Source organism: Lonchura striata, chromosome 1A, assembly GCF_050655825.1.
Source record: "Lonchura striata isolate lonStrDom1 chromosome 1A, ASM5065582v1, whole genome shotgun sequence".
Classification (NCBI taxonomy): Eukaryota; Metazoa; Chordata; class Aves; order Passeriformes; family Estrildidae; genus Lonchura; species Lonchura striata.
The window spans coordinates 47,453,102-47,584,824 of NC_140741.1; the positions used below are offsets into that span (position 1 = coordinate 47,453,102).

A 131,723-nucleotide genomic window follows, 5' to 3' on the forward strand; every position below is an offset into this window, starting at 1 on the left:
AAAATTAATTTCACCCTTACATTCAGCTTAGCTGGATGTGCCCTCCTCACCTGGATATTGTGAGGAATGGCATAGAAAAGGAGATCCAGGACTCTTGTGAATGTCAGAGAAGAGATGACATGTTTTCATGTTTAAAGTGATTCATCTAATTTGTACAGTATACAATTATATACCATACAAAAAGGCATGGGATGGGATGGGATGGGATGGGATGGGATGGGATGGGATGGGATGGGATGGGATGGGATGGGATGGGATGGGATGGGATGGGATGGGATGGGATGGAAAAAATGGCTTTGTAGAGGCTGATTTTTATTATATTATTCTCAAATATTATTATCACAGTAACAGAACAAAGTGAGGAATATTCAGCAGTTTATCTTAAGCACCCTGTAGAAATTGCACAGACTTACACTGGGAAGGGAAAAGTCAGGTCAATATGAGAAACTTATTTTTTAAATTTCTTTCAATGGTTAGATAATTGTGGTAGTGCTGTTGAATCTCTACAATGTGTAGTGTCAGGTTTAACATGAGAGGTTTCAAGATTCTTTAAAAAAATCCAATTTCCTGGAATATTCCAGGAAATAAGGATATTTTGGAGGAAAAAAAAAAGAAGAAGAAAAAGAAAAACAACTAAACAGTTAAACAAACAAACAAGAGACCAAGTCATCAAACTACTGAAATGAGAACATACAAATACATTTTGTTGGCAGTGACAGCTGCTACTCCATCTCTGCACTGCTATTCCTCCACGACTTTTCTGCTACCCTACACTAGGATGAGAAGAACCCAGGAAATTGTGTGACTGAGCAAAACCTCCCCACAAAACTCTTACTGTTTTGAGCCAAATTTAATGTGATAACTTCAGGAATGCCGGGGACAGCAGAGCACAGGGTTGGGTACACACAGCTAAAGCAGGTTGGATTTGAGAAAAATTATTTCTTTTGGATACAGTTGACATATTTTTGTTACCATGGAATCATAGAGCAGGGTGTAGAAGGACTGTAGATTTTTCAGTTAATAATCTAATAGTTTCTAACCAGTCTTTGTTTTAAATTCAAGAAATAGTGTATTAATTTGCTCAGGAGTAGTGGGGAAGCACACTGTCTCTCTGCCAATGACTAATGAAACATAAACCCTTCTGTTAGGCTTTTCATTTTTCCTTCTCTTCTCTTCTTCTCTTCTCTTCTCTTCTCTTCTCTTCTCTTCTCTTCTCTTCTCTTCTCTTCTCTTCTCTTCTCTTCTCTTCTCTTCTCTTCTCTTCTCTTCTCTTCTCTTCTCTTCTCTCTTTCTAATTTTTTTCTTTTTTTTTCTTTTTTAAATTTTTTTTGTTTGGTTGGGTTTTTTTGTTCTTTTGTTTGGTTTTTTTTTTTTTGAATGGGACTTGCTGCACCTGGCTGTGTATCTGCAAAGGAGAGTTAGTCTACTTTAATACCTCAGAAAGAACATGAGCACAGAAGGACACATTGTCTATCTTAAATGCTTACTGAGACTTCTCATGTTTAGTCCTTGAACTGGAGAAATCCTGCAGGAGGAATTTCCCTTGCATTTCCCATGCATATACATGTCTGTGATGAATATAAACAAGAACGCTGTTTTCTCTAAAATCAGTTTGAGTCTCCAGGATCACAGTTACGTGCTATGGCTGTCAAATGTGGATATGAATGAAAGTATCTTGAACAACAGGAGACAGCTGAGCCCAGGGAGTAGGAGTAGCTGCAACACATACAGCTAAATTGTATAACTTACTGCAACTAAACTTCAGGAGTGATGTGGTGCAATTTCTGGATTTTATGGATTCAGTCAATGCTCAGGGAGTAGTTTGAAGTCTTAAACTGGCAGGAATGTGAAGAAAAATCTGCCCCATTCCCAGTCAGTTCAGTCAGTTTCCCCCCAGAAAATTTGCATGGTAGAGCCCTGAGAATTTGGAAACCTGTGAAACCTGCCCAAATTGTCCCATTCTTCCAGCTTATAGCACTTGCAGAGAGCCCCACCGACAGCCTGAGGTCCATCTGGGCTCTGTAACTTTGACATGCAGAGAAATTGGACAGTGTTTTTCATCTTAGGTCAGAGTAACAACCAATTTCAAATAATCAGTGCCTTTCCACAAGCAAAATTATATTTTCTCAAGCAGATACAAGAAAAACTTGAGAATTTTAGACTCTTCTACAGTGTTTCTTTAAAAATATGGAGGAAACTAAATATGTTTTATTTGTCTGGGCAGGACCGATCTTTGTGAAAATGTAGAACAAAATTAGAATTTTTCTTTTCAGATAGATGATGGTGAATAAATATGAAAACACACTTTTAAAAAGTATCTATTTATTTATTTAAAATTCAAATTTCAAAAAATCTCTATTGAAAAATCCAAACTTTTTAATAATATTCCAGTGCAAAGATATAGTCCTTGAGATAAAAACTTCCAAACTATTACCTCCAAATAAATTAAATTACAACAGATACATTTGAATGGTTCCGTAAAAAAAAAAAAAAAAAAAAAAAGAGAAATTTTTAAAATCTGAGAGTTTAAGTTAAGTCAGTGCAATACAGTTAGTCACATTCTCCTGAGATATTAAGTAGACTGCCGTCCTGGTAACTTCAGTGCATAATAATAATAATAATAATAATAATAATAGTAACCAGCAATTAACCATTAGTCCTCTAGTTCAGAAATTTTCTTCAACATTTGCTTATCTTTAAACATGTCTACTTGCTTGATTTGGATTTAGATATGTTTAGTAGTAAGCAGACATAAATATGTTTTTCCTGAATAGAGTAGCTTCCTCATATCGGTGCTAGTATATCCATGCCAAATAGATGAGACTAATCTCATAACATAATCTCTCAAGACAGCACCAGATGGAAAGCTGGGTACCATTATAACGTAACTTCAAGATTTCCATATGGAACCTGGGTAAACATTGTCTCATTCTCTGTTTTCAGGTCAACAGCATATAACAAACAGACAGGATTTTAAGACAAAGTAATTTCTTGTATTATATTAGGGAGTATAAATACTTTGATTAGTATTTCTTTATAAATAATTACTTAAGACACTTAAATATTAATAAATAAATGTATAAAAAAATCAATAGAAAGATTGAAATAAAAAAATCTTGTCCCAACAAGATTTGCACAGTAGCTCAGTACAGAAGATCATAAGATGGCATTAGCATTTGCATAGCCTCTGAAACTGGCTTCTTTTTCTTTTGTAAGAACTTGAGGTATCCCCCAGTTTTTGTAAGACACTGAACAGCTCATTTACAGCCTTGCGCTGAACTTTCAAGTCACTCATCTGTAATAAGCAAGAAACAAATGGAACAAAAGTCATGCCAAGAGCTATAATTGTTTACTGACCACAGTACATGGGCTACCCTGCTACAAGAGTAAAACAAATGGACATCTGCTATTTTCAATTCCCTACTACCTAACTCCCCTAGTAAAGAGCAACTGTTTACACAAATTTTTGTTTTCCACTTTCTGTACTACTTTGCAACCTGCCACAGACCAGCCACGCTCTGTGAAGCAGAGCTGCCCTGCAGTTAAACGCAGTGCCTGCACTGGGGCATTGTCTGCAGACCTCTGAGGAAGTCAGTGGTTTGTGCCACTGGCACGAGCACCAAGTGCTCCCACAGCCACAGAGCATTCCATAGCCAGGCACAACTTTCCCAACCAATTTCTATACCACAAAGGGCTGTGTCAGTGGCAGCTCTGGTGTACAGACTGTATGACAGCACTGTCAGCACCTTTGTGCCAGATTGCAGCAAGACTCAGCACTACCCCTCACTGTAGACCCTGCAGCTGGAAATATTTGGTTTTTCAGCATGAACTGAGCTGCACAAGGATTATCATTTAGATTACTGAAGCATTATCAGCTTAAATCACATTCAAATCACAACTGGAAAATATAAAGACACAAGCTTTGGAGTAAAAGGAAGAGCCTTACCTGAAGATTTATCAGGTCCTTGAGATCTTCTATCTTCTTTGAGCCATCAGAAAGGCTTTCTTTCAGAGTACTGAGCTCCTCAGCTATGTTTCTGACATGAGCCTTTGAACTGTCAGTGTTTTCAAACATTTTCAAGTACATGGAAACAATCTGACTCAGGATAATTCTTTTTTCATTTCTCTGTTGAAAAATACAATAAAAAAGAAAGGTTTGTGAGTGCCCGTCAGCAGGGAAAGGAAGGAAGGAAGATAAAACACAGCATACAGAGGTTCTCTGCTGCTTGAAACAAAATGATAAAGAAGATGTTGCCACTCATCTCCTGGGCTTGACTATATCTCTAGGTCTGTTCACAGTGCAGTATAAAGTTTTGTTATTGGGATTTTTGTCTCATTTCAAAGCTACCAAAAGAACTCTGCTCCTGTTCATTCTACTGCAGCTAATTATGCTGGTTCTGGGAGCTGCTTTGTACCAAAAAAGCGCCCAAGATGCTTCATCATATCTGGTTTTGACTCACCTCTGTCCAACTTGACAGCCTTTCTGTAAAAATAGGTCCACCATCAGCTACATCGGAATGACTTGAGTTCTGCAAAAAAGAACAAGCATATCTATTACATAAACAATATTTATCACAAGGCAAATTTGTGTTCTTTATTCAAATGAGCATCAAAATTCAGATTTTTGCTCATCTAGGCTATACCTATCCCAATGCTTTCACTTCTCTAACCAGCAAGTCCTGTTGCTTGGCTGTCTGGTATCAGAAATGGTATTAGTCCTCTTTTCAATGTCTTCTCCTGCTGCAACTCATCTGAATAGAGATGTTTAGCACATCTATTTTCCCAAATGCTCCTTGTAATTTTTGCCATTGACAGATGAAAATAAAGCTCATAAGCACAGCAACAGGCTAGAAAATCTGATCTTGGTATGATTTCTGGTAAGTCAAAGTCCAGCAGTTTGTAATCTGTGACCCTAAATTCATAAAGTCTCAGCAAAATGTCATATGAAACAAGAATGAGCTTGTTTTAGTATGAAACTATAATTTGCAGAACTGGAGAATATCCCAGTAGCCCACACTCAGGTATGGGGATATGCAAGATTAGTGGGCTACTGAGAGGCTCACAGGGATGGAGTTTAACCATCAGATGCTGGCAATGGGTTCTAGGAAAAAAAGAGCAATACAACTCTCCTACCAAGGAAAGACAAACTGCATCATTTCCTCTTCTGTGTGTCTTTTTTTTTCCTTTTTGTATACAACACTGACTATTTCCTTCTTTTGTCTGCTCAGTAATTTAAACACAGTGAGTACAAAGAGAAAACTTGCAGTCTGACAGGAGCCTCCCAGGCTGATTGGTTCCCCATGATGAGCACACTAACAAACTGGTTTTTTTCCTGCTTCTGAAAGGTGGGGAGCACCTGCTATGGAGCAAAGTTTTAATGTCAGTGCAAAAAGCTCACCATAGCTCAGTATCTCTTCCACAGAGTTATGTATATTCTAGTAAGACTCTCCCTGATGTATGCTAATCACAAATTTAAGACATAATGCCACTTCTACAGCCAGTTTCCTGCAAACACTGAAGTATCGCACTAGTCTTTACCACTTCAGGGTGGTTCTCTGACCACTGAATTTCAACTGTCATTTGCACAAAGTTATGACAAAATCATGGAAAAGTCAGAGCTGAAAAAAAGAGAAGACTGTTGCAGTTGTTTCATTGCATTTAGAGGGGAAAAACCCCAATAAAAATATATTTAAAATAAAAGTTTTTACTTAAAAGTGACTTTATTATTGATCTTCTGTCTCTGTGACCAATCCCTGCTGAATTCAGCTGTGTACTGCTTTAATGCCTCCCAGATAAAGATTGGTGAATTAACATTACAGTTATCAAGTTACCAAAATTCTATTTGACAAGAAAGAATACCCTGCCAGATTACATTCCCATGCCAGATCATAGTCACACATGTGAAGTAAAATGACTGGAAGATGCAAAAGAATAAGAAGTAATCACCTTTGAGTAACACACTACTACAACTCAAAATAAGTAGCAAATGCATTTGTTAAAGCAAAAGTTAATCTCCATTTTTTTTATATTGCTAATTATTAATAAATCTCCCATTGACATTGCTAACATAAAATTTAAAAAGTCAGTAAATTGCACATAGTCAGAACTGAATAAAGATTAATATATTCACCATAAATTGCATTAAGATTTCTTGTTACAAAGTGTTCCATATAATAAAAGCTGAATTGAGCTAGAAGAAGCTATTGTGAAAGAAAGAACATCCTTAAAATAAATGCAAGTTACTACAATAACTATGACTATTGAAAAACTGAATCAGGTAAATGAAAGAACTTAGTAAAAAAAAATTATCCATATACTTGTTAAAAAAAGGTATGATCAAAAATTATTTCCATGATTACCCTCTGTTGGTACATATTGAGTATGTCAAGTAGTGATCAAGTTTGGACTAGATGTAAAGCACAAGCAGCAAGAGAAGAGAAATGCAGTAGAAGACTGTACTTACAAAATCAGCTTTCAGTTTGTCTATATCATTTTGAAGTTGAAGAAGATTCAATCTGTTTTCAACATGTCCAAAAGAAATCATGATGACAGACAGAACAAACAAGCTGTAGGTTTGGAAAGCCATTTTCTTTATGATGGTTGTGTTAAACTGCTCAGATCAATTCTGGGAGAGCAGGTCCAAGAGCAAAGAGCTTCAGCTTCTAATAGTTAAATCTATTAGAAGCAAGTAGACTACTGAACTTCATCATCCTGTCAGTGGTATTTATACCTGGTCTTGAATTTTTTTTATTTCATCATCACAGGCTGTGTATATTTAGACAAGATAGTGTTAGATAAGAACCCTTTGGTTTTTGGCTAATCAGGGAATCCCTCGAAAGCGTCTTTGTTAAATCATGGTCCTGGAAAAATTTTCAGTGGTTCATCGATGGGTAACGTTTACGTGGCAGACTATGAAGTTTCATTTACACGTGGTTGGGGAAAAGGGGGAAATTACGGTACTGGTCGAGGAATATGCATTGTGGCTCAACCCTATTCTTACACACCATCTGAAAAGAAATCTTATCTTGTGGTTAAAGGGTCAGTGCAACAGTCAACTCATTTCTGGTATTCTTTTAAAGTAACCTGTGTTTGCCATGGCATTCTATACAGACACATAGAGATTTAAACGTTCCTTCTGCTGCTATCCTTTGTGAAACACACTCCTTTCTATGGTCTCAAGTGCACTTCTGTTTCTTTTGCATTCTTCACTTCCAGATTCAGAATAGGACAAACAAGGTTCCAGCGTGAATGCAATGATGTATCACATTAAATTCCTCTATGCTTGTCTACTGTCTGTGGGAGCAGAGTATTTAGTACTTAAGACACTCATTTCTGCTTGGCAATGATTAAAAATTCTCCACCTGCCATTTCACTTGCACTAATGTGTGTAGAATGTGAAAAGAGAGGACACAGATGAAAACAATCCCCATTGAAGAAGACAGACAGGGAGGTCTCTGAGTGCATACAGAACCCTGAAAAAATTCCATTGAGGATAGCTGGGGAAAGTATTTTGTATAGGAACTAAACTCTGCTTGATGGCTATAATGGGAAAAGAGCTTGTTCTGAGGAGTCTTATGAAGAAATCAGATAATTGTAGACTGCAGTACATTAATGGAGGATAGGTAGGAGCCTACAAGGGAAAGAAATAAAGAAGGGGCCCATAGGGAAAGGAAAATAGAAAGAATCAGGAAGAGGGTACTTGTGGGCTCAGTTCACACAGGCTGCAATGGAAGATGTCTGTAGTTCATCAGAAACAGATGAAAATTAAAGTGGTTCCAAACAGGTAAGATTAGAACTCTCCATGTCAGCCCCACATGACTCTTTGGATATTCCTTGAAAGAAACTTTCCCTTTTCCCAGAATCTCCTTCCATCTCAGCTAATGACCACTAATGCCATCAAATCTTTTTTATTTGCTTATTGAAAGAGGATGTCCATCTGTGGAATAGACCTAGACTACTACTAACAGGGAAATTATCATTTTTCAGGAAGAAGAACCAAATTTCACCAACAATGGTAGGCCCAAAAGCTGCATGCAAAAATTCCCTGGGAACAGCAGTATAGACAGATGGGACACATCTCACAACAAACATGGTACTGCACAACAATTCATGCTCTAATCTGCTTGAGGTGGTAACATTATGCAATTCACATCTTTGTTTTTGTTTAAGAAGTTAAAACTGATTAAGTAATAACGTAATTGCTGGAAGTGTTGACATGAAGGCAAGGTAATAGTGCTATTCAAAGCACTGTAAACAAATGGCAAAGTTAACATGCCCACCCATGGCGGAGAGGTTAGACTAAGTGATCTTCAAAAGTCCTTTCCAACTCAAACCATTTTTATTCTGTGTTTCTGTGCCAAAAATTACAATCATAGAGTCATTTTGCTTGGAAAACTAAGGTCATTGAGTGCAACCTCTAACCTAGCACTACTGAGTCCACCACTAAACCACGTTCCCAAATACCATATTCACATGCCTTTTAATGGAGGTCTCATCAAAATTCAAAGTGGACTCAGAATTCAAAGTGAATTCACAAATGCCAGCACCCTGAAAATCCTGTTGATTGAAACATCTGGTTTGCTATGCCAAGCAAGCACAAGGAGATGGTATGGCTCAGATAAATGTAGCCTTATATACACAGGAAGATCAATATTTTACAAGATGGGAACACCTGCTGAGGTTCATTGACGGACCATGAGTCAACAGAGCAATTCTTTGGCAAAGTTTTAGAGAAGACATGTGAAGTGGGAGAATGAAAATTATTCCTTTTACCTATGGCACTCTTTATGCAATCAAAGACACACATCTGGAAGAGCGACTGAGTCATGAAGCCCAGATTTTGCCATTACACATCCTAATTTGAACAGAGCTTTTGGGCTGAATTACCTAGAGAGAAAAGAAGACCTGAAAGAAGGAAGTTTGGGAAAGATTCTTTACTCAACCAGCTCAGTCTTCCTAATACATTAAGAATAAGTCACAATGCAGTTGAACACAACTAAAATCTGTAATTTTCCAGCCAAGCAGATGTAATTCCAAGAGGTGAACAATTAAGTCAGGAATACTGCCTTCTACAGAGAACTATTCACCCAGAATGACTGTGCTGGGTTAGGCTGCCCTGTTAAACTTGTCAGACACACATCTCATCCACAGCAAGCTGTGCCCCTCAGATGATCTCCCTTTGGTCTCACATTACAATTACTCTTCTAAGAATAGCCAGAGGATAAAGTATCAGAAAAAAAGGATTTTGCCAACTCACATTTTGTTGATACTTATACTTGTTATAGTTTTGGTGAGTTACTTGGCTAATTTGATCACTAAATCCCCTCACCATTCAGAAAGGCCGCTTGCCAAGCATCCAATTTTGTAGGTAAGAAAAAAGAAGCACAGAGCAATGGGATGATTAATGATCATTCAGCCTCTGTGAAAAGCAAATCTAGGAACACAAACAGGGTCTTCTAGTCCCATTGTAGTGCTTTGCCCACAATGCAGTGCTACAAGTATTTTATCATAGACCGAGGCAAGAAATTAAGCAAAAAGCAAAGAAAAAAGCCATGACACCTGTCTCTGTCATGGTATCTTCTGAGTGCAGGTCTGAATTAGGTACACTCTCCTGCCTGGAGAGGCTAGAATCCAACATTTTACTAATCTCCACATTCAAATTATCACACAAAATGGTGAATGTTCTGTGGTAAATAATCAGCTGCACTGAAATGTATTTTAATACAGAACTATAGCATCAAAACAGTATCATGTCTCCAAATCATTTTGAAATTAGGCAATGGCCTACAGCAGGTCGTTAGAACATGAGGGTCCTCTGTCTCCTCCAGCCCTGTTTTGCTTCCCATTCTGCCCAAAATTGATGAACCAGATCACCACTGTCCAGTGTATGTCTTGCTGCTCAAGAACTGTGAATAGTCAGGTTTGTGAGGAAGACTCAGATTCAGATGGCTCCCCTGCACTGCCTGCCCTGAGAACCAACATCATTACAAGCAATGCAGGAAATATCCTGAAAAGCACTTTCTGAGACACCTAAGAGCACGCAATTTTTTATCTGTGTTCTTTAGCAGATATCTGGGGAGTGCATACTGGTTGGACTGAACCCTCAACACTAACACAAGCTCGGTGTCCGAACACTTGTCCTAATCTATTTGAAAGAGATGTCAGAATAGGATTGAAAAATCTTGTGCTGCATAGAATTGGTCTTCTGTGAGACTCCATAGTCACAGCTGGATTATCATCTGGTCCAAACGCAGAAGGAAATTAAACCAAGACATTTTTTCATTTTGCTGACTGGAAGTCATCTGACTCTTCATGCAAAGCAGAGGTTTCACACCCTTCTGTTCATACAACACGTTACACCAAATACCCGAAGATGCCCTTGCATAGTCATGTTAGATTTCACTATGACCCCTGATTACAGATTTTTACCTTTCATTTTTTGTTTTATGCATACTCCTCAGAGTGCTGAGTGGTTTAGTGAGCAACTGCCCATGCCAGTTCAGCAGATCTCTGCCTGACTTTCATTTCACTAAAACACAGTGGCTTTCTCTATTGTCACTGCCCCAGGAAAGCAGCTCATAGTTGGAAAACCCTCTCTGAGCTGTCGTTCTGACCTTCTATCACACTTCACCTCTCAGCCTTCCTTTCTTACAAAGAAGCAGAAATAATTCCTTTGTTTCCTCCTTCACAGTGCTGGGGCGGTGAAGTGGGGGTTGTCACACTTGAGGGTGTTAAGTGATTAAACTTTGCCTACACATTGTACCAGTGCTATGTAATTACTAAACATTGTTATTCATGTTGCTATGATCTGCAACGTAGATGTCTTGATAATCAGGCTTCATGACTAAGGAGGGCTTAAGGGAACTTACAAGAAATTGGGAGAGGGACTTTTTACAAGGGCATGCAGTGATAGGACAGGGGGAATGGCTTCAGACTGTCAGAAGGAAGGGGATTATTTGGCATTAGGAAGAAGTTCCTTACTGTGAAGGTGGTGAGACAACGGAACATCACACAGAGATGTAGTAGGTTCCCTGTTCCTGGAAGTGTTCAAGGCCAAGTTGGATAGGGCTGTGAGCAACCTGGTCTTGTGGAAGGTTCCCTGCCCATGTAGCTGGAACTACATGATCTTTAAAGTCTCTTCCAACCCAAACCGTTCTATGATCCTACAAATTTGCAGCTGACCCTTACAAACGTATTGCAACACTGTCATCTTCCCCTCTAAAAAAACCCAAAACTAATAAAAAAAACCAAAAAAACCCCCAAAAAACCCCCAGAACTCCCAAACCAATAAACAAAATAACAATCAAATGAAATAAAAATCAAAACCAAAATAAAAATCAAAACAAAAAAATAAAATGAAAAGAACTGACCCACCACTCTCCTACAGATAAGGATATGCCTATACATCATGGAGGATATAACTGGCTACTCCTTCTGACCACTGGATCTCTGTGGTTTAGAGGATGTTTCCAGTGATCAGTGACGTTGGCACAAATCATCTACTTTGTTTTATATGATGTCTTGAGAGGCTACCTATAACAGAGGCTAGACAAGTTAAAGGAATATAGTAGGTATTTATTAAAAAGGCCTTCAAAGGATGCACCTTGGGCAGTACAAGAGCCTGGCCATGGCTACAACCAAGATGGATGATAGGTTATGAGTTTTTACACTTCTATAAGTTTTGGTCCATTTACATATTGGGGCTAATTGCCCAATTACAGCTTCAGGTTATGAAGTCCCATCTTTTCAGTTTGCTCTTCTCAATTAATTGTTGTTTATGCTTTTGGGGTCTGAAGCTGCAACGGTGTCCTTTTTTCTCAAGCTTGAAAATGATTGTTTTGTCTAACTAAACTGTGAAGAGATCTTGCTAACGCTTTATAGGAAGTTCAGAATTATATATTAATGCAGTACAGAATCTGGAAAATATGAAAGCTAAAACTTAAGGCATCAATAAGACTCTGAAAACTCAAAATTAACTATTTTACATTATTCTAAACAAAATTTCAGCCCATTCCAGGAACACTTTGGAGTACTGGAAGAGAGAGTTGCAAAATTATTTTGTACAATCTGAAATATGACACAAGGAAGGCCCTTTGGCCTCCATCACATACTGCTTTATGCATGCAAATGCAAACAGGAAAAAGCATATTATTGATCCCTCTTTCCTCTGAAAAAATTCTCACACACATTAGCTGTTGAATCTTCTGAAGGGAGGGAAGGAAAAAGAAACTTACAGTCGATGGTGTTAGACATCTAGAGAGACAGACGTCTGAATAGATAATGAGCTGACGGGTACAGTTAAGATTAGAGTTTAAGTTCAAAATCATTAAAATCTTGGTATGTTGGCTCACACAAGACACCTGTTTCATACTTTCCTTCAGTATTTAATTTGGTAAACCTATGCAGGAATTCCCCACCAAACCCTAATGATTCCTTTCTGAATTAGCAACAGGAAATAATTACCCCTCATTGTGTGAGTACTCATCTGTCCTGTAAGTAAAAGTTTAAGCTTTTGCTTTGCCCAGGAAGAAGAAGATAACCAGGAATAACTGTTCTGGGCTGGCCTTTCTCACACAGTATGGTGGACTTTATGGAAATTCTTACTGTATCACTATCAGCTCTGTATTGTCTAAGCACTCCAGTAATAACACAATATAAATATTCAGGACACATGTTAAAATAATTTTCTGGAGATGATAAATATTTTCCTGAGAACATCTGTCCTCGTTTATAGATGTTCATGTCCCTGTTTCTAAAATCAGCATAATTCTGTCTTCATTCTCTTTTCCTTGAAAGACTGTTGAACTGATGTATGTGAGGAATTCTGTGCCTGGAAGGAGAGACCTAAAACACACATTTTCTCATTGCTAATTCTGCATGGACTGAAATATGCAGTGGATATCAAAGTTTTCTTCTTGTTTCTTGCGCCATATTTCAACCTGGTATAAACTGGAATTACAGCTTTCCACAGTCTGCAAGTATAAATTATTTAGAAACTATAAGGCACTCGTGAGAGCTAACCATGAGAAAGTCAGGTGAAATTCCTAAGTACTCTTTTTCTTGTATTAAAATATGGAACAAAATTGTGGCAATGTAACAGTGATGGACAAACGTGGTGTGCATTTTTACTCTGTATTCCTACTGTCTGGAATATTTACACATATCCAAATTCTGATTTAAATCTATTGCCTATAAAAAAAGAATAAAATTCTAAACATTATTCAATTTTAGTTTCAGTCCATATCAATGGGAAAGCATCAAAACTGGTGGCACAGCAGCAGTCTAAATGGTGGCTTGTGTAAAACCTCCTGTGCTACAACCATGGAGTGTCTACAGGTTTTTTTTACACAAAATCTTCTATTATCACCCTATCTTCTTCATTCTTCCAAGAGGAATAAAACATTTGAAACTTTTCTGCTTTCAGCACCGTGATACCTTTTAGAGGTACTTCCCATTATGAGCATTATATAATGTGTATTACAGTATTTGTTTCCACTTTAAAGCACCAGCTTCCTGTTTTACATGATTTCATGAATCTTGGGATATATTTTAGAGTTTTGGGGTTGGGGTTTTCTTTCCAATCACTTTTTAATCAGTATGGTTGCAGGGAAAGGACAGAAAACATGAACTTCTAAAAGCAGAATAAAGCAAATAGGAAAACATATTATTTAAAGACAATTGTTTCAAAAAGGTTTTTCTGAATATTTTTAGATACTTTTGCCTAGGCTTTTTTGACACAAGCACCAACAACATTCATATTGTTGATTTTTAATGTTAGGCAGGCAATGGTGTCTATCCCATGCTAACAGTGCAACATACTGATTTCAGATAAGGCATTTTGTGCCTTGGTGGATGTGAAGCATTCTGCAGAATAAAGACATATTTTATTAAACCAGCTCTCCCCAAAGTGGTCTTCCAAGGTTTTTTAATTCTTCTGCTCCTTCCAGCTTGGGATATTCTGTGATTCTGTGATGCTCTAAGAGCCCTGCTCTTCATAAGACTAGCATGCTAATACTATGATAGCATTTTCTACAAATACTTCCATTAGTTTCAAGGTAATATTTTAATTCACTTTGAGAGAGCTAATTCATGGAGAAAACAATTCTGCCATAATTTGGCCTGTGTTCTGTGGTTCTGACTTTCTGATATTTCCTGTAAATATATAGGTATACATCTACTGTTGCTATATGCTACTGACAGAAAAAATAATCATGTTTTGCTCACAATGTCTTTCCTCAGTTCCCAGTAAATGGATTCATGTTTTTCTCTATACTTCAATTCTTCATACAGAGATCTCTGCTATTTTCTGTCAGTTACTCAGTTTCATTTTCATAGGATCAGATCCATCTTCAAAAGAGCAAAAAATCTACCAGAATTTCTACATCCAAGTATCTGTGATAATAGCCCAAGGCTCTTTTTCAGAAGGACTCTGTCGTTTTTAAAGAGAGAAGACCAAAGGTTGCTAGTGTGGAACCAGTTGTTGGTTTCTGTATGTGTTAGGTCAATCCATTCAGGGATCTCCGTTAAAAACCATTTTGTGAAACCTCACAAAATAGCATGGATTGAACTGAAAATTCATTGCAGATTGGTAACAACCTAATATTTTTCATATATTCTTAATGCTATATCAAAATGGGACTTTTCAGACTATCAAGCTGTCAGTGAGCCAGTCCTGCTTGTCTACCTCTCATTATACTTACAGAATTTTCTCCACATAACGGGGTTTTTTTCCGTCTCCTTACACTGATATTCTCTGCTGTTCACTTTTATTTGCATTGGAGCTTTTTCATCTAATTTTTAATGAGGAATTCAAGTCCAATTGAGTTTTCATTGTACAGTTGCATTTGTTTCCATAGTGTAAGTACTTTTATCTTACATATTTACTGTCAGCAATTAATACATATAAATTTGGAAGTGCACAGTAGTGAAAGACACCCTGCTTTGATTTCTTATTGAATATTCTAAGATGAAATGTCAGCCTTTGGGGGAAAAAAATCTGATCATTTTCTTGTTATCACACAATAATCGCTAATTATCACGTATGTATATGGAAACACAAGTGTGTTGGAGGTTAAGTCAATGATCTGTTTCAAATATCAGTAAGAAAATATCCATTAAATGTTTCAAACCAGCCTCGAGAGTGGACATTTTCTGTCATAATCATTTGGAAACCTCCACAGGACGTTTCTTAGAAGAAATCTACTACATGGTGCAATCTTTTCCTCTAAAACAATCCAGGAGACAGTTTGGTGGGGATTCCCCTCACTTGACAATCTCTTTAGTTCCATTCATAATTGTGTGACTAAGCAAGCCAGTCATCTTTACTTACAGAGAAAAAGCAAATCATTACACAGATTTGGTCCTACCTGTTTCTGTCCAGCCTCCAGGACACATATGAGATTGCCAAAGTCGGGCTTACAAGAAATTCATCCACGGATAACATTTTACTTAGAACTGGACTTCTTGAGAGGAGTTTACTTGCAATGATTTTTCAGTTAGATTCAGAATTTAAAGTGAAAGGAGAAATATTCAAGACCTTTGCTTTTTAGTAGTTAAAAAATTAAGAAGGTGCTTCACACCCTAAAGTACATTTCCTCTTCATCTCCACAGGAAGTAGAGGCTGCCTATAGAAGAGCTACTGTGGGTCGAGAGTAGATGCACTTCACTTTAAAGTTGCTCATCTTCCTTTTTCAAAGGCCTGAACTAATAACTATGAAGTGCTTTGAATGAACATATTCTAGTCTTCTTTAGAAAATTAAAAGATTGAGTTAGTTAGTAATAAATACTTTTTGAAAAAACCAAAACACAGGAAACTGAAATCTGTTGCTTTTTTAAGGAAACTATTGATTTTAAGACCCCAAGTTTGAAATAAAACAAGGTTTTAAAAATACAATAAAATAAACAAATACTGCTCTTTCTTTCCCCGCAAGCTGCAACAAAAATACTCGTTTCAAAAAGAACAAAATACAGTTTCAAGCAGAATACTTTTAAGTAATTAAAATGTGACTTGTTAATCTTTTCCTAAGGAAATGAAACTTATGCAGTTTTTTAGCTGCTGTCGGTTCCTTCCTTGTCAGTAACTTTTGAGCAGTAAGCAGTTTCTTCTGATTTTGAGAGATTCAAAAGCCTCACAGCTAATTTAACTCCTGCCACAGCTTCTTCACTGAATTTGACAGCTAAGCAACAACAAGATTGGTCTACTAATGATGGGCCATGTGTTGGTATTTTAAAGTGTCTGTATGAGTTAGTTACCATAAGGAGGAAAATACCTTTCCTAGCACTACTGTTTTGTTGTTGTGAAAGAATATGAATTTCATCAATTATGCAAGAGTTATTAATTATTTAGGAACTTATTAATTTTATTAATATCCCTATTAATATCTAGGAAAGTCTATATGGCAATTATGAAAAATTTCCAAAACCTATGAAAAATAGTAGTGAAAGGAACCTTCTCCTGCCACTTAAATTGATCGTTTTGTTTTGTAATTTGTCCAGAGCTCTGGGCTCTCACTTTATCCTTTTTCAGTACCTCTGGTTTTGCCACACCAGCCTATTCCGTGCACAGCTCTGCAGCAAAATTGAAGGGGAAACTGTAGCATATTGCCACAACAGCAAGGGCGGGTTTATTTTCACCTAGCTAGTGTAGACACCAGTAGAAGAGGAGCTGTGATACTCTAGACTTTAACTGTGGTGTTCTACCTCTGCCTCCGTGCACACAAGCCAAGTACAACAGTCCTTTCAGAGCTTTGCAAAAGTATGCAGACAAGTTGAATATTAATTGCAGAGAGCTCAGAATTCAAGTGCACCAACTCTGGTTTCCATCAGCATACTTGAACTGCTCTGCCCTTTCCATAAGAGAATTTTCTTCTCAAAAACCATCAATTCTGGTCCAATAGTTGCCAAAAAAAAAAGCCCAAAGATGTTTTAGACTGACTTATTTTTTTTTCTGTTCATATAAGGCAAAATGGCATACCAGTGAGATCCTCCGTGTTTGTGTGCCAGTTGTTCTACATATGGGAACTTAAACCAATCTCTGGATCACCATTCACTTCACTTTGGCTTGCATTTGGGAGCACTTTGGGAGCCAGCAAAATTTAGTTCCTTTCAGATAAAATAAAATTGGAAAGTGTGTTCAGAAACTCTCTTGATGTTATCCAGTTGTTTACAAGAGCTCAGGCCACAAGACCAGGCTAGAGTTAGTTCAAAATAAGCTCGTAACAAGCACAGTGTGGAAGTTGGTAACCTACTAATCTACTTGTAACCTACTAATCTACTCCTGTACTGTTTTAGCTTGTAACCTGCTAATCTACTCCTATAGTATTGCTGCTTTTGCTACTGAAGACATAAGTTATCTTGCAACAATTTCTGATCTTACCTGAAATGATTAAGCACTGAAGAGAAATGGTCTAAGCAATGGGAAGCATGAAATTAAACTGTTCTTTGTACTAGAGCCTGAACCAGAAAAATCAGATATGAGTAGACAGATAAGTGTATAGCAATAAATATTTGTGGAAGAAGCAATTAAATATTTCAAAGAAGTAATGGGTCTTCTCAGGTCTTCTCATATATAGGTACACATGGAAATGCATTAAAAATCCCTCTAATTTATGGCCTTGCAGCTTGAATTGCACTTAAAAGAGCCTGTGGTGGAATGTATCAGTTCCTCCTCTGCTTCCAAGGAAGTTTGTGGGAACTGTGTGTCTAGGAGTCAGTGATAATTAAGTGTTGTTCAGTTGAAGGAATGAATTCACTTGGTTTTTTCAGTCATCCCAAACCAGAATATTATGCTTTGCTGATATTCACAGAGTTAGGATGTGTGTGGTTCTTTTTGATAGAAGGTTAGTACTACTGCAAAAGGTATCATTACAGTAGATACTCATTCACTGGATAAGATTGGATGTTGTCATCTGGGTTGTAACTTTTCAGTTAAACAATTGTATTTTCATTTCAAAAAGAAACCTTTTGTTTCTAGCTAAGAAAGAAAGGTAAGCATGAAGCAAGACGCGTTTTTTCAAGTTGTAAGTACAAAATTATTTTGACTCTGCTTCAAAAGTTAACAAAAAAAAAAAAAATACAGGACTGTAAGTCGGCTGTTGAGGACCTGGAAGTGCTGATGGATGGCTGAATGGAAGTGGATTTCACCTTTGCAGCTGCAAAAGCAAACGGACTCCTGGGCTGCATCAGCAGAACTGCAGTCAATGGCCTCCAATGTGATGAGAGGGTTGAAGGTCTCTACTTATGAAGAAAAACAGAAGGAATTTGGTTTTTTCAGCCACAAAACAAGAAGGTTCAGGGGAATCTAATTGCAGTTTTCCACTACTCAAAAGGTAGTTACAAAGAAAGTGGAGATACTCATTTCACACAGGGCATAGTGAAGGGACACTGTGCAACAGGCTCAAGCTGTTTCAGCATGAGAAACATTATATGTCAGAGTGAGTTGCCCAAAGAAGGGGTAGAACCTACCTTCAAGTACTCAGTGCTGGGCTTGACAGGATCTTAAATAACTAATCTACAGTGGCACTCACAAAAGGTGGTTGGAGGAGAAGAACGATTCCATGATACCATTGCTCATCACAGGGATCATCAAGGCAATGCTGCAATGGAAATGGACACTGCGGAGGTTAAATGGGTGAGGTGTTTCCAGAAGACTGAGGGGAGCAATGCCAATGTACATTTGTGGGTTAATCCTGTGCTATATAGATTAGTTCAAACTAGAAATGATCCAGAAAACAGAGAGCTCCTGTTTTATAAAAGAAGACTAGAAAAGTTGGTATTGTTCTGCTTTAGAAAAACAAAAGCTGAAAAGACCCAGCTGTCATTTGAACTACATTACAGCAAAACCGCAAATTCAGTTAGTCACGTAGGCTAACGGAATAAACTGACACTAAATAAAATGTCTATAAACTGTCCATGAGTAAACTCGGGCCAGAAAATTAAAGACTTCTGGCAATCAGAATGTGAAACTCTGCAACAGCCTTCCTAAAAAAGAAACAGAGATGGGTTCATAGGTTAAACATTTCAGAGGAACTCATTTCACTCCTGTGCTCAGTATCTGGAGGATGTAAATTATGAGATACTTAGAGATTCCATTTACAGTTTTAAGTCTTAAAAATGGTCATTTATAACAGTTGGCCTGGTCAGTATCTGTCTTACTGTTAGTTCCAGCCTAACTGAATTTCCTGGATTTAGCACTGGAGAGTAGAACTTTGCCATGCTTTTTCCCATCTAACCAAGGAAACATGGAGATTCTTATTAAGTAATTTCTCTTGATGAATTGCAATTGGGTGATTTTTTTTTATCTTCCCTCTCATCAATGGGATCAAGCTAATATCTTTAATGTCATGTACCAGAGGGCAAATTTTCATATAACTTTTCTTTAAATCCTTTGCAATATTCCAAAGTTTCAAAGAAAGAAAAAGCTGGATCAGACTCAGAAAATCAATAGTGAAACCACATACAAAAATTAAATCTTTCTGATTCCTTTCAGTGGTCTCATGCACAGACAAGCTGGGCAGATGCATTCACTCTTTTTGCCATGCTACGATGCATGCAGTTTGTAACAATTCATAAATCTTTTTACACTCCTAAGTGGAACACTCATTCTAGAGTTTAGGCTGGGGAAGTAGTCTTTAATAGATTGCCACTAGATTAGTATGACCTCTTCCCTTTCTTCTATAAAACCTCCCCAGTGAGTCACTTGTCTTTTCTTTATGTAGAGGAATATGCACCAGGATCTTGGTTCAGATGGTCTGAAATTAGATATACATATCTGTCAGCTGAGTGCAGTTTGTATCAGTCAGATATTTGCCACAATCACCCTTTGCTATCAGCAGGTTTTCTTAGGTACACAGGTCATGCCAAGCTCAGTTTGCTGGTCTTGAAGAGGCCAAACCACTGACTCAAATTGCAGCTCTGCATCTGATGCTGCAACCCCTTTTTGTATCCTTCTCCAACCCTGCAATTTTCTCCAAACTTTCCATTTCTCCTTCTGCACTGCAGTTGTGCTCCATCCTGGGATTCACATCTGTGACCCTCGCGGGTATCGCTGTACGTGAAGCACTCTTTCCCCTACAGCGGGTAGAAAAACAGGTTGTCTTTTCCACTGACAGCCTGTGGTTTCTCATTCACAAAAAAATCTTTTCCTCACATCTAGGAGGCTCGCTTGTAAATAGCTTTATAAAGTGACTAATTTAAGGCATCTGTGGTTTATCTCTGCAAGCTTTCTTCATCACTTGGAAATTGCTACTGGTTATTCCTTAGTCACTATACAGGAACAGAGAAAACATTTACACTGACATGACAAAATCTGCCTAGGAGACGTCAGCGGGTTCTTCACGCGTGGTTAGGGACAATGAGCTGGGCTGGCACAAACCACTTCGTTTTCCATGCAGGGAGGGAAAAAATCAGAAAATAATGGATGATGCTTTGTCAATGATCGACATGGGCTACAGGCATCACCTACAGCAACAAAATCACCACGGTGTATTCTGCTGTTAATGACTGCTCATTGACTCTAGAAGAAACAAGCAAACAAAAGGCCCCCCTGCACCATGGCTATTCAAGGAAGTTACTTCCTTCTCATCAGCTTGTTTGAAAGCACAGCCAAAACAACTTGAATAAGCAGCAATGGCAGAAAGTAGAAGGAAAAGCATCTATTGGTTAATAATGACAAGTGATGTATGTCATTAACCCCAAACTCTACTATTATGTCAAGAGTGTTAAAGCCTTTTTAAGGTCTTACATAGAAGATAAATAAGGTTTTATTAAATATGAAGAAACATAATTGATTAAAGGGCTGTTTGAAAAGCAAAACCAAACCTGTTCACACCTTGATATCTTAGTATCTATAGTATCTGCAATATCTACGTGCACCTTAATATCTATATATAACCTCATTCATCATTTCTGTTTACGTTTCATTCTTTTCTCTGCAACTCCATCTGCTAGAAGCTTTACATCCGGCTTTCTTTAAGTAGGTTTTTTTAATGTGCAAAATACAGCAACATGCTGAAACATACGGATAAGACTCAAATACCCAGGCTCCTCTGTTCACCCATCATCACTCCTCTTCTACACCCTTCCTCCTCAAGTTGCCTCTACATCTATTACACCCTCTTCCACTAAACAGAATTAAATTTGTATTTTCTCAGGTTTCTATCTCTGACGATTCAAAAATCAGGGAATGGTAATCAGATAGCTGAAATTATTTAAATATCCTAGTTTAACATGTTTTCTTGCTCTTTGCCAGTTTGCTGAGGCAGAAAACCTACCAGAAGCCAACAAAACTCTAAAAAGAGCATTATAACCTGGGATGAGAAGGTGGGGCACTCTGGAGATATCCAGAGACATTGGCCAAGGAGCAGGGAGATCTGCATAACCTTTTTATGGGCCACACATTAGAAACTTCCCTGGCAGCTGCCAAAAGAGGAGCCAGGAGCCAGGTCAGGAGTGGGCTGGTTTCCATCTCCAAGACTTTGGACCGAAAACCTTAGCATAAATTTAGAGGGGCCTACAACCTTCAGAAGTAATTTACCAAAGTGAAACATCTGTGACTTCTCATCTGCCTTAATTCTGTTTCAAAATTCATTCAACCCTTTTCTCTCACAGGACTCAACACTTGCCTGCAATTTGTCATTCACCTCACACAAACATTTTGTGACCAGGCAGTTGTTTCAACTATGGAAAACTTCTCCTTCAGCTGTGGCTTCATTCAGCTCTGTAGTACCTTACCCAGTTAGAAGTTATGCAATGGCCCTTCAAAGTCAGCCTTCCGTCACTCCTATCAGAGATTTTTCAAGATCCAACTGTATAAAGCCCTGAGCAGCCTGGTTTGATCTCCTGGTGTTCCTTGCTTTGAGCAGGAGGTCGGGCCAGAAGTCTCCAGAGTCCCATGACAGCCTCATTTATCCTGTGGACCCTGTGGCTTTATGACCATTGATGCTTTTCTTCAACCCACTCTATCCAAAGACCGGCAAAAAAACATTATCCATAACATTTTGCAATTCAAACTTTCTTTTGACATATTTCACTTTATTCCATGATAAACTCCACCCTCAGTTGATGGTATTCCTGTGGCTCCCTTTTCCCTCTGGCAAACAATGCTCCTTTAGTGCAATAAACCTACCAGCTGCCTTTACATTTCCAAATCACTCTTCCACTGAAGCCAACAGAATAGGGAATGTCAACCTCAACACTGATTTTTCAATGAAAACAGATTTGAGGTGAGACCATTCTTCACGGCTCAGCAGATCCTGGCAGTATTTAGGAGGGGGTAGGCCCAGGGCACTCATTATTTGCAACATGAGAAGGTTGGCTAAAGATGGGAGAAGCTGTAAGGTGACCACTGCATCTGTACAGGGGCTGTTGTGTCCCTCCCATTCCTGTACAGCCTGCCCACGCACCCCTTCTCTTGGCAGCCCCACAACTCCTGAGAGGAAGATGATTTGACTTAAGTATCTGGGCTCATTGACTACTGGGGGTTAACTCGAGAGCATCTCGTTAATCACTAGGCCAAAAGTTCAAACATTTCACCTTTAGCCATGTATCTTTGCAGTGAAGAGTCTGCTATTGCAATCCCTAGAAATTGGTGTATGTTGTGGGCGCAAAGAAACTGTGACCAAATAGCCAATTTCAAAACATGCTGCATCATTGTCCAAATGCCATTCTTAGTTCCATGTTTCAGGAAACAGTCTTCTAATCTTCTAATCCTTCTAATGCTCTCCAGGGAAACTGTCCCAGCATTTGCCAGGACTTGTTTAGATTGGAGATTAGGAAATAGTCTTCTCTGAAAGCACTGTCAAGTTGCAACCAAGAAAGGTTGTCAAGCACTGGAGCAGGCTGCCCAGGGAAGTGATTGAGTTACCATCCCTGGAGGTAGGAAAAAGACCTGTGGATTTGGTACTTGGGGACATGGTTTTATGGTGGACTTGTCAGTGTTGAGTTAATGACTGAACTGGATGATCTGAATGATCTTTTCCAACCTGAACAATTCTATGATGTTATAATTCCATGATTCTACAACTACATTATAGCACCAGGGCTGCAGCTGAGATCAGGAATTTACTGCAGATGGTTAGGCCTACACCAGAAATTATTTATTAAGTGAAAACCTCTGCTCTGAAGATTTTGTACTTTAGAGGGAAAAAAAAAAAAAACACTTCAGGGAAACCAGAAAATGAATGTGATCTAGTATGTGATGGAAATTGTCTTCACTGACTGTTGATGTACTATTTACATAACACCAAAACTGCATGTGCAGCTGCTACTTTCCACTAGATCAGTGTTTTTAAAGAAGTTTTGATCTAGTGACAATTTTCATGCACAGCCACATATTTTTCATTCTTGCTTTTGCAGTAACAGTCATAAAATACCTTTTTTTTCCACGTAATAAGTCACTGCTTCAAAAAGACCAAAACACTGTGATAAGACAAGCCATGCTAAGCAACAGTGACATCAATTAACACTACATGGGAAATAATTTCCTTCTGAGGATTTCTGCACACAAAATTAACTTGAACAAATAATTGAAAGACAGTTAAAGGAGAGCAGTACCTTAATAAAGGAAATTGTCCATAGTCACATAAGAATTCTATCGTGAAACTAGAGACTGAATCAGTTTGTTGCTATATGCCCATCATTCTCACCCTGCATTTTTCATTTCAATTCTACATTTGTGGCAATTGAATTTAAATAATTAAATCTTTTTAACCCAATTGCATATCTGTCTCAGTTTCCACTTAAGAAAACTACTTATTAAATGTGTTCTAACACTTTCTCCATCAACTCAAGTCAGCAGTTAAGTGAGGCTAACATGAGTCTTGTTTTCTAAGAGTGACACCTAGAGTCTCATCTGTAAAATTAAAATGTAATCTTTCACTTGTCTGTTTTGAAAAGGTAATAAACTTTTGCCCATACTTATTACTTTGACTTGACAGTTGACTATATTTAATACCAGTTATTTTGCTATGTTTCTGTGAAGACTCAAAGTAATATTTGTTGTTAGGTAGCCTGCATATGACATGTATCACTTACCACAACACTTCTGAATTAGGTAATGTTCTTTATTTTGCAGATGCTGTATTTTGGCTTTCATCCAGGAGTGTTTCATTGGTTTGCAAATGTGATTTTCACTACTGTATGAAGGGATTCATCATTCCCAGAGGTACTTCCATTTTATAGACACGGCAAGTAAGAGTCTGCAAAGTGTCCCAGGCCGTATGGAAAATGAGCGCTGAAATACACAAATCCTTAGTTTTTATGCTATAAAATAGCTTGATTTCCTTGTTAGATGAATGGAGGCTGAGATTTGCTGCAGCCTGACTTCAAACCCTGCTGTGAGAGGTCTGCTGGCTGCCCATTCCCACTGCAGGGCTGACTCCAGGAATGCAGTGTGGCAGGGAAGGTGTTACTTGCCCTTTCTAGAGGTCATGTGTCTCTTCATGCATCACTCACTGACCAGATGTGCAACATTTCCATAAGAGAAGACTTCGGCAACCTAAATCACCTGAAACCACTGCCCATGGATCTTCTCAGCTAAAGGTACCAGTTTTTCTGTTTGCCAGGAGCCAGGTGTCACTGGCTCCCTTCTGAGGCAGAGAAGCAGCAAATCCCACAGACACAGGGATCCCAGATCCCAGCTCTCTACCAGTGGCAAGTACTAGACAGTTATGTCTGACAAAGGCTGGAGAGGCCATGTCCATAGTCAATTTTCTATTCCATACACCACAGTTTGGACAAAAAACACTGAAACTGAAAGCAAACTTGAATTTCAAAAATTAATGGGTGTGAAAAAATCCATGAAAAGGGACATTGTGTTAATTAAATGTTAAATTACAATGCTCAAAAAAGACCATGATATCAAATTTTCCACTGTCCCTCTAATTAATCATTTTGTCTTCAACTGGAAAAAATGTATTTTTCATTCCAACTCCCTTCTATTAGACATTTGCCAGAAGATGAACTAGCTCAGGCTCATCAGTTTCATCACACTAATGGTTTCAAATGCTCCTGACATAGTAGAACTATGAGATTTGAAGATTTGCAGAATCTCAGCCCCATGGAACTGCCAAACATACAAATTAGGAATATGTTCATTGCCTAAATATTTTCTCCTGGTAAATCTTTAAAAATGTGAGAAAACTAGAGCTGCATCTTCATTCTGTACTATATGACAGACATTCTGGAAACCACTACCATCAACTTCCATAAATTTCTCACAAGTCATTTTGCAATTCCAGTGAAAGTAATCCATTTATTGTGTTTTCTGAGTGTCTGATCTCATGTAGATCATGTGACATCTAAAACTCATGCATGAGTCTGAAAAAAAGCTTTTACATTAATTGTGTATTTTTCTTAGGGATCAATTATTACCTTAAATTAATAATAAAGATAAGCATTACATAATTATTTTTCTTATTTACATGTAGAATGGCTTGTGTATACAGTTATATATCTAGCCCCAAAAGAAATATAGCTTAGGGGAAGGATTTTCCAAGGTGATCCTCATTTCTTTGAACTGTATTCACACAGGGTGCACAAGCCACGGCAAGATCATGCCCACAGCACATGGGACGTTGTGCAGATCCGCAGGGTAGCAGATTCCACATTCTGGTGGTGGGGCACATTTGGGGGCTGCCTGCGAGGCAGCAGGCAGGCAGGCAGGATGGGAAGCACAGAGGGTGCTCTAGCTGCTCCAGAGGCAGAACAGGCAAAGCTGCTGTGCCAGGTTAACCATGAAAGCCTATGAAAAGCCCTCTTCAGTGCCACTTGTGTTACAGTAGGTCTCATTCCATGGGAGGAACTTACTGCCAGTCACACTGATCATCTGGCTCTCAGGTAATTTTCAGGCCTTTTGGGTATTGATCTGTTCTTCTTACAGAAGCAGCACACTGTCTGTCACTTCCTCATTCTTCATATGATGGTTTGTATGTAGGCCTGAATCCAGGGAAGGAGAATGTCCAGTTCATGGATGGCCTTGTAGAATCCCTGATCTCCAAGCTGTTGAGAAGATAAAGGCATTAGAAAATAAACTAGCTACAGCCCTTGAACAGTGCGGTGGGGAGCCAGCACCTCCTGTTCTTACCTTAAGAAACATTCTCTTTAACTTTTTGACAGCAGAAGTTAACCTTGTGGATGGAGAACATGGAAGCTGAAGGATGAAAAAAACCCAAAGATGCTGATATAAAGACACAGTGATGAAGAAGAGTCCAGCCCACAGTGTGGCACTGTAGGGCTACCAGTAAAATGTGTGATCTCAACAAAACTTCAGTGTCACCCAGATGTGTTCTTTTATCTGAATTCTTCTTGCCAAGTTGAGTTCACAACACCCAAAATTGGCACTATGACCATCTCTATGTTTTCTTATTAAACACTTTCTATTTATCTCAGAAATCTTTACATAAATTGCAGTTACAGCTTTTGCACATTGTATCCTAGCTCAAGGATATTCAAAGTCCTTTAGCTCTAAACCCTCAGAATCTCTGAATCTGAGAGAAGCCAAAGACCATTGCAAAGTACAGGGAGCAAATTTGCACATTTCTGCAAGGCTTCCAAATATGTTTATAAGCTAATTTATGTTTTTCTCTGTTTCCCTGCCTATTTCTCTACTGTCTGACTAATTACAGTCTGGAGGACTTAGTTGTCTCCTCACCACCTATCTCTGGCCACTCAGCTTTGGCCACCCAAAGCTGTTCCAGACGGTTTTTTTAGAGTTGCCAGACTAAGCTTCCTGAGCAACATGGCCTGCTGATCCTCAGCTACCTGGACTGTCAAAAATACATTCTTTCAGAGAGAAAAAAAGGAAAAATGTTATGTTTTCCAATCTACAAACAAGGACAACATGTCTGAAAAGAAAAAAGGCAAAAGTCGTCATCTCAACACATGGAAGAAAATAACTCCTCTGAAATGAATGGTTTGTCCTTTTCTATGTCACATGCAGTACTTTAAAAAGAAGCACAAACATTTTCAGGTTACCTTTTGTGCTTCCCAAAGTCACCTCATATGATGAAAGTGGGAAAAAAAAGCAAATCTTTAAAAACATTCAAAGACATGTCTTTTATCTTAAAAAATCTTCCAACCAGGGTAGTTCTTTCTAACCTGGAACATTTTTTTTTTAAATTATCTCCATCTTGTATGGAGATATATCATTTGGTAGCAGAACTGACCTTAAAGTAGTTTTATTTGCTTTAGTGGTGATACACATTACAAACTTATCTTCCTGCATATACTGCAATTAACTAAATGAGCTGGCCAGCAAATTAGAGTATTGCAAGCATTGCTCTAATTCAGCTTGAGGTCTACAAGCTCTGTCTAAAATGATAGAGAAATACTAAAGGCTGTGCAGGGAATACATTGTCCTTCTGCACTCCATTCAATTACGAGAAAACACTTCTGCAATGTGCTACTGATGTAGGAACATAAGTCCAACCTCAGAAGCAACTTCACACTGTTCTCAGCAATGCTGACCAAGGCACTCAAACAAGTAATGAGGTCAATGGTGCTGTAGGTGGGTGCTCCAAGTAACAAAGGGAAAATGTCTGTTTCCTTTACCTTGCAGTCATAGTCTAAGTCTGAAGAAGTCTGACTTTATGGCAGGAAATCAGTTTAGAGATTTTCAAACTTACATATTTCTAAAAAACTGAACTTAGGCCTCAATATCATTACAAAATATTAATGCTTCCTTGTTTGGACAAAACCAAGAACTGGCAGGGTGAGAATCATAATACTGTAGTATAAGTCTTTGGAAGTGGTTCTGTGGCAAATATTGTTAGGATTTCTAGGCAGCACACATGCATCTAGTTGGCTGAATTACAGCCCGAGTTTGTGAAAGAAAATAAGGTGATTATATCTATAAAGGTAGCACTGTTTCCTTTGGTTGTATAGAGAATTTCATTCTTGAAAGGCAAAAATTAATTACATAATATGCAGTCATGGTGAAATCCCTTCTGATAAACATCTTATAGCTAAACTAGGTAATAACAATTAAAGGGATATGTACATGGATGAATGAGTGCTAATTTATTGAGGAATAATATATGAAAAAATCTCGAGTTTACTTTTAGCAAAGAATCAATTACTTTTACTCTATTCATAATTTTTTTTCACATGGTTTTGTATTGCTCGGTTTGAATTAATACTTTTACTCTATTCATAATTTTTTTTCACATGGTTTTGTATTGCTCAGTTTGAATTAATACAAACATTTCAAAAAATATTAGTTTCCAGAAATGAAGTGTCTTCTAGAAAATCATGGCAAGCCATCCTTTTTCAAAGAGCTGTTGTTTTTCTACTTGCAGGGAGAGTCTTAGCTCTCTTATCAGTACTTTTTAAGACCCAAAAAGGTAAGTTGTTATGTTTAGACTTCTCTTAGGTAAAACACAAGCACTAATTATGAAAAGAATGCAGGAGCTCTGAGAAACCTGCAGCATTCTGACCTATAAGTCTGCAAAGAGATCTCTGAAGATGGTTTGTTTTTTTTTTTTTGCATTGCATTGCAAATGTTTTTGTGCATGTAGAACCACTGTCCTTTTCTTTCATTCTATGGTGCAGTTCAGATGATTAGCCGAAGGTTCAACTAATTTTATTCATTAATTCATTGACTTGCCATCCTGCTCTCACTTTTAAAATCACAGTAGACATTTGCCTTGATATCCATGTCTACATTTCACCCTAGGTCAAGCTCCATTTTCTGGGACAATATTATTTAGGAGGACTTCAGGTTTAGGAGAGGAAAAAAATATATCCATAGGATATTTTGTTTCAATACACACCTAATCACTATTTGTTTACCCTTAAAAATTATGTGAGAAATTACCAACAAATGATGGCATCATCTTAGTGTCTCCCTGGTATGTTATTATCTTTGCACAGGCAAATCTAAAGGCTCTAACTGCTGTCCTGTTGTTATTTAGGCAGAGTTGGTAAAAGTGTCTCTTCTCTGGGGCACCTGGAGACATTTTGCCAGTGGCAGCATCACTCTCTGACAACCCGCTCTGACTGTGAGCACAGGTAATACATAGGAAGTGCTCCCATGTGTTTCATAATTGTGGCCCCTGCTTACTCATGAGACACCACCAGTTCTTTCAAAGTTCAGTATGGAGGAGCAGAGATGACATGTGAGTAAAGATACCTGTGGAGGGTATGTTGTTGAAGAAGGAAAGCATTACCACTTACATCACAGAAACTTGAGGAGCCACATTTGCCCTGTGATCACCCTGTTTCTTTGCAGTTTTAGAGTGCAGCACAAGGTGACATTGTCAGTAGGGAAGTGGCTCAGCTCCATGGGATCTCCACCACCTTGCAAACTCCCCACAAGATCACTCTGGGAGGGAATGAATGGTGTTAAACTTCCCTGGACCCAGTGGAGATGCCCCTGTGAATTTGGGTCCCCTGTGGCATGAGTCACACCATGACTCTGAATCACCCTCTGCCTCTCCATCTGCTGAAAAACTGAGATGGAACCCTTCCCTAACTTTTCAGACAGACAAAGTTATCTTAGCTGTCAGGAATATACTCACACAGGCATCCATGTTTGCTTGCAGGACCTGGAAGGCACTAATAAAGTACAACTTGTCACTTCCTACCTCAAGACGACTGAAGACATTTTTCACATAGAAGGAGAGGAGCTGATCTCGAACACTGCAGTTTGTCTGAAAACAAATCAAGTACTGATTTGCTAAATGAACACCCCACAAGTCGACTTTGTCTTAAAATTTCAGCCTCATAAAACTTGCATCTTTAGAAAGTGTGCAATCAATAAAATTATTTTTATGAATTTTAGCATCTGATTTACTTTCTTCCTTTTGTTATAAACAGCTCAGTCTGCCTCTGTGTTTTCTGAAGGAAAGGCAGGAGGGTGCTGTGCTGGAAGGCACAGGAGTATTGGTAAGACCAATCATGGTCTTCCAGAAAAGAAGTGACGGCAACAAACATACTTAACACCCAAAGTGTAAGTGGAAGATGAATTGGGGAATTAAGCTAGACCATTTAGGTCAAATTGTAGGCATCATTGTATGTGTCATTTTTCCACTCCTCCACATCACTATCCCATGCCATTTGATATGCTGTAGGACACCTGGCCCATCCCCAATTGCTGCTCCAGAAAAGATCAGTCATCCTGTCAACCCTGTGTTGTATCTGCTTGACCTGTGGGTTCTCTTGGACACCTAAAGGCATTTCAAATTACTATATGCCTATTTTTAGGCAATGGAATGAAGTGTCAGGTGAGAGATTCCTGTCAGGAAGCTAATGCAGCTGCAGATGACACCACTTAAATGTGGGTATCTGTGTGTAGGTGCCACAGACAAGCGAGGACCCTTTGCTCCCAAGGTAATTGGTGAAATCCAAGGAGCACCAAAGGCCAATAGGTCTATACTTAAGGATAAACCAACTCATTTGGTCTTGCTGACTAGACCTCTGCATGAAGAAAACTGTCTCACGCACTTAGAGTCACTTACAATTAGATACCCCAAGGTTTTTTCCTCACTCCCATGCTGAATTGCACTGGGAACTCTGATGACCCTCTTCCAGTGCACCTGCAGAGGTCTAAGCTCAAAGCAGCTCCTTGGGTGTCTCAACTCTCTGCAACATCCTCGGGCTATCCATGGTACTGCACACCCTCAGCAGAAGGTGCCTCAGCTGCAGGACAGTGGCTGTGGCTCTGGTCCTTCTGTGAGAGCTGCTGCCTGAAAGCATTCCTGGAAGGCTCACATCCAGCTCACAGGAGGACTGCTACCACAAGCACACTCCTCCCAAAAAAACCAAAAACACCCTCACCCCAACTTCGCTGGCAGAGCATGGCTTCAGCTGCCTAAAGAGAAGTACCTCCAGGCAGGGTTTCCAAATTCACCTCTTTCTCCCCATACCATAATCAATTGTCCCTTCATGTCCCAGGGGAATATCCCTTTCTTGAGAGAGAAATAGCACTCTTCCTCTAAGCAGAGAACTTCATTAAGTATGTGGCTTTCTTAAATGTCTTTTTCCCAATTAAACACAAGGGATTTTTGCATCAGTTGTCATTGCTTTTGATCACATATTCCTGTTTCTATTGATCAAAGGAAAGTCAAAGTAAGAAAATTGAAAACTGGTAATATAAATCTTACCATAAACAGCATTTTTGTAGTCTTTTTAAGCAGTCTCGTGGTCTTGATAAGGTCTTTCTGTAAAATATAATGTGATAGTATTTATTAACCCAAGCAGAGGAAGTGAGACAGTTTCAAGTCTGGTTTGTACAAAATTTAGTAACAATAACATTAATCTTCATCATCTTCTTCAGTTGTAGGGTAGAGGACTTAGTAAATCTGTTTTCTGGTCCTAGCGTAGCTGCAAATTTCTTTCATAGAAAACTCATCCAGCCTCTCTATGCATCAACTATGCATCATTTTTTCCCACCTTTACAAAAGAAGTAACTGCATTACCCTGTCTCTCAGGACTGTAGAAATCATTCATCTTATTAAAGGTTCCATCAGTTCAGTAATTAAACAAATAAAGAAGCATCTATCAATAAAATAAACTTTTTCAATTAGTGGGATCAACTTACAGGAACAGACGATTTTAAACTAGTTGCCTTGACATACAGGTTCTCTGTCACCTGGGAGAGGAGTCCTTTTCGGCAGGTATGTTTTCCTGTAGGTGACTTTTTGCCTTCCACAGCAAAAAGGCAAAGCAGAAATAAAAAATGCCCAGATCTGAAAATAGAACATCCTTTCATCTTCGCTTCCAAATCTTTGAGCCTCTACAGTCACAGCAGCATGTGTGATGCAGCCAGACTGGTTAGATGACAGAGGTTAACCTAATTTTGTTAACCCTCAAAGTAGCTTCTTCCCCAAGATGCTTGCATAGATAACCTATTGCTCATGTGGTGGCTGATCGGTATTTTTGCTGTGCTTTTTTATACGTCTTGCTCCACTTTCAACAAATTTGACCACAATCATCTGTGACGTTTTTCTAAACGATATCTCCATATTTACTGGCAACAGGGTCAAGGTTTCCAAGAAAGAAGAATTTCCCTATCATATGAGAAGTCTTCTTTCATTTAAGTGGCGGTCAAGTGAGGAAAAGGTAGTTGAGTGTTAGTTTAGTTTCGGAACAAAGTATGCCAAATGTGTTTTGGGGGTTTTTAATTTTTCCACAAAGCCTTATGGCAGCACTTTTCTGAAAGGTAATGTCCCAGAAAGGAAAAATAACTTTCCTAATTTACCCTGAAAAGGATTAGAAAATTTGTTATCTACAAGGAAGTTAGACTGCACGTTGTTTACAACTTCCTTGTTCAGTTTTTGAGAAGGGTATTTTTTCCAGGGTGTAGCATCTATTAGCAAAGAAGATGTTTGCTGCCTGTTTTAAATTCTGTAGCCAGGGCAGACTTTGCCGCAGTAGGAGCTTTAGACTGTTCAGTGTGAAAGGGAGGGCTTCAGGGAGGGCTCTGTGGAAGGACCAGGACATCCTTGGCTATCAAATCACTTTAAAAGTCCACTGAGAGTTGCAGGCACTGGGAAATAATGTGAAAGACCCCAGCATATCCATCACGGAGGTGGTAAAAGTAAAACAGTAGAATTAGATGATCACTATTCTACGAAGGTGGTTAGAGACTGGGCAATCTGTCTCTGGCCTGTTTCCAACACAGCCAAATGCTGCAAGTACTACTCCAGACAGGCAAGAACATCACTCCATGGATAGACTTGGAAATTGTGAAGTAGCCGTGTGGATCATTTTAAGTCAAATGTCAAGATCCTGGCCGAGGTATGTGCAAGAAGAAGAAAGCAGATTTTGGTCTAGAACAAATTTTCCTGATACCATTTTTGTTGGCTATAAAAGGAAGCCCTTGAAATATTCACAGAGGACAGGTATTTGACTTGTTTAATGTTTCAAAAGCAACATAGAAAACTTTAAACAGATCAGCGAAAGTGATTTAAACTGCAGATCAAATGATTCAAAGGGACCATAATCTGTTAGGTCCAGCAGCAGAGCTGTTTGTCCCTCTATGGTGCCACAAGTGTGCCTGTGCCCAGGACATGTGTCAGCTATGGGAAGAAGAAAGGTGAGACAAGCTGGGTAATTATTCATTCCAGCCTCAACCCCACTAACCTTTTACACAGACAAGCATTTTTGCAGCCTACAGGTCAAGCAGGGTTCTTCAAGCATCCCACCTATAACAGCTCTGGGAAATGCATTTTTCCACAGAACCATCTACACACCACAGCAGCTTAACTGGCACTTAAGTGCTGATGGGGTCCGGGGTCAAAAACAACCAACAAGGGAAGGAGATCTTAGACTTTGGAAGGTGGAGATGACGATGGTCAGAGGCTTTATGTGCATTTTAGTGCTCATGTGAACTGTGGTCTGTTTTTAAACACTCTAAATGCTGGTCAGGCTTGCCAGATGAGGTGCATTGCACACATGACATGTGGACAATAGATTAGTCTCTTATTGCTAGTTTGTTCCTAGAAGAGGATCTTGGCTGAAAGCAATACAGTCAGAATGCAAAACTGCCTTGGTGTGGTACTCCTTGGTCAACAGTTTTGCTCTAAATGGAATAAATGGGTCATGTATCCAGTCTGTAGTGGCTTTTCATAAGAAAATCAATAATTTTCAACATTTCTGAAATTTCTAATGTTGCTGGAAAACCTTTGAGACCACAAGTTTCATTTTGTCTCTTCTGTGAACTTCTATCACCATACTTACAGGGCTGCAAGTGACACCTTTTCATTGGGCTCTAAATGCCTCTGGATGTGAATCAGTAAATGTCTCACTGAATTGGCTAACTTTTCAACTGGGTGGTGTAAAAGGATGCAGGTGGATGCAAGTGCAAGGTAGTCATACTTTAAAAAATAAATAAAAATAAAATAAGGCTTTCCTATAATTCCTTTCATAAAAGAATGGGGGCTACAATTTAATAACCAATCCTATAAAATCAATTACACTTCCACAATTTTTGAAAAGATGATTTGGTCTCTAGTCAAAAAATAGCCAATATTCTTTAACTGTTTCATGTGTTTCTTGTTCAGAACAAACATGATATTTTCTTTCTGGGTCCTGTGTAGCACTTTTACCCTGCATTTTAGTGCAACTTCAGTGCTCAGACATAACTATGGTATAAATACTATAGAATACCAAAGAATCAGTATTACTCAGTATTTTAAAATTATAAGAAGCAGAAGAAAAAACAAATTCAGACACCAGCCTTTTTAGCAATGAAGTCAGAAAATACCTGCAAAGCTTTGTATGGGCAGTGGAACTGATGTATCCAGAGATAGTCTGAGGGCAACAAAGCACATCACAAAGCATGTTGGCTTCCATGAGTAGCCTGGAAGCCGGAGAAGTTCAAGGACCCTGGCCCAGAGGAAATGGGCTCTCTCTCTAATGGAAAGTTAGATGTACACTATCAGCAAATACTTCAGGAACAATGCAATTCTGATAACACAAGTGAAGTTCATGTGTTGCATCTATATAGAATGTATAAAGGTTATGAGCATGACAATGAACAAGAAAGAAAATAGCTAAGAAAAAAGTATAAGAAAAACCACCAGAGTAGCCAGCTTATTAGATACAAAAATCTTGCCTGATTTACTCTGTGTAGGGACTAAGTTTCAAAGCAAGCTGTGTATGACCTATGCTCCATGTGAGTGCATGAAAACAACAGCCTGATGAAGATCCTTTCTTCTCTGCCTTATTGTGAGCCACAGAATTGTCTTGATCTACATGAGCTTATTAGATATTATTAACATTAATTTCTCTTGATCTGTGGGGAACAAACACATATAGCTAGCACTACTGCAAAATTCTGTTAGCCCACTTAAGATATCAATCATATGCACTGGTTGTTTTGCAGCTTAAATGGCTTTTTGATCTCCATCCACAAAAAGCCGTATCTAGTTTCTTACTTGGGAATCTTCTCCCTTTTCACAATTTCTGTTCATTTCATTTCCTGTTAGAATTAAATGTCATGTACTTCCTATGAACATTACTCATATTTGCTTAACTGCTCCTAATGTTATGCTTTCTCTTAGGACTATTCTCTACTATTTTTTTGTTTCCTTATCCTGTTTGATTCACTTTGGTCTTCTGAAAAATAAGAGATCTTCATGAAGAGGTGCAGGTCTTGTCCTCAGAAATATGATTTGATGAACAACAAAGAAGTTTAGAGAGATTTTACAAAATCCGAGGGTGACAACACTACTACAATTAGGACATAAAGAATTGAGATACCCTAGTATGTCCAGAGAGAGTAGTTTGGAGAAGAGAAGCTCCTAGCATTCAATACTGAGTGCAATTTTCTAAACATTTTCTAAAAATGGTTGTAAGCACATAGGTAAACCCTGAATACCTACCAGAGTTAAAGTTTCTTGTGACCTTCTATTAGAATAGGAACCCTTGGAGCTGTTGCAGATTTTTCAGACAAGGGTACCTACATTACCCATGCAAACCTAGCACATAGGCACCCAGTGACCCACTACCAGTAGCCTCAGTAGTCATAAATATCAAGGGAACAACAGAATAGCACAAATAGATGGCACCAGCAGCTACAGCTTACATATTATACACACTCTGCTCTGGTTAGGAAAAATAAATGTACATAAATTAAATAAGGGCAGTGCAAAGAAAATTAAAATCACTGGATGTCCAGGACTGGATGTCAGCCTGGTGTTTTTCCCATCCTTACACACAGAATCCCTACATTTGTTCACCCACTTTTCATGGTGCCTGTCTGGGTGCCCCTCAAAGGCCTTTGCCAAAGAACAGCAAAGACTGAGGTCAGAGGTGACCTCAGGAAATCATCTTGTCCAACACTCCTGTTCAAGAAGGGCCACCTACAGCTCCTTGCCTGGGACTGTGTCTAGTGAGGTTTTGAATACCTCTGGAGATGAGATTTCACAACCTCTCTGGTCAACCTGTGTGAATTTTTGGTCACAGTAGAAAACTGGTTTATGTTCAGGTGGAATTCAGGCATTTAAATTTTTTCCTATTGCCTCTTGTCCTGTCACTGGCCACCACTGAGAGGAGCCTGGCTCTCTTTGCTTCCTCTTTTCAGGCATTTGTGCACATTGGTGAGATCTCCTTGACTCTTCCCCACACTTAATAGTCCCAACTCCCTCTGCCTCTCCTCAGACAAAAAATGCTTCAGTCCCTTAATTATCTCTGTGGCACTTCACCACCAGTTCCACAAATCCAATTATCTCTGTTTTTCACTCTATGCCTTACACAAATCTCATAAAAATTTTAAGGCATTAAGAAAAGCAGAAATCAGATTCAAAACCAGATGAAGAAGACAAAGTAAACCAAAACAATCCAAAACAAAACAAAAAGTCCCCAAACATAATTACATTTTCCTTGCATTTGCATTCCTTTGCACTTTATGTATAACAACTTCTGAGTAAGCTTCAAATGTAAATTGCTATAAAATGTGCTGTCAGTCCTCTGTTTTTGTCAGGACTGGTTCAAGTGGTGGATCTGCCTGTGCTACTGGCTGCATCGGTGTTTCAGTTTGGTGGCAGATGTCTGACAATTATCTGTCAGGCTAGTTGTACTTCAGATATCTGATTGGAAGGTTCACTACATTCAGTTTTTTCAGAGACAGATTACAGAGTATCCTTGGCATCTATTTTGAAACAACCAAGGTACTAGAACTAAAATTTTGCATTTGTGCACAGAAATAGACAACAACAAAACAAACAAACAAACAAAAAAAACCCCAACTTTTCTAAGCAGTAGCATTTTTAATGGGCAACTGCTTCAGAAGAATGCTCAGTGCTATCTGAGTAACTCAAGATACATCTCAAATGTCCACGTATGTAGTTAAAAATTAGTAATCACTTCCTGGCTGAACAAGGAGCTGAATTTTATATAACACCTTTAAGTATATAGTCTTTACTAGTCACACACACACAGTCTTGCATTTGAGAATAGAGATTATGAAAGAAAGAGATATGAAAAAATGTTTGAGTATCATTCCCATCAACCAGTAGAGACCTCATTTAGCAAAAGTGATTCAATCCCCAAACTCTTTAGAAAACTTTTGTTTGCCACTACAATAGTCACATGAGGAAATCCCTGCACAGCAGTATTTCTGCCGAGTGTACAGATGTGCTTGGCAATAACAGCTCAGCCTTCCCACATGGGGATGCTGCTATTCCACACTCCTCATTTTCTCTTGCAACATACAGGAGTGTTCAAAAGTCTGTGACCTGATTTCTCTTGTAATGTCATCATGGCATTAATAAAAGGTTCTACTAAAATTACAAAAGGAAAAACCCAGTCTCATGGAAACCTGGGTCTGGTTCTGGGGTGGAGGATGTCCACAGCTGCGGGGCTGGTACAAATGTGTCAGTTTGCATGGCACAACTCTTATCCTGGAAATCTTGTCCTCCTCCTACTTTTGTGCACCATTTTTCAGTTTTCTCCCTCCCCATGATCCTTTTTAACCTTCATTCTCACTCCTTTTTTCAATTTTTTTTAAAGGTTCTCTTTTCCCTCTGTATCTTAACTCAGGACATTCCTGAGTGTCTTGGCAATGCCAGCAGAGGCTCCCATACAGCTCTGTGAGTTGCACCACCTGGGAGCTGGGCTGGAAGACTGGCATTGAATCTCTCAGCTGATATGCCCATGCTAATGCCAGGCAATACATTGAACCACAATATGAACAATCACTTTTTTTTTTTTTTTGCAAGAATAGTCCTTCATAAAAATAAATTTTTAAAAAAACCTCTATATAGGAAATATTTGCTTGCAGTGAGAATATTTGCACTTCAGTAAAGAAGTCATCCATTTGCTTTGGAGCTAAAGTTCTTCTGTTTACTGAAAGCTGAATCCTAGCTTTAGCCAGGCAATTTTGAACAACAAAGAAAACTTCCTGCACAGGAAAATGTAAAAAACTTGCCTCAGATCAACTCCCTCCCAAGTGAGATTTGTTCCAAAATCCTGGCTACTACTGGGCTCTGTTGGACTCTCCCACAGGATGTCTGCCACCTTGACTCTCCAGTGTAGGACCAGAGAACAAAGCTAGAGAAGCAACAGTGCAGCAAGCAACAAAGTGATTTCCCTGAGGGATTTTCTGTTTGGGAGTGCTGCTCTCCCTCCAGTGAACTTCAACCTGGCAATAAATGTGCTTCCCTCTGCTGTCTTTCCCTCAGAAGCATCCTTGATCCCTTCAGTCAGAGGCTGCTGCTAGGGAACCCTCTCCCCAGCACCTTCATGGCTTCAGACTTTCCACTTCACACTGTGCATCTTCCTTCTTTGTGAAGTGGTGCTTTCAATTAACCTCATCAGTGGAAGCCCTTTTAGGGAAATTTAACTTATTTAATTATCAGATATGGTCACATCTGGCACTTTTTTTGCTAGAAAATATACAGAAGCCAAATAATTATTTGTTTATTAAGAGTTCCAAAGCATGTAAAATCCCATAGCACAGGTCATTAGAGAAGTATCTGATGGTGCTGTAAATGAAGAGGGTTTTTTGGCAGGATTTATAAAATAGAGATTGCATTGTAAAGATTCCTAAAAGTTATAAAAAATAAAATATCACAAAATATTGAAAGAAGAAAAATGCCACAGATGTCAAAATATACATAGAAATTTTAACTTTAGATCAGGAAAATTTTGATGATTTTTCCAATTAAAGCAACTGAAAAACTTTATTTTAGAAACTTAGGAAATTTATTTTAGAAACCTAAGAAAAAAGTAGAATACTGGCTATATCTAGCTTTGGATAACTTACTTGTTTGGAGTTTCACTATTTTCAGGGTCTACTTTTTACTTAATGTGTAGCACAATATGTAAACACATGCACAACACTTTAAATTACAGAAATGTTTTAACAGATAGCTTATGTAAGAGTTTCTTGAACAAAACAGAAATATTTCAGCTCTTAATATTTGTAGATTTAGTAGAGCTTTCAGAGAATCCTAATATGCAATGTTACAGTTACAGACCTCAGCAGTGACTTTGCAAACTCCCATACATCCAATTCATATTGTAACTGTGATAGAAGTTTAGATGATCTAATACACTTGCAGGAGTGAAGCAAAACTAATCAGTAAGTTCTGAGTGTTCTCCATATGAAAGTAGCTACTTTTAATTTTTAAGCTATGCTTTGCAGAGAACAACAAATGGACACCTTCTTTGGTTTTGTTTTTTTTTTTTTTTACAATGTAATATCAGTACTGGACTTACCAATTTTTGAGTTTCCAAGAGAAAATCACTCTTATGTAGAAAAGCAGAAAAATATATTTAAAATCCAATTAAAAAGACCTTTCAAGCTTAATAAAAATCTTCAAAGGTACTATTTGCTACAAAGAATAAAAACAAAAAAAAAATCCTTTGCCATAATTTTTCTGATAATTTGTATTGCTTAGATCATCAGAAAGAGGTTAACTCTGTAGCTCACTGTGTGGGCTGGAAAAATCACGTGGCAGCCATGGTTTTAATTACTTTTTTCCCCACCTCTAAAAATTTTCAGTTCTTGTGCCCATTTGTGAAGGAGCTTTTATCAGTTCCAAATACACATGGGTTGTGAAAGGTTTCCTCACATTTCCAGGTTTAGGTTAGAGTATCTGAAACCAAATTTTTACACATGAGAATTCTTTTTCTTGAAAAAAGGCGTTTTTGTACCAGATTTCGCTTTGTTTAGCTCAGCAGCTCCATAAAAACCACATCTGTTGCCTTGATCTTCAGAAAACATGATTCAAAACTCTCAGGCAAGCCCTTCAAAGTATTCTAGGTCTGAAATGTTTGCCCAAACCTCTGAACATATAAAAGTTAATTTTTATTAATCTGTTACTTTGGGAAAGTAAACATTTTATTTATCACAACATCATAACATTTTATTTATTTGCTATTTATATAGCAAGGAACAGAAGGTAATTTATCAATCTCTCTTTTCTCAGTTCTGTTAATGAGGTTACAGTATAAGCCTAAGCCTGCCAGCCAAAACTTCATACTGCAGATCTAAGAAATTCTCTGGTTTACTCTTCAGCACTGCAGAAAAAAACAAGTTGCTCCTGTCTTCCTATTTTCAGAGAAATCTCACATATTCACCTGCCCTAAAAAACATTCTCTCTTATTTATTCATTTTCAGCATCGCTGGTTTACCAACAATAAGTGAAGTCCACAACTGCAAACAGCAATGGAAAGCAGTTAGGAACGGAAAATTGAAATCTAACACAGTTATGTCCTTACTGCTAAAAGCTTTCCAAAGTAAAATGGCACAGAAAAAGCTTCTTGATTCTGCTTCCTCCACTTGCCCTTAGCTTTGCCCATGAGCAGCATAAGGCCCTGAAGTCCATCTGTATGGCCCAGCTGCTGAGTGTCTGAGTGTCTGCGGCTGTGCCCATCCCACTGCGGGCTCTCCTTGCCTGCCAGCCCTGCTGCTGACGGGCCAGGGACGGGCTCTGCGAGCACCCGTGGGCAGCAGCTCAGCTTTGCTAGCTGGTTTTCTGCCACCAAAGCTAGGGCAGATGACTCATATAAGGCTACTGTCAAAATGAGGAGAATATGTGGTGTTCTAGCAATTTGCAGGATCAGAGTCTTGGTCACTGATTTGTTTTGAGTTCCCAGAAATCCATGTCGTGTAAGAACTGAATCACTGGCAAATATTCAAATGAAGGCACAACGACAACACTGAGCAGCTCCCTGTTTTGGAGGCTACAAGCTCACATGCCAAGTTAAACCAGATATCTCATGTGCAAGTAACTGTCCTGCACTTTCTGAGCCACACGTGGCTCCCACCAAGCCAAGATGCTCTCCTAACCTGAATTGAACCTCTATTACATACACTGTGTTCATAGAAATGATGAACACGGTGTTTGTAGAAATGAACACAGTGTTGATGTTCATGTTAATGACTACAAACTAGTATTTTTTGCCAAATGCTGTCCTTGACAAACAAGCACACTCTCTTTTTGAGCTGTCAAAGTAAAACTAAGATCCAGAGTTGATAATCCTCAAATCTGGTAATATCTGCCTTAAATCTCAGTTACACCATTTATTTATTTGGTGACAACATAAGGAAAAGAGAGAATCTGGAATTTCTTCCCCTATTCAACACTGTCAGGACTCACATTATAAAGGATAACTACTGAAGGAGAAAAGCTGGTCAAACCAGACACTTTACAGATGTTTTTGGCAAGAAGTAAGGCATGGTCTGGATGTTTTTAGACCAACAATAAATACAAGGTCACTGCAAAGACAAGCAGCATCTAAACTTTATTTTGGAACCTCTGCTTCTGAAACAAGTGCTAATACACTAGATTTTCCTGACAAAGCCTTTTATCAGAACAGTCCAATTCATCACTTCCATTATCTGTGTTGAAACCTTTCTTTTTAATTTTTTTTTGTAATACAATTAACCCTATAAATACACAAATGACAAGTCTGATCTTACATACTTTGAAGTCAATAGGAGCTTACTTTCTACCTTCTCTGGAGCAGGACCAGATACAGGATGAACTGACCCATTGGGGAGCTCTTATATCACAAGGTCTAATCAGAAAATCAATCTCATCATGATTGCACAGCTTTTAGACTTTACCACAGATGCATGATTGCCCCATTCTTTTCACTTCTTAAGGAATATCATCACTATTCTTTAATGTGCAGTAGAAGTCAGAAATATTTCTTTTGAAAAAAAAAATGTAGAATAAAGAGAACTTTAAATTGGTGCAATTTTGTAGTTTTTGGAAAACAACATCACTTTACATTCAGTCATTTGAAACTAGTGCTGCAATTTCCAGGGGAAAAGCCTTACTGGTTCTTGAAGAAATAACCACACAACAGTTTCAAGTAAGCTAGTTAAAGACATATTAATGAGTCTGCTTTTTTCAAAATATTTTTATCCATACTGCCCATAGCTGAAGAGAAAATATTTTTAATTTAGAAGATAGTCCCCCCCCCTTTTTTTTTTTAATTGAACTTGGATAAGAAAAATTGTCAGATTCTGGAAATATTAAATGCTGTGCTTTAATCCTTCATACTGAGAAAATACTGGAATCCTTCATGTCACACTACAACATGAAATAACTCACGCACTCACACTAAGATCAAAAGAGCAACAGGAATTAACTTTTGTTTCTGATCTCACAATATGTAGAATTCCAGAAGTGACAGTGGATTGGAGGATGAAATTGCTACCTCTTCAACCACACTGGTCAAACCTAGAGTTTATTAATTCTCTCCTCCACAAAGAAGAATGCAAAACAACCATTATTTACATGAACAGTGCATGAGAACTCCAGTAGAAATACGTAAACATCAGAAGGCATAGAAAACGTTTAAAAAACTTTAAAACTTTTAAAAGAACAGGGCGACATCTTCATACTGGAGAAATATTTACATTTGGGTCCCCTGAGTTAGTTTGCTGAGGATAAATGGTTCTTCCCAATATAATTTATACTTTAATTTCTCCTTAGGGAAGAAAAGATGTAAGAATATTTTCTTTTCAAACCATTCATAATTGAATTCCAAATTAAACTATGGAAATTGACATATGTGTATTTGTAATATAAAGGTTAACAGAGAGAGGGATTTCCTAGACTTGAGAAGAAACCTTTTCACTTGCATTGCTGTTTAGCACTTTTGTTAGTGGTGAAGTTCATACAGTTAATCTGACAATGTCTGCAGCTTTGTGTTAACCATAAAAAAGGTGTCACAGGTGGATACGGGCTATGAATCATATGCAGCCCCAGAAGTGCCACCAGCCTTAGCATAGTCTGTATTTAGTTACGTCACCTAAATTTGACTTTCTAACAAACATTCTTGAATGGCATAGGATCCTGGTCTGGATCCCCTGAGAGGCTGCATTACTTTCCATCTTAAATGTGTTATTTTATGCAATTTTTTTTTTTTTTTTTTTTTTTTTGGGTAGTGGCATGCCAATTATACCCAGGGTCCCGCAGAACGCCGTTGTAGGTTTTTCCTTCTTTCTGTGGTCATTACCTTGACTGAAAAGTTTGTATTTACTGCTTCTCACTGCAGTCCATACCTCCTTCAGAGCAGCTAATTGTGTAGTAAACTGCTTTAAAGCACAAGCAACATAATCTCATGCCACTGATTTATGAACAGGATAGCTTCAACATTTTGCACTGCCTAGAATATACTTCCAGCAGCAAATTGGAAATATCAGCCTGTATTATTCTAGGTCACTCGGGGACTATATATTCATACACTGAATATGTAAATCTCTTAAATGAGTAACACTCCAGACATTGTATTTAAGACATGTTTCTTAAACTGTCACCAATACTTACTCAGCAGGATGTGGAAACTTCTGTTCATGCTTTGGGTTCTTCTCTTTTCACAATATGACATTTCAGAGGCAGTTTTATAAATGTTTTGCAATTATCTGTGTACAAAAAAGGTGCCTGTTCTGGTCACCTAATGTAGGGGAAGGGGAGGAAGAGTCAATGAAACACAAATTTGACAGTAGAGTCATCTGTGAATTTTTGCCCAGGAAGAGATCCTGCAGCCCCTATAGAGGAGGTGCCCTCAATGTGGAGCAGATGCTTTCCCTAAGGTTGCTAGCTGAGGATCTCTGGGAATGCAAAGAGGCTGTGACTTGGGGGCAGGAATGGAAAGGAAAATAGGGCAATAGGAATTAGAATTGCATGAATAACAGAGTTTCTCTTTGGTGACCCAAGCAGAAAATTAAACCAAAATAATTAATTTTGTGTATGCCCAATGCACTTATCAGACTCAAAATGACACAGTTCATTTTGCTTTCAAATTTCTTTTCAACCTTTGAAAGAAATGCACATAAAACCAAAACACTAACTATTTAGAAAATGTCAGAACAAAATATTTTAGCAATATTTTCCTTCTTTGAGCTGGAACTATTAACTGAATCAAAACCCAATTTGCCTGACTGAAAACTACTTTTTGGGGTGTTTTGTCAGTAATTGTTTGTCCGAGATATTTCCTCCTGTTTAAGGGAAACCTACTCTGATTTCTACTTCCTTTGTTAGTTCAAAATCAACCATCACAACCATTCTTCACACATCCTCAAGTCACACACACCCTGCAAGAAAACCTGAGAAGGAAATTCTACAAAGTTTGCTGTGTGGCATTTCCAGGGCTCTAGCTCATGAGGTTTCTGTGGTTGAGTCTTCCATCTGGTGGTTTTTAGGGTTGGAGAAGTTAATAATTAGGCAACTTCATTTTTATGCTTTTGTGGAGAAACAGATTTCAACCGGGGTTTAGCCCCAGTGTGGAAAACTTGAGAGACTGATTTGACATTTCTAGGTAGGGCAACTCGGTAAGGAAAGTGTAGAAGAGTAGAAGAAGTAGAAGAGGGAAATAAGTTATTTATCCATTTGTGAAGCGATTTTATCAACAAGGAACCGCAATGTATGTGCTCATGGTCTGGTCTTTATCATTAAGGAACAAACCAGGTACTTGATTTGGTACTTAAGGTAAAGTCATGTTACCCTGAACAAAGCCACAATCTTTTTAAATTTCTAATGCTGACTGGAGAAATGACACCTGTATAATTTCTCTTATCCTCCACTGACTATAAAGGGAGACAGATATAGTTCAAGACTGTGTATGTCAAAGGTCAGTGAAATGAACTATTTATTTGGTGTTTAAACTCCCTTCCTTTGCTGCCAGTTCTCACAAGTTTGAGTGATAAGAGAAAGGATGCTGGCCAATAACTCTTGACAACATCATTCCTTATCCCAGAAGAAAGGAAATATATATCCAACTGAGTATACAATAAAGGTTAAATCCCTGAAACTGTCATGCAATGCCAGATCCTGGCTGCTGTCATTAATGGGTCACTTCTGCCTTGACTGTGAGCAGGCATGTAAAACATGTTTTGTGATATGCAAATGAACGTGTGGGGAAAAGTAAACCATGCTGAATGCATCTAGTTTGACAGGTAACAGGCGTCCAATCACCCAGTGGATCATATGCCCTTTTTATATATGATTCCCACAATAAAGTGTTGCAATTTCAGTTCACATAAACTGTGTTCAAAATAGGTATGGATGGATACTTTTAAATCCATCTTTAATTTGCTCTGGTTCAGAAGCAACATTTTTTAAATGTGGACAGGATACTTGTTGCTCTGATGAATAAATGGTAAGGCCTTGCTCAAGAAGACTTCAGCAGTTGCTGGAATCTGCTATTACATATTTCTTCTGGCTTTCTGATTATTTGGATGCTTTGCACCCCTTTGGTCCAGTCACCAATTTCCCTGGCTACAGCAGACCAATTCTTTTGTCTTTCCAGGAGATTTTGCTGAAGGACATATCATGATAATCACAAATTAAACAGTGTTTCAGGGACTTGGGGGGTTTTTCTGCCTTGGAGTTTGTGTTGAGAACAGGCACAAACATTCTCTTCTGAAGGACTCCCAGATCCCTGATGCTGCAGAGCACCATTTGTGCTCAGTATGCTATGGATGGGCAGTGGGAATGCAGAGCTCTGAGTTTTCATTAGCAGCTGCCGCCTGTTTGTCTCCACATCATCTGACCCATGGGGACATTTTGGGACTTTTCAACAGCAGCTATTCAAGGAGGGTCTTGTCTCTGTGTGTAGCGAGGCAGAACCAGTGAACCAAACCAATGACTTTCAGGAGTGATGCTATTTTTCCCACTGCCATAAGAAAGGCTGACTGACATGCCCCCACTAAGCCCTGGCCTCTGTGAAATTGCAGGTTTATGGTGAAAAAGCATAGCCCCAGGCAGAGCTTGCATCCTTTCTGGGCACAAGAATAGAGCACTAGTCCAGCAGCTTCACAGGTGCTATGTGCATCATTTCCCTTGTGTTTGAAGAAAAGACAAAAGCTCTGCAAATGGCAATATTTGAGGATCAAAATATTTATTATAATAAATTAAAGTGCAAGCATTTATAAAACATTCCATCTGCATATAAATATCACACGGCAGTGTTAATTTCTGGTAAAGCTTAATAAATACATTTCCTTGGATATTTTTCAATTAATCTATATAAATAAAATTATTGTATAATTATTACCTTAAAATAAGTTACCATTAAATACAAATTACAAAAATTATTTCTGAAATTGTCTGAAATACCAACTTTTCAGGCCAAGGTCAGAAGGGGGCAATGTATGCAAGAGAGATTTCCAACTAGGAGGCTCAAAACATCCTGGGTAAAACATCTTATCAAAACATCACTGCCTTAAACAAAGCTGATTCATAGGTGTCAAATTTCAGTGTATAAAAGATAGATATGCCTGCCTCATTCCTGTGGAGATGAGGAGGACAGAACATTGATTTTGTAAATAACGAATGCCTGTGTTGCAATTGAGAGGCAATGTCCTGGAGTTTTCATTTTCAAATAAGGCAGCAATGTCTCTGTCTCTGCCCATTTAGTTTGCTACTTTTGACACAAGTGAAAAATATACTGCATCTGGGGGGAATGGACATAGTTGCAGCTAATCAATTTGAATTATTGTAAGAGATCTGCAGAGACATCTCTTCAAGCCTCATCCAGAATTTTTTCAGTTTTTCTTCTTGCTCCCTCCCTTCTTTGGGGCATCAGTACAGGCATTTTCCATGTAGTCAAACAGTAAATCCAGCTCTCCAATGGCTTTAGTCTTTCCATTTTCTCCCAACTAGAAAAGAGCAAAATGCAAATCTTAGCAAGTAGTTATTTTTTTATATTGTCACAGAAACCGAATCAGTAATTTACTTTCCTAATTCTCTTACACAGTTCTGTTAGTGTCATCGTATCATAAGATATAAGCTAGTTCATTCAAATCTAGACTAGCATATAAGTTTCCCAAAGCCTAATTTTTGAAGGTTTAAATTTCCATAACATGTGCAGAGAGCTAACAGAACAAGTGAGGGAGGACTAGAAGGGGAAATATCATTAATCTAGGCATTTAAATAAATGCCCTTGTAAGCTTCACATCCTAAATAATCTTGAGTTGTTTTGTAATTAGGTCGGCTTTAATCCAACTAAGGGACTGGGGTTTGAAACTGCTCTTTCTAAATGTTTGGGGAGAATGTACCTGTTCCATTTTGTTCTTCACTTGTTCCAGGTTCTTTTCAATGTTGTCTCTCTTTCCTGAGAATTGCTAAAAGAAAGGAAATATCCAGATGTAAGATGGACAGCTATATGCAACGATGTGCTTTTTTTTTTCTTTTTCACACCTTTCTATTAACTCTGACTTTCATATCTCTGATCTGAGGTTTCCTTTCATATCACTGCCTTTTGCCACTGCTTGTAGCTTTCTGAGATTTAGGAGCAGCAATGAGAGTCAGAGGGAAAGAAAGCCAGTGCTACTCACACAACCACTCAGCTCTGAGGTCAGGGATGCCAAGAACTGTGCCACCTGATCAACATAAGGGTACTGGTTCTTGACTTCAGTGAGGAGAACATCTTTTACCACAAGCTCCACAACCCTCTTCATCATGTAGCAGCGGTTGTTTTCCTATGTATGAAAGTAAGAGGTCATGTTAAATCAAGGCAAGAACATAAGTGCTGCAGAGGGATGCAAAGAGCAGATTCCTCACGTAAGGCTTACCCTGATGTTAGCAAAGAGCTGCTGTCCAATCAATCTGTTGTCCGTGTCCTTGTCTGAGGCACTGGCCTGAGAGGAAAAAAGGAAGTGTCAGATGATGATGGGAACCTTACTTAAAAATTAATAATAAACCCCAAAAGTTTTCATCAGCAATGAAAGTGCAGGTGAAATGAGGGATGGACACCACAGTGTGTTACAGGTAGATAAGCCTGGACATTATGCCTGCTTCTCCCCTCACCTGGGTGAGATTCAAGGTCAGTATCACAGGAAAATAAATAAGCTGAGGTCTGAGTTTGTATCCCCCACTTAAAAGCCAGAAGCTGTCGTGGTTATGGTGACTAAACCAGATACTGCAGGTGGCTGACCTCACAGTGCTGCTGGGAGCTGCTCGGTGGTGTGCACCCAGGGAGACCCACCCATGGCAAAAGCAGCCAAGAAACCTGCCATAGCAGAGCACTGTAGGACACCTGAGCCTCTGCTTGGCTGTGACTGGACTCATGGCCAGGCCCAGCTCCAAATGGCCTGAGCAAACTGAGAAATTTAATGTCATATTTCACAATTTACCCACTTTGGCAGCAGATGCTTGAAAATAAGCAGCTGTGCTGTTCCAGGGGCTGCCTTTCCCTTGGGGAGCAGCAGGAGGAGAGGCAGCAGCTTTCCCTGGCTACAAAGGCAGCAGGAATAGACCTCCTCCACACACCCAACCTCTGCCTTAACTGCAAATATACCTTTTTTTTTTTTTTCTGCAGAAAGGCAGGGAAAAGAGGGAGGAATGCCAAAGAAGAGGGAGGAATGCCAAAGAAGAGGGAGGAATGCCAAAGGCTAGAAGCCACAGCACCAACAGAGGAGAAGGTCCTCAGATCCCACCATGAAGAACACATGGATGACTGTACCGTTTTAGCCAAGGTGTAGGTGCGATTCCTGATGTAGGGCTGCTGGAAGTTGATCTTCCTGAGCCTGCAGGCATGATGGGCAGTGGAAGCCCCTTTGAGAGGCAGAGAGCTGGTGAGAAGAAGGGGGAGACAGCAACAGCAGCAGAAGAAAACCCATCCTGGGAAGCTCTTGGACAAGGTGTGCAGGGGGGCCATGGCTCAGTCTGAAATCGTCCGTCCCAGCAGGCTGCAGACACAGGGCTCAGCCCTGATGTGAGAGAAGGCAGCGTTAGCACCAAGGAGAGCGGGTGAAGCAAAGTGAGAGCAGCACAAAGGCTGCAAGCCTTACCTTTGCTGTGATTCTCGACGTGCTCTGCAGGAGGTGAGCTGCACCTTATATAGGGCCACCAACATCTCTCTCAGCCTTTTTTTTTTTTTTGGGGTACTGGTGGTGAAATAAAAATGACATCAGCAAGTCTCTTACTTTCCAGTATCCTCTTCTGAGAACTACCTAACCACTTCAAAACCCACAAATACAACTTCAAGGCCATCATAATCTTTAGTTTCCTATAAAGAAACCCAAATATTAATGTGGGGCAAAGCAGGGGCTTTTACCAAGGTAGGAATCCTAAATTCTTTTTGCATAAAAATATTTGAGAATTGTATGAGTTTGTGCCCCCTGTCCTAATTATAGTGCACTTACTTTATTGACAATTTGATGGCAGAAAACCATCAAACTTTCTGTGGTACAAGACTGGTTTCACTGCTGCCGACTGGTGCACACAAGTGATCAGAGACTGTATCAGAACCAAAGCACTGACCACCTGTGGCTCCTACCCAGAAAATACCCTTTCCCACACCGTGGCCCACTGGAGACACTGGCCATCTGCACATCACTGCAATCCTCTCAGAGAGATCAGAAACTGTGTAGGACCAACATGCATTTATCACATGCCTGAATTCCAAATTCCCTTTTTCAAAAATGCTATATGTATTTAAGTCTGTAATCAGGTATAATGACCAGGGCTGTGGTCATGTATCAATCCAGGTGATTTCCATGTTCCTAAGGTTCTTCTGCTAACATGCAGGAAGTGCTGCACCTTCAATCTGAAATACCATGCAGTGTTCTAAACGGGACACTGCACTCTTTAGATGCTAATTTGCAACCCATCAAATGCATGAGAACACAGAACTGGTACAAATGTAAACTCCTGGTTTTCTAATACCCACAAGGTACACAGGTGACAAACAGGAGAAAAGAGATCTGGAAAACCAAGGCTGCAGCTCTACCTCTGAGAACGGATATCTGAGAGCTCTGAGGATGAGCATCCATCTAGCTGGGCTCCATTCTTTGTGACTCAGGTTCTCAGTACAAGTGCCATTATCAACCTAACCTCGTGGTCTGAAATGCCATGATCTTCTTCTTACACCTGAAAGGAAGCAGTTAAAAGCTGAGTGGAACAAAGTTTATTCTTTAGCCTCCTCTGATGCATCTGCAGCATGAATTTATCCCTCCACGTCTCAGTCCTGCCTCAGTTGCCCTTAGACACCTGTTACATCAGTGCTGCACAGATCTGTGCCCTTCAAGCTGTGCCCTGGAGCCACCAGCACCATCTCCTTTTCCATTCCCCTCTCAGGTACCCACTCCCATCACCAGCCTCCAACAGCATCTTGACTGCAGCAGGCAGCAGAAACTGAGTCTGGACTCAGGATGTTAACAGTCTAGTTCACATCCAAATGTACCACAAGGCTATTCAAGAATATATTTCAAGCTCATAGTTCCAGTGGGGATACAGGTTAATGAGAAGATGAAAGGCCGAATTTTACATAACCAAAGGACAGATGTTAAAGATCAAACTGGGAGAATCCTGATGGGTAGGCTGCTTTGAAGTACTGACCTTCCCTGAAATGCATTTCTACTAATTCCTCCACAGGTGCTAAACACAGTCTAGTAACCAAAGTCTGCTTCTAACTGAGGTTTCTCCACCAGCTTATCCATCAGAACTGAAGCCCCATACCCACAACAGGAGCTGTGGACAGGTATTCAGATACCTGTCTTTTGTCCTTCTGGCAGATGTTATCTCTCCATCCCTTTGGTCACTCACTCATCAGACACAGATTCAGCTTGCCTGACCTTTTTGTGGCTCCAATCCCATGGAAAGGGTACATGACCTAAGCAGTGCTGTGCCATGCCCTCAGTTCAAACCACTTTGAGGAGCACACCTCATCCCTTGCCCTGATGGATATTTTTAAAAAATCAGGTAGATTTATGAGGAATTAGATGCTGAATCTTTCTTCTTCCCCTTCCTATGCAGTAATTACAGGATCTCTCCTGCCTTCCTGCTCTTTTATTTCAAACCATACACTGGGGAATACCTATTTCCATAGAAAACCTAAAGTTAGCCTCCCATCTGTATTGTTAGCCATCTCAGCCATGCTACTTTTTGGTTTTGCCATCATGTCCTTTTTCTGAGGTGGTTTCAGTTGTTTAGTTTACCTTGCTATTTTCCAGACACTGAGATGCTGACATGCATATTTCAGGTTCATTAATTCATGTTTTGCAAATTCTGTTTTTATGACATTCCTGAAGCTTTTGCATTATTTACTCTTTTGTTAGCAGCTGTGAGTTACAAATACCTTTCATCTCTCTAGCTTACTCTGAGTATGGTCCAGCCCAAAAGCAAACAGCCAAGATGTTAACAGACACTAACACAGCAGACTTTGTATTCCCCATGTTCATCAGATCCTTCCCGGCCTCTTCTCAGGACAATTGGTCCTGGGCTAGAGCTATGGTGGAGCCACAGCCATGGCTGCAGTGATTCCTTGTAGCATGTCAATAGGATTTCTTTGGAAGTGGAGATATGCCTCCCATTTCCAGGGTCTTGGATTTCTGTTATGAGATTGCATTGAACAAAGACCGGTCACAGCTCACCACACCCCAAATAAGAAATACACACCCAGCAATACATCCCATAGAAAGATGGGGCTGAAAATTTGTGCTAGTGCTGGACCTTACTCCAGTCCCCAGCTGAAGTCCAGAAGAGAGTGAAAGTCTCCAGAAGAGACTTCAGCTCTGTATTTTCTGCTACATATGAGGAACGATTTATTTTTATTCTTGTTTGAGGAGGAAATACAATAGACTTTTCAAAAGCAAGGTCTTCTTGAACCATCACTGAGGATGAACTTCAGGGAAATTGCTTGTTTAAATTCCCCTTCCCAAATGGGTTACCCTGAACTGCACAGCAGATCAGTGGAAGGAAAGCTACCTTTCATTTAAAATGTGGTACTCTGAATGAAACCATCACTGGAGGGTCTTTTTTTGTGGAGAAAGAATAAACTGGACAAAATGCATCTGAAAAATGAGGAGGAAGTAATTTTCTTTTCTTATTTCACAATTCTTCAATAGGTTTAATAATATTTTTAATATTTAAGGCTAGTAGCACTGTTTGAAATATGAAATTCATACAAGAAAATATGTGTCCCCTGCTTTCATTTTAATTAAAACCTACCAAAGAGATTTAATCTTCTATAAAGTACTCTGTATTTTGTTCAAGTATAATTAATAAAGGAAATTATTTCAAAATTGCTCACAAGTAATTTTATCTCCATGGTACCACCCCAAGAGTTAAGTGTCTATCCTAACATTTAACTCGCCTATAAACTTTTGAAGTCTAATTACATGGAACTTCCCTAATTCATTAAGAAACCATAGCGGTAAATATTCTCGGCAATGACTTGTTGACCCATTTTGAAGGCAGAGGATTTTTTGAGGAGTACTGGAACTCTGCATCATATCTGCTTCTAAAGCCACAGACACTTCCTTCTGACTTTGAATGAGGTCACAGGTGAGCAACCAATACTGTACTTTGATGTTCAGCTGTTGTGTATCAGCAGCAACGTACTAGCATCCAGGAATTCTCTTGGGCTTCAGTACATTTTCAACCAGCCAAGATTGCACTGCATTATTGGAAATGTCAGGACTGGCCACTGGGCCAGAAATACTGTCAAGAGTCAGCATGTGAAGAAGTGAGCCTGTGTACTGTGCTCTTGGATCGTTTATTTGGCAATGAGATTCTCCCCTCTTAACCTTGTATGAATGGTCCATAGGTAATGTAATACCTAATCACTGTTTCAGGTCACTCAGTCTCAGGTTTCAGGTCACATTCATCCCTTCATTTTGTTCCAGCTCATTTGTGAAGCAGTCAGTTGTCAGGTCCGTTTTATCTCAGTTCTTCTCTGTTTTTGTCCAAACTTTCAAACTTCTAAAGATTAAAGTAGACTATAAAATTGTTTCAGCTCAAGCTCCAGTAAACTAATTTTAGTCAGCTCTCTGCCCAGCAATGAAAACCTCAGTAATGGAAACTAATTCTTCCCTACAAAACTTGAAAATAAGCTTTTCTGTAATCCAGTCATTCCTTATGGAAACATTCTGGTATACAGGCAAGTGTCTTCTGGACACAATCATTAGGAATGGCAGAAGAGATTCAATTTCTACAGAGGAAATGTTACCAATACAGAGACTAGGAGAGGACATGTAACATTTCGCCCTTACATTTTCGCTTGGGCTTTTTGGGATTTTTCTTTTTTTTTTTCTTTTTTTTTTCTTTTTTTTTTTAATTTAGGTTTAATGTTACATAACAAATTGTGAGTCCTTTGGAAGAAGAATGAATAACATTAATAAAAATGCTTGACCTGGGAATATTAGGTGATTGAAAAATCACTGAGAGCTGGAGACAGCTCTCAGTACAGGCACAGCTGACTCGGGGTTTTTGCTGAGGATGTGTGATTTCTTACCTTCCCTGGCTGTAACACCTCTGTAACAGAGTAACACATTTCCTCTGACAGTAACACTTCAGCTTTTATATCTGATCTTTCATCAAAGATCTTTGTCTCTGACCTTCACTTGGTTTTGTTACATAATTTTTGGGTCTCCTAAGCATAAGATGCTATCATAAAGCTGATACTTCATATCATAAAACATCGAAGAGGAAGGGAACTCATTGCCTCAATTTTAAATTACATTCTGGGGGGGGGGGGGTTTGGGGGGGGTGGGGGGGAACCCAAATAAACAACAAAACCAACAAAACAAAAACCGCAGCCATACACACACAGAGAACAAAAGAAAACAAACAAACAAAAAAACCCCAACTAAAACAAACATACACAAAAAACCTTTCTGCTTTAAATACCTTTATTCTCAAAAACATTCATTTAGTAGAGATACAAGAGGAAACAAACCAGAGATATGTTGAGACAACACTGTCACTGCTACCAGTGTTCTTAAGGTGTTAATACCATGTTATTACCAGGATCACTGAGGTAGTAACTTCTACAGCAGTCCCTAAATTATTAACTAATACAGAAACAACAAAAAAGCCCTGTGTCAATGCAACTGCAACAGATGCTAGTCCAGTGGTCTTGCTTCTTCAGAAAACTCCTGCCAACATCAGTATAACATAAAGAAGTTCTAATACGACTTATCAACAGCAGTCAACACTCAGTTCACACCGAGGGGGAAAAAAGAGAATTGAGACCATGTCCGTGCACACAGCCTCACAGCACCCAAAGGCACCACTATTAACCCTTCCACCAGATGGCAACTCTTTTAATTCAGCATGTAAAGTCCCACACATATTATACAACTACCACTTTACATAGTGACCTACATGTGCCCAACTATGTCTTGTGAACAGTCAGATCAGGTGAACTGAAACTTCTGAGCTTCCTGTTAATGCGTGGTATGGTTGCACAGCCATGACTCAGTAACATGATGAAGTGGAATTAATGACCTAGTCTAGCAAAAAGAAAACCACTCTAAATGGGAACAGAATTTTGCAAACTGGCTTATAATTCAAAATCCAGTAATAAACAGTTACTCAGATTAAGAAATAGTTCCAGCGCCTTGGTTGACCAAGTACTAGCAGTTTTATCATGTAACAGAGTAATTATATTAAGCCATTTTGAAGGGAAGGAACACTTTTTAAGGTGAAGTACTTGTGCCCAGACACCAGCACTTCCACTGAGACTCTGAGTCCAGCATCTCCTGAAAGTGAGCCCCTGGCAGCTCAGTTATTCACTATAACAGAGCCATTAGAGAAGGTGATAGCTCTCCTGTCACTAACAGCAGCTTTCGAACTTGTGTCCATCCCTAGGAAACCCCCTGGGCCCCTGCCCCAGCCCTTCCCCAGACCGGGGCTATGCTATTGGCCATCTCCCAAGAGAGTTCTGTGAATCAATGTGTTTCCTCTTGGAGTAGAACCATTGTCAAGAATGTGAGATTTATGGGGCCAGAAAAAATAGCTACAGCATAGGAATTACGACATTGTTTTCCTGGGTTATCTGTTTTTTAGCCATGTGTCGTGTAAGCTAACATACACAAACAGGCTGGAGCCAGCTTCCCACTGGAAACACAAATAAGCATTCCTCACGAGAGCACCGTTCTGGGAACTCACAGGCCCACTCTAGCTGGGGGAACACTGAGCCTCAGCAGGTTCCCTAGTGCACATAGACAACCTTGCAAGACCTGGGCACCCAGCTGTCCAGAACAGGGTGTATCTGCAGATTACATTTAAGTGTCACAACAACCCAGTAACCAGAAAGAGGCCTAGAAAGGAAGAAATCCAAAAGTACATGCTTTCTGGATCCTGCCAGCTATTCCTATTCTAATTCACAACCTAAAGTAGTTGCTTTGGAGACATCCCAGCACATTATAGTATGTCATGTCTACAAAGACCCCTTGAGTTTTAGAAAAAATGATACATGTATATATACATATGTACACACAATTGGGATTTAATTGCAGCCAGAACTAAGCCCCACTCAGACACTCACCCACTTCCCACTGGAATGGGATGGGGAAGAGAATCAGAAAAGCAAAAGTAAGAAAACCCGTGGGTTGAGATAAAGACAGTTTAATAGGTAAATCAAAATCCACACACAAGTGAAGCAAAATGAGGAATTTATTCACCAGTTCCAATGGGCAGACAGGTGTCCAGTCCCAGGAAAGCAGGACTCCATCATGCATAATGGTTACTTGAGAAGGAAAACACCATCACTCAGAATGTCCCCCAGTTCCTTCCTCTTCCCCAGCTTTATATGCTGAGCATGACACCACATGGTGTGAGATATCCCCGGGTCAGTTTGTGTCAGCTGTCATGGCTGTGTCCCCTCCCAACTTCTTGTGCACCCCCAGCTTACATGTCAATGGAGTAGGGTGAGGAGCAGAAAAGTCTCGATCCTGTGCCCAGCAATAAAGAAAACACTTCTGTATTATTAACGTTGTCTTCAGCACAATTTCAAAACAGATCCCCATACTAGTTACTACGTAAAAAAGTAACTCTGTCCCAGCACACACACACACATATGTATACATATACAGACAGTATACGTGTATATCAGATTTAAACATAGTTAAAAGGAAAAACTCTGAGGTTCACTTGAAACCTTCACAGGTTTACCTTAGTTACCTTGCCATAAGGTTACCTCACATAAATATAATGTCAGTGACATTTACAAAGATGATCTGCTTTAGTAAAAAACATTATCATGATCTCTGAAGAAAGTGGGGAGTAAGAAGCTTGAGTTGTCCTTTGCCCCTTCCACTGAAGAACCATCTACACTAAGCAGGATTTGCTGCCCCGGCTCTATCACCCAACTCTCCCTGCAAAGAGCAAGCTCTTGGCAAATGAGTGCCCTTGCTCTTACACTTTTAACAGAGCCCCACAAACACAATGAGTGATCCAACAGAGGCTGTGAAAGCTGTATGTAAACCAGGCCTCGCTTGCTTTCCCAAAGGACAGTCTTCACACCAATCTCATGCAGTTCTCAGTCCTCCACCCTAACACGACACCACACAGAACCACCAAGTGCCGTCGTTCAGTTTCCCAGGCACAGCATATTTGACATGCCAAGTTCAGGCTTTCTCAGTCACTCCGTGAGCTTCTCTAGGACACAGCCTGCAGAAAAGAATCCTCACAAGGTCAGCTTACATCCCACACAAATGAACTCTAGGAAACAGTATACTTAGGAAGTTCATTCACATTTCTTCATGGAACTCCAGATGTCCTTCAACACAATAGGAAAAACTGAATCGAAAAGCAAACCAAATCATGGTTTTCCATGAAACTATAGTTCTTCTCTTACCTACCATCCACTGACTGCTCTTCAGGTTTTCTTTTGGTGTGATGACTGCTATTGTGATTAACACTTTCCCACTGGGGTCCAGTGCACAGAAAACCAAAGAAATTATTGCATACCTAAAAATTAACTACAGTTCCACCATGCTATTCTCTCTTCCTCAGGCTCCAGTCTGCAAAGGACTGAATAATTGCTGAATAGAATCAGGACATTAATTTTAGGCCACTGACAATTAAAATAACTGTTCAGCTTGTTTTCTTTATCACACAATTGCGTGCATCTAGGTAAAGAAACCGTTTTTCTTCAGGCTACAGTAAAAATTGGTCAATAAGGTCACAGCAAACCTTCCATTTGCATCAAATAGTGATGGGGCTCTTTGCTGACAAATTTTACCACATGGTTAAGAATTGCTGTGACACCAGATTATTCTGTGTCAGCTCAGCCTTGCAGAACAGGAAGATGGAATTAATCAACACGGCATCACGCAAATAAGCACACAGTAAATTGGTCAAAGAAGTTGTGCTTCCTATACCATCTTCAAGTACTACAGATTTGCTCCTTGAGTATTATGGATTTGGAAATCCCTTTTTCTTCCACTGTTATCTGCCAGAGAGCAATGACACCAGAAGTAAGGTAAGAAGTAAGATTAGTACCTGGACTCCAAGAATTTTTAAGGAAAGGAGAAAGCTGGTGGCTGGTAAATAATTTTATTTCCTTTCACCTTACTGCAACACACACTGGGTTTTGGGATGTGGCCCTTGAGTGCAGAGGGAATTCCAGCTACTTGGAAGACATGGGTGAAGCCAAACCTGTTTTGGAAGGTTGTTACTCACCACATAGGAATCCAGCAGCATTCACTAGTTGTGTGAATCTATTAACCCAAAAAAGGCTGAAAAACCCCTATACAACATACTCATAGTGATTAAAGTATCACTAGAAGACTACTTACTGAGTAGCTTTGTGACTTAATTCAGACTGTATATGCAAAACCAGTTAGAGAATCACAGAGTAAGCTGAGTTGGAAGGGACCCCCAACAATCACTGAGTCCAACTCCTGGCCCTGCACAGCATCACCCCAAGAGTCACTCCATGTGCCTGAGAGCATTGTCCAAACACTTCTTGGATTCTGTCAGATTTGGTGATGTGACCACTGCCCTGGGGAGCCTTTTCCAGTGCCCAACCACCCTCTGGTGAAGAACCTTTTACAATATCCAACCTAAACCTCCCCTGACACAACCTTAGGCCATTCCCTTGGGTCCTGTCACTGGGCACCACATTGAAGAGATCAGTGTCTGCTCCTCCTCTTCCCCTCACAAGGAAGTTGCAGACACGAGGTCTTCCCTCACCTCCCTTGACCAGCTGGTGACAGGTTGGGAACAGCAGATGAAGACATTCAACACTTACTGACTGGGTCAGTTATTAATGCGCTGGTTTTGTAAATCTTGACCTTAATCTGACAAACTCACAAGGTTGTTTATTCCTGAGATACATCTCCTGTTGGCAACTCCTTATTGTTCTGAAGTTTCCTTGACAGAAAACAATACGCATTCAGTACACAGCATAAACTTGTAATTATTAATAAAGGGTGCACTTTTGAACATTTTTTCCATGTTCAGCTTGCTTGAAAGAGCAACAGGAAATATGTTTGAAGACTGGTCTGAAATATTTAGAAAAACCAAAATCCCTCTTGAACAAGATAAACAATAGCAGAGAACTGGCATAATTTTACATTTGCTTTGAAGACCACAGAACACACTTCAGAAGCTTTGCACTAGCATAACTCAAAACCAAGTATTTTGTCTACACTTCCCTTTGAAAACTTCTGTCCAAAAGTAATTCAATTAGAACACTTCAGGCAAATACTAAAAGTTGTTTAGATGGGAAATCATGTCCACTGATGTGTGAGACACCCTGAGCTTTCATTCTAACATCTAAATTGGTGTGTACCCCTGTGCAAAAAAATGTCTCCTGCCTTTATCATAGCTACTCTCTCCCTGGCAGAAATCAAGACACATGTACCATACTGCACACATCTAACAAACTCAGAGCTACCTAAGATGTACCAGACTCACCTGTACCAGTACAGACAACACTATAAGCAAAACTGGCACGTATGGTGTTATTGTATCTATGACTTACAGGCCCTAAAATCAGACCTGCAAAAAAACTCTTGACAGAGCTGTCAGACAGCCAGGAAAACCAGACAAACACAGAAAAACAAAGAAAGAGGACACAGTTCATAAAAGTCAATTAACAGGTATCACAGAGAAATAATAGATGATGAGAGGACTTGGCCAGGAAAACAAGAACATGTTGATATGAATAATGTAGATAGGTACCATAAAATTAATGCACCCACATCACAGTAACATACTATATTGAACAAAAATATTTCCCCTTTTAGCCCTTATGTTTTCCACTACAAAACTATCCTTTTAGAGGAAAATCGGAAATTTTCGTAAATGGCTGTTGCACATTTTCCCTTTCAGTAGAAATTTTATGACCAATTATAATTTACACATTAAGTGCACACCACAGAACAATCCCAGAAGCCCTTGAGATAAATAAAATACCTTGATTTGTTTCAAACAAGTCCACTGGTAGGAAGCTACTGTGACATACAATTTCTGGAAGAAGCAAACACCCTCTTCCTAACATGATCAGTACTGGACAGCTCTAATTCACACACTCTTTAAATCATTTGTTGGGGACTGACCTTTTGGGCATTGCAGCCTTTCCAACCTGTGTAGCACCCATCTGCTTTAAGTCACGATTTAAAATACCTGTAGTCAGTTGTGATTTCTAGTGTCAACATACCTAGCTTCAATAAATTCCTCTTTCTGAAGATCAGCTCTGAGTAACATCTTGTCTTTCTTAAGTCCACAGATATTTGAGCTGAACAGGTGAAACAGAGAACTAAACAAAGAAGTGCCAATGCAATAGGCTCTGCCAAATTATCCAGTGTAACTTAAATAGAAACAAACAACTGTTTTTATTTTCAGTAATATGCATACATAATTACATATAAAATCAAAATACAATCAAGTGTGTACAAATTTCAAATTGTTCTTGTACAAAATTTTCAAACTAGGTAGTATTAAAACCTGAAGCCAACAGAGAACTAAACTGCTTGCTAGCCACCTATTTCCTCTACTTCATTTTAACTTGTCTGCATCACTTGGGAAGATAAAATGAGCTGTCAGCATAAATCACAAACACTTTTCACTGTAATGCTATCAGTCTCCCCAAAACAGGAAATTAAGATAAGAGGCAATTAAAATATAATAGTCATGCAAAAAATCATTCTTTTGTTTACTTAAAAAGATCACTAGTCCTAAATACCTGAGTTTGAACTGGAGCTGAGGAACACCACTGGTTAAGGTGGCTGAATTTGCTTTTTCTAGAGAAGCTGAAATTAACACTAACACATGTCTTACTCCACAAGACAAGCATTCATATCAATGTAGCTGGCAAGCTGCAGTACTGTACACTCTGAACTCCGACAGTCATCCTGGCCAAAAACCTGTGGACAATGAACATAATGCTTCGCTTTTCAAACTCCTGCTTGTTCTACTGCTAATGACACTCTATGCTAGTGTCATTAAGACATTAAAATTTTTTGGTAAAAGGTCAAAAGCAGTAAATAGTAAAAGTAATATCTCTTTGTTACAGCACTGTGTTATGCTGACAATTCATACAGTAACATAAACACACATACCATAGCTGCCCTTAAGATAACTTGATAAAATAAAGCTACTGAGATATTTGGTGAATGACAGTGTTGCTCCTGAATACTGTTCGAGGTCATACTGCACAACTGCAGAATACCTTGAAAAGTCACACACAAATTCCATTGAAAAAAAAAAATATCTCAGTGTCAAAAGGTGGCACAGCACTGTAAAAAATGTAAAGTCCCACAAGGCTGTTGTAACATAGTGAATTAAGACCTAACTCTCAGATATAAAGAACATTAATTTTCAATATCATTGGTTTAAATATTTAATTTTCAATTGGGATGGCAAGTCCTAAAACTTGGGCCATATCAACGGTAAGTGAAAAGATGCTGTGTGAAATCTACAATCACAATTTTTTAAAATGTACACTACAAGCTATACAAAATATATCATTTTACAGAATAGTTTCTATACAACAGGAAGGAGAGACTACGCCTTGCCCCAGAAATCTTTCCTCTTCTGAGCTCGTTCCAGTATCTGAGATGCAAGAGAACTAGATGCTGCCGAGCGAGCAGAAATCTGAGACAACCTGTCATCTGTGGGGGAAGCGAGAAGGGAAAAGATAAATAGGAAAATTAAACATACATATTCAGACACAGTTGACATTTTTTAAATATTTTTATGACCTCTTTCACAATGAATACTAAAACAGTACCACAGTACACTTCAATTCAATTACTTGGCAACTGACATGATGGAGAATAACCTCACAAGAATGCCTCTAGTATGTCAGGTAAGTTTAAGAGAGCTACGTGCCCATCTCTTGCGAAACTCCAGAGTGAAAGCCCTGTGTTCACCTGGGAATCACCCAGTTCTCCAAGTAACCTTGATCTTTACTGTCCTGTGTCAGAAGACCTCAGGCATTGTTCCTCTGCCAGTGAAATCTATGTAGATTAGACTCTGGTAATGACATATTCTTGAAAGCAACCCACTGCTTCAAGCAAAGCAGACATTAGAATAATATGACTAAAATATCAGAAACCATGCTGCCAAGAAGAGACTTTCTGTGCCAAATCCAGCTAGTGTGCCAAAAGCTGCTAAAAGGAACATGTCTTCTGAAGAAAACGTAAGTTTACCACACTGACAAGAAGAAGCAGGCTTCAGAAATATAGTTTTGAAGGGTCTTCCTTTTGAATACAGGGTCCATTTCACACACAGTAAAACTCCTAAAACTAATCAGTCTTGATGCCGCTTGCCTGAGAAAGCACAAAATAATTCTTCAACAGCATTATTAAAATGTTGCTTCAGGTCTGTCAAGATGCTCTCCATGAAAAATAACCTTAATTACACTCATTCTCCTGTAATGGATTAGAAAGAAGTGTATCACTAGCTACCAGACCCCTCACCAACACAAAAAAAAATAAAACTAGGAAAAAATTCCTCAACTCAATCCAAACAGCACCAGTATTCTGTCAGTGTCTGAATTAACTTTTCAGCAGAGTTTCTAAATTCTTAAAATACAGTGATCCTAATAACCTGTAACAAGATCACACACACTATGTATAACAACTATATCTCCATGTACGAGAAAACTGCAAACTGCACTTCTGCAAACCAACATGTCATTGGAATAACTCCCAGGTTTGTACCTGAACAAATATGGGCATACAAAGTATCTGTAAGCTGGTCCATTTCACCTGCATTCAGCTCACAGGGAAAAATAAAAAATTAATGCAGCTACAGCATTTAATCTGTGGGCAGCAATCTGTGCGCAGCAAGCTGCAGAGTACTACAGGATTTTGCATGTTTTATGCAGTTGCACAGAAGCTTGGCTGAACCATCTGCACCACCCACATATTTTGCAGCCAACTGCAATGAGTAAAACAGAGAATCAGCCTGAACCTTGGTTAAAACCCAAGGAGAAAGAAGCGCCAAGGGGTACAAAAATAAGCTTTTCGTGGTATAACTATAAATAAACTGCAATCAGATTCAGATATAAACCTGCTCTGCCATACTCTGAGCTGAATCAAACACAGGTGATTGCAACTAGCACAGCACCACACCAGGCTCAACCTCAGACACCACACTAAGAAGGAATGTATGATAGATACAATGCCTTTGGTTGACTCATGCTACTGAAAGAGTTTATTTGTGTCTGCCCACAAAAAGGCCAAGAAGATGCAGCTGTGCAATGGCTGCTCTAGTAGATTAACTTTAAAATAAACATTTTCAAAAAAGCCCAAAACAGCAATCAGAATAGGAGCATGACATAAGCACCCCTAACACACTGAGCAGAGGACAGGTGGGAAAATTAAAGTCAGAGGGATCATTTTATGTTGCATATCTGGGGCTAAAATCTCACAGGCAAAACCTTTATCCTGAAGTTTGTGGTACCTTTAAAGTTGCAACCAAAGTTATTCCAGCTGCAATTTGGGCTGTGTTGCAGTTTCCTTTGGTTGCTATCAACACTTAAGAGGCTTAAAAATGTGTGGGCAGGAAACAATTTAAGCTATGGAACTAACCAATCTACGGTAACCCTATTGAGAGCCACAATGGTCTGTTAATTTTTAGCCACATTTAATGGTTTATTCATATTACCCTAAACCTTCATATTCCTACTTCAGATTACTGTTGGAATCCTGGATGCTGAAAATTTTAAACTTTCTGTGCTTTAAGGCACAGACCCACTAAGAAACACTACATTTGACATAAAGTCATAGAACAAGCTTTTAAAATTAATTAACAACACTAAGATTACAAGTGTTTAATTAAAAGTCTGCAATATCACAAAGTAAAAAACTTAAAATTTAAGATTCTAAAATATAAAAATAAAACAAAATAAAAGTTTTAAGGCAAAAGCAAGTTATTCTTCTTTACCTTCTTCTTCCTTCTTCTTCATAAGTTTAAGTAATGTTTTATGATTAAACAAAAAAGTTCACATTGTGGACTTCAAGAAATCAGTTATTAAGTTAAAAAAATAATCTGTGTCCTTTCTTAATTAAATAATTTAGTTTTAAAAGACCTTAAAATAAAAATTATTTAACTATTTTGTACCTTACTAATAAAAAAACCACCAAGCTCACAATACTAAAACTATAACATAAATAAAAATAATAAACACCTAATTGCAAACACAAAATACCACCTGAAGTACCTTCAGTCCCAACTTCAAAAAACCAATAGATTACTAGTCTGAACATGTTCAAATTATTTGAATAAAAATACACTGTAGCTATTCAGACAAACACATAAACCAGTATTGCTTACTGCATTCAGAAATTTCTCATATTCATGCAAAAGTTAAAATTTATTTAGACTACATACATGATTTACAGTAATATTTTGGATTAAGAAATACCTTCATCATTATGGTTTCTCTCCCGAAGGGGCAATTGGAAAGTTCTCACTTTTGGATTGCCAAGATTCCCTAGGACAAAAAGTCAAAATGCACAGTTTTGAATAATTTCAAAACAGACCAAGGATAATATTTCATTTTAGAATATCTAAAAATGTTGTAACATTATTTCCAAAAGAAGAGTCTTATAAATAGTACACATGAAAATTCTACCAGACTCTTTTACCCTAAGATGAGGTAAAATAATCTTGCTCCACTGCTTTCTTCTCAAGACACCATTCTTTGGTACATGCTACAAGTCACTTTATGAACTGCACTCAAGGTGCAGAACTAGAAACCAGCACAAATTCTAACCTTTCTGAGGAAATTCTCTGCATTTCACCTTCCCGCTTAACCTGACAACTGCTTGTTCTGTTCTAGAATGGAAATACTGCTTTTTAGCTAATCTCCTCTAATCAAAGGACCAAGAACTGACCTGAAGCAGCTATGGAAAATCTTACCAGAATGAAAACTAAGGGGGACAGGAAGTCTTTATCAAATTTACATAACCAATACCCTTAAACATTGTTAAAAATTTTTTAAATGCTTCAGTACAAAATCTGTCCTCAGCCAAGAAAAGGTTTTTCTCAATATCCAATAAACCTTCTAGAGACACGTTTTCTAGTATCCTTATCCTGCAGAAATAATTTTAAGGAGCTTACCTCTCAGAAATCCACAACTCTTTCAAAATAATACTACATCATAAAGGTCCAACTTACACACTACAGTTAGCAATTGCAGCTGGAAGAGTGTCATACCACCCAGTTGCAGCTTAAATATTAAAATTTAGAGCTGTTCATGCTAAACCAAATTATTCTCACAAGTAGTATTTATTGAAATTAATAAAGCAAAATCAGACAACAAATTGATCACTGTAATACAGTGATATCAGTGAAATCTGAAACTAAGGTGGATGTTGTGCACATTTCCTCAGCAAGACTAACCAACCATATAGTTTAAAAGCTTTTGTTTATGAACAGCATATTCTTTATAGATACTGTAAGGCAGCAAGCTCAGCACCTCTTGGCCTGAGCACTGCACAGTAGTCATTTACATGCCGCATCACTCTAACACAGTCATAAACAAAACCCACCATTATGCTGGAATTCTGGATCCTTAAGAGTCCCTTGAATACGATGAGAGGGACTCCAGCAAGGCTCAGAGCAGCTTTTTGCTGACTTTGACTGCTCTTGATGGGTGGAATCAAGAGGAATTTGTTCATCAGCAACCCTGTTAGAAGGCCACTGATGCTGCCTAAGTGGCAGAGGATCCACAGTTCCCAGCCCAGCAGGTGCAGAGTTAAAGTGTGAAGTGGCTTCCATTTTCACATCAGGCTACAAACATAATAGAAAGGTAAAAAAAGGAAGTATCAAAAAAAGCACAGAACTACAACATCCCATATACGGCCTCCAAGTACAGACCTTCACATATGCAGCAAATGTTGGCTTTACACTTTTATATTTCTCATGCAAGTACTAAAAGAAAAAGTATTCCAAGCTTGTGAATGTAAAGAAAATCTGTCCCTAATAAAAAGTACTTAACATGGCCTGAAAGTAATCTAATCAGGTCAAGAGCTTATTTTCTAAAACTGTGATTTTTTAGATTTTAAAACAACATAACCAACTTCTCCTGCAATTGTCTACTTCTATTACAGAATTTACTAGAGAGGATGTATGCAGTTAAATGGTAGCTCTCTTTGTAGAACATGGTGCAAGCAGAACATCAAAATTTTGAGGATAACAACTCCCAAATGTTTCTATTTTTCTTTTAGTAACTACTGAAGCCGCAACGTAGAAGCAGCACAAAAGTAAAGGAAAGGAAAAGTGAAACTATTATGGTACATTAACCTATTTTTTAAATAAGCACCCAACCTCTCCCTCTTGAATTTCTTCCATCTCAAGCAATCTGGAGTTATGCCCTATGTCAATGGCTACAATAACATTAAGGGGAAATTCTAATGGCAACTTATTTATTTTTCTGTAAATGAATCCCATGCATTTAGCCAAAGAAGCCACAATGAAACACATCTAATCTCACTCCAGTAGTCTCAACTCCTTTGTTTGACACCCCAAAAAAACCTAAGTATTCAGACATGCCTATTTTAGTCACAGATACTGACAATTTAAGACAGCAACTAACAACTCAAGATTTCTTAAATAAATTATTATTACTTTAAAAGAACATTCCTAAAATTCATCATGATAAGTCTGTTTTCTGGCTCACCTGGAAGGACTCTTTTTTTGTAGGGCTTGTTGCTAAGTTTTGCTTTCTCTGAGGTAAAGATGAAGATTTGAACTTAGGAGCAGACGCTAGAACAGTACCTCCTATTGTATTGGAAAAGATGAAAAATGCCTTATTACACTAAATAACCTAATAAATTAATTCAATTATGTATTTTTTTCTTTAGTTCTTGAAATACTGCTTTGCATTTACAAGTCTTTACCAACAGCTGGGGCAGTGTGATTGTGTTGAGTCCTGGGGCTTCCTGCAAGAGATCTCAGCTTCAGAGTAGGGTGCTTGCAGCCTCTCTCTGAGGATACAAAAGAATCTGACACAGCTGCAGAAGTGTTCAATACTAAGGCATTCTCACTGAAAAAAAAAAAAGAGTAATGATTAAAGAATTAGCTAAGGAAGAACTCAGGAGTCTTGCACTCAAATTTTGTTTCCAATCCATTCCTACAATGAAGTCTAAAGCAAGACAGTTAAGGCCTTAGCACCTCAACAGCCTGTAACTAAAACATTTGCTTGCCAAGGGGAGTCCTGGATTCCAGCCCTTAAGCCTCAATTTCTGTATTTTGAAGTCTCAAGCTATAAATCCAGGCTCCCTTTGTCCTGAAAAACGCTGCTGCACAACAGAGAGGCTCAATAGGAGAGCTCGAAAACTTTGAACCCAGAAAAACTTTGAATGTGGTTGCTGCCTTAGAGGTGGGAGTAAGGGTTTGACATTCTTCAGTCAATGTGGGGGAAATGAAGCCAAATACCTCAAATTTCTGTAACCCTAGTTTTTTAAGTGTACATCATAACATGATGTAAATATATATATCATACATTATATATGTATATATAATATACATCAGCACTACCACTACAGTCCTATGCCTCAAGGTGCATTTCAAAAGGAGGTGGCAGCATATCCACAATGTGGAGAAACCTGATTCTATCAGTACATGATAGACACATTTAGGCAAAGAATTCCTCATTTCTAGCTCTCAGGAAGGTGTAATATGTAAGCATTAAGCTGGTCTACGTGACTGAGTCCAGTGCATATCCCAGAACACACAGAACCCCACTGCAAGATGACAGAAAATTGACAATGTCAAACAGAGACATCTATCAACTAGACTATCTCTAGAATTAAATAATAACTTAGAAAGGTTTCTAGATGATGGTTTTGAAAGCCAGCATTTAATATCTGTTCGAGTTGAACATCTCCATTTTTCTTTTTTGTTTGAATACATGGTACTATTCCAAATGGAGACAATTACAATTTCTTACTTTTGATTAGTGCTGCAACACAAAAGATTAAGATGCAATAAGGAATATAAAATGTGTAGCTGACATGGTTGCAAGGGTCAAAGCTATTCAGAATTAAATGTCTATCAAACTAAAATACTGTTCTACAAAAAAAGGTATCCAAAACTTACATACTAAAAAGCCAGTGACTTCTGAAACTAGATATAATTTGGATCTCTGAAATGTCAAATACTATACTATGCATATACTGAACTGATCTCCCAATATTTTTATACAGTCCTCCACATTCTTCCCACCAGTGCTTAGTAACATAATCCCCAGTGATTACTGGATATTAGTTATTTTTTTCTCCTAAGTCCTTAGTCTTTGTGCATGAATTTTAAGAAAAATAGATGCCTAAGTACAATATTAGCAGATATCCTGTCCTATCAAATTCTACACCGTCAACTTGAAGCAAATCATGAGCTTTAATTTTCTCTAAACTTGGCTGCTGTGTAATGAACAGTCTGTTCTAAGAGGCCCATGCTGCATATTTCATTGTTTTGGAGAAAAACATTAGAATCATTCATGCATCTACAAACTTCTGTCTTGCAAGTTAGAAATCCAATCTTTTTAATGATAGGTCCACTTCTGTCAGCCAGCTCAGTGTCTTAAACCTTCTCATTCCTTATCATACTGTTCAAAACAGAAGTACTACCACACGCATTTACACTTTCTTAAATACAAAAACTATTTAACCTACAAACATGCATATATATGTATATATACATCAAAAAAACATTCAGTTTTACCCTTCAGTTTTCTTATCTTCTTTAGTATCATTATTGTTTTCTTCTAATTGCTGGGCCATGACTGCAGCCTGTTCATCTGACTTTTCTTCCTCCTTCTCTTCTGTTGACTGTTGATTTTCCCTTTCTTCAGTACCTTCTGGCTCATCCCAAACTAGACGTCTTTTGACTGGAACAGTTGAAGCATCTGACATGTCTTTCTTTGTGTTGCCCTGATGAGCTTGTTCTCTGGAGTCAGATTGCCATAGCACTTCAGGGCTTGCTGCAGCCTCTTCTTCAGAAACACTGGGTAAGAAAGAACAGAGCATTTTGTATTACTGATTTGCACAACATACATGTGTCTATACAGAACAAATTCATCCAGTTCAGTTCTTCGCAAGAAGTACAGCTCAGACATTAAAAACTAGTACCGCTGACATTATGAATGGTAAATTGACACTGCAATTGTATCTGATGTTTAAGCACATCCCGTTTGAAAATTAGATTTTATGAAGACTTTTTCTATATTACCCTTTCTAAAAATGCAACACAAATTAGGGCTGTATTTTCAACTTAAACAACAAATTAGATTATGTGAAGTGGCTCAAAAAACAACTATTTCCATACAAACCTATATTCAGCATTTTGCTCAGTTTCAAAGCTGCAGAATAACAGGCAGGAATGACAACCTTACCCAGCAAGATCTAGTGCTCTGATGTTGCTGATTCCTTCTTCTGAACTGGAAGTTGAGGACACATCCCAAAGACTGTTATTATCAGACAGGATCTGATTGAAATGGTACCGGGAGAAGTGTGTTCCCTCTACTCGTTGCCTGTAAGCCTTTGCTCTCTCTCGAAGCTCTTTCACCTACACATCAAGGTTTCACAAGTTTCACAGCTGTTTAAACTTCACTATTAGGCTACTATAAATATTTGCATTAGCTACTGACAGCTAGAAAAGTAAGTTATAATACATAATACAGGGCCAGCCACAGCACAAACATTGCATTGCATGCCACAGTACATGTAAGAAGAGGAAAGCAAATATAATATATTCAGTAAGCATATATGTTTGAGCCATGAAGCCAAAGCAAAATTGGCAATTATTCATTCCATAAGCACAAAAATTTATGCAGTAACTAGGAATAAGTTTAGTGCTGGATTCTATTTTTTCCATCAGCACTCAGACACAGTGCTCCAAACACTGAAAGAGGAACTTGGATACAACCAACCTCCATATACCACATGGAATTTAAGGTGTTTTGAGATGCCTAAAGAGAAAAATACAGAGTTATTTTTAAATTTCTTATTCTTCCTCTCAACTCTCAAGAGTGATATTGTTATTTTCACCTTTGTAACTTTACTTCAGTCTAAGTAAGAAATTAAATACTAAAAATCTGTCAACATAGCTCTATGCTGCCTCCCTGAGATTCAATAAAAAGCTCTCACACAAGTACAGTCAGCACTGGCATTCCACCAGTTTTTTGCCAAGCTTGAGGAAATTAATTTAGCTTTCTAAACATCAACACTCAAAAATACATTCCCCACTAATTTATGACAAATTCAAATCAACAGATCTATGTGTATGTGTAATACTGAGTTTGTATGCTGCAAACACTGCAATTGTCTCTAGCTACATAAGCATTAATGAAGAGTTAAGGTTAATATGAGAACTCTGGGTGCTACTGTATTCAAGACATAGTATCAAAGTTATTCCTTCTGGGCTATCAGTAACTGCAAGAATGAGATACAAAACTGTTCAGGTGTCAGTTTTACTCCGAAATAATAAAAGTGATAACCCTCCTCTTCAAACATTATACACCATCATTTTAACAGTTAAGACCATTTAAACATTTGCTGTCTTGTGCCCTTCACCCAAGCACAATTAAAGTGCAGCGAGAAAAAGCAAAATCAAGAAGTTTATGTTTAAATTATTAAAAATAATTTTGTGATATCCTGTGAATTCTGACTTACTAAAAAAATGGTCCACAGGTAATAAGTATTTTGCCAAAGAGCAGGAAAGTAATACTGATATTTCCTCTACCACACTTTCATAGCTTTTCTTTTTTATTCTTCCTTCATGATAGATTTCACATCATTCTTCCTGTAAGGAACAGAGTTAGTCGGCTAAACTCAGCTAATCCCACTAAAAGTAACTGGATGCAGCAGATGGATATCCAGCTAACATCCCACAGTTTGGCCCACTAAACTTCCAAAGAATAGTCCATTAAAAAGATATGCTTGTCATTTTCAAAGGAGAATTTGAAGTTTGATGTGCAAGTGATTTACTGGATAACTCACTTTAACTAGAAGAATAAAAAATTAATTATGATAGCCAAACAGAAGGAATGTAAATCCAGAGCAACAGGGCACCACAGGGGGAGGAAAAATACTGAGCCTCCTGTGAATTGTGAAGTACAAAGGACAATCATCTCCTTCAGCAACTCAGCAGGCAGCATTAACTCAGCAGGACACAGACCCTAGGGAGTCCTACTGCAATTATGAATTGCCCACATTAATTTTTCAAAAGCATAATTAGACAAGACTTTTTTTCGTTCAACTGCTGAAAAGCAGCCTTAATAATAAATTGCAGACAAGCAGCCTACAAGTAATCACTATGGCTAAAGTCACACCAGGATTCCCTTACAGCATCTGCCTGTTTGGACTCAGAACTTCAGAAAGCCTGCTTTGGACATAAAGTCACCCATATGACACATAGCTTTTTTCTAGTTTCCTGCAATTTCCTTTTCAGCAAGAAAATCTCTGTGGAAAAGTCTGATGCACTCCAAGCATATCTTGACAGTGTGGGAAATCCTTGATTTTTCATACACTCTAATTAAATGCCACATGTAAAGTTGAACATCCATCCTCCACTTGCAGTCTCCTCATTCTTTCCCTCAACTGTACTTCAGGGACTCCTCCCAGCTGACTGTGCCACAAACACACTGTATTTCAAGGCCCATCCTTTAGATGCCTACCAGTCAATTGCTCCTGAAGCTGAGCACTGCTCCTTATTGGTTTGAACGTTTCATGATGCAACATCAACAAATTTAAGTATTATATGCCAGAAAAATGACATCATATTTTACAGAAACATTCAGTATACCACTTAGGCTGCATGCAATAGTTCATAACATTTTGCAATCTTAATTACAGTAAATCTAATGCATATAAAAAATTAAAATATTGCTTCTTTTCAGTCCTCTAACATCCTCTTGAGGCTGTTTACAAAGAATGGATTGTCCCATGCATGCATACACAAACTCTGATCATGAATCACCTCATACTTTAATATACTTTAAGATCTATTTCTCATTATGCATTTTGTATGTATTCTGAGATTCTTTCTTTTTGCTAAAAGGAAAATTACTTGCTAGATTAAATCTAGCAAGAAAACACAGAACTGAAAGCTACCAGACTGCAATTCACAATTGTCTGCAATTCACAGGGAACCTTATTTTCAAAGAGAACCTGTATTCTCAAAGCCCAGCACCCTAGAACCATTTCTTCCAGTTCTACCTTCCACATCACTGTGGCTCAAACTGATGAGGAACCTCACATTTCCAAGTATTTGCCACACAGGCGCCCCACAAAGGCTCCCTCTATCAGCTGGGAGAAGACTAAGTCAATTCAGTGAAATCAGAGTTGCAGAGCTAGCTCTTAGTTTCTTAGCACACTATTAACGGTTTTGATTTCCTTGACTGACTCAGGAATCACACTTAATAATGATAAGAAATGTTGTGCTCTTGAAGCTACTCAGCATTTTCACAGTTCTGTCAAATTGCTTCACATACAGTATGATATGGATTGCAGCTTCTGAATAAACTACAAGAAAATACATAAACTGAAATTTGCAAGAAAAAATCTCTATTTTATGTTGTGTATGACAGAATTCAGTGAACTGCTTTGAATGGATTCATGGTAAGCTACAGAACTGAGTCTGACCATAAAGCCAACCTAGGTTGATACATATGTTGTCTTTTTGTTTCTATTCTCTTGAAATCTCCTATCATTCAGCCCTGTATTTTGAAAACTTCTGCTTGTTACAACTGAGATGAACATCAAGAATAACATTACCTGTCATAAGAGACTCTGTTCTGAATCATCCTGATTTTACAGGAAACAAAACTTCTCACTCTCTTTGGGGGTCACATTAATATATTTTTTAGTCTCATCATCTCTTTTATTTTCCTATGTATTATACTGACTTGTCATAATCTTATTGTCTTTGCATACTCACCTTTGGGAGCTTGAGTCATTAGCACTACAATCCCAAAGCTGTATCTTATAAATAACATAATTCAAAGTTTTTGCATCTAAAAATCAAACTACAAAGCATACTCAGGCTTCAGATTTTCTAAAAATACTCACCTGGTTGTGAGCTTTACTCTTAATATGAGACCAAACTCCATCTTTGTAGAAATACTGAGCTGGAGACAAAAATTTTGACCTATATTCAGTGTTCATTTTCCTAAGAAATCAAGAATGAGGAGAAAAAAAAAAGAGTAAAGTCTGATATCCAGAATACTCTTTAAGAACACTTTTAAAGTTACTCAAAAAGCAAAGATATACCTGCACCTAAATGCCAGTGAGACACAAACACATGCACAAACAACAACTCAAACCAACACAACTAGGAAAGCTGTGAAAAATACTCATTCATAGTTGGCAGTCCTTCAAGTACTTACTCCTACTGTTTTTTCCTTGCAAACTTCCACCATGAGCTTTTCCCCTGACAGCCAGAACATAATACACAGCCTCAATTACTTCAATGCAAAGTGTGGGACCTTGATTTAAATCACTAATGAAGGTACATTTAAGTAAAAATGCATGGTTTGGCATTAATGTGTCTGAGACATTTCCTTCTATGAACTCCATTTTAAAGGCACTCTGCATATGGGTGGGGTGAGCTGCTGGGGCTAGAAACATCTGACTGCCAGAACAATGGTCAGTGTAACTCATCTATGTCCTAGTGGCTTTGATCTTCAAAAGGCCTCAGTACTTGAACATCTTTTCCCTTCTGCCACACACATACAAACACAGAGAAATTAATATATATAGCAGGCATTGAGTAGTACTTCGAGTCCTTAAGCACTGAACTGTGCATGTATCAGCTTAAATCTAAATATATTTCTGGATTTAGCCATGCTTCAAAATATTACCAACTTAATTTTTATATATTCAGCACAGGGTGGAAAAGCCCTATTTTTCAATACTTCTTCAGAAATAGGTCATAAAAGCCTGGAGTAAGAGAATAAAATAAACGTTGTAAAAAGAAAAATACGAAGGTTGAAAAACCCCTTATATTCCAAAATTTCTCTCAATAGGTCCTTTCCTTTAAAACTGACAGAAATCCTTCACTTTTGGCTGCAAAACCAAAGGGTTAGCACAAGAAACACAATACTGCTGAACCTGGATTCTGCTGCAAAAGCAGGCCATGCATTGCAACACAGCTTGCATTCAAGTAACAATTCTGTCTGCATATTGAAAACTTCCACATTTTTACAGCTATTTGCCCAGTGACTTTTAAGAAAATTTTGTCTTGTGCTACTACACTGAAGGCATTAAGAGGCAGAAATCTGCCCTTAGATGAAAAGAGCCCCAGCAAATGATCAAGAGTTTTGCACATTACTCACTGCAAAATTTACTACAATCTACTGCAAAGAGTATGAAAACCAAATAGTTAAGGGTTTAGCTATACTATATCCACTCACTTTTCCATAAAACAATTTCATTTCTTAGAATTCTGGGTCATCATTTTGTAATCAACTCCCAATACCCACCAGCATTTAGGCAGATAAAGTCTTCCCTCCCACCTTCAATTTAATGCCTTAACACTGCCACAAAGAATGAAAGCAATTGCTAGGGCATACATTAAGCACAAACACAAGAGAAATGGAATAATCTATGCATCTGAAATGCCTACTTCCTGGCTTTTATTGCTCTTGACATACCTCAGATGGGTATGAAATGGAAATACGAGTTCAATTATTGCAATGTAGGCATGTGGCAGAAATAAAAAGATACTTTGATAGAACTCAGTAACGTACAATTTCACTTCATTTCCATGCTTACCAGATTACTCTAAACAGGACAGATTTCTTCCCTTTACCTTGTGTGTTTGCTTTTGTAATACAAGGCTTTACAGACCAGAATAAGCAGACATCAAGTACAATCACCACAGTTTTAAGGTGTGGAATGGGGACAGTAGATAAAGTAGTTTGAAAGGGGACTACCACTTCTAAAGCACCTGTGGAAAGTTTAGCACCAGCAGTGCACTGATTCTATTTCATTCATGTTGTATTCATTACTACTACTGTTATTGCATCACAAGGTTCAAACAAACAGGAGTGATTACAAAGCTTCCACTTCCACTGCCCAGAGGAGAAGATGGAAATGAACATCAGGTTTGGATGTACCCACAAGCAGCTCAATTTCAGCACTGCAAGGAGCACTTGCCCCTGCAACTGCAGCATGGTGTGGTTAAAGGTCCATAGTCCATCATCCTAAACACTGGGCTGCTGTACACCTACCCACTAGTCTAGGTTTTCCTATTTTATACATACCCACGACTTGTATGTAAAGTGAGGGGCTTTGGACTGATATGTTGCTTATTATTTTGTTTAGGATGTTTCTGTTCTGATTTCCCTTGTTTTGTTGCATCTTCTGCTGGTTTTTGAAACGGTTCTTCCCTCTTACTCTAAGGCAAAGATAATTTTAAAAATACCACATTAGCTAACAATCTGAAAACCCTCTTTAGTTTTTTGACATCAAGCACTTGGAAACAGTTAATTTTCTAGTTAGTTGTTTTGAATATTCAACACAAAATATTTAATATTTTGGATATTTAATACAAAATACCACATTATTTTGTTAACATAAAAATAAACTAGCAAAATACCAAAGTTAAGATTGAGTGCAACATTCTGCTAGCTAGATGATCTATTGTGACCACTTTACAGAACTAATTCTACATTAAACACAGAAATAAAATATGATATCTACACATTCTCACCTGCGTCCAAAAGGTAAATTTTAAAATATTTATTTTGTTTTATAAATGTTTAGATTGATTTGTTCGGGTTTTGCACCTAAGTTTTTTTTCCTGATTATTTCATTTTTTCAGAAATGCAATGCATGACTTCCGATTGTGCTAGAGATCTTCAAAGATATTGCTAAAATTCAATTTAAAAAAATAAAAAAGCCCACCAAAATCCCCCAAAACCTTTCCAAGATACTCATCAGAGATGAGGTATTGGTATAAACAAGTTTTTTAGGCATTTTCACAAAAATTCCCTTCTCATGACTCCTCTTACTTAACTTCTTACCTGTTCTAGAAAATGACCTGAAATTCCAGTATTAAAACCAGATAAATACTTCCTGAAAGCCTCAGGCTTTTCAAGCTTTTTTCATATCTACTAAGGGGCAAAAGGGGACATAAAATTTCTCATCCTCAGATGGGATTTAAAGAACTGGGCAGATCTGAATTTTAAATTATAAAACCTCCAAGCCAACAATCCCCTCAGAAGTACCAATGGCTTAGTTTAAGCCAAGGCACTGCATGTTAAATACACCTTTAGCTCAACAGTGATTCTAATGAGCACCTTGTCTCACAATAGCTCCTTCTGTTCCATCAGCAACAGAGATGGGTGGTGAGGAGACTCAGATTAACTGGGGGCACCACACAGTTGGTACAACCCAGGCCAGAAGATTCCTAAAAAACCAGAATGACATCTTTTTGGAACAGGTCATAAGGGAGCTGACTCAGAAAGTCAAAAAAAGGAAGATCTATGCCCAGTGGAAGCAAAGTCAGGTGACATGGAAAGAATACAGAGATACTGTTTGCCACTGTGGGGAGAAAATTCACTATCTCTGATTTATGACATTCAAAAAGTTCCAGACCTCCCATCTGAGGTAGAGTTCTACTGCACACCAAGACACAACACTGGTATCAGAGTATAAATCAGAGATTTAGATTACAGAAACTATCCTAATTACTAAAAATAACCAATTGGGAGCAAGAAAAAAACAAAAAACAAAAAAAAACCTTCAAAACTCAGAAACTTAAAATTTTAAACTGAACAAAATGCTCTACAGAGCCCCTAAAAGAGCAGAGCTGTAGAGAATTATTTTCTGTCTTTTACAGCAAAACCACTACTGAATCCAGTGTCACTTTCAACACTAAATAATTTCAACCTAAACCCACCCCCATACAGAACAGATCAAAACTGAAGAACTACTACTAAAGCTTTTCTTTCTAGGAAGTATTTACTTGTTAACACACCAGAATTTCTTTCTCTTCATTAACACCTCTCTCTTGTGGACTCTTAACAGGAGGAGACCCCTTGGAATTTCTCTCATATGTAGTTTCAGAAGTAATGGCAGGCGGTTTAACCGGAGGTATGGATTTCTTTGTGTTGCAAATTAGCTACATGGGAGGAAGAAAACAAAACAAAGGAAAAAAGTGTGATTTGTTTACCTTAAGGCTAAATTTTCAAAATCTGTTGACTTATTCACACAAATACACTCACATATGAGCAGAGAGAGTCATCACTACAAATACAGCATGTGTAGACTAATGAACTTCTAGAAGAAATTAAAGAGAAACTTAAATATATTTTAAAGTGACCAAGTCAGACACAGTTAAACCTGTGATGAAACACTGTTCTTAATAAAGTTCTCTACCAGAGGTTTTATTTCTTTATTTTATTTTTTGTTCACCTTCAGAGTTCTATGTAGGATCATGTTTTTTTAAAGGCCATAAAACTTCTATGTGAGTCCTTAGTACATGTCCTGCTCATAAGTAACAGAAAACTGCTCTGAGTTTTAGAGCTAGATGCTTAGAGCTTGGGCAAATTAAAATCCATTCATATTCAACAAGGTAGAGAATTTGTCTAATATGTGGTCATAGGGCTCCAAATTTCAAGACCATGCCATATATGAGAAGCATACATTTTACATAGATTTGCCATGAGAATTTCGGTCTGAATTATAACCTAACTTGGATAACTTCAATATTCTCACAGAATCTCTTCAAGGGAAAGGGATTGTCAGTATTGAGGTATATTCTCAGCCATATCAACAGTGAACAATAATGACTTGGTAATATGTATAATTTTTATCATTATCATTTTTTTTATCATTTTCCCTAGGTTCTGCTTATCCATAGACGCATAATGCCCACAGACTTTTTCTCACTGCTTCTTCTTCTTCTTCTTCTGAGTAAGCTATGAAAAAAAGTCTTTCTTCTGAAAAAAGCACAACGCTCACAAGCATTAATAATGAAATTATCAAACTGATTGTACACAGAATCAAATGGAATTCTCTTTGATTTTTTCCATAAGGTGACTTTCTGGAAACTGCCTTTTTCTCAAAAGGTCCTATGGCTTCTCTGTATTATGTATTTCAGTGAGTTTTCATTGGATAAGGGGCTGCTGGGAAACATATCCTGCAGTAAATCCACCTGCTTGGTACTCCACCAGAAAAAGGCAGGATAGTGATTATCTTAGTTAACAACATTTATTGCCTCTGAAAGATGTTCCTGAAGAAAGAGTAGACAAATGCAGAAGTGCCTGCTTTACACTGTAAAATGACCAAAAGACTGAGTCTCCTAAGTTGTGATCCCAGTAACACTTAATTGAAAACACAAAGCAGTCTCACACCCAGTTACTCTCTGTGGTCTCACGAGAAAAAGCAGCATTCTCAACTCTACAAAGCCCAAAAGCTCATGAGAAGCATTAAAATGTCACAAGAGTATCTTAAAATCAGAAAACTCCACTTTTAAATATAAGCTGTTCTCATAAAAGAAATAAAACACTAGAGAGACACACTTCAGGGCTTAGAAGTGTATGTGCACACAGCTGGAGACTGAGAAGAAGAAACTGGGGCAACACAGATAAATTAATGCAAACAGAAGAACAGGACCCTGTCAGAAAAAGCAAAATATAAGGCCTAAGGAGAACAAATACTTAGGCCTGACCACAATAAAGAATCACATGGAAACAAATCCAATTATGTTACACTTTTGTATAGTGAGAGAGAAAAAAAATATAACAACATTAAAGTTCGTCAATCCTCCCCCAAAAGAGGAAAAAAAGGAAATCTTTCTGAAAGGAAAACTTTGCTGATACATAACAGAAAGTATTCATTTGCCTTTTGGATTCTATAATGTTACCTGTTCAGCTGCAAGTATTGGTGACTTTTCATGAGGACTCTTCCAGACAAATTGGCTTTGATATTCAGAGTTTCTGGGGATATTTACATCTGCTTTCCTCTGAAGTGCTCTGTGAAACTGATCATGAAAAAAAGAAAAGAAAAAATTACAATGTTTGTTCCCTTTCCTGCATATTTTGCAACTTAAACATCTTTCAATACACACTTTCAAAACAACAGTTTGGGCTTTGGTTTCAAGAAAAAAATGACTGCAAAGTGCATTTTCTCATTATAGTCAACTACCCCAAAAATCTATATATTATTGGCTAAATCCTTGTTTAATTGAAATCAGCAGTGATGACACACTCCAAAGATGCAAATGAAGAGCAAATTCTATTGAATTAAGAAACTACTATTCTCCCAACAAAGAAGCTACAAGAGTATCAAAATACAAAACCAAAGAAAGAGAGAAGCAGTTTGACAAGAGAGTCTGAGCATGGATATGAAATTACAGTTAGTAATTTTTAGACTGGTCAATTAAAAATAAAAACTATTCCCTTACCCCATTACCCATTTTTTCTGATTCCTTTTTTGGAGATGAAAATGCTTCGGTTTGATTTGGTGGAGCTTCTGAGGGTGATTTCTGCATGTTCTCTGCAAGGGCAAGAGCTATTTCACCACCAGAATCTACCACATGTGACTGAACTTTTGGGGGGAGTCTGGATCCTTCTGGTGTTTCAAGTTTTTCCTGATTCCCATTATCATTGTCATGGTCCGTGTGCAACTCTGCAGGTTCAGTTTCCAGCGGGTCACTCAAATCACAATCCCCTGTCCATTCCAGGGACTTCGAAATCTGTGGATTATGGTAAGGTACTCTTCTCTTGGAAATGAATTTTGGCTCTCTCACAATTCCTGAGAAAAAGCCGTACTAGATTTAACAGAAACATTCATTTAAGACATAATATCACTCTATGACAACAATAAACTGAATATTTATCACACAACCTATTACTAGAAAGCTTGGAGCAGTGACAGACTATGAATTACAGGCAAGGCTGTGAAATTCTGTGCCTTTTCCTATCTGCAAATGACCTTCCTTTCCACTAAACAGACAGGAACATGGTGCTCCAGAACCACATTGGATTAAACCCTATAAAGCAAAAATGTCCACAGGACAATCCTGTGCAAATTGATTCTGGGAGCTGAACAACAGGAAAACTAACACAGCCAGTGAAAAGAATATGGTTAACCCTATTGTCAGTAGTCAGTTCTTAATTACAAGGCCATAATTTGGAACACTTATTATTGTAGGAATAAATGCATTGTACTCCAATTACACAGACTGCAGTTGCAGTGAACTGCACCAATTTATTTTTTTTTTTTACTCTGCCTTCTGCCATTGCAATAATTACTATTTTTTACTATTTTTCAGAGCACTGCAGTTGTCATGACTCTCAGCTTATCCCTCTCCCTCAGCTCCCTACAGGCCTCTCAAGCCAACTGCTATTTCCCTTTCCTCCTGCTTTCTATTCCCATATTTGCCTATCATTATAATGTCTACATCCTTAAATCCTACACTACAGTATCACAAGGTTTTCACTGTAATGCCTGACCTTCTCTTTCGGTTAGCTCCTAACTACATATTAGGATCATAACAATTTCACTTTATCAAATTTTGCTCCAAGTTAGTCTCCTCTTAAAAATGGAATTTTATTTACTATTTCCATACATCACAGATAAACCAATCCCACCCTCGACACACCTACATGGGTTAACAATGCACCTGCATTTCATGTTTGGGTCTTATTTTATGCTGCATGTCAGAAACTACTTTTTATAATTGAAAATAAAGTTTCAGTAGCCATAAAGAATATGGAGTTCCAAAACATAATACATCTAAATGACGACCAAGACTGTGGTTTTAATTTAATTACAAAGTGCACAAACTATAAACACCAGCAGTTCACTGTGGCCATGCACTCATCACAGCAAAGCTTTCCAGGCCTTGGCTGCAACCAAGAGCACAGTTTCCAGGGGCACTTACCAAACTGATCCGACCGAAGTCCTGCCCACAAGGATTTCTGCTGTTGGGATGGGCTACGAAACTCTGGGCTTCTCCATTTGAAGTTTCTCTTGTATTCACTCAGTCCCTACAGCAAACAGAGAGGAGTCTGTCAGGCCAGCGGTGCACATCCTGCGTCGCTGCTCCGGCCGGTAACAGGTCTCCGAAGGGAGGAAAATCACCGACACGCTGCTGCGCGACGAGCTAAGCTGACAGCTTGCTCGGCATCTTCCAAACCCACCCCCGTCGGAGCACAGAAAGTAATGCTGAGAAAACGTGGAAGCATTTCATGCACCAAAAAATAACGTTAAATTTTAAAAAACCAAAACATGTATCTTATGTCTCCAAGTGAATGGTTTCAAGAACAAGCACAGCCGGGACCCGCTGTCACCCGACAGAACGGCAGAACCCCTCCTGTCTTTACGGGCCGGCGCCGCAGCGCCGGGGCCTTCCCTCCCCGTACCCAGCACCGGCCGCAGCCCCGCTCCCGCCGCCCCCCACGCCCGGGGCCGTGCCCGGCCCGCCGGGCCCCGCTCCCGTTCGGCTCACCCTGAACCGCACGGGCATGGCGGAGCCCCGGCCACCGCACAGCCGGCCCGGCCCCGCCGCCAGCCCGGCCCGGCCCGGCCCGCTCCGCCTCGCTCGGCCGGCGGGGCGCCTGCGCGGCGCCCGGGCGGGCGGGGAGAGCCCCGGGGCCGCGCCGCGGCGGGCGCTGCTCCGGCGGGGCCGCCGCGGGCGGCTGCGGCCGTGCTGTCCGCGGTAAAGACGGAGCCCCGGTAACCGTGCTGAGCCCCGGTAACCGTGCTGAGCCCCGGCGCTGTGTGTCTGGGGAAGCACAACGCGGAGGCACCCGGTGTTAATGGCAATGCCCGGGGGATCTCGGGCGCCTGGTTACAAAAAAATCACGCGTCCGCGCATGCAGCTTTATGTTGCTACAAAAATAACGTTTCGAGAAAGGAAAAAACCAAGTTTCTTACCCTTCTGGAGCCCCTGCGATGGCGTCGGTCTGCCTTCGCCGCCTCACCCGACATAGCCACCCGGTCAGGAGATGCTAATCCACCGTCTTGTTCGCATCTTCCCTCGGGCGCCGCTTTTCTGACTGCCTTCTCCCTGCTAATCTCCATCCTGACTGGTTTTGACTGTATCGCCTCAAAAAGAACGGAGAGGGTGGCAAAAAATAAAAGTGCAGAGATGGACGTACGGCCCTAGAAGGGCCCGGGCGATCTGTTTGCGCTCCCTGTTGCCCGTGGCTGCCGACCCGCCCCGCGTCCGCTGTCTCCGCGCCGGTGCTGGGGACAGCTGCTCCAGCAGCGCTTTGTGCCCCTGCCTCTGCAAAACGCCCTGCCAGCACGGGGGCAGGGCCAGTGCCAGACCCACTCCGCAGAGTTTTGGTCCGCTGGGACCCTCTATAACTGGTGAGCAACAATTTGTTACTGTCGACGCGCGGGAGAGCAGTGATCTGTAATGAAAACCTTGCGAGCAAAGTAAAATGTTCTTCTGCCCTGTGAACAGCAGCAGGGGAGCAGAAGAAAGGTGCTGAATTGATAGTGTTTTCAAGATTTGCACATCTTTACTCATGAATTTCAAGATCAAGACAACAATTTTGGTATGATTTACTTGCCGATTACACTTGAAACTGCTAGGTCCACCATATAAAGTTGTTTGGTTTGTTATTACAGTGATTTATTTTGTAATTTTCATTTAGGTGTAGTTCAGTAGATTTTCTAAAGTAGTGTGCAAACTTGCTACAGAATGTGAAAAGCCAGCTGGCAAAAACACCATGTTAAAAATACATATTACAGGTTTGCCAGGAATCTTTCATCTTTGACATATATGGAAACTAGGCCAAACATAACTTCCATATGTTTTTTTGCGTGTTTTTCAATTACCAAACTACAACAATGCTTTTATAGATGGTTTGAGGCTGTCTGAATTGGGAGATGGATTTGATTCTTTAGTGCCGAAACACAGTAGGATACCACACCATCCTGATATGCAGATCTTTTGTATTTCTTCATGTCTCTTTTTACTTTTTTAAGATAAAACACAAAAAAATTATCCTGAAAAATGGAATTCACATTCCTCTTTATACACTGATTGATTCATTTTAGATCTTCTCCTTATAGCTATGAGATAGGAACAGTTTATATGGGGGAAGCACTTTAATAAATATGTCGACCATTGAGCTACTAGTGTCTTTATCTCATGTTTTTAACCACTACTGATGTATGCCAGCCACTTCAGGTTCATTGTGTACAGATTACTGAACATACAGATATTCAAGGCAATATGATGTAAGAATGCTAAGATGCTTAGGCTAGTAACAGTATTTTCACATGAGAGTTGAATAAATAAATGAATAATGAAAATATGGGTCTGTGTGTAGAAAAAGTTGCACTGCATTCACAAACTCAGCGTCTAGAAAAGTAGGAAAGAATTGTTTCCAGTTTTCTGGAACATAAACTTGCAGGGACTGATGTAAGTGTATCCTTTGGTAACTGGTCAGTAGAATTTATTGGATCCTATTGTTTAAAGAAATAAGCATTTAAAGCTTGTGCTACATTACACATCTAAGTAGTTTTGAGTTAAGTCACTTCATATTTCTGCAACACTAGAGAGGTTGACCATCTTCCTTCTTTATTTCCCATAGAGGAAATGTAAGTATTTTAATTTGCCTTGCTAATTCTTACTCCACATATAAATTATCTTGGTTTTGTTCTTCAAATTAATCAAAAGATGTAGTTTCTTATGGTAAACCATGTACAAAAAATATTTTGATTTTTTAAAATGTGTATAATTTAAAATTATTAATTTGTGACGCACATTTGTTTTCCCATCAGCTTCACCACATTTTGCTATACGTCCAGACCTAATCTTTGGCGTTTTCTATCTCTTGACACCCATACTCTTGAGTCTTGACTTCAAGACTTGAGCAACTTTAACTTTCACTTCAGCCTGTGAACAGCTAATTATTGCATCTAACTAAATAGGGACCTTCCCATGACCTGTTTCTCTTGCTGCTTGTAATCTCAGATACCGCAGGCAACCTTCCATAAGGGAGCAGGTAACCTGAAGTCTCTTCCTTTTGTTTTAGCACTGGTGTGTGTCTCTTGCCTAATCTCAGAGCAGCCCTCCCTTCAGCCAAAGAAGGCTAGACACAGCTTGCTGTGAAGCCTGACAACTTCATTCTATGTGTCAGCCTAAAGGGAATAAAACAAGAGCAATGAAATGTGTTTTCTACTTCCAGAGTCTGTAGCTTCTGGCACTCACTGCTACAGGAGTAAAGGCGGAGTGGTAGCACAGCTGGCCTGGCTCAGGTCCCGTGGTTTTACTCTTAAGAGCAAATGTTTCTTGTGCAAACTTGTCCCAGCGTATTTTAAAACCCATTTAGAAACTGCAGTGTTAAAACTACTTTCATCTTAGAACTCATTTCAATCCCTTTTTCAAGTGACAGAGCTGACCCAGCAGACGTTAAAGGGCTGTGTTTTGTTGCTTACAGGGGCCTGGATTTGAAGATATCCTGGCTTCATGTCCCTGAGCTTGGCAAAAGCATTTACTTTTATCATCTTAAAGTAGACTGTCTCTCTGGTACAATTTCATTCTGAACAGCAAAAAAGCTTATATTGTTCTTCATTATAGCTGTAAAAGGGGTCATGAAAGTGAAATATGGATAGACAGATCCAACTCTCAACCTATCATCTATTTATTTGTGCATTGTATGCTCTTAGGGCAAAACACTATTAAAAGTGATGGCTGCCTTTGAGAACTTCATCCTTAACCCCCAGGGCCAGACATATAGCAGGGCCTTTCATAACCAAGGGCTGACAACCTCAATGGCAACCCAGGGTGATCTTGGATCTAAAATGTCTTAGATCAGACCATTTTAGAAATCAGCATCCTTAGCCCTTTATTCCTCCCTCTTTAAAGTGAGAATAATGAGATTTTTAACCATGGTTTGATATCTGCTAATCATGAGGGTTGGTGTTTATTTTTAATAAAAGCACAAGGTAGTTTTTAAAAAATGTAGAATTCCAGTTCAGAAGCAGAACAGTGTATCTCGTGTGTAGATGATGCAATGGCAACCATGGCCAACTTCATTTTTTGCATTAGTAGAAGAAAGAAAATAGGAAAGCACGTATCATTTTGATCTAATGTTTGCCTGAAGAGCATAGAGAGGCTGCAGCTGCTCATCCTTCAGCAAAGGAGCTTGCACCCACTTTGTAGGTATAAACAACAGTGATCTCTGTTTCTGTAGGAAGTACAGGGCATTGCTTTGTGATATTTGTGCAGCTCTATGCACTCAGTCATTACCAGTCAACATGACTGTTCATACTGTAAAAATAATCTCCTGTCTGTTTTTAAAGGTGCATAAAATTTTTGCACTGCAGTAGCAAAATTGTGCAATGCTGGCATAAATAATCTGTTCTGACAGGCCCTCAGGGAGTAACTCCTGTAGACAGGATGTGTGAGTATTATCCTGGGATGATCTGATGCACTGGTAACTGCACTGTAACAATGGAAGCATGAGATGGGCCTCAAGTACAGTACCATGGGCAGGCTCAGCTGGGTTGGTAAGGTAATGCAGCTCAATTTCCAAACCAAAGGCAAAGAAACTAATAGTCAGTGTAGAGGACCATCTGTTAGACAGACAGAATTCCCTGTGTTGTATTAAGAAAACCTTTGGTAAGAGACATCCTGAACCTTAAGTGAAATCTTTGGTGTTTTTCATTTCTTACTTTGCTCTGCAATCATTTGTAATAATAATCTCTTATAGCACAATTGGTGCTATATGCATACATCAGTAAGAAATCACACTTTCATGATGCTGACTCATAGCCATTTAGAAGGGAAGACTCATTAAGGGAGTGCAAATTATCCACACTGTCCAAAGGAGATTGTTCTTTATGTTTTGGAATCAGGATGTGAGCAGCTATCCCTCTTCCCCGCTGCTCTTGGCAGCATCCTTCAGGATGCAGACAGAAGTTTGTTTCAACAGCCCTGTAGGACAGAATGACAATCTTGTTCTCCTGGCCTTTGTCTGCCCTAGGCAGACACACATCAGCTGGTGTACACATTTCTTACCTGTATTTAGGTGTTGCAAGACATCTGACTGTGTACCTGGTTGTGACACATGGTTGTGGCTGCTCACAAGGACAACAGCTTCTGAACATTCTGTATGAACCTTTAGTTGCTGCAGATCAGCCTTAAAGTTGGACTTGTGTTAGGCAATGCACAAGAATATTTTAGGGCACTGAATACTGCATCAAAACGCACCCTTATGGTGCAAAGTGCTGCAGGCATGTGATTTGAATGTGCTTAAAAAGTATTCCAGTTTTTATTGGTTTTGAGTGTATTCTATCCACACCAGTCCCCCCCAGACAATGTAAAGCCAGTATAAATAACAAACTCTGTACTCTGGATAATTCACCAGAAGTGCCATCATGTGCTCCTGCCTGGTAGATGATCCAGTGCCACACAAATCAAATGGTAATAATCTTGTCAGCGTGTCCTTATTAAAGCTGAAATTTCTTAATTGTCTGAGTTTCACTTCTGTCTGACATACATATGAGCACAAAGAAATCTAATATTTACCACCACAGCTGTTTTCTACCTCCTTCCCCATCTGCAGCCCCCCAGGGACACCATTCAAATATCTCTTGTGTAAACAGCAGTTGGCAAAAATCCTGAAGTCCCTTCTACAGCAGATATGACATCACTGTGACACACATATCTTGAATTTCTTCAAAAAATTATTGGCAAAAAATCCTGAAATCCCCTCTACAGCAGCTATGACATCACTGTGACACACATATCTTGAGTTTCTTCAAAAAATTATTTCCTCCAGGTAATGTTCGCCAAGGAAACTGAGCAAGATGAGGGTGTTCCTGGAGGGCCTTACTCATCTCTGGCTGAAGACAGCCTCAGTCTTTGTGTTGGCTGCAGGGGATGAAGGTGAGTAGTTACAGGCTGAGCCTGGCCCTACCCCTGGTGATCCCCAGGGGAGGCCCAGTGGTCCTTTTGCTCTCTGGGGACTTGTTAATGAGATTTTCCGAATGCAAGACCTGTGCAGTTATTCCTTATTGCTCACATTCCCAGCTAAAGGAGAACCACCACGTGGGGATGGGCTGAGGCCAGGCAGCAGCGCTGTCTCTCAGGTAAAGACTCGTCTGGCAGCAGCTCCCCCAGGACAGCGCTGGGTCCCAGCTGCAGCCTCCCTCCCCATGGCACTGCTTGGAGACCTCTGCCTTGGCTGCACTGACTCCACATCATTCCCTAACCCCGACAGCCAGACCTCCTGGTGGTGGGGTCTTCTCAGGACCTTTATAAAATGGGCATTGTTTTTACAGCTGGTCTGCACAAATAAGATGAATTCTAGTATTTTCTTTCAATCTGTGTCATCTAAAGTTTCCAATACCACTTGAAAAGGAAATGCCGCTTGACCAGCAATCTGGTCCTTATCTCAGCTGCTCGGTCTCTGCACCCAAAATTTAAGTTTCAATCAATTTAGTCTTGGATGCCTTTCCAACTTCAGATAAATCAGAGCTTTGTGTACTTAACAGCTTTCAGAAAATATCTGCAATTAAATATGATACTTTGAATTTGTTTCAAAATACCTGACTTGGTATGGCACAGTTCCAAAGATAATTTAATTAGGGTTTTTCTTTCTGTGACAGTACCTGGGAAGAAAATGCTGAAACTTTCTTCTCCGAAGTGGCTCCCACTGAAATCAATGGAGCAAACTCAGAGGTACAGTCTGCTGAAGGCATCCCTTTTCTTTCCACAGACCAAATCTAAATACAGGGCCATTGGCTGATCATCTCTGCTAAGAGTTCTAAAAAGGAGTATGTCTTATAATCTTTTGTTTTCTAGTCAGTGGCTTGAGCCTGCCCATGTGAGTGGTGGTTTGATGTCATTCATGAGAACCATCAGTTGTCAGTTCTGGCAAAATCTGAATAAACTTTGTTGCTTTTTAATCTGAAATGACAGCAAAAGGTTTTGTGATAAAAATCTCCACCTGCAGATGTGCAGGGTGTTATCATCATCAGTTGCAATGAGCTGTCAGAATATAACCCTCAATGACAATATCAGGTGAAGAGATAAAGTTATAACTGTCATATACTGAAAGTTCTGTTGATGTAAGGACCAACATTCCTGATGACCTCAAAAGAAGGAAAAAAATTATCTTGTTCTGAACAGAAGATGGTGAAAGCATTAACCTAAAGAGCAGTGTCATAGTGAATGAAAACCAAAATTCATGGTACTTAATTTCTTTTAAAAGTCACTTCAGGCAGGTGTTCCACCAGTTCTACTATCATAGCCAAGTTGAAATTCTCTCAGCAGACAGTCCTTCATCCGTACCAGCAGGAGAAAAGCCATGTTAGTAGTAGGTAGGTTTGCAAATATCCATTTAAAAAATAGAAATGTGCAGGGAAGACCTCTTTCTTTTGGCTAACTTATGCTGCAAGTTTCATCTGGGTTTGGATTTGTATATACAAAAAAGTAGAGTTAACATTTTCAGAATATCCCCAGGGTCCTAGTTTTTAACTTTTCTTTAAATGGGTAAACATCTCTGACTATACAGTGTCCAGTGTAGCAGCATGGTGAGGACAGGCTGCTTGTGACTAATTAACACCCATTTGCAGAATTTCTGGGGCCACTAAGGCAAGCAGAAAATTATATCCTACCTTATATTTGGAATGGTCTAAGGCATGCCTCCAGTGTGGCATTAGCTTCCCACAGAGTATTTTCTCTGGTGGAAAATATCTGGATGTTAAATATTCCATATGCAATCACCTGATGACAAGCAAATATAAATTTTCCAATTGAAAAATATCAAATTTTACAAATATTTTACAAATATTCCAATGGTTGAAAAAAAAAAAACAAAAAACAAAAAAAAAAAACAAAAAAAAAAAACACAAAAAAAAAAACCACCACGAAAACCAGGAGAGTTTTAGTCTGCTCTGGTCTTATCAGAAATTAAACTTTGTAAAAATAATACCAGGAAGATGTCTAAGAATCATTTGGCATGTTAATTGAACACTACCAACAAGATCCAAGAAGTCATTCCAGCTTGACTGCATCATCACAGCTGATACATTATTCTTAGGTTATAGAATGGGGTTTTTTTGAGGATTTCTCCATTTTTCAGTCTCTCCTTTAAGTGTGGGTCATGCTGGCAGCCTCTGTGAAGTTGCTGCTTTTTTACACTTATAATAATTATTTGGGATTTAATGTTTGATTTGTTTTCCCCTCTGCTCCTTCCCAGACATAGTATTCCCCAAATAAATAATTTGCTGTTAAAGAAGACGTTACATAGTTGCAACATGCTGCATCTATCCCAACTTCAACTTAAAAATATAATTCTAATGTAGTATCTCTTACAGGTGATTTTCCTCCTAATTTACATCTGCATTTGCTCCACCTCCAATACTCACTGAACACTGAAAGCATCATATTAAGAAAGCCTAAAGAAGCCATATTTATCACATTTTTCTGTCTATAAAATATTTAATCTTCAACAAATGATGCTTTTCTATTCCATTTCTTACATTCCTTGAGATGCATGGCTCATCACTCATAGTTGTCATTGTGTTTTGATCTGGATTATTTAAAGAGCACCGATTAAATCCCTACATGCCTTTATTGGCATACTGTCATTTCTGGTACGCTCAGAAGTTTTCTTTTCTTCCTGGGCACTTTGGGTAATGCCAATGGCAGAAAGGCTTATTGGAAGAAGGATGCATGGCTGAAAACAAGACCAGGGCCCACACATCACACAGACAGCAGGATCATCTGCCAAGGTTCCAGAGTAAAGGTTACATATTATAAGAGCTTTTATCAACACTTCTTATCAGGAGAACTCATAGGTCATTCCATTATTATTTTAAAGTTAATCTATCAGATTCCAGAAAATAGTGGCAGAATTGCCACATTTTTCCATGTTCCTGGGAAGTAAAGCAATTCAGGGTTTTAGATTTCTTCCTACCTCCTCACCAGGGCAGGTCGAATCTTTGATCTCTGGATGGGAAAAATGCAGATTTTATGGCATGAGTTTCTCTGAAGACATGAATGCTGACTTTCTTTTCAGTATTGGCCTGAATCCATTAAACCATACATGAATGCACAATACTAGAAAATTTCCACTGCAGTCTGTTCTGTGGCTGAATCAGTGCAGAAAGATTGAAGTCAACAATTATTTCTGTTGTGTTTTGGTCAATAAATCTGCTGCTCCAGATTCATTCCTGGTACAACTCCAACACTGCAATGTGGATAGATGCTGTATTTTTTAATTTCCCTGAATTAAATTGTCTAACCAAAAAGATGACCAATCTTCAAAAGTACTTTGCTTAAGCAAGGCTGAAAATGCCATTTAACAAAGGCAAATTTTAATTGAAAAGAATTTAAATTTAAAATTTACTGCAGGTTTGCTGACAACTAATTGTCGCATCCATCAATTCTGTGTTAAGACAATAATCATAAATCAAAGTGAAATACAAGATCTGTTAAATAAAGCTACTTAGAAACACTTAATTTTTTGGATACACCTTCCAGGGCTTCTAGGCAATGCATGGACTGTTGACAACTGTATGATGACTTGGGCAGACGAAGGAATGGCAGTGGGTGAGAATTGCCCGATTGAAGAGCTCCTCGATTGTTGTGTTTTATTACTGCGTTGCCTCTGGCTTCAAGACCCAGGCAGAGCCAGCTGGAGTGGGCAGGCAAATTTAGAGATGTTAGTTAGCTCAAGCCTTTGGCATTTTCTTTCACCAAAGTCAAGGGTATCCTCTGCAGTCTTCGAAGGGCTGCTGTGTGGTTTGGAGATGAAAGATAAAACTGACCACAGTGTAATGATTAATAACGTAGGACATGGTGCTTTAGAAAGCATACTCTGATGTTTTGTTTTGTTTTGTTTTCACGAAAGGGTGTGGAAACCACCGTCTGCGCTGCCGAGGGGACTCAGCACGGTGGGACTGTCACCACTAGGTGGCAGGAATTTGATGCGGCGGAAAACGTCTCAAAAAATGCCGAACACTTCGTGCCTTGGGAACAGCGGCCATCCAGCAAGTGGGAAGGCTACCACCGCCCCAGCGCCCCGCTAGCCATCAGCGCGGGACTCGTCCGGAGAGCCCACCTCATCCTGGTTTGCACAACAGCCTTCTGAATAATGGCAGAAGGAGGATGTGTTTGGAACAGAACCTCAGTGGTGCCTCCTCCCCCCAAGCAAAAGGAAAACCCATTGCTAATAAGTAAGGGGTTTTTCTCTATTTCTGCAGCATTTAAAGTATTTTAAGTACAAGTTGTTTTTTTGATTCCACTTGGAGCTGCAGTGATGTGGACAGCTAGGACCACATAATAAAAATAAGGTTAGCTGGCTGCCGTCGTGGTCCCATTCCCCTTGGCTGTGGCCACACAGCTCATTCAGTGCCACCTTGTGTTTTGCCCAAGGTTTAAAGTGAGGTTTCTCAGCAGCGCTTTTCCCCCAGGTCAGCACTGACCCTGCACCGCAGCCCTGGGGAGAGCTGCTCTCATGCCGTCCTCTGAGCAGATTGTCAACCTGGAAGACTCCAAATTATTGCTCTCCAAATACGTATTAGAGATCCCAAGATAATTCCAGTTAAAACAATGATCCTCAAGGTTTCTTTTGGGATATGCACTCTGGAATACTGCTGATTTCTTATTCAGATTTGCCAGAATCTAATACGTTCCTTTAAGCAGCATTTCTAGGCAAATATGGTAATTGATTTCTCCTAAAATTCAGAAAATCTGGCCTTGCTATTTATGAAAAAGGAGAATAAGAGCCACAGAAATACATTTTAGTTGGTTTTGCAAGTCTTGATTAAGCTTCTGTAACAATTTATTTCTACATTATAGATGTAGAAGGCACTTTAAAGGGAGAGAATATCTGCTTTAAATGTGGTATCATATATGCAGAAGGCACTCAAAACAAAGAAAATGGAAGGTCTTTGTACTAAAGCACCTATGCTTTAAATGAGATTAAGTGCAGGATAAGATGACAATAAACAAAAGGCTGGATGAAAAGCTGGCAGTGGTGAACAGTCAGACTTAATAATATGACCATATCTTATTTCCTCCTCAGATTTTTGAATACAGTAAATTTATTGTAATAGGATTTCTGGACAGCATCCACTTGAAAGCCTGCACAGAGGTTAGCAACAGAAGACTGCAGAAAAAATTGAGGCATGTCAAAAGATTTTAAGGAAGTCTGAGGCTCCAGGAAGAAAAAAGATCAGAGACTGTTCCTTTAAAAATAGGTTTAACAATTCTAATTTCTTACACAGACAGCATACTTTAATATATTATTCTAAGTTCCTGAGTCATTTGTGTCAAATGTGAATTTGGTTTGGTTTCCTGGAAGTGTGATGCTACACCCAAACATTAGTCAGGAGGTTATGCACATGAAGCCAGTCAGAAACTGCAGGGGCAAGAAAGAGTTCCTTACTGGAAACTTGATTTTTTTGGCAGAAAACAAATTTCTCAATTTTGGCCAATGAGGTAAGAAAAGGGGGAAATACGCTTTTATATATAACATAGAGGAAATAAACTATTTCTGAGAAAAACCTTCATTTTGCTAAAACCTTAGTTTTCATTAGTACAAGCTTCAATCATCAATTCTCAAACATTTCTAAGGCATTTTGTGTATTCTCACATTGCAAATCCCTTGCCTGAGAAGTACTACAATTTACATGCAGTTGTCAATTATATGCCATTTAGCAACAGATTTGTTGTGGATACTTAGAAACCCTGAAGCTTGAAGCTTGCACAGGGCAGGAGCTTGCTCAAGGGCCTTTGCTTGTAGCAGGATTTCAGCTCAAGTGGAAATGTTTCCTATTCCCCTGTCTGTGGAACAGAGCTTGGTCTCACCCTATTTCCCATTGGAAGTACCAAGCCTTTGTGAGACATCCAGTTTTCCTTGGTTCCATGGCAGTGACAGGGGCACAACAGATGCAGGAAACAGCCCAGAGAGTAGATCTTGAAACAGTACCTGAAGGGTGAATTACTGGGACTCAGTATTTGAAAAATAAGGAAAACTAAATCTAAAAAAAAATTAAGAAACAAAAACAAAAAACAACCTGCCAGTTTACATTAGAGATGCACAATTAAAACTGTGCCAATTCAAAATATCCAATATTCAATATTCACACTCTTCGTTTCTAAAGAGGGGTGGGAATTTGCACTGTTTCGCAGACAATTGGTGTGTGCTATTTCTGAGATCAAAAGAAAGAGAGACACTCTTTGCATCCAGACCCTGGAAAGTGCAGCCCTGGACTGCCTCATAAAAATCTGCTTTTCCCCTTTCCAGCCTCACCCTTCACATGCCCCAATCCGGAGTGCACAAAAATACAGCATTTCTATTCTGCTCGGCATTCCTAAGCAAAGTGGCACATTTGTTAGTGTTGGTCCTATTACAGTTGGATCTGTGTTACAATGAAAGGAACTAATTTTGACCAAATCTTCCTAGGACAATAGCTGGGCTTATTAGATCTTTTGTCTGTTACAGCTAAAAATCTATCTAGAGATCAGCAACTGGAAATCTGCTGTCCTAGAAGAAGCAGTAGGATCATTAGTGTTTTATATTCCTGAAGGAAAGTGTTTTCTTAGGTCAAAACGTTGCATGATAGTGCTGTTTAAGGTGCTACACCAAACATCTGTACTCATTTCCATTAACTGCGAGTACGCTGGATCAGTATTCAAACGTGACAATTTGTTCTTTGCGATACCACCAACATGTAAAAGTTCTCTCTAAAACCTGGGTGGTTAATGTGAACCAGGCATTTTTAAATAGATCAGCTGGCCCACCCATGATTATAAGCCTGAACATAAGGCAGCATGTTTTACAAGGTCAGTTCCAATTAAAGCTCCTCTCCCAACCCAAATATCTTTAATCTCCAAAGACTACTTGTATGCATCATTTCACTTATGCAAGTCTGTTTTGTGATTACATCCAATTACTTCTCTGCCCACGTAGCTTTCTCACCCTCATCCGTCACAGTTACGAGTACACACGTAGGGATGTAAGTGGCCCTAGAGTACTAGCTGCTTTCCTCAGGTGCTCCTTTGTAAGGCAGCCTTCACAATGTGATTTAATACTTGAGAACAAGCTGGCATGTGGGGAAAGCGGAAGGAACCGCTCAGATGATGATGCTTAGTAGATCATGTTCCTGCTATTTTAGTTACTAGTTTCACTTTTTCTCTCTACAGTATATTCACAAGCAAAAAGTTGCAGAGTTACTAAAAAGAGCACAGAAGAGAAGTTTTTGATAGCAAAAATAAAATGAGATTTTAGTCTTAAACATGGATTAGTGTCAAAAGTCCTGATCTATACTGGAGGAAGACTCAAACGTCAAGGGTAGATCATCTTGATCTTAATTCTCTGCATGCAAATCTGAAGTAACTCCACAGTTTGTCAAATATTTTGGTGGAAACCTCACTGAGAGCACAGTGTGAATCAAACTGCTCAGTCCAGGACCAAGAATGGAAATTTGTTCCAGCCCATTTTAATTAAAAAATACATTTTAAAAATGTTAATACTTTAACATTTTTAAACCTTATTTTAACAGCAAAGATCAATCGGGACACAGACCATTGTAGTATTTGAACAGAGAAGAATGGCATCTGCCTCCAAACTCTACCACAATATACTGATTTCTTTCTTACTTTTTAACAGGCATAAGAAACGATGGACTTCTGCAATTGTTCTGTGCCAGGAAAGGGGAGTGAGTCTTTCTGATTCAATATTTGAATGCTTTGCATCAGCCCCATAGGACAAAGGAAGGTGGGAAACAGCCAGTCTTTTGACCTGACTGCCCTCTCTCTGGGGAGCTCTTGTCCAGCAGCAAGCTGCCACCTACCCCTTGGTGCATCAGAAGAGGAAAGGTGGTGAGGGAGATGGCCAAGCCTGTGGTCCTCCCATCCCATCTGTCATCCAGTCCAGTGGGACACTCACTCCTCGGGAGAACAGAGTAGCCTTCAGGCTATAACTGGCTTTTCTGAGACATCTCTGCTCAGCTCGGGTGTGCCCAAAAATCAGACCCAGTGGAGTTACACCAGTATGTGTGAGAGCAAATTATGGCCCTTGGCTTTTAAGTTTCATTGTTTTGTGTTGGTGATGCAATATGACTAATTTTTTAGGAATAATAGTGCTACACTCAAATATGATCCTCTCAGAAATAGATTCCTTGCAGGCTTATTAAGGGTAATTGTTTTAGAAAAACAAATGCAATTTGCCTTAGTTCTGAAAGCCAAATGACTTTAAAGTAATAGATACTCCTTTCAAATGATACCATCTTGCTGGTGTATTAGGTGTAGTAGGTGTATTAGGTGTAGTAGGTGTAGCACTATTTGAATAGTGCTTTTGGGCATGCCATTTAACCTCCTCCTCCTCAAAAAAAATCTAAAAACATATTTTATAGCAAAATTATCTCCCTTAAACAGACATTACTGGCTGAGGCCTGGAGTTTGCTATTGTGGAACTGTCAATGCAGTACTATAGAAATAATTGGGATCTGCGTGCTCCCAGTTGCAATTGGGGGTGAGTTATGAAATTCCTCTTCTCTTTCTCTCTGACTATTATGTCAAGTATGTGAATTTCTGGCAAACTTTTCTTTCATTGGCATAGAAAGATGAGAATATCTGTACTAGTTCACCTCACCTGAAACACAAGAGGCCAGAAAGGTTTTGCCTGTGTGTGTCCTCCTACAGGTTCAGTCTCCATGATTTCTACAGGTATACAAATCTAGCCCTGGATGTTAAGCATGGGTTTCCTAGGAAAGCTGGTGATTGGAAGAGCATGAATAAGAGTGTAATAAAATGGCAAATGTTCTGGAACAACATTCACTTCAAGACAGAAGAAATTCCTTTGAATATGGAAATTTTTTTGGGAATGCCTGAAAAATTTTCCATTACCTTTATAGCAGCTGATCTGAAAATTCTGCCTCACTGCTTCCCAGAATTTTTCAATTTGAAAATTTTGTAAGGTCATGTTAGAAAACCAGAGATACTAGTAAAGATACCTTGCTAATTTGGTATAATTATTACATATGCCTACATAATTAATTTAGATTTTGAGGAGAAAAAGAACAAGTGTATACATTTGAATGAAATAATACAGCATATATTTATCATCAAAATTTGCTGCATTGAGTATATTTTTTCTACTTCTTACAGAACATCTCCAAATCATGTCTAATCTCTGCTGGAATTCCTACAATGAATAAATTAGCAGACAAACTATACCTGACGTGTTATCCCCAAAAAACACACTTGTTTGGAGACCATGCCTGTGCTTACTTTGTGCAGGAGCTGCCCATGTCCTGAGGAGTCAGTAGTTACTTGTTATGACTAAGGTAGACCTTTGGAGCAGATGTTTCTATTGATCTAATTTTGAGGACACGCATCACTGTAGTGTCCAAGTCACCTTAGGCAGCATATTTCAGGACTATGTATAAAGAATATTGATTTTGGATGCCTGTTTCTAAATGGAGAAAATGCAACATCTGCATCTTTCTTCTCCCTGAACTTGCACCTGGTATTTCTAATTCCTTCCATGCAGACTGGCTATAAAGCACTTTCTTATATTATTGCCTCTGTGTGTTCCTAGAACTTGATTCCACAGAAGTCAACAGCACAATCTTCATGTGCACAAGATCAAACCTTGAAGATGTAGATAAAGACCAAGGTGAAGGAGATAATTGTACACTACTCCTGTACACTTTCATACTGAAAGCCCCTTTCTGCTAGTAAACTGAGTATAGTGCTTTGTCCAGATAAAAGTACTTTGGAAGAAGCCATGCTGTTGCAAAAGATCAGTCAGAAAATATCTGTCCCTCACACATTACCCCCACAAGATCATTCCTAATTCCTTGATAAGGGAGTGGGGCATCATCATAGAAACAGAAAACAGAGTGAAAAAAACAAATTATCTTGTGAGAAGAAAGAAAATGTATCACAGCCTAATCACTTAGATCTCAAGGCAGAAACAAAGATTTATGCTGTTGTGGGTATCCTTGTCACCTTGGACACTGGTATGCAAGGTGTACCTGAAAATTATTTCTTTCATACATTTTTGTAAGTGGAGCTTGCAAAAATGAGCATAGTATAAGCTCAGGTTTAAATTAGCAGTAAGTTGTGGTGTGGAGGCTTTTGTGTGATGGTGCCCAGTGGCACTTGTGAATTGAGATGGCCACTGCAGGGAGTGAACATTGCACATGGCCTCGTGTGACACACTTTGCTCTGCTTCTTTGAGCAACATAGGAAAGGGCAGACCAAATAAAGTTCAGAGTGGGCCCAGCTCACCATGCAGAGGCATATAGCATATTTAAATTTACGCCTCAAATTTTTATCCAAACTGCTCATCTAAACTGATGGATACAGGGTACTTGCATTAAAATCTTCACCTTGTTGACAAATAATAGGCTATTTTAAAAGTCTTGCAATTGTAGCAATTCAGTTAGATGATGTATGACTAAGTTAGGTGATTATGGAGAGTCTGTATACTAGTTGATTGGTTATGTTCTCTATTAGTGTAGGAAACACATCCACTATGCTTTAGTGAGATATATGGAAGATTCTAAAAGTGCCTTTGGCATTGGAACCTAATATGAAATATATTGCAACATAAAGTTCTTTCATAAAACCTAGCCCAGTTTATCACAGCAACATTAGGAAATCAGCAGAGATTATCTGTGTGAGCAAAAGGTGCAGAATTTGGCCCAGCTTTTGATTGCCTGTATGGATTTATGCAATTGCTGCTGCACTTATTTTTGTTTGTGACTAAATGCAAGTTGCTTTCTATGGGAACTTGAACTGTGCCCTGTGTATTATTTACATGTGTTGAAAGACGCATTGATGTACGATAGGAGCCTGTATAAAGCTACCAGGGGAAGGCTATTAACACACCTACATGCTGAACTCATCTGGCAAATTTATCTTGTATTATTTTTAGTAGAAGTTCAGATGACTGTGTATCCCCATTGCATCTCCCTGAGCTTCCAAAAAAATTTTAAAGGCCTAAATTATCAAATTATTTGTCTTTCAAAAACCAAGTAAGTTTTATTGACAGTGTAACACAACTCTGAGGGGCCCTGGAGGCTGCCTCTGTAGCTCAGTGGCTGCAGCAGTAGGAAGACCCAGACCAAATTACACCTTCAGGCTTCATATCCTGCCTTCCCAGCTGAATACCTGCGGTGGTGTGTCTACAAATACCCTTAATAAAGGCAGAGTTAGTCTGTGTATAAGGAAACCTCTGCAACAGAAGAGGCAGTGCAGTAAAATAAGTTGAAACCTGGTGTGTTGCTGGTCTCCAGCAGAGGATGTGTGGAATCAAGCATCCTCAGGCAGCAAAAGACATCCAGCCTGAGTTCACCACATCTTAGGAATGTTTCTCTTCAGGAGAAAGAATGGAAGCAGAGATGTGGCAGCAAGAATTCTTGAGCAGAGACAGATGTACCACAGCATCCCTTAGGAGGACAGACTCCCTAATTGCAGTAGCTTTTATAGCTCCCCTGGCCAGGTACCTTATTGTCCCTCATCTCCATGAACTGCCATGGTTCAGAGCTGTGACTCAGTAGGTGACAGCTGATAATTTATGAAGCATTTCCTATTGGCCTGTAGCAGGGATTTTTCTATACTACAGTGAAAGTCAAAACTCAGCTCTAATGAGAACACCATTAATATCTACACAGACCTCCCAGCTGAACAAAGTCCTCTGCAGCAGTGTGTGCTCCACTCTGGCATCACACTTCCACACTCACCTTCCCCACCACTCGTGTGAAGCACCCTCAGGGTGCCCGATAACCATCATCTTCTTCCAGCACCCTTTCCTCTTCTCCAGTGCTGTTTGCTACATGACATTTGAAAGTAAAACAGGCAAGAGCACCCTGACTGTTTATGCTCTATCCCAATGGCTCCTGACATCTTTTCTTGGAAAACAATGAGATACTGACTGTGGCTAGGGAAACTGGGACCTGCTGGGTGAGTTACACAGCAATTATATCTATTTCAGGATAATTCAGGTGCACCTCATTACTCCTGGTGTATCATTGATTTTATTGCAGTTAAATCCTGGAGGTTTCAGGCTTGGCTGAAATGTCAAATATCAACTAAAAAAACAACAACAAAAACCCAAACAAACAAACAAAAAACCAAACAACTCATACATTCACAAAATAGATCGTTCCTGGAGATGCTTTAGTAACTCTTCTGCCCTCCCCTGCTTTTTGATCACCAGCTCCAATGAACATCAAACTAAAATCTGCCTCTCACCATATAAAAATGTCATCCAAAATGGGTGCAAATCACTAATACTTCATCCTTACCAGCTAAATGTATGCACCTTAGCTATACACAGGGAGAGATAGATATACTGTGCCAGCACAGGTCAAGGATGACATGTTAGGTAAAATTATAGTAGTAAAATTATAGTACATAATAGGAGATGCTTCTCAGGAGTCAGACAAGTTTTGACACAGAGAAAAAAATAAGGTAGTGCAGCTGGTGCATTTCAGTCCCTCCTAACTACAGCTGGTGTCTGAGCTCTGTGAACCAGTTGTGTTGACTGGGGCTTGTCTGTGGACTTAAGGCAAAAGGCCATGCTGGCTGATGCTAAAAGCCAGGCTCTGGGCTGGAAGATCCCATAATCTTGTTCCTACCTCCCTGACTTTCCTGTGTTGAGTGAGCATGTCACCCAGGCCCTTCACTGGGAATGAGATCCATTTGTTGTGTTAATTTACCCACGAAGAGCTCATTACACCAATACCACTATCATGCTCACAGAGGAGAATCTGTGTTTGTCTCCAGTGCACAGGTGCAATCTAGGAACATCCTAGGAACAGCTTCTCTCCCTTCTGTTCCTGCACGGAAGAAAGAAACAGTACATTCATAAAGGATGTGTTAAACATCAATGATTAGGCTTGAGAGATCTAGAGGGTGAACATTTAAAATACTTATCTTGTTCTCATCTTGTTAGACACTGTTTGAAAACCAATAGTTTACTAGCTGTGTTTGTTGTTTTCTCATTTAATTAGGAACTTAGCTCAACGTTCCAGTATCAACACAGCCAGCAAATATTTAAATGAGATTGCATGCTTATTTCTTCATTGCTTTGCTATAGGGGGAGAAGACACTTCAGTGTCTGTCTTTCTATTTAATACTGTATAACAAAGCAAAAGAGTCAAGTTATTTAAATTGTTTATGTGTGTGTTGAAAGAGGGATGGTAGAAAGCAAGCCAACAGGAGGCTAAAACACCTTGTCTCTGCATTATATGAGAGCACAGCTGGATTACAGCAAATTGATGTCCTAGGCAAAATAGAACACAGAATTCCCTGAGGCTTTCTCTGCTCCCCCAAGGACATGCAGCATCTCCACAGCTACACAGTGTTGCACTGACATGAGAGTTTTCTTTTCTGGCAGGCAGAGGCTTACCTACCACCCACTTCTGGCACCATGCTAGCACCCATGGGGACATCCAACACGGGCCAGGTTAGTGTGGCCTGAGATGTCATACTCCTCCAGCAACACCTTCCAGCAGCAGTGCAGTTACTCTTGGCTTTTAGAGTTTGCACTCTAATTTGCCTTGGGCTAATTCTCAAGGTGCAAGTGGGTTTTGGCAACATTGCATCCATTATGCACTTATCCTTCACAGGTTTTCCTTCTGACCATGAGATCTAGTGATATGTATGAGCTTCTGTTCAGATGCAGTAGTACAGCTCCCAGACAGAGAGACTGAGATTTAGACCCAGTAGAGCCACTACCATCTAGCATGGGGGCAATTGGGAGCATTTGCTGTGGATCCATTTCACAGAGTGTGAGATGTACCCCAGCTATGAATAGAAAGTACAGGCAGCATCACTGGCAGACCCTTGCAAGGCTGGGCTTCCTTCTTTCATTCCAGCATCCCCCTGGCACACTGAAAGATTGGGAATGGAAGACTGCTTCAGATGTAAAGCATCCATTTGTATTTAATAGCTAGCATTGATTTCCAATTTCATATCTGCTGCACAGTAGCCACTGGCCACATTAAAATTCATCATCATCTTCACTGAACCTTCCAATTCAGGCTCTACCATCACCCTTAATGAATCAATCCATGTCAGCATACAATGTATATTTTTTAAATATTTTTAGTGACTTTATAAAGTTAAATCAGCTGGACTTTGAACAGCCTGATTTTAGTTTGTGGGGCTAGGAAGATATAATATAAAACAAATCGTTTAATTATATGCTCAACCTGTATTGAAAAACTTGTTATTGGACTACTCTCTTTCCTTAAACCACACATGTTTAATGCATGATAATAGCATTTATCCATCATCATGAAGCTTTGCTGCTTCTTAAAGCAACATGGAAAACACTGATCATCTGTGTTATTCTTTGCCAGTGTTTAGGTGCAGCTCTCTGTATTGGTCATCTTTTGCCCACACCTTGAGCATGCAACAGCCCAGTCTGCCCAGGAGCTGGGTATTTTGGAAGGATGAAGGGATCACAATTTTGTTTTTTCCAGAAAGGGAAGCAAATATTTTATTTCATCCTCTGTGGCTTTGTAGACAGCATTAGGGTTTGTTTCTGTATCAGAGGGTTGCAGACCTTGCTATCCAGTGGCCTTGCTGGTAGCACCAGCAGAAACACTGGAAATGCCAGTGATGCAGAAGAAGGGGACCTGGGGCTTTTCCAGCCTGCAAAAAGAAATGTGGTCAGCCCAGGGATCAATAGAGGCTGCTGCTTGCTTTGTTTCACATGACCTGGAACCACTCTGCTTTTTTCACCTTGTTACAGGGCAGCACTGTCAGTGTGTGGTCTCCTCAAGGACTTGTTCAGCCCTGTGTAAGGAAAAGACAAAAATCTTAATCGCAAAGGATTGTGTAAGACTGACAACTGACAGCAGCAAATTCATTTGGTTGCTTGGTGCCACGTGCAAATGAGGTTTTTGTTTGCAGAAGGACAGCTCTGTATCATGTTCTCCTTCAAGAGATTAATTCTCCCTAGACTTAATGTTAGCACAGTGAGTCCAGAGATACAACTCATCAATTAAAAATTAAAAAAAATAAGCTGTCATTACCATAATCCTGCAGACTGGGAAACGTGGAGTTGAGAGCTGTACCGTCCTGGCCTGTGACAAAAACCCCAAAGACTGCCGGCTGTGGTGTTAATTGATTGGTGTCATTTATAAGTAATCTAACAATCCTGAATAATTTATTTTGCAGTGGCATATGCTGAAAATATACAGCTGCACAGATATTTGCACAGCTTCAGAAGAAATAGTGCTAAACAGGGTGTAAGGCAAAGATTAAGATTCAGTGATTTCCTCAGGAGTACTTTATCATGTGCTCTGTTCTCCAGTGCTTTTATTACAGCAGGAGTATATAGATCTGACAATAGGAATGTATAGACCTGGGTGGTCAACACATACAGGCTCGATATTCTCTTTCACAGCAGATTGCCAATAATGAACTTTAAAAGCGAGGAAGGTGGATGCCAAGCAGGAAATACGCAGGGCTGAGGACAGCCCTGACGAACCACAATAAAAATTGACCGCTGTGTTTCCACAACAAGGCTGCTGCTGATGGGAAATAGTCTAACTATTTAATCTATCTCCAGCCAAAATGGAATAAAAACTCTTGCCATTGACTGAGCAGGTTTTCCAGAGGTCACATAGTGGGGAGTTACTCTCATCAACACACATTGTTTTTACAACTGCATGAAAAGCCCCAGCTGACACACTTTGAAATCAGGAGGAACCACCCCAGAGAGCCTGAAGGACTGAAGAGACTGGCAGCCAAAGACAAATCTCTTCCCTTATGGATGCACAAATGAGAAGTTCATGTGAGATCTTATTTGCTCAGGCAAAGCTGCCATTCCAGTCAAAGGCTGATGACCTGGGCCTATTTTAGGTCCACATCACCCCTCACCCAGGATGCATCCCATCTCCACAGGCCAAACCCTGCTCCTTTCCATTTCTCTTGAGGCATGTCCCTAAATTCCATTGCGGTGGAATGATTAACTGCATTTCTGGGAGCTGCTTTGAAAAAATGTATATGTGCGTTGTAACTGAACCCTAATCTCATGCATGTTTGCAAAAGAACATGGAACTCAATCTCAAAACACTCATGATGAAAGGATGGGCTTCTTACAACATCATTTCTGTGCTGTTGTGTCAAATTTTAAATGTAGAGAATTTTAATTTTGAAACCAGATTCATATTGCTAGCTTAAAAATTGCATTTGTACAAAACATTTGTATTTTAACAAGTGTGGCAGGGCGGGGGATTTCTTTCTGAACATAACCTTTTGAAGTGAAGTGATCATGTAGAAATCCTAATTCCATTTCACAAAGTTTTTGGTTCTTCAATCTGCTCTTGGAATGGAGCCTAAAAATACAGCCAAATATAGCTAAATGCCTCAGAAACTAGAATGGCAGGAAAAAAAGCATGCAAGCTTTTATTTTAAAACTCTTTTTCCACGTCTTCCTCCTGACTTTGACCCTGTTTTTGGGCCTAGAGGGTAAACCTACTAACCCTGAGTACGATGAGCTCTGCCATCTCCATGGGACTTTTCCATTTGAATTTTGAGAGCTATTCTTGTTTGAGGGGAATGCCGACTGCAGGCAGCAAATCCCATCTTGCTCCAGAGAAGTCAACAGAGAGCTCTCCCAGACTTCAGTCAATGCTGGATAGCATCCAAAGAGAGTGAGGGCAGCAGGGAATATACTTGTTATCATTATTCATGTTGGTTGTGTAAACAGTGCTCACTTGTAACTAAGAATATGTGACTTTTTTCCTATAATTTTAAGGGGAAAAAGACATTTACCAAGAAAATAATCATTACTGCACACTGCTCATTTTTTCCATTGCTCTACATGTAAGAGCATGCATTGGTACAAATACAACTGATCTGGTTAAGTGTTTTAATACACCGGGGAGTAAATTGTTTGGGATGAAAGAAATTAATTATCCACAGTTTGCAGGGCTGAAAGTCTGGCTGTTTTAATGTTACTGCCGAGTAAAAAATTTAAAATTGCAAGCTGTGGTAAGCTGAATACGTCTTCAGATTCTAGTCTAGTACACTGAGCATATTAATTAGATTACTGTTCATTCTTTCAGTAGTGCTGAACCCCCCAACATGGCTAGTAGGATAACTAAAGGTAAACAGCCAAAGAACAGGTAATTTTCCCTAGATTATTTTTCCATTAATTTAATTCACAATGGGGAAACCTCATGGTTTCCTCCTAGGATAGGGATGGCCAAAGCATAAGTGGTAAAGACAGAATATCTCAAGAGGCCACAGATGAACCCAAGAGCTGATGTATTTGCACAGGAGGCAGGGAGTGTCCCAGGCTGTGGACTGCAGCAGTGTGTGTGCTCCTACTCCAGGCCATGCAGGCTAGACCCCCTCCTCCCCCTGCAAACAGAGGGCTCCTGTACACAGCAAACACAGCCAGGCCTTACACAGACCTTTAGTGTTTGGATAAGAGATTCTGTGATAAAACTAAAGGATGTCTTCAACTAGGCTTTCACATCAGCTTTTTTTCTACAGGTGCTTTATTTTTGTCCATACTACCCTCCAACTTGTGCAGGATAAAGGAGAGAGAAACATATTTATTTACTTACTTCTTTGTTTGATTTCATCCCTACTTTGGCAAAGCTTCACAATTCAGCTTGCAATATCTGAAGCAATTCCTCTTCATTAATACTATGGGAGTAACATCTCGGGAAATTAAATGTTTCCCACTTGGGCTTTCGATGCAGCTGCTGCCAGATCCCCTTTGAGCCCTGAGGTCAAGACATTGAAGAGAAATAATTTCCACTTCATTTAAAAGCTTTGTGGGGTGGGATGGCCCATGGTTAAGCATACAGCTCTTTTTATAAAATTAGGTTTGCAAGTGCTCAGTTAGTTGGCTTCAAAAGAAAATAACTTCTAATATTTTTTTTTTTAATAATTCCAGTCTGTCGTTTTAGAAAAGACTGCTGGATTATATAGTTGTAAAGCTATGGCATTGCTGTGCACAGCTTGCACTAGAGATGAGATAGAACTGTAGAATTCCTGTATAAGGTTTTTGACTGCTTGGAAAAATTGTATCCCTGTCAATAAGGCCCCATCATAAGATCTCCCTCCAGCTTTCTGCCTTGCCTTCTGCCAAAATTTGCCACTCGTGCAGCAGAGGTGGTTAGGGAGCCATGCCTGCGCTGCAGTGCTGGGGCTGAGGCGGGAGGGAGGGAGCTCTCCCAGTGCTGATTGCAGCTGACAGCAGCAGCCCTGAGGGGCCCACAGGGGCTGTGAGGAGTGGGAGAAGCCTCAAGGGAACTGAGCCAGGAGCAGGAGCCCATTGCAGGGCAGCTGGCTGATCAACCAGCACAGTCACCACTCCCAGCTGCCAGCATCAGTTCTGCACTGGAGAGAGCTGCTCTCATAGCTGAGAGGGTCTGCCTGCACCTCAGCTGCCCCAGTTTGCTGCTGTGTAACACAAACTGCAGATGAAGACAAATTAGCGGCATCACAAACACAGAAGTACTCACAGCACCAGCCCACCTTTCTCTACTTCTCAGGATGTCATCCTGCCTGGCTCCCCAGGCTCAAGGAACAAAACTAAAATTAAGCACCTTATAGACATTCCCAGGCAGCCCCTGCAATTTTCTGTTCAGAAAAATCCTGCATTTCATAATGAATTCAGTGATGCTGCCCGAGCTCAGCATCTCTGAGTGAAGCCCTTTGCTGCAGCACAGCAGAGCTCAGGTGGGTTTGTTATCCCTGCAGTTAAAGGCACCTTGGCAGAGATGCTGCAGGGACCTGAGGTCACTACAAATTGGTGGCACTTCCTTGTGCAGCTCTAGAGTTACTGCCTGGCCCTCTGCTGGGCTGCACATTCACATGGAGGGGTTCACACCCTGTGACTGGAACCAAGGGGTGGACAGAGAGCACCTCACATCAGGATTTGAGCCTCACATCTCTTTTCCTCCCTTTCTTACTGAAGGGGCTGTTTTGCACTTGCACAGAAAACGATAAAACCAATGAAGTGAAAAGCCATTAATTTGGATGTATCATGTCTCATTTTTGGGTACCTACACAGGGGTGCTGGGCTGTGACTGATACTCATGGCCAGGAGCTGGCACCTTTCCAACAAACATCAGTGGAAAAGCAGTGCCTCACAAACCCTATCTGGGAAAACAGGCGAGCAAACCCAAATTTAGAAACAAAATTAGGGGCACACAAAACTAGTGGTGATGGTAAAACTGAAGGAGACTATGTCTGCTAAGGGCTGTACTGGTGCTAAGCCTAGGGCTTACAGAAATGAAAATTTTTGTCATTGCCTGTTTCACTAATCCTAGTTTGGGGGGGGTCCTTGGTTAAAATCAAGTGGAAAACCTAAAAACAGGTGCAGAAGTGCTTCACATATGTGCCTCAGACAGAATTTTTTTTTCAGACCCATCCTGAGAAACTGGGTTTGGGCAAGCAAGGGTAGAGGAAGAAGGATGTCCTTTCATGCACCCATGCAGTATGTTCTCTGAGCTCTGCTCTTCTGTCTGCTTCCCTGAGTGTACTCAAAAGTGCAGTAACCTCAGTAATTTTGGTGTCCTGACCTGATATCACTGCCAGTTTTATCTCCAACCCCTTGCTCCAAAGGCTTTGGTGTTTGCTATTGCCAAAGCATCACTGTCCTGTCCTATTCCCCTGGTCTGTCCAGCTGGATAGAAGGCTGCAGAATTTGTTCCTTCATGAAGAAAACAATAAGGAGTTGAAAATGTCGTGCCTGATTGCTCTGTTAGTGCCAGCACTGCCCCAGGGTGATGCCATTTCACACAGGAGAGCTGCGTGAAAGCATGGGCCTGCTTCAGCCTGGAGCTGCAGCCCTGGCCCTTATCAGGTATTGACTACCTATGAGGGCAATAGCACAAAGAATTTTGTTTGCTGAGGTAATGTCAGACTTTATTATAGAGCAACTGTACCATACCAAACATGTTTAATAATTAGGCAATGAGATATGACAAGAGGCAAATTCCAGCACAATTTTTACGTGCTTTGGATTGTATGATAAGGCTGAAGGCCAAAGAATTTTAAACAGATGCCCAAACTATTTTGCATTTGAATTATCTATTCTGTCTTACTTTTCCACACTCCTTAGCACAATGGTGCTATTCTGTCATAACTATTGTAAGCATTAAATTTCTTATGGTCTGAGACCTTGGAATCTATTCTCCAAGTGATACATGTGTATCGCTGGCATGCAGAACATGAAATGCACCCTTTTGTCCATGATTAAGTCTGGAATTGATTTTCAGACCACAGTTAACAGGTCTGAAAAATAGGTTTGCTGATAGAATTGCTGACAGATTAACTACGTCGATGCAAGGGAACATCAGCTCAGTGTCATAGTTGCTAACTCTCAAATATTTTTCCTTATGCCTTAAAAAAGAAGAGAAGAACTTGAGATTTTGAGACAATGATTGCTCTTATATGCAAATTTTATAAGAGTTATGTTTACTTCATACTTGTCTCTCTACTTTAGAACTTGAACACATAATTATGAAATGCAATAATTTCCACAGGAAGACCACACTAATGCAGCATCAATTCTGAGACTTTAATCCTATAAAATCAGGTGCAGACAGACTGAAGAGTCTCACAATAGATTTAAAACAAGCTCTTTATGGTGTGTTTTGCAAGGACTTTCTTTATGCAGAGAACATAATAGTGGGTAGTATGACGTACTGTACAGCAAATATTTGGTTTTGAGATAAGCATGGAGGCTTGAAATGTCTAATGAGCTAATTTAAATAAATAAGGCTGAGCTGGAATTCAGGGCCAGGATATGTATGGCAGTGATGGGGAAGCTGCCCAGCTGCTTTGCCACTTCTTCTCTAAAGACCAAACTTCTGGTGGGCAAGATACTGTAGCTTCAGGCTGCTCACCCCTCCCCAGCTCTGCTTTGGGTAATCCATACGTGCTGGAATAATATAAGCCATTCCTGGCATTAATAGGTTTATTAATATTTAAGACAGTGTGCACTTCATCAGGACAATTAAAAGTAGAATCATGCTCTTTGGAATGGCTGGAATTTCTTGTTCAGAGGAAGAAGTGCAAAATAAAAACTAAATGTTGACTATTCTGTTATGTAGTCACATATGTCTGTAATGCTCATTAGAGACACCAAAACGTAATTGTGATTCCTGCCCTCAAAGCTTCCACTTCAGCAGAAAGCTGAAGTTTGGCGTGCACTGGAAACTCCTAGGGGGCAACCTCATCCCAAGGCAGAAGGCCTCATACCAAGACTAACTATGGCCATGTGGGAGGGTGGGTGGACACAGACCAAGCTGGATGGTCACCAAGTGCCACCTCAGCACTACTTTTAAACTCAGAATAGGTGAACATCTGATTACAATACAGAAGGGCAAGGGTCAGGAAAGAAGGCATCAATGAAGATATGATCATCTGACCGTGTTGTTAGGTATTTGCACATCTTCCTGTGTGCTCAGCCAGCTGTTTGTGTATAACATCTGGAGTTGGGAGGAGGAGTACAACTGGGACACAGTCCTTTCCTGATTCCTGCAGATAATCAGCTTTCACCCTGAGGAGCTACACTTTGTTAAAATCTTCCTCAAATCCAGTTTTAAACAGACTGTGAGATCATACTGTAACACTGGCTGGCCAGGACAGCATATAACTCAAGGTATGATGTGTGCCTTGCCATGCATTTCACTGGGATAGTGAAGAAAGAAGTCAGTTATATTAAAATCAACTACAGCCATGTCTTTCTATGTGGCTATTCTTTATATATATATTCTAAGATTATATAAGAATATCTAATAATATTCTTATATATTCTAAGAATATCTAAGAATATATATATATTCTTAGATACCTAGACTTTTATTATTTTCTTGAATAAGTAAGGGTTGTTTCACAGAAGCTTCAAGAAAATGGCTGCATTTTAATACAGTATAATTGACTTTTGTGGTTAACTCTGAGAATTTCTGGTCATAAAAGCTAATTATACTGATCTACATATTCAGAAACCATTCTATTTCTTACCCTTGAAAGAAAAAAAAAAAATAAAGCAAACTAAACTGGAGTTTGATTTCCTCACTATTACAGGATTACACTTTCTTGAACAAGTAACTGTCCTTACAAGCTTGAAGAATGTTGGTTAAGTGATTTCAGATCTCTCATTCTGAAAATGCAGAAAGATCTGTACACTCAATTTACAATTTTACATTCATCTAATAATTCCCAAGAGAAAAGGTTAAAAAAATAAAGGCAAAAGTAAATAATCTGAATCTGCATGATAGGGTCTTTATAAAGTAGACACTGGCATTTTCTCCATTATCTTAATTATCTTTTTTTTAGATGTCCATTTTTTATTTTTTCCTTTTAGTTCCATGTACCTTGTAAGAGATCCTGATTTATTTGTATTAACAGTTAAACACTTAAAAATCACTATTTTTTTATCTGAACATCCATTATTTTTCTGCATTTATTACCTGCACATTGTCAAATTTCCAAGATAGTTAAGTACCAAACAAACCAGATGAGTGCTGAGTAAGATTTTATGAAGTAGGCAATATTTCTCAAAGTCTTAGTAGAAGTTTAAAACTATCTTTCAGCACCTAAATACCTTTCAAAACACGGCCTAAGGCAATAAGAAAAATTCTTCCTCAGAATTATGGCCATTTGCCCTGACAAAAATTGCAGAAACTAGTTCCTCTAGAGTTAGTACCCACATATTTCAACCCTTTTATTTAGAGGCCTTCTGACAAAATGCACCGAACTGATGTCTGTCTAAATGCCTTAATCCAGCTAAAAGCAGCACAGTGCACACTAAAGAATTTCCAAGAATTGCCCAGCAGCAGCTGAGACTCCAGCAGCTTCTACTCACCATGTCAGGAGACATGAAATGCTCTAGACATCAGTGAAGTGTCAACATCCTCCTTTTGGTTTTCTGTTATGAATTGACTGAACAGCTCTGACCATCACTTTCATCTTCTGCCAGTCTGTCACCCCTTCCCTCAATTTCTATGGCTCCAAGTATTCCAAGGACTGCTGTTACCATCCTGTTTGTATCTGAGACTTGCCTGGCAATGCAAGGCACAAGCATTGTCACTTCTACCACTTTTCCTTACTACTGACCCACTCTTTTTCCCCAGCTCCAAACAGCTTTTAAAAACACTCCTAACATGATTTTTAAAATGTTCATTTACTAAATATAGAGTAGCAACAAGAAGACAGCAAGAAACCAATGCAGTTTGCACTAGTAAGTATCAACACCATCAAATCCCTCTGCAAAGACCCTCCGAGCTGTGGGAATAATGAACATGAAAATCTAAAGATCTCTTCCAACTAGAAAAAAAGAAAAAGAGGAGCCGATTTGTCAAAAAAAAGGGAAAAAACTGTACCTTTTTCTACAATGTAATGCAAAAACTTACCATTGTTTTGCAAAGCACTATGAACTTCAAAAGAAAAGAATGTGAACAATAGGAGGTAAGTCTTCTGCTGGTTTGCTAATTTAGACAAACTGTGAAAGGAAATGGTGAGGGACCAGCCTAAAGATTAGTCTCTGCCTGTGTTTCATACTGTTTAAGACCTTACTGAGCAGCAGGTGCCACGTCTTTAACAGGAGTTGTGAACCAGCTATTAGCCATGTTAAGCTGAAGAACTGGGGGTCTACGTTTCTTCAGAGAGGACAGACCAAAGCAAGGACATTGTGAGAATAAGGAGTCCCATTGAAACATGCACCTCACATTCTTGTCAGCATGCACATACAGCACCACAGTGGCACCACAGCCACCCTCTCTGCACTGCTTTTTCTACTCTGAATTACATAAAATTCAGGATTCTGAGCATTGTCTGAGATATTACTGACAAAAGCAGACATTTCCAGATGCAAGGGGTCCCTGTTTACAGAGAGCCTACCCAGCAATACTTCCCTGAACACAGCTGCAATCCAGCTGGGGAGCTGCAGTCCCATGCTCCTGCCAGGGCTTCCCCAGGATGCTGCTGAGCCAGCACCTCCCTGGGGGCCAGGGCCTGCAGGGTCTCACCAGGGGCATAGGCAGGGCAGGACTTCACCCCAGGTGGGGAGCAGGGCAGCCAGGGCAGCTGGGTTCCACCAAGAATCCACATCACTGGGTGGTGGAGAGGCAGGTCCAAGGGCAAGCCAGTCTAGGGGTCCTTGAGGGTCGAGAGGGTCCATGACTGGGTATAGCTGTAGGCCAGCATCACAGCGCAGATGGAAGCGTAAAAGCACAGGCTAAAATGGGGCCCATGGGCAGAGGTCTGCCCTTGGAGAGGAAGGGCAGGGACAGTAAGGCTGTTAGTGCACCCACAGTGCTTGTCAGTCAGGAAACCTTGCTTACTCTGCTCTCCTTTTCCTGTGGTCTTCATGCCTTTCCTGTCTTTCCAGGATTTCTGTAATCTTTCTTGCTGAAGTCCTTGTAGGCACACAGATGCACAACAGAGGTTATCTCTTGCACTGTCCTCTTGCATCTGCACACTCTTGGGCATTCCCACTCCAACTCCACTGTGACTTCAGGAGGGGTAGAGGTCCCTTCCTTTCCATGTGAGCTAGTGGCTTTTCATAGATTTATCATGGAGGAAAAGCAGCTGACTACACTCACAAAGTTTAACTCAATCCAGAAAAATATTAGCAGGGGTCAAACAGTCTCAGGTACATATGTCTTAGTTGTATTTACCTAACAGCAAGCCCTTCAGGTTCTAACAAACAGTAGCATTTCAAGGGCCAGGTTTCATAGTGAATTTGTGCACATAAAAATAAAGCATATCAGCTCTGCAAGAGGTCTGGCAATCCAGAAGGTCTTTGTTTTTACCTGGGAAATCTGACCCTCAGGTTTGTCCTCAGCAGGGCTGAGCTGCTGACAGTTGTAGCAGTGTGCTCTGTGCCTCTCCAGCGAATCAGAGTTCTGATCAGGCAGGTCAATGAATATGGCTGATAGATTTTAATTGACTCGTTCCACAGACCCATTATGTCTGTGTTCATTGATGGATCGCTAGGGAAGAGTTTCACAGCTTTTCTTATTAAAAATGGTTTGCCACCCCTTTGCCATAATTCAGAAGGAAACTGCTCCAGCTGGGCCTTTCTCTTTTTAGCAAAGCTGCTCATCTGTGTCTGTTTGATCCAAGGACAGTTATCTTGCATTAGCATGCAGGATCTGATAAACAAGGGTGCACAATAAGATTAGAGCTTGTGGTGTTGACAGTAACTGTGGTCCATCCACAAAAACCTGCGCAGTGCTTAGTGAGGACCCAGAGGCCATTCCCCACTGATCATATTCTGCTTCTAATCTCCCACCCACCCTCACCCACAATACTGCTTCACTGTTATGTCCTTCCCACAAGGCACCACAGTTTCTGTAACAATTGATTTCTGTGGCTCAAATGAATTTCTAAATGCAAAACTGGATTGCAAAAGAACTGCTGAGGCAATGGCAGTCACTGTTTTGGATTTCTCCACAGATATCTTCTAATGCACCCCTGAGAAGAAAGGGAAGTGTGCCCTTCTAGCACAAGGGCTGCAATGTAACTAGAAAATTTTGTGACCTTCTAGGAAAATGAAAGTTTTTACAAGTCGTCAATTTACTGTCTGATTGTACAATGTCTGAGCTTTTAAAAACAACTTGTATTTGGAAACCTCCCTTCCTATTGGAATTTAGGTATATTGGTCACTTAAATAGGCTTTAGGAACCTTTAGGGTCTAGTCCTTAGATACTTCTTGTCAGATAATGGCCTGCCCACAGGGATGAGTGACATGGGTTTGACACTAAATTCTTTAATCCTGAAACTAGGTATGAAAGTGATGAGAGACTTCTGTGCAGGACAGACAAGCCTCCTGCATCATCCAGGTGTTACAAGTACATCAACCATGGTTCATCTCTCAGGAACTCAGTAGCCCTTCCTAAAACTCTGGTACTGATCATAAGGATGTTTCTATGGAGAGATCTAAATCCAGAGAAAAAGTAATTTAATATATTGACCACTACCACGGCTGATCTGTAGTGTGCCAGAAAGACAAGAAGTGCTCATACCAGGAATGACAGCCTTTGTACAAGACCTCCTTTAAGTAGCACATGAGAAAGCAGCTCTGTCTCTCAAAACCCTACAGTTTAAAGGTATGAAAAGACACAGAAGATAGGCAAAGGAGAAGACAAGAGAACAAGTTTAAGGAAGTGAAAAACCAAATATTTTTCAGTCTAGTAGGTCTCATGCAAAATTAGGGAGATAATATGGAAAAGGTAGAGTTTTAAAGGAGAACTGAAGAGACATTAAGAGGCAGCTATGCAGATGTTTCGGGGAGAGGTTCTCTTGAGTGTTTGGGAAGCATGAGACAGAGCATGCAGACGTGTGTTAGAAGAGCCAGCAGGAGGCCATGGGTATTGGTACAGTCAAAGACACAAATGGGCTTCTCAGTCCTGAAGCAAGTGGTAGGATAAGCCATGCTTCTCCCTGACCCCCAGCCAGGCACAGAGGGAAGGTACCAACAGAGACACTCCCTTAGAGCATTACAAACACTGTCTGCTAACAACACAAAAGCCCACCTTAGTTTTGACCTGCTGTGAGCCAAAAATAGCTGTAAAACTGAAATGGAAACATACGGACAAATAACTGCTGAGGAAGAGAACTCCATAAAAGAAATATATACACAGTGTCTTCCAATGTTTCTAAACCAACTTTTTCTCTGCGTACAATTCAATAAGAAGGTACTGGATGTACCCTCTGATGTTTGTAAAGATTTAGCTACAACTTGAGAATTTTATTTCCCCATTTATACTTTTGTCATGTGTTGGTAGTTAATTGCACAGATCTTCCTTACCACACTAGATTTTCTAACATTTAACAATCAATTATTGCTTCAGCTGCACTTTTTTTATATCAGTGTAACCGCCTTTGCATGGTCCCTTGGTGTTTGTTCTCTGCTCTGTTTGGATTAAAAAAGGAGGACTTGCTCTTGCAATCCTACCAATTGCTACTTGAATATTTACGAGTACCTACTTGTAAATTCCTGAAAGTTTTAGTGAGTTTTGCATAGTTGTTCTGATTATTATCTCTATTGTCCTTTATAAGGGAAAACTTGTGTCAGAATCATCACTATTTCACATTCTTCCAGCTCCAGAAACAGTCCTGAAGTCAGGCCAGATAGATGCCTGGATTTGACCCTGTTAGTCTGCTTATCCATGTGTTTGCCAGATGTCCAGGTTAAAGCATAGTCCAGATAATTTAAAGTGCAAGTAGGAGGGAACTAGAGTTGCAAGGAAGAGACAACCTTACTGTTTCACACTAGGAACACCACAATCAGTATGTGTTTTCAACGCTTGCAGAAACAGAGGTAATCTTCTCCCTGACACCTAAAAGGTCTGTGTTTGCTCTGAGGAGCTGCTGTGCAGGGCTGATGTGTTGACAGGATGCAGTCCTGAAAAAAGTTCTCTTAAAGTTCAGGCACCGATGGATCAAAAAAAATTGACAGCTGTCCTGACTACAGCATTACTGTCCACACAAAGTTTGTCAGCACTTTTTTTCTCTTAATTCTCTTTGTTATAGTCACCTTACAAGACTATTGGAATGTGCAAGCAAAAAAAAAAAAATCCCATATTATCATTAAAACTTGTTTCTTCATTAATCTTTTGGACTAAATGATCTCTACCATCTGCACAGTGCAGGGATATTTTTAGCCATTGTAAACTGTAGTGATGGGCCAGAAACATGCAGGGTAGTGCATTTCAGTTAGAATCTGAATTTGTGCTGATTGGGTCAACCATATGCAATGTGAGAATTTGTAATGTCACCTATATCAACAATGTGTTTGTGCTCTGCTAAAAATCATATTATGTAGATTTAAAGTACCGCAGTTCCTTTTTAAAAAAATTTCCTGATCCATAATTGTGGTGACATGGCCATCAGGAGGCAAGGGCAGTGTGGTAGGTTTTATTTGTACAAGACCTCCTTTAAGTAGCACATGAGAAAGCAGCTCTGTCTCTCAAAACCCTACAGTTTAAAGGTATGAAAAGACAAATATGCAAGAGGAGAAAATACATGAGTCAAAAGTAGGTGGTGGCAAGATCCTTCACCATATTTCAGTCTCTTTATGAAGTGTTAACAACACAGCAAAAAAAAATAATCCACAGAAGTGGCAGCAGCAAATACTCCTTTGGGTAAAGCACTACTGAAGCCAGTAGTAAAACCTGGACACTTGTGCTAATACTGTCCTAGAAGAATGCTAGGAAGGGTTCTGGTGGGGAGATGAAAAGCAAACATGGCTCTAGGTTGTGTTTAAGCTTCAGTACCTTTGAAAATCCAGTACATGCTAGTGAAGGTTTACAGAAAAGGTTAGTGCCCCCAGACTTATGGCATTTATATCATATTTCCTGGAGATCCCAAATTTTCAAAACAACTGACAAACAGATTAATTATTTATTTCAAAGGGTAAATAAGAAAATTATCCAGATGGTATTGAAAGGAGACTGAGACTCAGGACAGCTGGGCTATGTCCTGGTTCTGTCTTTAAATGGCTGTTTAATTGTATAATTCTCTTAGTATACATGCACATTTAAATTATAGTTCTCTGCTGACAAAGCTTGTATCATTTTTAAGAATGTAATTTTGATACCTGGATGACAGGAGCTCTGAGCAGACATTGCGTTATTACTGGCTCATGTGGTCTGAGGAGATATTCACTGAAATATTAAGCAATAATCTGATTGATTCTGCTTATGACTTCTTGAACTGAGCCATTACCCAGAGAGGTCTTTGCTGATTTGATAAGAAGCCTTGGAGAAGGTCCTAGGTCTCTCTTTACTTCCAAACATCTTTAAAAGACAGATGTTTATACTTAGGGATTTACCAAACAAGTCGCCATTCTGCTGCCTGTGAGTCAAAGAACAGATCTTTCACTAGGTTCTTCTAAGAGCTTGTTCAAGCATTGTCCTTTCAGTTGTGTTCTCACCCTCTCTGTCTCTCAGTTGGCAGGCCAGAAGAGAGTCAGCATTACTTCTATCTCTAAAATATATTTTACTTCCAGAAGTGTTATCCAGTAAGCTATCAGAAACTTTATCTGGGCCTTTCTTACAGATGATGATCTCCTGAATTTTTAATAGAAGCTCTTATTTTTAAAGTTTTCTTTCATACCCTCCAGTGGGGTGCAGCCTTACACACATTTGTTTAATAGAGTGAAAGGCCCTTTTTACCTTGTAGTATTCCTTCTGACTTCGGCAGTAATTTTGCTGCAAACTAAAATCAAAATTTGCCCTGCATTTAGCAGGGCCTTGATTTAGCTGCTAGTAGAGGCACCATTTTTCAAATAAATATTTATATTTGTGTTTTATTTGTGGTTGATCCTATGGGAAAAAATTAAATGTGTTCTTTTCCCAATTAAATCTGAATGATTCATTTTTGGGGTTAAGAGTTCATTCTGTGATTTTTACTTACTTTGCTATATTTTTATTGCTGAATTTGCTATGTTGAAGAATCATGTGTGTCAGAAATAGTCAGCAGGCAACTTAACTAGTCAGGAGTACACATTTCCGAATGTCTCATGGATGGTCCAGAAGTGTGCACAGACATCTTCAGAAGAAAGTCAGCAGCATCAGAAAATGTTCCTCTAAACAGCTGGGAACTTCAGGGAGAGATAAAACGGGTTTATATTTAAAAATAACCTCCTAACTAATCATTCTACCCATATGTTGAAGAGCTGCTGCTTTGTCATTTCCTTATGTTTGTTTAGTTTAGATAGTAGTATATGCAATGGGTAGATAGACTGTGGGTTGTTTTTCTGACTTCAAAACTCTGAAGTTTAACCTAGAATTTAAAAAGGGAATATTAAAGTAACTGTAAATGGGCTATTCTACTGATTTTGAACAGCACAGTCTTTCACACTTGTGCTTCCAAGTAAGATGATTAGACCAGACAGTCTCGATGTTGTGAGTTTATCGATGCTCACACAAATCCAATGAAGGCAGAAAACCAAAGTGCATAATCCATTTATATAAAGTTAGCAACAAGAAAGTGCAGTTCAGGGAGCACAGACAATCTAGGCTCCTCAACCATAGAATTCATGACAAAATCCTGCTGGGGCAGCAGGAAAGTCCTGTGCAAAGAAGTCTAGCAGGTATGGGCCTTACCTTTGTGCCTTCTGCACATCACCTATGTTTTCCCAGCTGCAGATGCTTTTGTCTCCTTGACACTTTTGTACTGAGCTATTAATATTTGTTGATACATTCTCCGTTTGGAAGTGTAACATTTTGTATTTTCATTTGTTTATGGAATTCCTTACTCTTGCTACAAGAAATGCATTTGTAAATGGATACTCCATTCACTGCCTAGCAATCAGAGCTTTAATTTTGCTTTCAGTGAAGTTTCAGTTTTCCACAGATACAAGAACAGATTTGTATTCATGACTGCTTTTGATAATTAAGCCAAAATGAGAATAGCTGCCATTATTGTAATGCAGTTTTCCAAATCAATATTGTGTCGTCTTCCTCCCTGATCTGCTGAAATACAATTTCAGAAATGTGGAACACACGACTGTTCATGGGGAGGGAGGCACAGAGCTCCTAATGTTCCCTCACTCTTTGGAAAAAGTAGCATCTAAGTTGGTGGGCCTTAAAGAACAGAGGCTGAGGGGAGATGGTAAAGTGGTTTTATAAAGCAAAGGATATCAGCTTAAGCCACAGCAGTCCCTGTACCAGTTCCATGCAGGGGGAAGGTATTATCAACCTCCTCCTTGCTTCCTCATTGGTTATTTTTGGCTCCAGAAAAGTCCTTCATTCCTCTTTACCAAGAATGCTAGATTTCCATCACTATCACAAGAAGAACAAGGGCTGCAAAGCAATGTGCATGTCTGGGAATGCTCTGAAGAATGAAACTCAAAGATAGAAATTGCTATGCTAATTTAACAGAATAAATAGGGATTCCAATATAGCAACTGAGTTTATGTCATAAAATGCTATACTACCAAAGACATTCTTTGCAAATACATTTTCCAAGTTTTCCCAAAGTCAGCTCATGCTACATATATTTCGTCTTGTCATTAGGATATCTTGCAAAGTTCAAGAAGTAATATGAATGTTTCCGAAACAGTGAAAAGTACAGTGTTAGAGAAACACATAGGGACCTATATTCCATCAGAGCACCAAATTCTACCAAACATTAAAGCTGCATCCACTTCACCTATTTCTTAGTTGTTGGTGGTTTTTTTAAAGATTAAGAATTAAAATAAAACAAAAATTTAATAAAATATTCCAATAAAAAATTTCAGAAAATTTTTTCAATGGTCAGGGCACGTTTTTTCCCCACAAGAATGAATCTTCCAAATCCTGTGGAAATTGTACCATGCATCTGGACTTCTGGATATTTTCAGTATCCTCTAGTCCAAAATTTCATGCATAAGTGGGATTCTTCTGAACATTCATGTCTACTTTGAGAATGTTTTCATCTGAATTAGTGACCTAAGATTTCTGCATAACAAATCCCAATGGGAGAAGAAAAAAATTCTAAACATTTTCTTCTAAAAAAAAAAGAAATAATTTTATCCCAACCCAGACATGTAAAACAGAGATGCATCAAGCCCTTTTAAAGTGCCTATCTGTTGATTTACAGATAGCCCAAGGTGCCTAGTTCAGACATAGATCTTTGTATTGTAGATGACTCAAGCTGGTTGAGATGTATTCTGACCCATATGTCTTTTCGATTCTGCAGTCTCTCTTGGAAGCAGACTAGGCAGTAGACTGTAAAAATACTGAGATATTTTTGTTCTGTAATTCAGAAAGTTTGGTATTCCCCCAGCAGGTCTACTCACCATATGTCTTTACATTTGTTCTGTATCACAAAATTGACTTCTTGTTGCTTGGTTAAATACAACATTTTTGAGAAACTGACATATGGTGGTACCACACCACTCTTCAGAACTGGGATTCTATGGAGAGCAATGGGGAATTCTGTTTCAAAACTGGTGTTAAAAGCTGTCCTCAAAAAATCTCTGCTAAATGGAGAAAAGAAGAAGGGTTTTTTTATCAAAAGCACCTCTTCTTAAAATATTGCCAAATCACTTAACTACTATGAGTTATTTGTATCAGAAAATGCTTATAGCAGCTGTTGAGTATGGCACTGAAGTGGATTTGATTCTGTGTATCCAAATGCTTGAAAATTCTTTACACATAGACAGATGTTTAAGATGCAAATGTGTTAGAGCTGAACCTGTCAGATCTAAAAAACAAATCTTGTTTGCTTGCTGTTTTCTCCCTCTTTCAAGTAGCATTCATTTTCATTATTATTTTTATGTTCCAGGGTAAGGAGTAAATAATGTAATGGCAACCAGCTGTCTCACTGGCAGTGTTCTCCCTGCCCCCTGAGGCTGTGATAAAGCAAGTAGGTGTCCCACACTGTGAGAGCCAGCAGAAGAGAGATCTGGGGAGGGCACATTTGCACAGCTCCAAAAGGCTGAGATTATCTTATAAAAACTTTCTGGGTGTCACCATTTCCCTCTGGACTAAGTAACACAGGTCAAACCGTACCACGTCCAGGGGCATTGTGGTAAGAAATATCAGCAAATTTTCTTGCTTCTCTGGCATAATACTCCCTACATCCAAATACTTCAGATGACTAGTGTCATCTTTAGAGCCCTCCACCCACTGCCTAGCCACCCTGTGTCTGTGCTGAGGAGGTCTCAGTGGCAGGATTCTCCACCTGCACCGATTACACCAGACCTTGGGTTCAGAGTATCTGATCTCGTTTCACGCAAGCTCCTGAAAGCCCTGCTGGCATGCCAGCATTGCTGCTGAATCACCAATGTGTCTTAGTCAGCCTGCTTAAAATGGCACTGTTCTGAATTGTCTGACTGCCTCCTCCAAGCTGCATCTGACTTTGTGCTGGCACCCCTCACTTGTTTCTAGCGACTGGCTGGTCCTCTTTGCTCATTTCTAGCTACTGGCATCATCTCTGAATTGGCTCCTTCAGACATCTGGGTTCCAAAGGCTGTACCCTTTCCTCTGATGAGGTACCAGGGCTTTCCTGCACTTGCACTATCAGGCTACAAACCCTTCAGGGCAAGAGCTTACTATGTGTTAGATACTGACCTTTCCCTGTACCACATCATGTACATTTACAACACTATCAATTATTTAAAATAACGCTGCCTTCAATTCAGCCACATGCTGACTTAAGCTCCATAGCCTTTGGGTAGTTTACAGCAAATGTATTTTTCCTCCTCAATGTTCACAAATATCTTGCTGCTCTGCAGCACTTGTTACTATTCGCTAAGGGAGATTATATGGTGTATTATCACTTGAGAGAAGTGTTTTTGGGGAGATAATGTAAGCTTTCTTCATAAAAATCCAGCTATACCTTCATAGCAATGGAAGCCCAGACCTTAACCCCAGAGGGGCTTTGACTTCATTAGCACTTTCATTTAGTTCAGACAAGTAATTATTAATATCAACATCTAATTCTAGCAAGTCTAGCTGGATGTGCCACAAGGTGACAAGATGTAATAAACATAAAACAAGATAGAAGAAGGGAAATTTTTCCTTTCACTTAACAAGGTAGACAAGGCAGCAACAGCAACAAATGGCAATGCATGAGTAGCTGCTTTTTTTATATATATAACCTTATTCCCATTCACTAAGATATTTTTAATTTTTTTTCTCTTGAAGTGTTTGGGACAATTTAAATTATTTACTCAAGTTAATTAAGAAATTAAGTTCTACCTCCTGAAATATAAATACCAGGATGTTATATGACACAAATCTATTTTTATTTAACTCAGAAATACTCACAGATAAATGCAATGTCTTTCTCCCTAAGGTCTGCTAGGAGCCCAGAAAGTCTGTTGGTGAACTATCAATTACCCCTTTCTACACATGGTAAACAATGAACTTGGCTAATCATTCCATATATCACATTCAAGGTCACCAAGAGCTTCACCATGAGCCTGGGGAGGTGACTTCAAGTAAAGACTCACTGCCAGCCTCCAGAGTTACTGCTTCTTCATAAATTTCTCACACTTTAGTAGCTTTCTACACATCCTCCCCTCCATCACAATCCTTGGAGGAGGCATCACGACAACAGGAGCGTAGTTATTGCCAGTGCTACTCTGGGGAGTACCTACCTACCAGCATACACAGAGGATCCTACAGCACTGGGTGTAGGGAGATGGGGAACACTCTCACTCCTACATTTTTTTCTAGGAACAAACCTTAAAGTCCTGGAGGAGAAATTACAAACTTTTACACCTTCATCCCAGGAATCTGATTCTGGGACACTATGGTAAGAGACCCAAAAGAAGAACTTAACCAAAAAACAGAGCTGAAACTGCAAATGCTGAATGAGACAGAAATAATTCTAAAATTTTTTGCTTGCCCACAAAGCATATTTAAAAGCCACAGAAGCAAAGACAAAATAAGTCCTCTAAAGGCAACACTATAAAACTACCCTTTTTCTGACCCATGGCTCAGATAGGAAGCCTGAGGCTAAAAGTGCATTCTGTTCTTCTCTCAGTTTTAACAAATCATCATGGCACATTTGCCATTTTTTGTATGGCTGATCAAAAAGATCCAGTAAACACTACCCATATATTTTAATTTTTAAAATTCTTTATTCACTAAAGCCAGTGTTTTGCTCATAGTCCAGCAGCTCAAAAAAGGGAAGCAACAGAGGAAGAGAAGTATAAACTTATGATTTATGTGGACTGCTGGTCTCCCACACATTATCCAAATATCTTTTACTTGCCTATCATACATAGTCTGGCTTCTTTCTGGCCTTCTAAAAGATGTACATTTCAACAAGGAATTTGGGCAAAGGGAACAGTGGCCTTAGTGACACCTTAAGGCAATAGCTGCAATAATCTTCTCAGATGAGCAAAATACACATGCATATATCTTGATTTATATTCTACAGGATGACGTACTTCTTTCAGAATGACCTCTTATGTGAGTAGCTGAGCATCCTCTAACATTCAAAGTGGTTTTGTGTTAAAAGCAGTATTCAAGGCAAATAGCATGACCTTGTAGAAGTGACAGGGCTATTGCTGTGGAACACATGCAATATCAATAGCCACCCGAGCAAACCAGCCCCATGTGGGTAAAGCTGCATGCCTAAGACATCTGCTGGGTACAGCCCCATAGCTGCAGCCAGCGTGGAAGCTGGTTTATAACCTGTCTTTACAACTGAGTTAATAAGCTTTTCCATTAATAAGATACTACAAACATATTTGCCTTTGCTAAAAAATCTGAGGTAAGAAAATAATGTTTCTCAGAGGCATAATGTGAGGTTAACTGTGCACCGGGAGCACTTTTTTCACACACAAACTCATTCTTTGTCCTGCTTAGGGGTCCATTAGGAAATAAATGGATTTCAGTGACTCTGAGAATGAGACAATTGCACTCCTCCTAACAAAACATCATCTTCAAGAGGGTTTCCATGTGCCCCATTCCTCTTCAGGCATAATGATTTTACAACATCCAGACTAGTGTTAACATAGCAAGTGAAGCAAAAAGTGGTGATATGGACAAGAAACTACCATGTGTGCCCGGGATACTCGTACTCCGGGTGCCAGCCTGTGCTGTCCTATCTTTACCACTGCATGAAGTATATTAAAATTAACACAGGTAGCTCACAAGTGTGCCATATCTGCCTTGAGCAAATATTTATAGTCTGTGTAGACATATCCAGTTCAAAAGCCAAAAAAAAGTGGAACAAAGTCTGTAAAGGCACTCTTGCTACTCTTTTTTCTCTTTTGCATATTAGCAAACTAAGCTTCCTTTGTGGAAATTCTTATTATAGTCTTCCTTAGAATAGACTGGCAAGTGATGGGCTGAGTCATATTGGGTCCAATCTCCCTTATATGGCAGCAAAATAGGAGTCACTCTGTTGAAGTTCCCTGGCATAAAACTAGGTTAAGTGGGATCAGAATTAGGCTCACAAAGTTATGTAAGGGTGTTATAGATGCTGCTGGTGATCGATGTATTTCGGAGTTAATCCCCATCTAATTCTTCACCACCAGGGTGACAATAACAGTTCTCAGAATTGAAGAGGAGCTCAAATCCACATGGAAGAGTGTACAACAAAATGGTCTATGGCCTGGGAATGGACTTTTGCTTTAATATAGGATGTATGGGAATCTCTCAAACACACAAGTAATACGTGCAACCCATAATGGCAGTGAGACTAAAAGCTGAAGAAAGGGTTACAAGATAATCCTTGACATAATCTTACTAATGCCTTACACTCTTTTTTATTCCGACCCTCTAGGCTGTCATACAACTATTAAAAACTACTGAGGGATTCCTTGTGATTTCTCTCTGAAGATGGTTCATGAATCTCATGATCTGACTGGCTTAAAAGGCCAGTTGTTCCCTGACATGTAAGCAACATTATAACAGTATTGAATAGCAAATCATCTCATCTTCAGACAATTCCTGAGCATTTATAATTGCTTCAGTGCTATGAGTTTTATTGGAAAAGACTGTAAAAACTACTTTCCAGGGTATATTCATTTCCAACCATTTTTATTGCAGTCCCTGCTGTTCTTCTTCATTATTTTTATCCTCTCTGGGCCATACACCACTTTGCTGAATCCAATGTCTTTTCTTAAAAGCCAGTTTTCCTTGCTAAGTTGTTAATTTTTTTTTTCCTGTTGGCTTTGATGTCTTTCTTCAGTTTCTCAGTGTATCCTCAGAACTCCAATTCATTTCAGGCTTTTATTTCTGTTGATGACTGCTCTTTAATTTACTACTGCATATGCCAGCAATTTACAACTGTCTGATTTCCTTAATTTGAATTTTTCACGCAATAATAAGTAAGACACAAAGTCGATGTAGTGCTATCAACCTAAGGTGAAAGAAAAGCGGGAAAAAGGGGAGGATACAAACCAACATCTTCAGTTGTTTTCTGATTCTAAGTCTTTGTGCCATTTGTGGTCTTCTAATCTAAAGGTAACAACAAAGATATGCAAATTAGAAACAACAACAATAACACTGAAGGAAAGTCCAGTGTATTTGAAAACATTAGTTGGTTTAGCAGTAAAGGTAATATACTCATATTTTTCAAAATAGATTTTAAATTTCAAGCCAAAATGCTCAAGGCATCAAACTCATTTTCAAGAATTGTTTGAAGGTGAACCCCAGTCCAACAGCACTTGCACAGGGCAACTGTGGGAAATCACAAAATGGGGAGAAAGCATAGTGGGGAAGAAGGAGAAAAGAGTAGAATGTGAGGAAGGGAGGAAAAATTACTTACAGAATTATCTCATGGCTTCTTAAGTGCCCCCAGAATATAGTGTACATCCCACCTTTCCCCTTTATCTCACTACATGGAACAAAAGCACTCTGTGCTTTGTAGTTTTCCTTTAAGAGCTTGCTCTCCTGAAGTTAAACTCCTTGTAAGTCTCTGACATACAGAATTGTTCTGCTCAAAGCACAAGGATCAGGCTTATACTTAATATTCATGTAAACTATAAAGGCAGTGTTTTTAGTATGTGGTTAAAACAAAGAATGGAGAATTTAGCATGTCTAAATTCATAAAGACAAAACCGGAACATACTTCTAAGGGAAAAAATATGTCGGACACCATTCTCCTTGTCATGTTCATAAACCCATCATTTCTATGTGATTCTTTTTAAGTTCAAAGCACTTATTTTTTTTTTAGTAAATGAGACAACGGGGAAATGGTGAAAACAGTTTCCCTGAGGAGAACTATTCCCCAGTTCTTAAAAAGTTTGAACATTTCAAAACCTTAGGGAGATGACAGCATTTTCTATTACATTTGGGCTTTTCTTCCTGGTATTTTTTATTTTTTCTTATTTTTACTGAATGTAATACAGCAAGAAGAAAATTAAGACCTAATTCATATCCATAACTGAGCTCTTGAGTTGGCTCACACCAGCCTCCTCTCAAAATATTTTGAAAGGTTTCCCACCATTTTCAGTAATATGGCACTATACTTCTTACTGTTCTCTCATTGGGTCCCCATTCAGGTGTTTCAGGATTTTGTAGGTGTTTTGTACCTGTTGTGTGAATTATGGAAGAAAATTTAGCACAAAAAAGAGCTAAGAGTAGTTTCAGTTATGTCCCAGACTTTTTTTTTAATATGCCTCCATCTGAAATATCCTGGAAATGTTTATATATAGCAATGGACTCATAAATAGCAGGCAGGAAGGGAACTCTAATCCATCCTGTCAGCTACAGCAGGATAGACCATACCTATGTCACTTCCCACAGATGCTTCTTCAGCTTCATCTTAGAGATCTGCTTCCTAGGACATACACTCCAATACTTCATTATCCTTACCATTAAAAACTTTCAGTAATGTCCAAACTGTGCAATGCATGTACATTATCCCCCTTAGCACATTTTTTCTGGTCTTATCCAACATGTACACAGAGGTCAGACAATTTCCTGTCCTCTCCCTGGCAGGCCTCAATGTGTCTGAAAAAAAACACATTTGAAGGCTGACATCACTGGGAGGTCACTCCTCCCTCTTCATTTCTCCACAGAAGATAACCTGCCTTTCCTCAGAGTCTGTGCCCTCATTATTTCTTGAGCATTGATCATTCTACTTGCTCATCTCATGAAAATCTGCCACTTTTCCAAAGTGGGATACCCCAAAATTGATTCTGTATGGGTGAGAAAAAGATCCCACCCTTATCAAATGCTTCCTCTCCAACTCAGTATGGAATATCAAAATGGAAAATCTTCATCAGCCACAGCAGAAACAAATGGTATTTAAAGATCTATTAAGCTCAGCTTTCAGGAAATTGCAATTTGGCCTCATTGTGCCATTTGCAAGCATTAATAGGCATTAAGGCTAGTACCAGATACACTAGTATAAGTGAATACCCACCCAGAGGGAAGAAATGTTATAGATGCTGTTGGATGTAGACATGCTCCCCTAACTGCCGTGTAAGGGCCTCCACCATAGTGTCCCAACACTAACGGACATTTGCACTGCAGAAAATCTGAGATGAGAGGGAGAAAGAGCTGACCTGCTGTAACTCAGTTGGTGTTGGTACAAAATGATACTTGGATAGCAGGATTCCACCTTCATTCTTTCCATCTTTTACAAATATCAATCCAGTTTATACACAATTAGTATAAAATTTTCTGGGGACTAACTTTCAGAGTTAATCTCCAGAGAGACTGGTCAGTAGCTTTATAACAGGGAATCTTGTGCTGTGAGCTTCTCTTGTGTAGCATTTAGGATTCCATTCAAGAGCACTTCCCCTTTGTCTGCTGCCGTCATAAATAATGGATGCATCTGCATTAGAGATTAGTAAAGATTGTTAAGCTTCCTTTTTTGCATGTGCAAGATTTGGTGGCTTTTGAAATATTGATATAGTTGTGCAATTTGGTGTACCTATTATATTTTTAAGAAAGAATTTTTTAAAAAGACAAAAGAGGAAAATTATGATAGATCTAAAAAGCAGATACCTGACTCTCATAAACATCAGAAAATATGATCCTTACATCTTTAAATCTATGAAAAAAATAGTTGCATTACTAATTTTTGTAATATTCTTTTAAGAAGACTCTACAGAGATTGCTGTAGGTTTCAAAGCAATTATGGTAGGAGGTCATGAAAAGCCTTCAGGAAATGCTGCCAAGGTACTGTACCATCTAAAAGGAAGAACACAGTGCTGGAAACTTTTCAAATCTGATTGAGGGTAGATAAAGGAAGACAAATTTTTAAAGTCCTCTTTACTCATTTCACTGATTTTATTTTTAATGCAATGCTTTACAATTACGTCTTTCATCTGAAAACACATGTTTAGCCTCGACACTCCTTTTTGGAAAAAATCCCCACAGATAATTCACTGCATGTTTTGGTGGAAACTAACTTTATCAAAAATGGTGACTTCTGTTTTTCATTTTGTGTGCATGCTACAGAGTTTAAGTGTCTAAGCAGCAACATTGTGCTCGTTGTTGTGGTTCTCTGTATGCAGTGAAGTCCTATTTCCAGCTCTCTAGCCCATCCCTTCCACATATTCCACAGACAGGACATGTAAGTACAGCTTATTACAGGGATGAGTTAACCAGTAATTTCATTGTGCTCCATGGCTATGATCCCAAAATGCAGTCTGCCTAGACAAAAGGGGTGGACAAAAATTGGAAGACTGCATTAAATAGCCATAAAAGTTACAGGGTCTGATAATACATAGAGTTATGGCAAAATCATGCTGTGGCAAACTTGCCAGTATCCAGAGCTGCAGTAGAGAAGAACAGGAATAAAGGCCTGAAATAACCGAGCTAATGAAAATTGCAGGCAATATGGTACAGAGCAACTTGGTGCCAAGGCATTTGAATGGTTTTCTGTGAAGTCAGCCAGGATGGCTGGTGCCACATTAGTGCTAATATGCCCTTCTGGAGCATGTTGATTCCTTCAGGACCACACAGTTGGGGCCTTTTGTCCGTGTTCCACATTGCAGGGCTGCTCAGAGCTGGCTGAGAAGCACAGTGCAGTTGTAGTCAGGGCTCTGCAGGAGTTAGCTCAGCTCCAGCTGGACTTAGTACCTCAAACTTAGTGCCAGACTTGCTAAACTGAAGCTGGCTTTGTGCAAAGCCACATTGGGCTGTGGGGTGCTTGGACACCCAAGTTGCCTCTGTTCAAGCTTCATTCTGATGGGATTAAGTACAGTATATTAAGTGTACAGAATGTATAAATTTGGCTGAGCTTCTTCAGCGGCAAACTTACTTTAGATATAGTATAGCTATCTAACTGACCAAATTACTGCTAACACTAACCAAGCTACTGAGCCTGGTCAGATCCAAACTGCCTCTGTAATCATAATATGATTTATCCTGCATGTCAGTAAGCAGTCAATAGCTGCCAATTTACTCAACTGTTTCCCAAACTTTAGGTCTTAGTTCATGCTAATCTGTGAAAACAAGACAAGATTTCTGTCCTTGCTTTCACCAGTTGAGGGAACAAAAGGGTGAGGAACTCAAAATTCATGAAAGAGAACTGAAAAAATGATGGTTTAGCAGACAAAGGGCAAAAACAACAGGTCTGAGTTAACAGGGATTGAAATATTCAGGTTTCATGACCAAACAGGGATACCACAAAAAATTATCAAGGAAAGAGGGTTATTTGAAAGTTGGAAGGCAGGGGACAGGTACTGTATTCCTAAATGGATTAACTAAAGTATGACTGCCTAGAATAACATGTGCCTTTTTAAATTACCCATTTAGCAGCACTAGGAATATGAAGAGAGCAAGAGAGATTGACCACTTTGTTTTCTTTTGACTCTAAGGCAGACTTTTTGGACTGGAAGAGGATCAGAACTTACAACAAGCTCTTCACTTTTTAAAGAGTCATCAGGTTACACACACTGTATCCAAAAGTGGTTTACAGCCTCTCCCCAGATCATAACTATGTTATAAGAGATTATAAAAGTATGACAATATTTACAACTTTCTTCTTTTACAGTATTGTGACCTCTATTCACCTTCCTTTCTGAGTTATCATTTGATTCCTCTCTTCTTCCTATCGTTCTGTAAAGAAATGTGAAATAATCCACAGAAATATTTCAAAACATGAAAACAGGGACACCAATTCAAGCAATATGAGTGCAGCTTAGGCTCTAGCGGTGGGCAGCAGTAAATGCCTAGAAAAGAATTAGGAACAGAGCAAGTGCATCATGTTGTTCCCAGAATATCTACCAAGCATGTAGCAATTTGTGGTTCAGAGGACTCCTGAACCAGATATGGTGATTTTGCATTTAATAACCCCCAATGGATTCATCTTTCATTAAGTTGTCTAGTCACTCTGGAACCCATGCTAATTTTACCCATCTACAGCATTTTGTGGTGAGGGAGGTCACATCAACATTCTTTCCTCCATGTTTTTACTTAAGGTTCTTGGCTTTAACATACGAAGAAGATATTTCAGGAAATATTTCAAGAATTGAATCTTTGACCTTGAGGTGGAGACAGATATGATTCCCCTTCAGAAGATCAAACAAATGTACCTCTGCCTTTACAGAAACAAAATAAAACCACCACAAGTAAACCCAACAGTAGCACGGTTTTTAACAGTGAAAGTACTTGAATCTGGTTTCAGGTGCAAGCTTTTCATCATGCACAGATGAATCCATTAGAAAAGTTATCAAGAAGTAATCTAAACTTGGCTGCATAGTGGGACTGTGCAGATATATTGCTTTTTCATAAGTATTGAACTGAATTTGTGCTGCAATATGGCTAGACACATTCCCATGGATTTTCATAATCAGCACTTTCTGTTTTCCACCATTCCTTCTTTCCAAAGGACACAGTTCCCTGTGCCATTCCTCATAATGTTCAAAGGAATTCACAACAGAAATGTTTATTCTATTGTATATTGAGAAAAACAAATCCTTTGTGTCATTAGATAATGGAGCATATCTAAAATAATACAGCACAAGCTTTAAGCTCAGCAAGAAAAATTCTTTTGCCACCAGCTTACTGACAGAAAATGATGCTGAAAATTTTGGCCAAGCATACTTCTGTATTTTCTTTAGGCCTGATTGTTGTGTTCAAACAAAGGCCTTCTCTTTCCTACTTAATATAAACGCTCCTTGTTTAAATCCAGAGTTCATAACTTTAAAATTTTTCCTAGGGAAATAGTTCTATTGGTGTTACTAATGTGCTGAGAAGACCAAAAGGAAAAAAAAAAGTTTTCTAATGCATTTAGGATTCTGTACTATATTTTTATAGGCTGAACCAGGGGAAAAACTAAAGCACTGAGCTGGCTTTGTATGGCCTAGCTGGCAATAGCCACTGCACTCTGCTGGCATACCCAGTTTTAATTGACCTCATCTGGGAATTGCTAAAGAATGAGGTGCTGAGATTTGGACAGAAAGCTCTGGCAAAGAGATGGGTTTCCAAGATACCCACAGGGATCTCACCTGATTTTATGTAGGTAGATGGGATTATGTTGGGTCAAAGGTAGATGGGAAGAAGGGAAGACCAGGGAGAATTTTACCATGGAATCTGCACAGTAACCTGGAAGAGGAAAAGGAGCTGTAAGGAGCAGAAAGTGAAATTAGTTAAGATGGCAGACATTCAATATGATATGACCCAGCACGGGACTAACTAGGAAAAGAAAGTGGCTAGAAGCAATCCAAAATCCTTTATAAATTCTAAAATGGCTTCTCTGAAGATCTGGGTCAAGAAATATAATGATTAATGAAAGGGTCAAAGACTCATTCTTTTGACTTTGCGCTAATAGGTACAAGTATCTTCCCCCTTACAGAAGTCCGCCTCTCCAGTGTATTGCCTTTTGCTGCCATGGTTAATGGATTCTACTTTCGCAATTCAAAGAGGGTGAGATCTGCTTTCTGTTTCCTTCCAAGGACACGAAGGCTTTGGAAGAAGTGGAATGGTGAACAGCACGGGTATAAGCAGGAGAGGGGACAGAATGGGTCCATATAACACTAGCCCAGCAAGCAGGATTCTGCAGAAGTGTGGGCGACAAGACCATAGGGCTCTTGTTCCGATGGCTGACTGCTTCTCAGCAAGAGAGGTGGGAGCTGCAAGCAGGCATCAGGCCACAGCTGTCCAGAGAGAGAGACAGAACATCCCATGTGTCTGTGAAGAAGAGAAAATGCCTTCAATTGTCACTCCCCCAAGTATCCCACATGGATTCCTTCACCCTCAGGTTGAGTGGTTAAAGATTTTGCACTGAGGAACAGACACAGGTTGTTCTTCAGCCACTACATATTGCTGTGCTGTTTGTTCTAAAGTTACATTCAAAACAGAGATGGACTTTTGAACTGCAGGCCCCTGGGGACACAGAGCTATGCACCATTACTAAATTTAGATGCTTCTGAAGTGGAAAATGGTAAAATGTTTTGCAAATAGCAAACTTTTCAGGATGTAACACACAACAGTTGTTCCACACAGCCTGGCTGTTACAAACAAATGATTGGAAAACAGGCAATCATTAGTCTCTTTCTGGAAAGACATATAGATTCCTGAACTGTTCACACATTACTTCAGATATATCCAGAAAGGAAGGCCTGATTTTTCCTGGCTCCAGTCGCTCTGAGCATTTCACACTGGCACTTCTGCCTAGGAATTGCTGTTCCCTGAGGAGGTATTTCAACCCTCTGCAGAAACAGATGAGTCTATCTAAACACTGCTGCATTTCTTTACAATATTCTTGAAGGGGTTTCTTACACTATATTGTGACCTTTTTTCTTTTTTAAAGCTATATAGGTATCATCAAAATCGATAATCTACTACGTCAGATATTTATGTTATTTATGCTCTTCATCACCTTCAGCTCAGTTCAGAGCATTTAATTATTTTCTGAGTATGACTTTTCTGTACAATCTTCAAAGTCATCATTCCAACAGCCAAATAGTTATTATTTCTTAATATTGGGATATAGAGGTTTAATTGGGATACCTTCCAACTTTATGTGTCTTGTTGTGGCTTGTTTATAAAGATCTGTAAGAAATCTGGCTTTGGATTTCTTGAGTTTTCTGTGAGAGTTCATCCACTGCATTGCATCACAACATCTGCTTCATGTAAACTTCTTGAAGGTCACTGGGACTCAGCATAGCAAGTAGCAACTAGGGGTTAGCTTGGCCGGTGGAAGCAAGCAAAGGTTCCTCTGCAGAACCTTTCTGACAAGGACTGCAGTCACTACAGGTGATCTGTGTATTACCATGGATATTCAAAACAGTAAATCCAAATTACTCTTGGGATTTACAAACTGGAATACATAAAGAGAAACAGAAAAAGCCCAGAGCTATGTTTCCTCCTTTAGTTTTCATTCATTAACAATAGTGAAGTCAGATACAATGAAATAAAATGTGTGTACTTAGACCAGATTGCTTTACTATTTAGATAACAGTTATTTAATAACAAGAGGTAAAATCCTATAAAAATTAGCATTTTGCCTCTCTGATATAGATTGATGGTTCTCAATAAAACTTGGACAATACAGCTGCATGAATTATGAGACAATTTAATTTAAGATAAAATGTAATTACGTTGCAAGACCATCTCTTGGTTTAAGTTGCACAGCAGGACAAGGGCTTCCTAAGACAAATTTGATAACCACCTGAGAGGTTTTTTCTTTTTTAGTTGCCTAGTTACAGAGTTTGTAAGTATCTATTACAAGGTTAGCCCATTTGTGAGCTATCCTAAATATGTTACATCTGAAACTATAGCCGTGGCAATGTACCAGAGATGCAAAGGTTTCTTACAGTAGTCTCTGATATGCATCAGGTTCCAAAAAAACCCACAGATTAAGATAATTTTTGGCATACAAAAAGGTCCAGTCTAGGCGCAGCAGACAAAGACACAGTGTTTCCCCATGAGTTAGTCATTAGGCTCTTTTGTGATTCAATCCCCCTAATATGCAAAACAAAAGTATATTTCCCTCATTTCTATAAAGAATTTTAGAATCCACAAATAAAAGTTGTACAGCAGAGTTGAGTACTATTATCCAAAGTAACTAATTGCTGTATCTTAAATCCATCTAGCTAGCTAGCTAGCTTCTATGATTCATCGATTTCCTCTCTTTTTACTAGTACTTTATTGGGTTTGTACTTTTTGAAAACATTTTTAATATTTTCTGCTGACATGCTCCAGAATTTGTAAGGATTCCATTATGGGACTCTGGTTTAGAGCGTGAATTGCCCTGATACCTGCTTCTCTCCTGAAGGTCACAAATGTAACCTTTGAAGCTGATGGCATTATCAACCAGGCAGTAATGCCTTCTGTGGCT

General features: G+C 39.3%; 5 protein-coding genes across 12 annotated transcripts; 1 reads left to right on the plus strand and 4 right to left on the minus strand.

Annotated features, from left to right (window-relative positions):
• Window positions 1-1,164: 1,164 nt before the first annotated feature.
• IFNG (interferon gamma) lies at window positions 1,165-6,672 on the minus strand. Its single transcript, XM_021547392.4, has 4 exons — window positions 6,464-6,672; window positions 4,461-4,529; window positions 3,947-4,126; window positions 1,165-3,295 (listed from the first exon to the last, which is right to left on the minus strand). The coding sequence occupies exons 1-4, from the start codon at window positions 6,584-6,586 to the stop codon at window positions 3,170-3,172; spliced, it is 498 nt and encodes a 165-aa protein (XP_021403067.1). The 5' UTR covers window positions 6,587-6,672; the 3' UTR covers window positions 1,165-3,169.
• Window positions 6,673-14,694: 8,022 nt separating this feature from the next.
• On the minus strand, window positions 14,695-32,727 carry IL26 (interleukin 26). The gene is made up of 5 exons (XM_077783127.2): window positions 31,535-32,727; window positions 31,098-31,154; window positions 29,514-29,645; window positions 26,081-26,146; window positions 14,695-25,995 (listed from the first exon to the last, which is right to left on the minus strand). The coding sequence occupies exons 1-5, from the start codon at window positions 31,703-31,705 to the stop codon at window positions 25,909-25,911; spliced, it is 513 nt and encodes a 170-aa protein (XP_077639253.1). The 5' UTR covers window positions 31,706-32,727; the 3' UTR covers window positions 14,695-25,908.
• Window positions 32,728-44,943: 12,216 nt separating this feature from the next.
• On the minus strand, window positions 44,944-59,313 carry IL22 (interleukin 22). Its single transcript, XM_021547422.3, has 5 exons — window positions 48,367-59,313; window positions 47,477-47,542; window positions 47,240-47,383; window positions 46,961-47,026; window positions 44,944-46,561 (listed from the first exon to the last, which is right to left on the minus strand). The coding sequence occupies exons 1-5, from the start codon at window positions 48,559-48,561 to the stop codon at window positions 46,448-46,450; spliced, it is 585 nt and encodes a 194-aa protein (XP_021403097.1). The 5' UTR covers window positions 48,562-59,313; the 3' UTR covers window positions 44,944-46,447.
• Window positions 59,314-59,454: 141 nt separating this feature from the next.
• Window positions 59,455-81,127, minus strand: SAXO6 (stabilizer of axonemal microtubules 6). 5 transcript variants are annotated; one of them, XM_021547400.4, is made up of 15 exons: window positions 80,981-81,127; window positions 79,986-80,091; window positions 78,504-78,853; window positions 77,964-78,080; window positions 76,074-76,217; window positions 74,356-74,489; window positions 72,161-72,260; window positions 69,022-69,060; window positions 68,485-68,657; window positions 67,815-68,096; window positions 65,993-66,138; window positions 65,773-65,873; window positions 64,643-64,883; window positions 63,514-63,582; window positions 59,455-60,751 (listed from the first exon to the last, which is right to left on the minus strand). In XM_021547400.4, exons 1-15 carry the CDS (start codon window positions 81,125-81,127, stop codon window positions 60,645-60,647), a joined length of 2,256 nt encoding a protein of 751 aa, XP_021403075.3. In that variant the 3' UTR covers window positions 59,455-60,644. The 5 variants fall into 5 exon arrangements, with proteins under 5 accessions (XP_021403075.3, XP_077639639.2, XP_085425799.1 ...); XM_077783513.2 differs by lacking the exon at window positions 80,981-81,127 and adding an exon at window positions 80,553-80,661; XM_085569674.1 differs by lacking the exon at window positions 59,455-60,751 and adding an exon at window positions 60,818-61,513.
• A 156-nt stretch (window positions 81,128-81,283) lies between these two features.
• On the plus strand, window positions 81,284-95,155 carry LOC146763474 (uncharacterized). Of its 4 annotated transcripts, XR_014952198.1 has the most exons (5): window positions 81,284-81,418; window positions 85,849-85,955; window positions 86,678-86,750; window positions 89,929-90,253; window positions 93,694-95,155. XR_014952198.1 is itself a non-coding variant. In XM_085569676.1 (4 exons), the coding sequence occupies exons 2-4, from the start codon at window positions 85,877-85,879 to the stop codon at window positions 90,104-90,106; spliced, it is 330 nt and encodes a 109-aa protein (XP_085425802.1). In that variant the 5' UTR covers window positions 81,284-81,418; window positions 85,849-85,876; the 3' UTR covers window positions 90,107-95,155. The 4 variants fall into 4 exon arrangements, 2 of the variants coding, with proteins under 2 accessions (XP_085425802.1, XP_085425803.1); XM_085569676.1 differs by having other exon boundaries at window positions 89,929-95,155; XR_014952199.1 differs by lacking the exon at window positions 86,678-86,750 and having other exon boundaries at window positions 89,929-95,155.
• Window positions 95,156-131,723: the final 36,568 nt, after the last annotated feature.

Bases quoted from the DNA above. Each gene is read 5' to 3' on its own strand.
- IL26 (XM_077783127.2), bottom strand. From the start codon at position 31,705: ATGAAAGGATGTTCTATTTTCAGATCTGGGCATTTTTTATTTCTGCTT. The intron at 29,646-31,097 runs GTAAGATTTATA...ATTTGTTTTCAG, and splicing joins CTACAAAAATGCTGTTTATG to ACAAACTGCAGTGTTCGAGA. The intron at 25,996-26,080 runs GTAAGAACAGGA...TCTTCTCAACAG, and splicing joins TAAAGAGAATGTTTCTTAAG to CTTGGAGATCAGGGATTCTA.
- LOC146763474 (XM_085569676.1), top strand. From the start codon at position 85,877: ATGAGGGTGTTCCTGGAGGGCCTTACTCATCTCTGGCTGAAGACAGCC. The intron at 85,956-86,677 runs GTGAGTAGTTAC...TTTCTGTGACAG, and splicing joins GTTGGCTGCAGGGGATGAAG to TACCTGGGAAGAAAATGCTG. The intron at 86,751-89,928 runs GTACAGTCTGCT...TTTTCACGAAAG, and splicing joins TCAATGGAGCAAACTCAGAG to GGTGTGGAAACCACCGTCTG.
- IFNG (XM_021547392.4), bottom strand. From the start codon at position 6,586: ATGGCTTTCCAAACCTACAGCTTGTTTGTTCTGTCTGTCATCATGATT. The intron at 4,530-6,463 runs GTAAGTACAGTC...TCTTTTTTGCAG, and splicing joins ACAAACTGAAAGCTGATTTT to AACTCAAGTCATTCCGATGT. The intron at 3,296-3,946 runs GTAAGGCTCTTC...TGCTTATTACAG, and splicing joins AGGACCTGATAAATCTTCAG to ATGAGTGACTTGAAAGTTCA.
- IL22 (XM_021547422.3), bottom strand. From the start codon at position 48,561: ATGGCCCCCCTGCACACCTTGTCCAAGAGCTTCCCAGGATGGGTTTTC. The intron at 47,384-47,476 runs GTAAGCCTTACG...TTTCATACATAG, and splicing joins AGCTCTTTGCTAACATCAGG to GAAAACAACCGCTGCTACAT. The intron at 47,027-47,239 runs GTGAGTAGCACT...CCTTTCTTTTAG, and splicing joins CCTCAGAGCTGAGTGGTTGT to CAATTCTCAGGAAAGAGAGA.
- SAXO6 (XM_021547400.4), bottom strand. From the start codon at position 81,127: ATGGAGATTAGCAGGGAGAAGGCAGTCAGAAAAGCGGCGCCCGAGGGA. The intron at 72,261-74,355 runs GTATGTATAAAA...TTGATTTCTTAG, and splicing joins ACTTTACATACAAGTCGTGG to GAAAATGAACACTGAATATA. The intron at 64,884-65,772 runs GTGAGCCAGAAA...TTATGTTTGTAG, and splicing joins CAAAAAAAGAGTCCTTCCAG to CCTGATGTGAAAATGGAAGC.